Genomic DNA, 144,179 nt, shown 5'->3' on the forward strand with positions numbered 1-144,179 from the left:
AATTCTAAACCATATCTTCACGGGTCGAGTTTGTACGCCGATTTTAGCAATATTCCATCAATATCACGGCGGGCTTCACACGTTGTGACCATGTCGCGAATCGAACCCGGGACTTCGGCTTGACGAGCGACAACGTTTTAACCACTAGACTATCCCACCGTCCCTACTGGGAAATAGCACAACGTGTCAGGTGAGGTGAAATGGGGTTTAACGTCGCGTCCAAGATAGTTGCACTTATATAGCGACGTGCATGCACGTGTGTGTGTGTGTGTGTGTGTGTGTGTGTGTGTGTGTGTGTGTGTGTGTGTGTGTGGCTGCTTGTACTAGTCCGGACTGATGCCGATTTATAGTGCTAGCTCACTGAGATACAATGCCGCAGATTAACATGAATACCCCACTCAGACACAGTATACTGACTCCGAGCCGACCAGTCCTTGTTTTAGCCCCTTAATGCCGAGCGTCAGACAGGGTAACAACAAGTACCATCTTTTAACGTCTTTTGGTATGACGCGGTCGGGGATCGAATCCCGGACCTTCCGCTCTCCGGGCGGACGCTCTACCACTAGACCACGGAGGCGGTCTCCCAACGTGACAGACATGCTGCTACTTCTGAAGACGTAACCTACCATTTCCCAGTTCGAATCCAGCAATATGGTAGCCTTTCTGTGACGAGTATTTAAGCAACAATTCAGCATTCGATGGGTCCCATTTTCCTTGCTTCCGCAGTAAAATATTAAGGTCGAATATAAGCTTCACCCCCGTGTTATGAACAAACTTGTTAAGAATATCCCAGTCTTCAGCTGCAAGATGAAGTACAAATATCTGAAGGGATCAATGCATAAAGCGAGGACACAAAAATGTCATCAAAATACTCCTTGACTTGACTTCCATTAATTGTACATTACATGCTCAGTACATAACCGGAACAGGTGACACAATGGCGCACGGTGATATCAAGTTTATTCTTCGCATTGAGACAGACTATTGTACCACAACTGTCTATGACTGGTTCTTATTTGTTGAGGTGAGGTGAGGTGAGATGAAATTGGGTTTAACGTCGCGTCCAATATTATTGCACTTACATAGCGACGTGCATGCACGTGTGTGATGCTGATTTATAGTGCTAGCCCACTGAGATACCATGCCGCAGTTTAACGTGAATACCCGACTCAGACACAGTATACTGACTCCGAGCCGACCAGTCCTTGTTTTAGCCCCTTAATGCCGAGCGCCAGACCGGGTAACAACAAGTACCATCTTTGAACGTCTTTTGGTATGACGCGGCCAGGGATCGAACCCCGGACCTTCCGCTCTCCGGGCGGACGCTCTACCACTAGACCACGGAGGCGGTCTCTTATTTGTTGAAGAGTCAAATCATCCAAGTTTATTGTATTCAGGCAGTGTACCGATATGATTATCAGATGTTGTTGACAAAATTGCTATAACATCGTGTCAAATGCACATATTGAAATCTAACCGACTTATCTATGGCATTGACAGCGTTATATGTGTTTGAATGTCATTGCAAGCGTGAGTTTGCACTGCAGTCTGGATCGGTGTCCCTTTCCACAAGGCATTCGTAGCTTTACGATCGTAACTATATAGTTTATCACAGTCTTACAAATGTCGTAGTGTTATTTCTTTAAAAAAATCACTTTGCATTTTTTGTCTTGACTATAAGTAATACTCCTTATTGGCTGAAGTTCTTGTTTCACGTTATAATTATTAGCACACATGCAGCTATCTTCGTCAACTACTCATTGCGATATTTCGTGATTCTATGTTCAGTGGCGAGGACAATAAGGTATTTTACTACAGAGGACACAGGTAACAGAAATCGTCATGTCTCCTTCAATGATTAAGTATATTGTTAATGATACGAATAGTTATTTAAATCTTATAAAATACTAGGTCAAGCTATTAAATATGCCATCTTCAAGATACCCTAGAAAATGTTATAATATGATGCTTCTCTACGATAGCAATGGGAAGCAAAATCGGGCAACAAAAGTCAAAAACATGTTATACGAAAGTGGATATGGTTATATTTGGTTACAGCAACATATAGATATGCCACAGCATTTCTTCCACCGTTTGACACAGACCTTAAAATATATGTACATCCCAAAATGGCATGGTTCTTTGTCCAGTTCTAGAAAAGCAAATTACTACACTACATTTAAGACTACTATTATACTAGAACCTTATCTATTAAGTGTAAATTTCTCTTTCTCGATTTCGTTTTGGCCCACATGATCTATTTATTGAAACAGGCAGATATGAAGGTATTACAAGAGAACATAGACTTTGTAGGATTTGTAAAACTGATTGTATTGAAGATGAATATCACTTTTTATATGTATGTCCAGTGTATAAAGATTTACGAGCAAAATATCTAAATAACTATTTCTACCGTAACCCAATCGGTAACAAATTTTGTAAATTAATGACTTGTGATTGTACAGAAACTATTAGAAATGCATCAATGTTCATTTATCATGCTATGAAACTAAGAAAATGTATGAATTTGTAACACGCCCCAGACAATGTACTATAGGCCTTTGGCCTCATAAGTACCATGAATAAAGATTGATTGATACGAATCTTCTTACTCATTTCTTCAGGAACTTTTGAGGCCGACAATTCTTAAACAGCTACAGGTTACTCACCCAATAGTTTGAACGGCGATGCTGCGTTGGAGCTATGCTGTGTGGCATGGGGATCAAACACGACATGGTCAGCCGAGGTTCCCCCGACCCTCAGATATGAGGGAACGAGTTCTTTCACAAGCTTCTGGAGATTTGGTGAACTGTACAATGATACAGATGTAAATTATATCAGACGTGTTTGCTGAGAGGTAAAAGCTAGGAAAAATATACAGTCACCTAATCTTATCGTGTTTCATACCTGTGATGGGATCGAGTGGGTCAGACATGCTGACTTGATTGATACATGTAATTGTATCCACACTGTGCAGTCCGATGCTCATGATGTCAATCACTGGATGTCTGGTCCAGACTCGGTTAATTACAGACCGTCGTCATATAGCTGGAAAATTGTTGTGTGGCGTTAAACAAAAACAAACAAACGAAAATTGATGGAAAATTTGTTTTTAAAAAAGACAGAAAATAATCATAATGTTGTGAGTGAGTATGGTTTTACGCCGCTTTTAGACATATTCCAGCAAAAGCACGGCGGGAGACACCGTGAAATCGACTTCACACATTGCACCTGTGTAGGGAATCGAACCCGGGTCTTCAGCGTGACGAGCGAACGCTTTAACCACTAGGCTACTCGGCCGCCCCTAATTATAATGTAAGTAGTACAGAGGGACCTGAGAACACACACATAGGAATTAGGCCGTGGGCTAGGTAGAGTTGTGGTGAAAGCGGACCATCGTCACGCCGAAGACCCAGGTTCGATTCTCCACATTGGTTCAATGTGTGAAGCCCTGATATTGCTGTAATATTGCTGAAAGCCACGTCAAACCATACTCACTCTCCTATCATGCTTGGTACTGTTTCGAAGGTCTGCCAATGATGACTTTTGTATAATGCGTTCATAGTATAACGTGCATGTGGCCCGAAGCACCCCTCACTCAGTGATATTGATAAAGCAATCTTAAAAACAGTTTATTATACATATTTCTGATGATATGTTTAGAGGCCATGTTCGTCCCAATTCGCTGTACATAGTTGCCTCCCTTGGGTGCGCCATAAACTTGGATTCCAGGTGGGATCGGCTGTGATAATTTAATTCGTGTTCGTTTCTTTACTGGGGGCTAGGGTGGCCCATTCGTCTAAGGCGCCGCGATTCGCTGTGCAGAGTTGCGTCCCTTGGGCACGCCAGAAACCTATGATTGTGGGTTCGAATCCTGGTTCGCCCCGATTATGTTTCTAGGTTTGTCAGCACCATACCTGTGCTCGCGGGTTGCACCAAAGTGGTAAACGTCTGAGACCTGCATCGCTTCGGGCTTTCCTCCCACATTAAACTCACACTCTGTTGTATCACTGAAATGCTGTAAATTGCGGCGTAAAATCAAACATACCCATTTACATATGATACATGTATTTATCTTAGCGACACAACTATGACCCTGGTCTCAATGACTGCCATGATCAACGATGTTTACAACAGTAAAGCAGATTGATTTTGGAAACAGAACCTATGCTTGTTTGTGAAAGTCACATAGGGTCAGCTATTTATAACGCGGGACATATATCTAACCTGAGATGGTGTCTTTCAAACCCTGCCCGCAAGATATAGCTGTCAATGGTCACTCCAACAAACATGTCGTCAACCTCCTGCACAACGTTGTCAGTAGAAACTGTCACATGTACTTGAAGTTGCTGCGATGCGGTGAACGTTGGTATCCATAGCAACACGAGGAACCGAATCGGACTAAACACCTGTACCATATTTAGAGTTATGAGCTTGACCTGCTACGACTATGGCGCTGACTGTCTGGAACTGGCTGTAGTGTGCCTAGATAATAAACTTATCATGAAAAAAAAAGTAGGACTGTTTTCGCTAATTTGCTACCTTTACTATCTATAAATATGTCCAGATCGTTGTATTTCTTGCGACGTTTGGCCCCTAAATGACTGTTCGTGATGGTGTTAAGAGAATACATGATCCGAGAAAATGTTGTTGTCATTGAAAGATGTATCTGATATGACATTAACTGCCTGTTGGACGACTTCCAGTGACATTGTGTATGAGATTTGACGGGACGTGTGGAACAGACGTCTAAGGCGCCGCGATTCGCTGTGCAGAGTTGCGTCCCTTGGGCACGCCAGAAACCTATGATTGTGGGTTCAAGTCCCGGTTCACCCTGATTATGTTTCTAGGTTTGTCAGCACCATACCCGTGCTCGTGGGTTTCACCGAAGTCGTAAACATTAACAGCTCTCATATGTTTCAAAGAACACAAACATGTCCCGTAATAAGAGAATACAGACGAAATTAACATACATGTACCATGTACTTTGCCGAGCGCCAGACACGGTAACAACAAATACCATCTTTCAATATGTTTTGGCACGACACAGTCTGGAGATCGAACCACGGACCACCAGCTCTCAGAACAGAGGCTCTACAAGTGATAAGGAATAAGCAAACCATTTAGGAGAGAATGGGGAGGTTGAGGACATATCAGTTCATCTGTCCCCACGTAACTGTTCCTGGGTAATATTTCATGACTGATCAATGAGATGAACAGAGTTTGATCAAACAGCAGTTCTACAAACACTGACGTCGGCTTGAGGAAATACAATCAACCACCATGCGGGGCGAGGGTTTGTCCGCCTGCCGTTACAGTGTTGTGTAACCCGCATGCGGTGCGAGGATTGGTGTGCCTGCCGTAACACTGCTGTGTAACCCGCATGCGGGGCAAGGGTTAGTCTGCCTGCCGTAACACTGCTGTGTAACCCGCATGCGGTGCGAGGATTGGTGTGCCTGCCGTAACACTGCTGTGTAACCCGCGTGCGGGGCGAGGGTTAGTGTGCCTGCCGATACACTGCTGTGTAACCGTCACTCGGGGCGGGGATAAGTCTGCCTGCCGTTACACTTCTGTGTAACGTATTGTGTTGCCGCATGTACCAACAATAATGGCTTTCCAAAGGTGTAACAATGTGACCATGTAAATTAGAGAATTAGTATACATAGTTCCAAGCTCATGTCTGTTATTGTGTATGTGTTGTAACATACTCTTCCTATGAACAGTAGTAAGAAAGCCATACATATGACTGTTGCTCAAAAGGTGTTTGATCAAAGTTATGATATTCAACGCCATTAATGTTCGGTATTAGGTTTATGTTCCTTCATTGGTAAAATATGCAAATCCTATCATCGCTCTTCCGTGATTTCGTATTGCTGGAATTTACAAGTGGCAAGTCATCTACCTACCTCTCTACACACCTCTCTACCTACCTACCTGCCTACAGACCTACAGACATATCTACATAAAGACCTATCAACCAACTAACTCACTAAAGTTTACGCGTACCTTCAAACATGTGAAACTGTGTCGTTTTCAATTTATTATTTAGCTATTGATTTTGTAAGAAATGACACAATATACACATACAATGGTTTCACTTACAAATCCTCGCGTCAGGTTAAGTCCACTTACAACAAAACCAAGAACACTGGAGTCGAGTGTCACACCCACATATTTATCATGGACTTTGTTGACGGCAGCCTGTGTGTTGATGTAGATGTCAGCATCTGCACCATGAAGGACAGTGCATAAGAAGATTGAGTATACAAGATGGCGGAGCATTGTCATCACGGACTTCCACGGTTACGCCCTAGTCTCAAGCACAGAGAAACAGCGCTTTCAGCAAATACCATTTACAACTTACGATAACAGAAAAATTGTTGACCTATTTCGATAGTCAACTTCACACGTTCTGTCGACAAAGCAGAAATCCATGTCAAGAAAACCAGACACAACAAGGTCGACACACGTATGTTATACAACTGCTATTAACAACTGTTATACAACACGTATGTTATACAACTGCCAGCAATCTATTAGCCACTCCTGTGTGTTTGGAACTCATGCACTAAATTTACAATATGTTCTCAGATAAATTCATGCATGTATGTTAAAATCAGTCTTTCACTGGTAATTTTGTAAACCTTTTAGTAAAACGACTGTCCTTAAGGTAAATAGAACTCCTGTCATAATAAACTGAGATCGTACGATCAAGGTCTCAAACCTGGCTGACCACCTGGTGAACTTTGTGTGTGTCACAATAAAATCTATCTTGCAACCACCGTCATACTATATGTATAGTTACAGGAATTATGAAGAGCGTCAATGTATGACGTCATGATATCAGTACAGGCTAACCAGCCGTCTTTTAAGGGTCCTGAATGACAGAGACTGGCCATTCAGACAGCTACGTGTACATTATATGAGGCGTAATGGCAATGCCGTGTATAGGACAAAAAAGTTGTCTCAGGACGGCACGTAAAATGATAGATACTGCAGCATTTGACAATGTCTAAGCTGAATACTCATCTTGTGTATTGCTCACTTTAAAAAACACTGATGTAATATTGTTGCTGTTGTCTGTTCTTTAACACCGTCCTCAGCAGCAATATTAAAGACCGATAACTGAAGGCATCAACATGCCTTTACTCACAAGCTGTCTATTAAAGTGGGAATAACCAGCCCACATTGCTATCAGTAATTGAGATTAGAACACAGAGTTACATAAACCATCACTAATATATAGTGTGTGTTATGTCTAAATATTATATATTATTCTTGACCTTTAAAAGAGATAATTAATGACAGATTTGACATAAAATTTCAGTCCATTAATGATGGTGCACATTAATGTCCACACGCGCATCTGTACAATCTATTTGCTAAACCAATTCATGCATAAAATGTAATGACATTTTCCCTTACATGTCTCTTTGTGCACCGTTGTTGCTCGAAGTATGCTTAGAACAAATGAACTAGAACTAAAACTTGCAATTTGCTCTTCATTGTAAAGAACGACAAACGACACATTAATGCATGTTCATGTTGTTTGGTTTGTTGTTTAACGCCGCACTCAGCAATATTCCAACTATATGACAGCGGTCTGTAAATATTCGAGTCCACCCGATCACGTTGGTCGCCTTTTACGACAAGCATAGTCCCCTTTTACGGCAAGCATGGGATGCTGAAGACCTATTCTACCCCGGATCTTCACGGGTCGCATGATCATGTAATGTAGGGGACGCAAGTGTGTACTTAAGCACTTATGCAGGTGTTTCCAAGCACTGTTGTCACTTACTATCATGCCATACTGGTAATTCGTTCGGACATCAATTTCGAAGACATATTTGTCGACACGGACACAATATGATTTAATATATGCACACAAGTTGTATCAATGTCGACCCAAAACATTTGTATCAATGGCGACACAACACGATAAGCCTCAATGTCAACACAACACGATATTTATCAATGACGACAAAACACGATATGTTTTTTTGACGTTACAACAGAATATGTGTCAATGATGACACAACATAATGTGTAATTTTTTTTACACAACACGATATGCCTCAATACCGACACAACACAGTCTATATGAGACCACCTCACATGAATATAGACTATGTGTGACATTCAGTCAGATAAGACAAGCCAGAGACAATGAAGGTAACACTGTCAGTGCTCCTCCTGGTCACAACCTTCATGTCCTCCACATCATCGGGAGCAGTGAATGTCAGTGTCACGGTGTCCACAACACAAGCAGTGTCATTTATTGATGAACTATTTGTGGGCGTCACACTTGACTCCAGTCTCCTGCCGACCCCACAACACTGGAAAGGATTGGACTTCAGGTAAGTCAGTGAAGGTCATTGCCATAGATGACAATAGATATCAAGTTATTGAAGATTCCTTGATTTGAAATCCATCATTTGTATTCACACTTATAGCTGAGATTTGGACACATCATATTCCTAGTTTTATTCATGCACATAATTGATATGAAACAGACATAATTGTTTTAATCGAGCTATTGTAGATTCCTTTCATTTGAAATTGATATTTTGTATTCTTGTATTTTGGTAACGGCATAGTTCAAACTAGCAAAGCAGATGTCTACAATAAAAATGATTTCCAAGCCGTTTATCACAGAAAAAAAATATAAATATATAATAAATGCATGATGCTACTTCTGTTGTTCGTTAATTTATTTAGATAAATAGTATTCTCTTTGGATAGGTAACCAAGGCATGCGGTATAGCACATATAAACCTGCTCAATTATTTATGACGTATGTCCTGTATCACGCTATTGCTTTACCTCCAGCTCTCAAAAAGTTCAGGCACTGGCTAAAGGCTTGTCTCCATGCTATCTGAGGATTGGAGGAACTGAAGGTGACAGCCTGACCTTTGACCCTACCGGTAATGGCACAGTAGATGTCAATCGTTCATTTACAGGTGCGTACATCTACTAAAGATATATATAGTTTGTCTTGTTGTTGTATTGCGGATGGATAAACCTTTGATTTTATTGTCACTGAGGTAGGATAAGAGGTGGTTCAAATATTAGAGCATCAGATGTGTTTGGGTGCTGTTACTACAGTTGTATCTGCAGGAGCTACCTGATGTGTTTGGGTGCTGTTACTACAGCTGTATCTGCAGGAGCTACCTGATATGTTTGGTGCTGTTACTACAGTTGTATCTGCAGGAGCTACCTGATGTGTTTGGGTGCTGTTACTACAGTTGTATCTGCAGGAGCTACCTGATGTGTTTGGGTGCTGTTACTACAGTTGTATCTGCAGGAGCTACCTGATATATTTGGGTGCTGTTACTACAGTTGTATCTGCAGGAGCTACCTGATGTGTTTGGGTGCTGTTACTGCAGTTGTATCTGCAGGAGCTACCTGATGTGTTTGGGTGCTGTTACTACAGTTCTATCTACAGGAGCTACCTGGGATGCTGTAAATACATTTGCCCAGGATGTGAACTGGAACTTTATATTCGGTCTGAACGCCCTGAAGAGGAAGGAGGGACAGTGGGATCCTACTAACGCAAAGGAACTGCTGCAATACAACAGTGCGAAGGGGTACCAGCTGGCAGGTTTTGAACTCGGAAACGGTATGTATATAACTAAATACACGGATATATATGATTGAATATAAATTCAATATACAACTAATAAAGAAATAAAATTAAATGTGCCAAAACGTTTGAACATCTGATGACATTTCTTTCATGAATCTGAGAAATTACCTTTTGCCCCTTAATTTCATACACAGAAAAATCAAGGAAAATATCGCAATTTTACAAGATTTATGACTTGCCAATAACATCTCGTGACATTAATTCAGAAGTGTAACTGGTTACAGAACCTGACTTATTCCCTGGGCAATATAACATCACTGTCAGCGGCAGTCAGTTAGGTAAGGACTTCTATACCTTCAAGAAGCTGCTCCGATCGACACCAGGGTATGAGGTGACACCAGTTATCGGACCTGACATGGCCTCTATAACTGGAGCAAAATCACAGTTCTTTGCTGAGTAAGTAGACTGAACTGACAATGTTGTCAATGAATTTACCTAAGGGTCGTGGCCATACAGTTTGACAAAAGAGTAAACCTCAATTCTGGTCGCAAAACATAACCCCCGAACAAAAACAAATGCACCACCTGCACGTGGAACACGATGGTGGACCCATTGTTACAGCACCCGATGGCAATTAGAAAGAAACACCAAGACAACCTAGTAGAAAACATAATACCTAAATAATTAATATATTATAATAAACTGATGCTTTTTGTAGCCACCCAGTCAATGTGATATATCAATTTGGAGAATTATGGATGTAGAATCGTAGTCCCTTTTGTTCTGAAATACGTATAGTACTGGTTTATCTCACGTGGTTGCTGTAGAAATATCTGTTGTGCTGTGAAGAGACAAAACCTACCTTCGTATTCGTCAGTTTGTCACGTAGAGTTGGATCTATGGTTTGAAGTAACATACATGCACAATCGCTGTTTGAAGACATAACAGATTACAGCAACTCACACAACAATGCCCACTTTGTTTCCTCAGTTTCTTCACAGGAGGGGGAGACAAGGCCGTGGACAGGATAACTTTTCACCAGTAGGTTGTTTACTTTAGAATCTATGTATTGTTCTAGACTACTTAACCTGTACCGGTTTTTCATTAAGTGAATGGTCAAATATTATGTTTGTTGTAATTAAAATGCTTTGTATAAAGTTCATGGAATACTGACACGTTGCCCAAGTCAAATCTAGGAAAGTCCACAAATGCAATATTACACAGGAAGTTTACTTTCTGCTCTAAAAAAGTCAACCATCTCTGTTTATCATCACATTAACTGATTGAATAACGTAAGCCATGCCACCAAGTATATGTACATGTTTTACCTGTTTGTGACATTTCCTACCAACCAAAGAAGATGAACCATGGTCATCAAACCTATCGATGTTTCTAACAGATACTACACCAGTGGCGAAACGGCAAACCTCACAGATTTTACTGATTCCAAGTTAATGGATAACCTGGTCACTTATATAGAGACGGTGTTGGATGTGACAAGACGCACCAACCCACTTACCCCAGTCTGGTTGGGAGAAACATCCTCCTGTTATCATGGCGGTGCCCCGGGAATCTCAGACAGATATGCCGCTGGGTTTCTGTGCGTACAACTTTAGCATATACACTTCCTACCTTGGTCAACTATACACGCATACTGATAATGAATATTGGTTCATGTCGTCTATCTAGGGCTGAAATATTGTAGATATGAAGAGATGACACAAAGATAAGATTTGTCTTCGGATGTAAGGACGGTTGTGATGTAATAGAATAGACGTGTGTGTGTTTAGATGCAACATATACACCACCTGTTGAAAGTGTACCCTTTTCAGGTGGCTGGACAAGCTTGGTGTTGCTGCTCGGATGGGACTGAAGACAGTTCTCAGACAGGATTTCTACGCAGCAAGCTATGGACTTATTGACAATGATACGTTTGAGCCATTGCCTGTAAGTACAGAACCAACCAGATTTCTTATTTCTTTCTTGAATATACATTTACACGACGTCACATCTTCTGGACAGTTCTTTCCTCTTGGTGTCATTCCTTACTTTCAGTGATCACACTGCACACTCTGATTTTACCGTTTCCATGTTAACGGATCACCTGATCAGTTATATAGAGACAGCTATGGATGTGTCAAGACGTACCAGCCAACCTACCCTTTCTTGGGGAGACATCCTCCTGTTATGATGGAGGTACACTTGGAATATCAGACATATATGTAGCATCTATAAAAAACAATCACTGATTTTCAGTACTGCATGAATATAGATTCACCGTTATGTTGCCTTCAAGCCAAATGGAATCTATTTCGCTTTTAAAATCGAGACTGGTTATTCTCTAGCATTGGCGTTGTATAATTATGGTATGAGTGAATCACGACCATGTAATCTGACTGATAATTCTGCAACAGGTTGTGACACAATTGGTCAAAGTGGGTTGAGTGTTATGCATTTATCTCATGGAATGAAATCATTAGCCACCTTCTAAGGATGATGAAGCCTAATTGCTGCTGGGGCGGTCGGGTAGCCTAGTGGTTAAAGCTTTCGCTCGTCACGCCGAAGACCCGGGTTCGATTTCCGACATGGGTACAATGTGTGAAGCCCATTCCTGGTGTCCCCCGCCGTGATATTGCTGGAATATTGCGGGGTAAAACCATATTCACTCACTCACTAATTGCTGCAAGATTGCTCATGCGGCTCGACGCAAGAATCACTCACTCGATTGATGTTATCATGTTATGACCTTCTTGGACATATAGACGTCTATATTAGCAAACCATTATCTTCACTATCATCTGATGTATCGATGAAAAATAATCATTTTCTCAAGTTGAAAACATGACCAAATATGAGTGGAGAAAGAGAATAAAAATGACTGAGCTGAAATATTGAAAACATGTTACAATAATCAATATTTCAGCTTAGTCAGTGTGATAAAGCCTTTCCTCTTCCAAGACGCACTCTTCTGTATATGTCACAACCTAAGTACCTTAAGAAAAAATGAACGTTTAACATAGCGAAATGTAGTTGCAGTGCATTTTTTTTTCTACATCGATATTAATGACAAATGATGAGTTAGTTTTATTCAATCTGTTTTTTTACTGCAGGACTACTGGTTAACCGTCCTGTATAAGAGACTCGTGGGAGGCGCCGTGTTTTCAGTAGAGGCGACCGTGGACAACAGCACCATCAGGGCCTACGCCCACTGCACAAAGCCTTCCATGTAACTTGACAACCAAAATTACAACTGTAACCAGACATCGTAATGCATCAGGCTGCAAACACGAACATTCATAATAACAAACTATCGAATGAGATAAAGGCTATGTGAGGTGAGATACCATAAAACAGGGTTTAACATAAGATTATTGCGGGTTACAGGGTAACAACAAGTGCCATCTTTTGACGTCTTCTGACATGACGCGGCCGGGGAACGGATGAAAAGGGCAACATTATTGATGACCATTGGTCCTCATTATCCTTTATTTGTAATTCACGTGGTAACATAGTTCTCCTTCCGTCCGCAATCACGAAATCAAATGAGTTCATTTACATGCAAAGTGAATTAGTCCGCTATTACTTCGTGTTGTGTTTTAGTTCCTATGGCTACATGCCCGGCGGTGTGACGATGTATTTCCTGCTGACCACAGACAACAACACCTCCATAACGTTCCCACAGTTTCCCGACCAACCTGTAGACGTGTTCTGGTTGACGCCAGTCGATGGACTCACTAGCAGGTAAGACCCCAACCAACCTGTAGACGTGTTCTGGTTGACGCCAGTCGATGGACTCACTAGCAGGTAAGACCCCAACCAACCTGTAGACGTGTTCTGGTTGACGCCAGTCGATGGACTCACTAGCAGGTAAGATTCCCAGCGAAGGTATAGAAGTCGTCTAGTTCACACTTGTCCTTGGACTCACCAGACGTCCTCTGGTTCACACCAATCGATGTCACTAGTATGTAATTTCCCAAACTAACTTTTACACTAATATATGAATGAGTTGCAGGTTGTAAGAGTAAGTCGGTACTTTCTTCTTGAAAACCACAGAAAACCATTCGTGAAATTATCATATATGTATTGGTTTACTATAACATACACATGTGATACATGAACGTTACAAACTATAATTGTTCACAAAGTAGCATGTCAGCTCATGTTCAGTTCTCTGTTTTTACCATGTTAGGAAGGTGGCCTTGAACAACAAGCAGCTTGACCTTGTCAATAATTCGCTGCCGGAGCTGAAACCTTACAGGACAGAAGAAAACACCATCACCTTCCCCGGGAAGTCATTCGGGTTCCTCGTCTTCCCTGAGGCTAACGTAGCCTCCTGCAGTAGCCAGTAATGACGTTCAGAGAATGAGAGAACAAACCTGTATTTTCTGCGCCTGCTATGGAAATAAATCTTAATATTATTGATTCACTTATCTGTTTCTGTCCGACTGAATCATTGCATAGATCTTGTACTTTGTTTTAATCTTCGATTTGGTTTAAATCTGGAGACCTAGAGGGCCAAGGGAGAACCTGGATGTTGTGATTTGTGAAAAAGGCTGTTGCTTTGTGAAGCGTTGCCTTGTTGGAAAATGACGTTCGCTTGTTGCACGAAAACTCCACCGTGTAACTTTGTGTCGTTAAATTCCCCAGAAGTTGCACCAAGTCTGTTCTGCCAGTGTAAGAGATGATTGCCAACAACCACCACTAATATCTGTCCATTTTCTGCATGCAGTTTCGTGCATAGCGTTCCCCGCGACGCCTGTAAACACGATGTCTTCTATCCTCACGGCGAAGCATAAAAAAAGCGACCATCGCAGTTGTGGCTATAATCACATCATCGACGTCCAAGCCGACGTCACAAGGACACCTCGAACTTGTCCGTCTAGCGGGAAGACCTTCAACGGTTCCTCACTGTCACTGTCCTGGTATTGCCGTAGTTGTAGGGGTGGTTTTGTCGGTTCCTTCGCGTAAGTGGCGTAGCTGTATGAACCTGTCCTGCGCTCCACTTGTGATATGTGGTTGACCGGATCTGGGAAAGCCACATGTTGTCCAGTGTGTCTGATGACGGTTTCACAGTCTTGTAATTGTGCCATGTGCTACGTGTAAAAGCCTGGCTACGACCAAATATGATTTACCTGTTTGTTGTCAATCTTTTCACCAAATTTCTTCAATACCTCATTCCTTCACACAAATCAGTCCCAATCCATGCAGAAATGACTATTTCGTTTTACGTATTAATTTTTTTTATGGATGTCGGAAACACTCTATTTATGTTTACAATTTTTCTGCTTTTCTGTTTCTATTTTTTGCAGAGTATTACCCAACAACTAAACATCACTGTTTGCTATTAAATGATTTGATACTGAGTATTTGAGTATGTATGTATTTCTTCTTTGGATTGAGTATTGATTCTGTGATAAAAAGGTACATTCACTGACCATTTTACCCCCAAATAGTTTACATGTATCACTATTTACAAAACAGTATGTAATTACGTGCACTTGTCACCTGTGAGTACACTGTTAGATACATTTGGTGCCTGCATACTTTGGGTGAACGTTACACCATCTGCATCCGTGCCCCAAATGCGGAGTATGCAGGGAGAAAACGCTCGAGCAAGGGTCTTTAACTGTGTTGACCTGAATGTCAAAATGGAATCTGTAGAAGGAACAGGTCATCAATATCAACAATGACTGAAAGATTGTCACACTTACACTACCCACCCTACCCCGCCACAACAATTCATTGTAAAGGTAAAATAAATCTAAGCTCATGCTACGTTTATCATAACGTCGGTCAGTTTGGTTTCACGCGTATTTAATCAATATTTCAGTTATATCATGGCGTCTCAGCTTGACGTCAGAACCCACCATTATGTCATGCGGCGGCGGTCTGTAAATAATCGAGTCTGAACCAGACAATCCAGTGATTGATGTCATGAGCATCGACCCATGCAATTGGGATACCATGACATGCATCAACCAAGTCAGCGAGCCTGACCACCAATCCCGTTAGCCGCCTCTTACGACAAGCATAGTCGCCTTTTACGGCAAGCATGGGTTGCTGAAGACCTATTCTACCCAGGATCTTCCCGTCTATCGATGCAGTAGCAGGTATAGCTATATCTAGTAATTTCAACGAACATAATTGGATACATTACCTATAGATCAGGGGGTTAAAACAGAGATATTGTAAATACGACCGTGTGCATAACACATGCAATGATCACAGTGCATATATTAGGGTAATAATAAACAGTACTGAATGTAAATATTTAGCTGTGCTAGGCAATTCTCTGCCATGAGATAGATGCGTGATAATCGAAGTGTTGGCTACATGGGGCAGGCCCATGTTTCTAACGGGTGTACCAGAAACCATTGTAGAAAGCAAAACTTATAGCCAGATATCAATTCCTAACATCTGGCATTGATACCTTTGGACACTGTCACCCAGGACGTTAACCCGTGAAGATCCGGGTTAGAATAAGCCTTTAGCAACGACTGACCTCGTGTCATTGACAAACTGCTGATAAACTGATAAAACAACTGGTTTACTTCAGTTCGATGATGGGATTTTTTTAATCAGAAATGAACTGCTCATGACGGATGCCACTAGTGGAGCAGGATACGCTGACCTTTTCGCATGACCCATGATAACCGGGGTAGAATAGGTCTTCAGCAACCCATGCCTGCCGTGAAAGGCGACTTTGCTTGCCGTAAGACTAACGGAATCGGGTGGTCAGGCTCACTGACTTGGTTGAAACATGTCATCGATCCCAATTGCATGGATCGATGTTCATAATGTCAATCACTGCATTGTCTGGTCCAGACTCGATTATTTACAGACCGCCGTCATACAGCTGGAATACTGCTGAGTGCGGCGTTAAACAACAAACAAACCTAGGACGTAAGGTGTCATTCTCCAGGACCACTCTTCCTTGCATCCAATTCAAAGCGGACATTGTGTTGATGGGGCTGTGGCATTTATTGAAAGCGGATTCTGTATACTTTAAGTGTATGTGTTGTTTTTTAACATATGTGCCTTCAGTACTTGTCTAGTATTGTCTATTACTGTAATCATTATATATAAAATGTGCACGAGTGCGGAATGCTAACTACAAAGGAAAATTTGAAAGATTTGTAATGTAACATTGGTTTAATGTAATCTACATTACAATTAATACCAGTCAGCATCACTTGCAGATATCAACATCCGCATCAGGAAACACAGCAAACCCGAAGGTCCTTGCTGGCAGCATGAGGAGCCCGCCATAGGCCTTTTGAGGGGGCATGTCGGGGATGGTGTTGTTCACATAATCCAGTCGTTTACCATTTAGTGTCACATTCCTGAAATTACAATGTCAGTGTCATATATCAAACGGTATATCTGTGCCAATAAGACGCCAACCACTTCCCAAACGACGACAACACATCAGCTATTCGGATTACAATGGTTAATAAAATGTACGTGACATTATAGGTCACGTCTATCTATGTAGTGCGTAATGTAAAGGCAAGGACAAAGCGTTATTGTTAGGTGTTATTATTATTATTATTTTCATCTCTATGGCATGAAATATTAGCAAACCCGACTGACGTTAGCCTTTGTTACAAAGTGTTTAAAGTGTTCTGAATAGTTTCTTTGTGACATCACGTATCCGTATACTTGCCTTGAAGTAAGGTCTATGAACTCTGGTCTGAGCCAGAAGAGATCCATATTCTTTTGGAATTGTGGGAAGGTGGCGACGGTGGTGTAGATGTTGACGTTGACGATGTAGACTACAACACTACCCGGCTTGTAGTTGTACACGCTGTGAAAAAATATGTGGAACATTGTTGGACAAAAAATGGTTAATATAGTTAAGCACTTCCGAATTCGATGTCATTAAATTACAAGCACCTCATGAAAATGTGTGACGGCAGTGCAGATATGTTAAATGTTCTTTATGTTGATGATTGAATTTAAAGAGGAAGTGACTGAAACATAAATATTTGTCTCCTGCATACTGACTACCCCATCAGCACATCCCAAGGAGGAGATATTTTGTTCTAGAAGTTGATGTTCAAATATAAAAAGGACACTGACTATCCCACTCAACACCTTCCAACTGTGTACCTGTTCTGTTTGGCACAGTGGGCGTAGACCCTGAAACTGTTGCTTGAGTTGGTCTGCACAGATAACACTTTATTCCCAACCAGTCTCTTGTAGAGCAAAGTCAGCCAGTAGTCCTGGAAAGTGACAATTGTCACACAAAGAACATACTCAGATTTATCACATGAAAGGGTCATGAGCGGGTGACAGGGTAGCAGGTTTACCAACAGTTATCAAATACTGGACACATTGACACATAAATTGGCTACGTAAAAATAGATAGAAAGTTTCACGATATCCAATGATGTCTCTACAGTTCAAGTCAGAGACATTAGGTAAACTGACAAAGTATTTCTTAATGTATTACCGAAAGAAACTCCTTTTGCAACGAGTTTTAGATAATCCTAATGGAACAAGAATATATGATATTTGTACCTACCGGATAAGGTTCAAACGTGTGCGGTTCGATCAGAGAATAATTTTGTCCATAGTACGATTGTCTCAAAACCCCTTTAAGTCCCATCCTTGAAGCAACCCCGAGCTTGTCTAACCATCTGAAATATTCATATCATTAATAGTCCAGGTAAGTGTAAATCAAAACATTTATGTTTTATGTTCAAAGCGAGTTGAACAAATGAAATGGAGGAGACGATTTTGCGTTCATTAGACTATCCATGTCGTCGTGCACATTCCCCAATTGCGTGGATCGATGCTCATGATATCAGTCACTGCACTGTCAGGTCCAGACTCGATTATTTACAGAAAGCCGTCATATGACTGGAATATTGCTGAGAGCGGCGTTCAGCTTACTCCTGCTTCAACATCATTAACAAGACAAGAATGTATACCAACTGTTTACTCAGTGTTTTATGTGTGTCTGTGTATTCTGCAATGTCCAGGCCCATATGGTCTATACCCAGAGGGAAGCTGGTACTAAATATAACCTCAGCAGCATGAGTTTGGTTTGGTTGTTTGTTGTTCAAGACCGCACACAGCAATATTCCAGCTATATGACGGCGGTCTGTAAATAATCGAGTCTGGACCAGACAATCCAGTGATTGACATTAGCATCAATCCACGCAATTGGAATACAATGCGCATGAGGATCAGATGGTTACCATTCAGGAACTGACTGATTGCCTAGAATACCTTCTTTACAATCCGCACCCCTATAGTTTCTAACTGTCTCGAAAGCGAACATCCATGCACTATAAACTGGCCAATTGATAAACCATTCGGTCGTCACTCTGTAGACCCAGGTTCGAATCCTCACATTGGAAACTTATATGAAGACCATTTCTGGTGTCCCCTGCCGTGATATTGATGGAATAGTGCTTAAAGCTCACTCAGTCATTCGCGCACTCCAAATTTGTTTCGCCATGGAAATAATGCAGACAGACAATACTCACAGAAAGCCTGCAACATATCTATCAGATATATCAGGTGCTCCCCCGCCATAGAAGGACGATGTCTCCCCAAGCCAAACGGGAGTGTCGGGGTTGGTAGGAGCGGTGACATTACGCACTCTATGGATGTCAGATATCAGGCTGTCCAGCACCTTGGGGTCGAGACAGGTGTCCACTGTAACACCGACTTCGTAGGCATAGTATCTAAACATTCAAACATTTCAAATTCAACGCAAAGAAAAGTTCGTTTTTAAGTGTCCCTACTGCAATGGTTGACAAACGTAGTGCCGTTACATGTGTGGTTACAAAAACCTAATTAGATAAATAAGTAAGAAACTGATATAGCTTAAAACTCACTGGTGAAAGGTGATTCTGTCGACAGCTTTGCTTCCTTCACCTTTGAAGAAACTGTGAAATAGTCAATAGGAATCCCAGCATTAAACTCGTTTCAAAATCCGTTTACGGTATAGAACATGGAATATGTGACTGAATATGATGTACTGGAGTGGTGCATGGGTCATCTATATATCGTTTATCACATTGCTGTAATATAGCAGTTGGGTACCATGAGGCCTCACATTTTAATTTAATTTAACAACCCCCATGATGATGCTCTAACCCAGATAACATTTTGAACTTCTGTTTTGCACGTTTCTGCTTACTTCTCGAACAATATGGATCTCGGTCCTGAGATACCTGTTACATCTGGTCCAATCACCAGCGTGGATTCGAACCCAGGAGTAGACTTGAGGATTTCCCTAAGATGGACAAAATCTCGCCCAAGCTGTGCTCCAGAAATTGTATTGGTGAAGGGTTCAGGGAAATATTCAGGTTCTAGAGACCAAAGAAACTAGAGTATTATATCAAGAATATGATTATGGTCGTTACAGTACATATGTTCGTCATGCTCTACACCTTTTGACTTTGAGATTGAAGAATAACGTGCACATATCTTAAAGTAGTAAACAGAATGACCTAGGTATAACTAATTATACATACTTGGTGAAGTATAATATCATACACAAAGAGGTTACGTTGTATGTTCTATTCAATGAGCTGAAGAACTGTTACCATTTCCGAGTTCAAATGCGGGCATCTTGTAGTTCCTGGCATAGCTATAGCTCATCAGTTCTTTGGCGTTTTCAGGGTCCCACTGTCCGTCTTTCCGCTTCAATACATTAAGGCCAAACACCAAGTCCCATCCCACGGCCCTCACAAAGTCATTCAGATTGTCCCATATGGCACCTCAATGATAAAATAGATTGTTTATGGGTACATTTCTCAGCTGGATGAGGCCAATAAATTAACTCGGATAAACAAGCAACATAATGTAACGTACACGTAGGTACTCAGTGTTTGCGAACAAACATGGCGTCGCTCTTCTTAATCGTCGATCGAGTCAGAATTAATATTAAGAAGTCATCCTTTGTTCAGTTCAATATAAATGTTCTCGAAAGACAGATTGAACGTCTTAGTTTAAGTTAGATACCACCACCAAACCAACGTCCGGCTATGCCTCTCTCCGAAGATATTGTTCACGTGCAGAAACGCTTTTTGAAGCATGTCGCTGTCGAAGCCGAATATCAGTTTCAGAAAACAAATGTCTTCGCTGCCAGTTTAAAACGACTGATCACTGACATTGCGACATAATATTTTAATGCGAACATTCCAAGATAAGTTTCGATAATAGATTCATGAATAACATTATAAGACAAAGTGGCTATCGTGGTTGTGTGTGCTTGGATGTTAAAAACTATGTACTTTTTAAGTACAGTGTTCATTCCTCATAGAACATATTTACCATCCCAAAACACACACGTGTGATAACCCCTATATGTCCTTCTTTTGAAAACAATAAAATATTCATTTAAACAAATGTAAATGAGATCATTGATCGATATGGAGTACAATTTTGAACATTGGCCTATTGTAATCAGTGTAAACTGATTTTTGGACCAGGGATAGCAAAAAATTACCACAAGATACTAGCTTCCGCCCAAAATCCGTAGGGCCAATGACGAAGGGCAGATAACAAGTAGGTTTTGATGATATATGTCGCCCTAATGTCTGCAATTGCTGGTCCGATTACTTACACTCTTTGAATGGTAAGTCCCCATGGTCCCAAGTAAGGTGGCCTTACTTTGGTTACTGGTGATCTATAGCCCAATTTAAAGCCCGATTGAAAGTGTATTCTCTTAACTGTTCTCAACTAGTTGTAAATTAAAAAAATGTGATACTCTAGTTATCTTATCGTCCATCGTTGACAGCTTTTTTAATCTAAATATAATTATTATAACTGTTTCGTTACGATATGGCTAAAATATTGCCGATGTGACGTTAAATTTCACTCACTCACTCACTCACTCACTCACTCACTCACTCACTCTGAATGTGTTTGCTGCTTTAGGTGCTTGACATTTTTTGTTCTTTGTCTTTGGTCATCTGTCACGTGGTTTAGTCGCCATTATGGATTCATGGTTTCACAGTGTGGATTGGTGCATGTCTTTACATCCATACTCTCTGAATCAACTGCATAAAATGCTTCCAAACTCTCTGAGAGTTCTCTCAATACATGCCACATTAAATATGTATTGCCGGTTTTGGATATCTTTTTAGTTGCGGATATATTGGATTTTGATTTTGATAATTTATTTCTCATAAATTTTACTTTAAATATCATATCTGTTTTGTTCTTGTTTGCATGGTAAAAGTAGTACTGCTTGGCAGTTATGTTTGATTCAAGTTAGTACTCTAATTGAGTACTACTAATAATAAGCGCCCCACAATTATTGATTAACCCCCGTTCACTGTCTAATTAGAGAGCCAAGAGCAATACACAATCTTGTCACAAATGTCGTCAGTTTTATGTATATTACCCGTGAAGAATAGAGTTAGAACTGGTTTTCAGCAAACCCATGCTTGTCTTGTCGTAAGAAGTGACTAACGGAATCGGGTGGTCAGGCTTGTTGCATTTGTTGATGCATGTATTCGTTTTCCAATAGGCAATTGCTTCGGTGCCTTACGTTGGATAGCATTGGTACAAGCAAACCCTTCGAGGATTTTAACATGGAGGAACACTCTTTAGAACACCCTTGGACACACTGGCACACGCCAATTTCATAGCGGCGGTTCCTGGGGTTCTACGCCGTGCGCCACACAAGCCGAGTCGGCGAGCGCCCGTGTCAACCCAAACCGAGGCGGAGAGCCCTTGCTTAGCGGGGTTCGGGATCCCGTCTTTGGCTATGTTTGAGCGTCCGCAGGAACGGCAGTAAACTCAATTCCTTTCTTCATTCAGGCAGTTACTGAAGCTCATTCGCTCAGCGATAGTGGTATTGAAACTGTCGTTTTGTGTCGTCCACGCCCACACCATTGTGTAAGCACCGCTTCTCGTCCACTGAGTTGCCCGATTATGTTCAAATGTTGTTTGCGTATGTAGACAGTTGCGTTCCAGATACCACCAACATTCCAAGGCCGTGCTTTTGTGTCTAAGGAGCCCGACATTGCTGCTTACAGCTATATTTTACCTTATACTTACTCACGGAATCAATGTCAGGGGTTTGCATATGATCTTACTACAGCAGTTAAAGCAGGATTCAGTACAGATTACATTCCTAATCATTGAATGTGACAATTTTTGAGACCTCTGCTCTACATTAACTGCATATTTCACAGACTCTGGATGGCGTCAGGATTATTATAAGCAGTGTAAATCCCTAACAACTCAAAACGTTGTCACGGCGAAGGAACCTTATCACTTGATGAATGTTATGACCCAATTGATATCATTCATTTTTCTGGCATTGAATACTCCCAAAACGAAGTGTCGTATATATTATATAAGTCACATAAACATACCAGTAAAAGTGGAGTTTGCACTTGTACCCCCATGACCCGTTGGGTCAAATGTATTGAAGTCTCCAGCTGTTCCGCCTATTCTCAGATAGCTGGGGGATAACGCCTTAGCAAGCGTCCGCACTTTGGGTGAACTAGAAAATTAATTTCAAATATTATATCATCAAAATGATTTGTTCTTTTTCAAACGTGAACGATTGTTCACCATATTCGTATGATATATAATGTTTTATCATAAACTTAAGTGTGAAAGACTGAGTTTGATATTTTCATTGCAGTGAACATGGCAATTGATATTTCACTGCACTGAACATAACACTTGATATTTCTCTGTTGCCATTTATGGAGTTAATATCGCTTCAGGCCGTATGTTATTCTCTTAGAGATTGTTTCGTTATATACTGTAAATTTCTCACTTAACTCGTCAATCGAGACTGGTCGTTTCGCAAAGCGCAATTTTGTTTCTTGACCAGCGTGTATTCTTTCGCTTCAAACAGCGGTTTGGTAGTTTTCAAGTATATTTTTTTTGTTAAAGTTGATTTTGTATATAACCATATCTATATGTATGATAGAGACGTTTCGTGCCCCTAAAAATGTCTTGCTTCTCTTCTTCATATTTTTTAAAGATTATGCAAACACGAAACTACTTCTCCAGTTGCAAATACAGGGGGTGGTGAACCATCCCTGTGTGTTAGGTAGGGAGAATTTACGTTTCAAGTTTTTACATTTGTAATGAAATATTTACCGGTAGACAACTACACAAAAAGTATATAAAAAAAAAATATTTCTTATGTCTCGTAAAATATTATGTTTCTCTCATCGCGTGACGGGGAAAAATGAGATATATCCTTTTCACCCGTGATATTTCACTCGACACATGAAATATCCTCTCTACAGTAAACTACATAAATAAACTAATACACTCACCGTAAATCCAGTCCTCCCCAGTTAAAAGCTATTGGTATCTCTGCTGAATCAATTGTCACTCCAACGAAATGGTCATCTATCGTTGCTATTTCCTTGTCTGTAGCAACAGTGACAGAAACAGACTGACCCACTGTACATTGCACATGTAAGGAGCAGAGTATAACGAGCACACGTGTCACAGTCATGGTGTCCTCAGCACTGCATGTATGTTAATGTGTATCTATATAAAGAAGTATACCATTTAATGTGAACGACTGACCTCGTGTCAACGACAAACTGCTGATAAACTGATAAAACAACTGGTTTACTTGAGTTCGATGATGGAATTTTTTAAACCAGAAATGAACTGCTCATGATGGAAGCCACTAGTGGAGCAGGATACGCTCACCTTTTCGCAACACCCGTGAAGAGTCCGGGGTAGAACAGGTCTTCAGCAACCCATGCTTGCCGTAAAAGGCGACTATGCTTGTCGTAAGAGGCGACTAACGGGATCGGGTGGTCAGGCTCGCTGACTTGGTTAATGCATGTCATCGTATCCAAATTGCGTTGATTGATGTTCATGATGCCAATCAGTGGATTGTCTAGTCCAGACTCGACTATTTACAGACTACCGTCATATAGCTGGACTATTGCTGAGTGCAGTGTCAAACAGCAAACAAACAAACAAGCAAGGAAGTAGTGAATCCTGTCAGTCAACAACGACGTTTACTATGTAGCACGTTCAGGACGTGTTTTCGCTGTTCCTCCTACCGTTGCGTCCCCAACGTTCAAGATGTCAACGTGTACACACAACAATATGATAGTTTCTGAACAACTTGTTCCAGTGATGCGTGAGTGAGTGAGTGAGATTCATAGTCACATCGGCAATATTTCAGCCATTTCGTGACTAAATCAGGTTGTAAATCAATAATATATAAATATAGACATTATAATCTGTCAACAAAGGACAGTAAAAACACTAGACTATCACAGATGTAGATTGTAAAACTAGCATATCATAATAAAATTTACACAATAAAAATGGGCTATAGATCATCAATAGCAAAAGGTAGGTCACCATACTAGGTACCATGGGTACTTACGATACTTCTGCTACCTACATGTCCAGTGACGTGTTGACGTGACGTCAGACTTGGATGGCCAGCTTGTTGCAAGCCCTGAGTGTTTCCCTGCTGTAGATAACGTCTAAGAGATGACATTGTGCTAATGATTCAACATTTATCATAAGTAGGACAATGTGATTCTGCAAAAAAACAGCCATATGTCACTATTTCAAGGTCCCTAGCAATCTATACCTGGTCTTTAGAGGCCACTAGATTGCATAAAGTGGTCAGATTTCAGACTGGCCCGCGAGTCATCATAATGTGACACACCTACATGTACTTTAAGTATAAATATATTTACAAATGAGCATGCATATTCAAATAACATAAACATAAATAAATAAAATGTTAAAAAGTTACATAATTAAAGTGAAAGATTATCGTGTACCAGATGTGTGTGTCATGTTGTACTTTCATGACCTTTTACCTTGACACCCTTATCTAGTGATATATTTATCTGTATTAGTTGGTTTGTTGTTTAACGCCGTACTCAACAATATTACAGCTATATGACGGCGGTCTGTAAATATTCGAGTCTGGACCAGACAATCCAGTAATTGATATCACGAGCATCGATCCACGCACTTGGGATCGATGACTTGCATCAACCAAGTCAGAGAGCCTGACTACTCGATCCCGTTAGTCGCCTCTTACGACGAGCATAGTCGCCTCTTACGGCAAGCACTCTCTGTGCTAACGATTGGTAATACGGTAATACACGAGGGGAGTCACCTACGCCTACCGCAATGCTTGAGTCACTTCACTTTACATATTGGGATGCTAACATCATTAACAACAGTTAGATATGCAGACGCATAAGAAGCTTTGAGTCTTGAGTTATCAATCAGTCTTAATAAAACTTAGCCACATAGCCGTAAAACTCCTCTGCACTACAGTGCCATTCCAGGCGCTGTGAAGAGTAATGTGTTCTACATTTACTTCGGGATTTTACATCCGTAAGACGTCCAAAACGAGTCTCTTCCAAGTTTTGTGGCCTACGATTTTACCGAAAGTTATCACAGGCCCAGTGAAAGTAGATGTGAAGTAACTACATATTCAGTTAATTTGACAGTTCAGTAAACGTATATATGTACATGTAGAACACATTGCTAGGTTGCATGCTTGTGTTGTGGAAAACGAAACCATGAAAACGAAACTCTGAAGAAATGTCTCTTAGTTAAATTGACACAATAACAGAAAGTTTGTTTGAACGAGACCGAGGTCAGTCTAATGTACATATTGTCAGTTGTCTCATTTAGACAGCGGAACAGATCCTGATGAACAGAACAAATGAGCTTGACACCTGGGTGAATATATACCAAGGTCAGAGGCGCACGGGTTTTCAGACTCAGTTGCCAATGACAATGTCATGTTTCCATCTTATAAAGTGTCCATATAATTGACACACTTATTGATTTTCTACACCCACGGGACCGGTTTTTACACCAAACAAACGCAAATATGGGAGGAAATGCATGCAAGAACACGATTTGTGTATATTTCCTTTATGTTTCAATGCCCGAAACAGATTCCATTTGGCGTAAAGGGCAAAATAGCTAGGAAAATTATATGAATGGACAACTGATAATCAGTCATGACATGGTCTTCGCGAAAAGGGTAAGCATATCCTGCCCGACTGGGCAGCGTCCTTGAGGTCGAGGTCAAATACTTAAAGGAGGCATAAGTCTGTCATCTTGAAGACGTTACAAGAAGAAGAACGCAATGCCAACAAAGGAAATGCATATATTTGTAATGGAACACTGCTTTAGTTTATTACGCATTACACATTCCACTTGTAACAATCACCAACAGCGATAGGCAGGGTAACAACAAGTACCATCTTTTCACGGGTTTTTTTGGTATGACGCGACAGGGGATCAAACCCCGGACCTTTCGGTCTCCGTGCAGACACTATACCAGTAGACCACGGAGGCGGTCACATATTGTAGAAAGCAATGCTGACAGTCAAATATTAGTTCCTTTGGACATTGTCGCCTTGGGCGCTAGGTATCATTCTCCTGTACTGTACATTGTGTTGATAGTTCTGTGGCACCTTTGAAAACCAGAGTTAATGTTTTTTTGCTCAATTATGTATGTGATGGCAGTTACCTCCAGTACTTGCCCATTACTACTATTATATGTGTATTTTGAGCATTATACATCACGTATAACTGTGGAATGCCAGACAAGAACAGAAAGCCAAGTTTGTAATGGAACGCCGTTTATAGTTTGCTACACGTGGCAAACAATACCAGTCAGCATCACTTGCAGATATCAACATCCGCATCAGGGAACACGGCAAACCCGAAGGTCCTCGCTGGCAGCATGAGGAGCCCGCCATAGGCCTTTTGAGGGGGCATGTCGGGGATGGTGTTGTTCACATAATCCAGTCGTTTACCATTTAGAGTCACATTCCTGAAATTACAATGTCAACTGAAATTAAGGACAACACTAGCGACGATAAACCATAGTCTCGTTAGTTATATGAGTGATCACGTTTGAGTATGTAGCACATTATATAAAGTAAAACGCACGTAATATTAGCCTGTATCATAAAGTGTTCTCGTTCCGCTGTGTATTAGTCTCTGACCATCATCATGTATCCCTTTACTTGCCTTGATGTAAGTTCTATGAACTCTGGTCTGAGCCAGAAGAGATCCATATTCTTTTGGAATTGTGGGAAGGTGACGACGGTGGTGTAGATGTTGACGTTGACGATGTAGATTACGACACTGCCCGGCTTGTAGTTGTATACACTATTCAAAGATATGGAAACAGGTTGGAGCGAAAAGTTACAATATTTTGGCACATCAGAAGTCATCACATTACATGCACGTTATGGAAATGGATGACAACAGAGGAGACATTTATGTTCTAGAAGTTAATGTTCAAATATAAAAAGGACACTGACTATCCCACTCAACACCTTCCAACTGTGTACCTGTTCTGTTTGGCACAATGGGCATAGACCCTGAAACTGTTGGTTGAGTTGGTCTGCACAGATAACACTTTATTCCCAACCAGTCGCTTGTAGAGCAAGGTCAGCCAGTAGTCCTGGAAAGTGACAATTGTCTATGCATCACGTAGGTCTGAATCGTATCGGAAGAAAATATGTGGCGCAGAAAAGTTTCTGAAAATACAGGACTTTCACGCTTCATGCATGACACTGGTGCTACTGTCTTGTATTGTATATATGTGCAGGTAATATGAGTTTGTGTGAATACGTTTGATTAATTATGTATATTATGTAACTTCTGGTGGAAAATAAAGATTTTAGCCAGTCCCGACGGAACAAGATGCCATGATATTTGTACCTACCGAATAAGGTTCAAATGTGTTCATCTCGATCAGAGAATAATTGTGTCCATAGTATGATTGTCTTAAAACCCCTTTAAGTCCCATCCGTGAGGCAACCCCGAGCTTGTCTAACCATCTGAAATATTAATTTGAAGCTAGGTGAATCAAATGCGGGATGAATAATTGCTCACATGCTTGTCGAGGTAGGGTTGCGCATTCATTCTGGCACTATCCACAACAATAAAAGTCCTCAAACGGGCACGGGCGGCCTAGTCGTCAAGGGCGCCGCGATTCGATGTGCAGAGTTGCGTCCCTTGGGCACGCTAAAAACCTATGATTGTGGGTTCGAATCCCGGTTCGCCCCGATTATGTTTCTAGGTTTGTCAGCACCATACCCGTGCTCGTGGGTTAATCTGAAGTGGTAAACGTCTAAGACCTGCATCACATCGGGCTTTCCTCCCATACTAAGCTGACACTCCGTGATATAACTGGAATACTGTTAAAAGCGGCATTAAACCCAATTCACTTACACCCACCAGATTAAACAAGGCTGTATATAATTTTTTTCAGCTGACAGATGTTGGCCGAAGTTTTATGTGTGTTTGTTGTTTCTGTTTGGTCCAGGTCCATATCGTCAACTAACCGGTTACTACAAATATCCTCAGCAGTATGAGCGTGAGTAGGTCTCCATGCAGGATCTGGCTGATTGTGTGTCACCATGCACCGACTGGTCTTGCTGTCAAACTCTGGTTTGCCAGACCCAGTATTGTGTATTTACAAAACGCACCGCTAAAGCTTGACTATTTCTAACTACCTCGTAAAAGAACACCAATGCACTATAAACAGGGGTAACTATAAACCGTTTGGTCGTCACGCTGTTGACCCAGGTTCCATTCCTCATACTGGTAGGTTCCCTGAAGCTAGTTTCTGGTATATTCTACTGATGAAATAGGTGTAAGTACATACTCGCTCTATAAATTGTTATACTTTATAAAAATAAAGTAACTTTCAAAAAGAGAGACAATACTCACAGAAACCCCGCTACATATCTATCAGATAACGCTGGAGTTCCCCCACCGTAGAAGGACGATGTCTCCCCAAGCCAAAGGGGAGTGTCGGGGTTGGAGGGGGTGGTGACATTACGCACTCTGTGGATGTCAGATATCAGGCTGTCCATCACCTTGGAGTCGAGGCAGGTGTTCACTGTTGCATCGCCTTCAAAGGCATAGTACCTAAACATTTAAAGCATTTTCAAATGTGACGCTAAGGAAAACTCGTTTATTAAGTGTCCCTACTGCAATATTAATAAGCGTAGAGTAGTAACATGTGTAGTTACAATAACTTAATTCAACACATGTTTCAGAAGATGACATAGCTTAAGACTCACTGGTGAAAGGTGATTCTGTCAACGGCCTTTCTTCCTTCGCCTTCGAAGAAACTGAAAAATCATCAATAGGAATTCTAGCATCAAACTCATAATTGTGAATACCGTTTTCGGTAATTGAATGGTGTGAGCTACTGGATTAGTGTCATGGATACTTTACAATGATTTATATATCGCTTATCATATCACCGCATTAAAACAGTTGAGAAGATTGACCATGTCCATGAAGTATCATTTGTTACTTTCACATCAGTATCATGCTACTGGTACCCAGATGACAATGTGTGCCAATCATGAAAACATGTGTTCTAAGTTTCCACTTACTTCTGAAACAATATGGATTTCGGTCCTGAGATACCTGTTACATCTGGTCCAATCACCAGCGTGGATTCGAACCCAGGAGTAGACTTGAGGATTTCCCTAAGATGGACAAAATCTCGCCCAAGCTGTGCTCCAGAAATTGTATTGGTGAAGGGTTCAGGGAAATATTCAGGTTCTAGAGACCAAAGAAACTAGAGTATTATATCAAGAATATGATTATGGTCGTTACAGTACATATGTTCGTCATGCTCTAAACATATCGACTTTGAGGTTGGTACGAATTACACCGTACACATATGTGACGGTAATAAATACGGAGTAATGATCAAGAAAGGCGGAGGAATTATCAAGTAATAACTGTACATACTTGGTAAAGCATTATATTGTATACAAATATGCTACGTTGTATATAATATCAAATGAGCTGTAGAACCATACACTACCATTTCCGAGTTCAAATGCAGGTATGGTGTAATTCCTGGCATTGCTATAGCTCATCAGTTCTTTGGCGTTGTCAGGGTCCCACTGTCCGTCTTTCCGCTTCAACACATTGAGGGCAAACACCAAATCCCACCCAACGTTCTTCACAAAGGCATTAAGGTCGTCCCATTTAGCATCTCAAACATAAGATATTCAAGTTTATCATACAGTGGGTAAGATTCTCATCAGGATGACGCCAACGAATAAAAAGTCGAATAAACATGCAAACATAAGGTCACGTAAGTACTCAGTGTTTGGAAACAGACAAGGCATCGCCCTTGTGTATCGGCGATCGAGTTAAAAGGGAACATCAGGGATCTGGAACTATTTGAGAGATAATATATCACAGTTCTATAAAGAAGTCATTCTTGATTCTGAATAATAGAACTGTTCCTGAAGGGAACGTGAACGAAAGAGCCTTACTTTGATTCCACCACCAATAATCTCCTATCTCCTATAACGTTGATCAACTTCAACATGTTCATTCAAGCATGTTGTCACATCATGTTTTTGTTATTACTTCTAAAACTAATGGTCGACCCGTGAAGATTCGGGGTAGAATAGGTCTTCAGCAACCCATGCTTGCCGTAAAAGGCTAGCTGACATGGTTAAAGCTTGTAATCGTATCCCATTTGGTTTGATAGATGCTCATGATGTCAATCAGAATGTCTGGTCCAGATTTGTTTAGTTACAGACCGCCGTCATACAACTGGACTATTTATGAGTTAAGCAACAAACAAAGTACAATAATGTCCATAAAGCCGACGATAGGTGTCTAAAATCAAATGTTTTATCAACCTCCTGTCACTCTATTTCTGAATTATCACTGAAATTGTTACGTCATATATTAATGCGCACATTCCAGGAAACCTTGCAATGTTTAGGAACCATTGGTAAGAAATGAGAATACATATTTCGGTAATAGTTTTAGGAATGACATTATATGGTAAAGATGTCATCACGCTTGTGTGTGCTTGGAAGTTAAACCCAATGTACAATGTTCATTCCTTGTAGAGGATATTTACCATCCCAAAACACACTCGAGTCATAACCCTCCATATATCCTTCTCATAAAAACAATGTATTGCAGGTCACTGATTCATATGTACATGTGGCAGAGGTATTATATTGAACATTGCAGATTTTAGGTACAATCGAGGACTCCAGAGAGCTTTACTTGACTTTTGTTCAAAAGTAATTTGATCAGTGTTACAACATTCAAAGCCTAGGTAAAGGATTCTAAAAGTTTTATTGTAGACATCATGAGGAGGTTTCCAAATTTGACACACCAGTGGCGAAAATGATGTCCGAGACGATTCTCCTGTTATTATTGTCATGGGTACTAAATACTAAATACTCCCAAACCAGGTATCATATATATATATATCATGTCATGTCATGTAAGCATACCAGTATAAGTGGAGTTTGCACTTGTACCCCCATGTCCTGTTGGGTCAAAGGTCATGAAGTCACCAGGTGTTCCGCCTATTCTCAGATAGCCCGGGGATAATGCTTTTGCAAGCGTCTGCACTTTAGGTGAACTAAAACATTGTTTAAGATGAAATATATTCTCAGAAACTGAAAATATTTGTTTTCTTTCAAACTTAAGGATTATTTATCATACTCATATGATACAGTGTTACAGTGAATCACAATACACTTACCTTAAATCAAGTCCCTCCCAGTTAACAGATATTGCTAGCATTGACGAATCCAATGTCACCCCGACGAAATGGTCATCTATCGTTGCTATTTCCTTGTCTGTAGAAACAGTGACAGAAACAGACTGACCCACTGTACATTGCACATGTAAGGAGCAGAGTATAACGAGCACACGTATCCAATTCATGGTGTCAGCAGCTCGCGTGTATGTTAATGTGTATCTACATAAAGAAGTATGCCATTTAATGTGAACGAGTGACCTCGTGTCAATGACAAAGTAATGATAAGCCAGAACTGATAAAACAACTCGTTTACTTTGCTTATTCCAGGGACATAGAAGTTCATGTCAGAAAATAAAGCAACAAAATCCGTTCCATATGCAAAAAGGCAGAGTCAATTGTACGATTCCGACTATATCATGAGCATGTGTTTTTGAATCACTATCAAATAGTTAAGATACTAGGTGTTCGCGAAAGGGGAAGCGTATCCTGCTCCACGGTGGCACCCGTCACAAACACATGCAAAGGCAAGTCAATTGATCACCTGAAAAAAGCACGGAAACATCCTGTACAAGTCAAAATTGGGAATTGCTTCGGACATCAGTTTTGGCACTGATGCGTCAAATTCGGAAATGTCCTCCACATGTCCACCATAAAGCTTTTGGAAAGTTTTACTAAGGTCTTGAATATTGAAACCTTGATCAAGCAACTTCTTAACAAGACTCGTATGACACTCTTTGAAATCTTGGTTGAAAGAGCATGTTCGATTGTATCTCAGAAGTGAAATATGTAAACACCAAAGGCTGGAGGTGCTCGAATATTGCTTGACATGAAGGGAAAGTTGACTATTGGAAAGTTAATGTCATCCCTCTTGTCAAACAGTCTTGTGAAGAGTGTTTTGTCACTCTGAATATTTATGTATTGATCTAAATTAACAGATGAGGCGGTCTCATGATCACTGGTTTCCTTTATTTCTAACTCAGGTAGGTACCTGCCTTGTACTTGTGATGTTTGAGAAGTGATTGCCCAATCAAATACTTAAAGAGCAAGTAAACTCAACACAGAAACGTTGCAGGTTTTAATACTCTAGGGTATACTTGATCACAAATGCTTGATAAAAAAAAATGCAATAGGAAAATAGTTAAAACAGACGATAACAAACCAATCCCTGAACAACTTCATGTCATTGCATCTAGACTGAGGTCACTCCCCTCTACTTGGCCCTACACTCTCACTCCAGGCTTAGATCACTCCCCGTTGGACTCAAATCAATCCCTTACATTTTCACGGTATTCTACTTCTACTCTTCTGTGTTGGCATACAGTCAACTGCGGTTAAAACGAACTCAAAGGGACCACCAATTTTAAATAAATCAATCCATTAAGAATTCAGATTTATTCTAGATTGATTGAGCCTCGGATGAGGTCACGCCCCACTACTAAAAGGAAACACTCACTCCAGGTTCAAATCACTCCCCAATGGGCTCAAATCAATCCCTTGCATTTTCACAGTATTCTATTTCTACTGTTCTGTTTTGGCATACAGCGCTGAAGTTTTCAGGTCTTCATGTGACCTTCATACTTGAGGTGGTAGAAGTAGATTGTCGACATACATTATTATTTGTAGACAGTGAAATCATCTGTGTATATTACTGTTGAATTAACATATGACATCAAGCGCCCGTTACAAATCTGAAAGGAAGTTTAATTTTACCCGGGGAAATGTCAGATCTATCAAATACTTACGTTGAGAGTCACTGGTGTTCCACTTTGTTTTCAATCATACTAATCATAGCAGGTTTATTAAAATTTCAACATATGAAAAAAATACTTTGCATTCAAGCAATTGTGTATATCCATGTCAAATAAATATACAGGCGCCCAGTCGACCTGGTGGTTTGTGTTGGGTCTTCCTTCCTATCCATCACCTACTGATATTGATACATATACACCCCAGTGTGGACATCTCACACATGCCACAACTAAATATGCCTAACTGAATATCTCACAAAATATAATTACATGACCACTCGATGAACTATATTCCGATACCATGTACTAAGTGAAATCTTTTCAAATATTTATATCAATGAGTGAGTGAGCATTCAGTTTGATTTTGGCTATAAAGGGATTTACAGACAAGAAACAGTAGTCCACTGTGGCAGTGTGGTTTGGTGGCATTCTTGATGACGTCCATAATTTGATGGTGGAGGTAGTCGACACTGTCGTTTGGAGCCAGTTGTTGGAGGCCATCCTCGATGCTGGTGCAGAAGGCATCTGTGTTGGTCTTGGCACTGACTGGGGCATACTTCAGGCCTTTGGCGAGGAGGGATATTTGTGCAGACATGAGAGTCTTGCTGTTCAAATTAACTACTGTCTTATTTTTGGTGGTTCTAGGATTGGCTTCTTGGACATGGTTGCGGAGTGGGCGTTGTCCAAACTCTAGAAGATGTATAAACCAGATCTACTGCAACTGTGGCCACCAGTACATCCTAGAACCCTTTAGATCCCTCAACACCAGACTCAAAGAACATCAGACCTCTGTCAACAAACTAGACCCAAAGTCCACCATTTCCGAATACCTCTCAAGTACCAAGACCATAACATCATGTTGGAAGCCACCAAAGCCCTGTCTACCATCAACAGCAACTGGCGACAATGGAGAAGCTATTTACTCCAGGAGACACCAGCCAGCCATGAACCGTGACCAGGGAACCTATCTGCCCATTGCTTTGGACTTATTACTTTGATTATTGTCTGTGGTAATTATCCAGCAGGATTTCATTAGTCCGTTTCAATTGCTACTACCTATCAGTGCTTATTGCCCCCTGCCTCCCGTTTGATCATTGTCCATAACCAATCAGTGATAATTTGAGTCCTGGCTTCCAACTGTCATCTTGTCAGCGCCAATTAGCTGTTGGTCTCCCTTGTTAAGTTTCAACCTTTGTGATCTTATTACTTTTGTTGTTCTCACAGGTACATATATATGTTCTCACATGCTTCATAACATCACCTGATGAAGGAGTAAGTATATACTCGAAACGTTGTGTTACAATATAGGAGTTAACATCCATACATTCTCTTTTTATGTGAATCACTTCTAAAAGCCATTCAAAGACTTGATACAGATTTCTGGGTTAGCATATTGTTTCATTTTGTAATCGACACCTCACCGCATTCGGATTAGAATAGGTCCCCAGAAAACTTTCCTGGTCGTTAGAGGAGACCAATGAGATCAAGTGGTCAGGGACGATGAATTGGTTGATGGCGTGTCATCGAACCTCGATAGAGTGGATCGTGGTTCAAAATATCAACCACTGGGTTGTCTGGTGCAGACTCAATTGTTTACAGACTGCCGCCGTATAGTTGGACTATTGCTGAATGCAGTGTTTAACAACAAACAAACGTACTACATACAAACACGTCATTTACAAACATGATAGGTCCTCATTTCCTCATATCATCCCTTGTATGTCATTTAAAATCATATCTCGCTTATCGATCATATCTTGAATTAAACTAAAAACTAAATACATCATGAATCGAGATGTTATACGGGATTGGTAGATTCCAATGTCTTACAATAGTTTTGCATGTTCCTATTACACGGTGGGGAATCACGCATTTCAGCTGGTGAGTTTTTTGTTTCATGTATTGTGAAGAACAAAATACCGTTGTCCAGGTCAAAGCTGTGTATGTCATATCCTTTCTGGGTGATGTAGTCGAGCAGTTGATCTGCATTGTTCAGGTCCTAGAGTCTTTCTGCTGAAGCACCCTAAGCCCAATGATAAGACCCCTGTCTGGGATGAGATGGACGGATGTCTACGACAGGACAAGAACCAGCCAGTAAATCTAGCTCAGATGGGACAATCTTTGGCTGACACTTGGAACAACCGCCCTCATGCTATTTTCAATCAGCTAGTGTCTTCCGTGCACCGCCGCTACCGACCCTGTATTAACGCAAACGGTGGTCACATTGCACACATGCATGTGTATTACCTAACAACCAAACATGGATGATAGCCATTTAATGATGTAATGATGTAATACAGAGAATTCGAGGATGTACGTCCGTGTTTCTTCTTTGAATTACGTATTGATTCTTCATTACAAATCAAGTGATCATTGTGACCTGAAATACTTGAACATGTATCAGCCTGCACAAAACACTATGTTATTGTATATAGTACTCACCTGTGAGTACAATGTTAGATATATTCGGTGCCTGCACACATCGGTATCCGTTCCTCATGGGGATGGCAGGGAGAAAACGCTCGAGTCAACACGGATTCCGTAGTTGGGCATCAATATCAACAATGTCTGAAATCAAGTCACACGACTAATCAAATACCAACGCATCGACCCATTGTAATCTACGTGACAACATCCCAACATCTACGTGAGCGCGTGCTATCTTACCCATGAAAACGAGCCCACAACGCCGATTTGAAGCGTTCTAAGCGCATATAGACCCCTGCACGACCACCAGAGCTGTCCAGGTGGAACCTGGCGCGGTGAACTGTAAACTGTCCAAGTCTTGTCTTCTGAACGTCAGAACGTCTATACGAAGCTAGGCGTGCCTGCCGTTGACGTTGAAGGACAATTACGCGTATCGCTGGACATCAGTGCCTGATATTAAGCTCCCTCATCCGGTTGCATACGATCCTGCCACTAATTGGTCTCAACGTAGGTAGTGCTGTTAGTGTGGCAGTTTGGTATTACGATTCCGTAAATGCACCAACCGAATATGGTTGTCTTGTTGACGTGACGTCACACGGGGACATCCATCTCGTGGCATATCATGAGTGTTACCCACTGTAGATTAAGTCTCCAAAGACTATTGTGTTTTCATGAACATGAAAATGTGTCGCAACTTCGTTTTGCGCCAATCCTGTTTGCAGCATATCCACAGGGTAGATGTTGATTTTCAGCAAGCCGTGGCACTGCGTCAGCGTTATTTACCATTAAACAGAATGTGTTTTAGCACCGGATACCTATACAATCATTGAGTGATGTTCCCATACAAACCTACGTGCATGAGTATCATGCTCCCAACAAACTCGCAAACATCACTTGTGAATCACGACCTGAAAGTCGAGGAGATGTCTTCATGAATATGCCTATTGAAAGGGAATACATGTAGTTTTATCGAACGTTACATGAAGCACGGTAACCTTTTCCCGTTTGTATACGACATGGATGGCTTTTCGACATTCTTATCTTGCCAAAAATGAACAGTTTGTTGGAATCCATTCCAAGTCAAAATGGCATCAAACGTGACACCAACAATGTATCTTATGTATGAAGAACCGAGTCTGTACGGATGTCTTCAGACAAAGACGTAGATTTACAAACAAGACTGAAGATACTGAGCGTCGCTAGAGTAAAATGTCTGTGGCAGCCATTGTCTGGTTGGCACATGAGATGAGACAGCAGAATCGTACGACGAGGTCAGAGGCCGTGTTACTATGTTTCTGGATTACCAGACTGACATTACTATCTTATCTGTTTTAAAGCTGATTCACAAGTTATTAAAACCCAGATCTTGCAATTCTGTCAAGTATTCTTATTGTTTCTACCCGTTCGAATAGGGTTAGAATAGGTCTTCAGCAACCCATGCTTGCTGTAGGAAGCAACTATGCTCGTCGTAAGAGGCGACTAACGGGATCGGGTGGTCACACTCGCTGACTTGATTGATGCGTGTCATCGATTCCCAAATTGCGTGGATCGATGCTCATGATGTCAATCACTGGGTTTTCCCAATCGAAAAGCCATCAAAATTGGTATGAAAATTATTGGATGAAGAGAGGAACATGTGGTGTAAAATTGGAATATGCAACATGTAGTGATTACGTACTTATAACACACTATTTACAACATTTATGGAAAGTTTACAGGAAATCATCAAAGAACAACTAGAACATTTGTTGAACGACAGTAAAACATCGGTCCGAAAAACAGGAAAGCCACTGACGTGAACTGTTCGCATTTGCTCCTGATGTCTGCGTAAGTAGATATTAACACAAACAAAAGGTGGACGATCAACGCTGTCGGTGTAGGAAAACACTCAATCAACCAAGTCACAGGCATCAACACTCCGTCCATGCTTTCCAGTATCTCCATAAAGAATCCTGTATGGTTACGCATCAAATATGCAGGTACGAGTTCGAATCACCATGTTATCGGTCGAGTCGTCATGTATATATGCAAAACCGATCTTTTCCGATTTTTAGATACATGTTCTTCGATGCAGTCAGCGGTATAGCTATAGTCTCATACTTTAAAAGGACATCATTAGATCGATTATCGTATAGAATATAACAAAGAAAGGCTTAAATGAAATTGTGTGCTTTTTAAGCTATGTATTATCAGTGACAGTATAGCCTCTGCCCTGACGAAACGAAAACACTAATGATTATAATGCTTTTCAAAGTGTTGGTTTTCCCGACTACATGCGTCCGCGTTCGCCTTTGTTTATTCCAACTTTATGTTGAACCGGACCTTCCGGAGTTTCTCTCGATGTTAATGGTTGCAGAATAAACTTCATTGAGTTGAGACTGCTATGTTGATTAATCCTTGGCGTTGTTTGGCACAACAATTGTTTCTAACAAGTGTGACAGTGTTCAACAGAACATATTGTAAAAGTTGAGGCTAGGAGAAAACTTGCTTAACGTCGCGTCCAAGATTATTGCAATTACATAGCCACGTCCATGCACAAGTGTGTGTGGTATTTTCTTGCTGCTTGTACTAGTCCGGACTAGTGCCGATTTTATAGTTCCAGCCCACTGAGATATCATGCCGCAGTTAAACATGATTACCCCACTTAGACACAGTATGCTGACCCCGGGCCGACCAGTACTTGTTATAGCCCCTCAATACCGAGCGATAGGCAGGGTAACAACAAGTACCATCTTTTCACGTTTTTTGATATGACGCGACATGGGATCAAACCCCGGACCTTCCGCTCTCCGTGCAGACACTCTACCACTAGACTACGGAGGCAGTCACATATTGTAGAAAGCAATGCTGACAGTCAAATATTAGTTCCTTTGGACATTGTCGCCTTGGGCGCTAGGTATCATTCATTCATTCATTCATTCATTCATTCATTCATTCATTCATTTGTATCTACCTCCAGTACTTGTCCATTATTACAATTATATGTGTATTTTGAGCATTATACATGTCACACGTATAACTGTGGAATGTCAAACAAGAACAGAAAGCCAAGTTTGTAATGGAACGCCGTTTATAGTTTGCTACACGTGACGTCTAATACCAGTCAGCATCACTTGCAAATATCAACATCCGCATCAGGGAACACAGCAAACCCGAATGTCCTTGCTGACAGCATGAGGAGCCCGCCATAGGCCTTTTGAGGGGGCATGTCGGGGATGGTGTTGTTCACATAATCCAGTCGTTTACCATTTAGTGTCACATTCCTGAAATTACATCATCAGTGGCAAAGAATCAATGTGAGCTCTCGCGCAATGCGACAGAAAGCCACGTCCTATCAACAACAGCCTATCAGTTATGCAGTTTGTACAATGATGACAGAATCAGAATATCAAACAATGCGTGTTACAGCACAAATCACTTTTCAGAATGTATTACTTTCCATTGGTGTTCGTTGCAAATTGTTCAAAGTGTTCTATATATGTTCTTGACTATCAGTCTTGATTTTCCGCCGATACAGATTCCACTGAATGTAAAAGGCAAAATAGTGGTGAAAATTATATGAATGATGCACCAGGTTTTAGCGAAATTTGTAAACTTGTTCTGCTATAAATAACCATTACGCGTGTATTCACTCGCCTCGAAGTAAGTTCTATGAACTCAGGCCTAAGCCAGAAGACATCCACATTGGTCTGGAATTGAGGGAATGTGACGACGGTGGTGTAGGTGTTGACGTTGATGATGTAGACTACAACACTACCTGGCTTGTAGTTGTAGACGCTGTAACAATACATGATGGCCATAGTGAGTGAAGGGACAATGCTGTCCAGGACATCAGAAATCACCCATTTCCTCACGAGAGTCGGGGTGAAATTGTGTTTCACGTCGCATTCAAGATTATTGCACTTACCTAGCGACGAACATTCACGTGTTTGTGTGTGTGTGTACATGTGTGGCTGCTTGTACTATTCCGGACTGGTGCCGATTTTACAGTGCTAGCCCAATGAGATACCATGCCACAGTTTACCATAAATACCAGATTCAGACACAATACACTGACTCTGAGCCGACCAGCCCTTGTTTAAGCCCCGTAATGCCGAGCGCCAGACAGGGTAACAAGTAGTACCATCTCTTGACGTCTTTTGGTATGACGCGGCCTGGGAAGATATGGTGTAATTCCAATACAGATGTTGATGATTATGAAATAAATTATGATAATTAATTTACCTGTCCCTCCTATTTGGTTTTAATCGTCAATATTTTCTCCTGTATACTGAGCACACCATCTAACACACCCACTTTGTACCTTTCCTGTTTGGCACAGTGGGCGTAGACCCTGAAACTGTTGGTTGAGTTGGTCTGCACGGATAACACTTTATTCCCCACTAGTCTCTTGTAGAGCAAGGTCAGCCAGTAGTCCTGGAAAGTGACAATTGTCTTTGCATCACGTAGGTCTGAATCATATCTGAATATAAAAAGCACTACTGACTAACCCATGCATCACCTTCCAACTGTGTACCTGTTCTGGTTGGCACAGTGGGCATAGACCCTGAAACTGTTGGTTGAATGGGTCTGCACAGATAACACTTTATTCCCAACCAGTCTCTTGTAGAGCAAGGTCAGCCAGTAGTCCTGGAAAGTGACACATTCAAGCGTATTGTCATAAACATGTAACGTCGAATACCTGTTAACCTGAATACATTATAACATTATGTGTTTTCTATATTTGTATCACTGTCAGGGGCATGGGTCTGTGGTAATTAGGTTAAGAATTATTTAGTCTGTGATTAATGGCTGACACATATGTGAGTAAGTATGGATTGACCTCTTTTTATCAGTACTCCAGTTACAAATTGTTGCTACATAACACTCTGAACTCGCGTGAGTTTGGTTTGAGGTTGCTTTGAACAATACTACAATTTTGTGAGAGCGTGCCACGATCACCCGGGTGCGCGTATGGGTTTCACAAACCTAGAAATATAATGAAAGCGAACTGCGATAAGTACACATGACCATTGATTTCTTGCACGACTCAGGGACGTCGGCACAGCGAATTCCATACAACGTCTTAAGCCACTTCGCAATGTTCCCCTTTACCGTGGCTGACATTCATTCAAAGAAACCTGGCACCGTTCATAATCGGATCAACAATTTGTAAGTAAGTAAATGTACAGTTGTTCATTTCACAAAGCGGCTTCCATGTCGCCATGGCAGGGGACTACATCCGTTTGCTTTCGGCGTAGACATCGCGGGTTCGAATCCCGTGGGCGACACACATTTTTCGTGAACTTGTTCTATCATCAAGGGAGTGGTGTTTAAGTCAGTTAGCGGCTGGTCAAAGACAGGGAAGCCATGTCTAGTTACACAATACTTAAAAAATAAACTGAACTAATATCCCTTCGTTAATGAGTCCTTGCTATAAAATTCATCATTTTGACAGTCATGAAAAATTAACATTAACAACGTTACAAAGCCAATATATAGATTGTACTCTGATTCATAATCATCTCAATGTCTTAAAGTGGCGACACTGCCAAAGGTGGAAGTGAGCAGAAAGCACCCTTCTCTCCACGGTTGCCTCGTGAAATCTACCAGGCAGGATAGTAAATTCGCTGTTTACTAACCTTCTGGTCGTTGTTACTAATTGAGTTACAACAATTCACTCGACTTTTCTCTCAGGACAAGGAGGCAGTCGAATAGTTGTGGTCTCGAGGTAATCTAGTGTTTTCTGTTCTTGCTGATCCACGGTTTCTCCAGTATTAGCTGCCTGTTTAACGCTTCACACAGTAAAATGTTCCAGGTAAATGAAAACAGTTGGTATAATTGACAATGTGGTTCACAACACATTCCCGAAAGAAACACATTGTGCGATGTTGATAAGATATTATATGTACCTACCGGGTAGGGTTCAAACGTGTTCATCTCGATGAGAGAATAATTTTGTCCATAGAATGATTGCCTTAAAACCCCTTTGAGTCCGATCCGTGAAGCAATACCGAGCTTGTCTAACCATCTGAAATGTTCACATCATTACAATGTACATGTTGGTGTAAAATTAATACAGTCACGTTTTGTTTTCGATTGAGCAGTATACCTCTCTAAAGGTGATGTTTTACACTCCAATATGCAGCATTCCAGATATATCACTGAGGCCTTTAAATAACCAACTACCGAGACCATAATAATGCTATGATCAACGAACGATGTCGAGGTACAACTGCATATATTAGTAGCGGCTCTGGTGACACACGAAAGTTGTTGAAGCTTTAATCTGATTTTTTACACATGCAACTTACAAAGTTCAAAACTAATTTCGGTTGAGAGAACTTCGAGTAATTGTTTCAGTTATTCTCTTCAAAGGGTTTTCTGAGAACATTAAACGTACCGTTTGGTAACAAAGTTTATAAATATGAAAAGTCAACGTCAGATAATTACGCAATGGGGATTATACAATTATTTGAAACAAATTATGAATTAATTGCATGTCAAAGCATACGAGTGCAAATCACAACACATGTCCAAAAAAGTTGCAACAAAATTCATATGAGGATGAGGGCTAATACACAAAATTAGATCACAGTTATAACCGTAGTTGGTTATAAAACATATATACAGCATATAAACAGCAAATGGCCTGGCCCCAAAATCTGTTCGTTAAATCCGCCAGTTCGTTATAAACGTAGTTTACTGTACATGAATTCCATGTGTACGTAACATTTGTTCACCAGACATTGTTGTGAGTTATAAGAAACGAAATGCTAACCTATAGTAGACATTCTTGACAAATACTCACAGAAAGCCGGCCACATATCTATCCGACAGTCCAGGCGCTCCGCCTCCAGAGAAAGAAGACGTCTCCCCGAGCCACAAGGGAGTGTCGGGGTTGGCGGGGGTGGTGACGTTGCGTACTATGTCAATGAAACTTATGAGACTGTCCATCACTTTGGGGTCGATAAAGGTGTCCACTTTAGCATTGCCTTCGAAGCCGTAGTAGCTAGACATTCAATAATTCCAAATTAGGTGAGAGTAGGTGAACTGTGATTTAACGTCACATACAAGGATAACGTGGGCAGCATGATAGAACCGAGGATCAAACCACAGAATTTCTGCTCTCTGGGCAGGCACTCCATCTACTAGACCACGGATGTAACCTGGCACAAATTATTAAATATCTCCTTTACAAAGCATCTCAATGTTCATTACTGATTAATAGTATCTGTTGTCAAATGAAACTTAATTGAATATATAAATAAGAAAATTATAATAGCTTACTCACTGGTGGAAAGTTATCCTGTCAAGCGCTTTTCGTCCGTCCCCTTTAAAGAAACTGTAAGGGAATACATGTGAATCTAACAATACGACTCTTCTATTTATACTGGTTCATCCATACCGAGAACATCGGGCATAAGGAAGTATCTGCATACATGGTGTCAGTTTTACTGTAAAATCAGTATACCATATTGCTGTAATCAGTAATTATTTATCACAATAATGCTGCTTTCATCTGTTGTCATAAAGGCCCTTATACCAATTGCGCTGATTACGAGAAGATATGTTTTGTATTTTTCTACTTACGTTTTAAACAATATCGATTTTGGCCCTGAGATAGCTGTTACGTCTGGTCCAATCACCAGGGTGGATTCAAAGCCAGGTGTAGACTTGACTATTTCCCTAAGATGGACAAAATCTCGCCCAAGCTGTGCTCCAGATATTGTATCGGTGAATGGTTCGGGAAAATATGCAGGTTCTAGAGAACAACCAAGTAGAGTACTGAATCAAGGAAATGACTCATGAATTCGAAACACATGAATTCATAAAGCACCCATAGCTGACTTTGAGTCAAGCACGATATGTTTTAGTAACACACGCAGATGAAGAAGCCAGGAAAAAAGTATATCGTCTACAAGAATGCTTGGCTGTATAATTATGACCTATATAACTATACACTACCATTTCCGAGTTCAAAGGCCGGTATCGTGTAGTTCCTGGCATTGCTATAGCTCATCAGTTCTTTGGCGTTTTCAGGGTCCCACTGTCCGTCTTTCCGCTTCAACACGTTGAGACCAAACACCAATTCCCACCCCACGATCCTCAAAAAGTCATTGAGATTGTCCCACATAGCACCTCAAAGATAAAAAGAAGAAGCATGTACTTCCATCGAAAGCAATATTTATTCATGCAAATAGTAAACAGTTATTTTGATTGATTGATTGATTCGTGTCGCTGTGTATAAGGATTTTAAATTACAAAACGTTTTTAAACAGGAGCTTGCGTATGATGATTTCACAGCAGATAAAGTCAAGATTTTAAACATATTACGTTGTGAATCATTGAATGGGAATTTTACCACCAGGCTTCACGGAATTGTAATTGCAACGGACTTTGTAAGTCCTTGTCAGCTCAAACCGTTTGACTTTTTTAACCAGTTGAACATTATTCAGTTATGATTGTCATGGTATTGAGTACAGCTCCCCCCTCTAAAAAACAACAAGAAACCAACAAAAAACAACAACAAACCAACAAAACAAAACAAGACAAAACAAAAAACAAACAAAAAACAAAAACAAAAACAAACAAACAACAAACAAAAACAAAAAAACAGTATATGACGTCACATATATAAGTCATATAAACATACCAGTATAAGTGGAGTTTGCACTTGTACCCCCATGACCCGTTGGGTCAAAGGTCATGAAGTCTCCAGGTGTTCCTCCTATCCTCAGGTAGCACGGATACAATGCTTTAGCAAGTGTTTGCACTTTATGCGATCTAGTTTTAAGATAAAGTATATTCATCAGAAACTGGAAATAGTTGCGTTGCTATTTAAAACTTCAAATAATTTGCACCATATTCATGTATTATACTGTTACCTGAAGCAAATACAATCTATTTATCATTATTTGAATAGTACACTCACGCGAAATCAAGTCCTTTCCAATCAATTGATATTGGAAGCATGGATGAATCAAAGGTCACTCCAACGAAATGGTCATCTATCGATCCTATTTCCTTGTCTGTAGCAACAGTGACAGATACAGACTGACTCAGTGTAAATTGCACAAACCAGGAACACAGAATAACGAGCAAACGTCTCACATACATGGTGTCAGCGGTAAAGTAAATGCAGATAAATGAATATCACCTTTAATCTGGATCACTGATGTCGAGTCAAGGCCATTTTACTGATTAGCCAGAAGTGATAAAACAACTAGTTTACGACCTTGGTGAAGGAAAAATTTGAAGTTGGACGATTATGTAAGGCAAATAATGTCGCCCAGGAATAAGTTTCTTATCGATACATTATTCGAATTCCTGGACTGACTGCTGGTTTTGGTTGTTTCGTGACGTTATCGAGTAATAGGACCTCGTCGGAGGGGAGGTGAGGTGAAATGGGATTTAACGTCGCGTCCAAGATTATTGTACTTATATAGCGACGTGCATGCACGTGTATGTATGTGTGTGGATGCTTGTACTAGTCTGGACTGATGCCGATTTTTAGTGCTAGCTCACTGAGATACCATGCCGCGGTTTAACATGAATACCTCACTCAGACACAGTATACTGACTCTGAGCCAACCAGTCCTTGTTTTAGCCCCTTAATGTCGAGCGCCAGACAGGGTAACAACAAGTACCATCTTTGAACGTCGTTTGGTATGACGCGATCGGGGATCGAACCCCGGACCTTCCGCTCTCAGGGCGGACGCTCTACCATTAGACAAAGGAGGCCGACCGGACCTCGTCGGAATGGCATGCACGAGAATTGGTAAAAAACACCATCCCAGTGAAAGTGGAGATAATCCTTCAGGTTTCAGACAATATTGATATGCTTCTTTGACATCGAAGTCAAATCTCTCAGGAGGCGCAAGCCTTCCATCTTGAGCTGCGTATACAGAATGAAAGCTTAATTATGATTCTTTGGCTCTCACCTTTTGGCACAGTGGCAACTAGGCTTAGAAATGAAATGGAAATCTTTCGATGACTTTCTGTTAAAATATTTTCGCTCAGTGTCCAGGGCGTTACCTCCTGAGTCCATATCAGAAGAATAATCCTTCTATATCTTCTGCGTTTGCTGAAGCCTAATTTGATGCGAGCCAGCTCATTCGCAGACTCAAAGATCAGATCAGATTTGTTGAGTGCTGCTTTTGCAGCAGCATCGGCCATTGTGTTACCAATGATTCCAACACGGCTTGGTAACCAACCAAAGACAATGTCGTATTGGCCAGTTACAAGATCATTATAAAATTCAATAATTGTTAATTAAAGTGGATGTTTGCAAGACTGATTCTTAATTGCCTGAAGACGGGATAGAGAGTCTGACAATACATTGAACTGTTTATGGTTTGATTGTTTGATATTCTAGTGCTGTCAAGATTGCCTTTGACTCGGCCATAAACAAGGAACAGTTAGCTGGTTATCTTCATGATATAGTCATGGATCCAATGACGATGGCGTTGGCAACTGCGTCACCATACTTGGATCCACCTTAAAATATTCATTTGTAAGTATCAGTGTGTCTTAATTGATTATATTCTTGTTGATAAATAAATTGATTTGTTTCAGATTTCTTAAGTTTAGTTGATGACAGGTCAACCTGTATCTGTACCAACTGCCATGGACGAGATGACAAATGCTGAGCTAGAGCTATATATTGAAGATTGATATTGGCAGCAGAAATGGCTGGTTTAGGATATTTGTCTGTGTCACAAAAGAGGGGCATGATTTTGATGACGAGATGTGGTCACCGCTGCAGTTTGGTATCTGCGCAGTCATGCTGCTTACTGCAGCGGGAACAAATTATGAGTTATGACAGGACTTAGCCCCATGTGCGAATTGCTGACATTTAAAACGACAGAGTGGATTTGGTATATAACCAGTTGATTGATGAAGGAAGTTTTGTTAAAGCAAATGTGAAAAGGTAAGTTTGGGTTTTAATAAGATTATCACCATCTTTTTTTCATAAATTGCTTCACAGGTGTTACAACTTAAGGTTCCTCTTTTGACATGTCTGAAAGGCGTACAACGCCTCGACATGAATTTCAGTATTTGCGACATAATGCGCTTGGAGAAGATTTAGAGATTGTTGTCTCTTTGCACACTCCACAAGTAGTGAACCGGATCGGAGACGAGTAACATTCTTGACAGCACCACATATTCCCTGAATAGACTTGGAAATGATGAAGGGGTTAATGTTGGGGGGTTCTCCATCAACGCCTTCAACAACCAGAAATCGTGGCCAATAGTCAACACTGAGTATAGATTTCTCATCAGAAGACACAGCAGTATCAATACGTCGTTTCTTTGATTTTGTACGAGAACCAATGAACTGTCATTTACCCATAATGAAAGGAAGTTTATTCAACAACCCTACTCCCCACCCACCAAGGAGTGTCAACAAAGACGGTGTTGAAGTGGAATCTGACTACAAACACCAGGACTACAAGGGTGTTTTACTCCAGAAATAAAGACCGATTGATAGAATCGGGCCAATATTACCACCATTCTAGGTGAAGTAAGGGTGGAAGTGATGTGTTTTGCAAAAGGGACACCTCTCCTGGCTCCAATGCCCTCAACCATCAGAATCCCGTCTTCCATCGACGAAGGGCCGCAACCAACGGCAAACGGGTAGCCCAATTCGCTCGTCTCTTACGACCAGCAATGGAGTGCTGAGGACACATTCTTGTCTACTCAGGGTTCCCTTGGGGGTTAACTTCTTTAAGAAACGTGTTAAAAAACGCAAATCCAATGCATTGAGAATGTTCCATCAGTTTCGAGGAGGTCGAAAATGTCTAGATCATCAGGGTGACTCACCTGTTTGAATCAGGAGAGAGGTGACACAAAGGATCGATGGTGTTCAAAATGATATTCTTGTATTAACCATACCTTTTATCAGGCTTTTGCTAAAACCAGATTAGCATTTTGTGTTAAATAAGTCCATCGTTTTAAGATCAGTATCTGACTCTATACGAGCATTTATCATGCACGCTTGGAGCAGCCCTCTTCATCATATTTGGAATCATATAATCCCGAACCTGAAAGTGTAAGCAAGGGTAGATCTGTCACTAACACGCCTGGACCACCCACGCGATCATTCGACCTACGTCTTTAACAGACTGTTATTATTTCATTGATAAAGTATCTGTTGTTATTGTAGCTTGATACTTAACCGGATACAGCTGCGATGTGTATTGTTATCTCATGTTAATGTGATGGTACCAGAGTGTTATATTAAGGGTTTGAATTATTCTCTTTCTTGTCATTGTGTGAGGCCCATTTCTGGTGTCCCCCGCCGCGATATTGCTGGAATATTGTTAAGAGCGGCGTAAAACCATACTCACTCACTCACTCTTTTCAACCTTCATCTTGGGTTGAACCTCATTTGGAAACTAATCAACTACTAAATACTTTTGACATATACGGGCATTCTGTCAATAAGAACAACTAAACAATGTTTGATAATTTCGATGCCCTCAGCCTATTATATACAGGAACGTTACACGACTAGGTATAGCATTCTAACAAGATAGGAAAGCAAATATTTGCAATGTAATATTAGTTTAATGTCGTACACATTACAATAAATACCGTCAGCATCATTTGCAGATATCAACATCCGCATCAGGGAACACGGCAAACCCGAAGGTCCTTGCTGGTAGCATGAGGAGCCCGCCATAGGCCTTTTGAGGGGGCATGTCGGGGATGGTGTTGTTCACATAATCCAGTCGTTTACCATTTAGTGTCACATTCCTGAAATTACAACGTTAGTGTCTTAGATTCAATGCTTCCCTTGTACCAATAAGACTAAAGCGCCGATAACACATCAGTCAGTTTGATGTTCGATAGAAATGTATGTGACATTACAGGTCACGTTTTAGTAGGTAGCACGTTATATTACGGCAAAGTCGTTGCATATATATATTAGCCTTTGTCATAAAGTATTAGTGTTCTGCTGCGCATTAGTCTCTACAGCATATGAATGATCATGTATCCCATACGTGCCTTGAAGTAAGGTCTATGAACTCTGGTCTGAGCCAGAAGAGATCCATATTCTTTTGGAATTGTGGGAAGGTGACGACGGTGGTGTAGATGTTGACGTTGATGATGTAGACTACAACACTTCCCGGCTTGTAGTTGTATACGCTATGTAAACATATGGGAAATTGTGAGACACAAGGATTAACATAGACACATCAGACCTCATTAAATTCCAGTACGTCACGGAAATGTGTGACCATAAAGCAGATATTTATGTTCTAGAAGTTGACGTTTAAAATATAAAAAGGAAGTAAGTAAAAATAAGAATGCTTGATAACGGTATTAGAACCTATGCCAAAACGTCGCTCTTCAATGTAATAAAGAAGTTGTTCATCCATAAATTCTTATCCTTACTAAGTACTACAACTTCTAAATGCCATTCAAAGAAGTAAAAATGAAGTGCTTAAACAGTATGTACTCGTCTCTGACTGTTCAATGTAACACATTCCAACTGTGTACCTGTTCTGTTTGGCACAGTGGGCGTAGACCCTGAAACTGTTGCTTGAGTTGGTCTGCACAGATAACACGTTATTCCCAACAAGTCTCTTGTAGAGCAAAGTCAGCCAGTAGTCCTGGAATGTAGCATTTGTCATACACAGGACATACATGTACATATACACACACATTTGATATAGATAAGAATGATTATGAACGAACATGTCTTGTATCAAATAAAAGCAACAAAACCGTATTCATAAGAAATCTCTTCTAAAAGCAGAGTCGATTGCATGGTTCAAATTATATCCAATGTATCACTCACATGTATGCGCTTAAAGAGTAGGGATATGACTCATATTGAAACTTTCACGAGTTCTTCACAGTTCGAATCAGAGACAGATACAGAATAAAAGAAACAGAAAAGATGAATTTTAGATCAAAAGATAAGATTTTATTTGAACTTACCGGATAAGGTTCAAACGAGTTCATCTCGATGAGAGAATAATTTTTTCCATAGTATGATTGCCTCAAAACACCCTTAAGTCCCATCCGTGAAGCAATCCCGAGCTTGTCTAACCATCTGAAATATCATGTCATTGAGATAGGCGTAGATCAAGGTAAGTCCATATACTGTAACAGGGTGGCGTTCATTTTACGTTCAGTAGACGACCCATGGCTTCGAGGTACGGTTTCACATTCATTCATTCCAGCAGGTTATACAACATATATGGTCATGTAGCCAGAGGCATTATCCCTGCGACCTACACACTCCCAGACCAGCTTACACAAGACGAGACAATATAACTTCTCAACAGCTGACAAATGTCATCAGTATTTTTATGTTTATTTGCTGCTTCTGCTCCAGTTCCAGTATGGTCGTGAGATGCATGTGCCAAGTACATTCCTCTGTGGGATATGCTCGGCATAAGAACCCGATATGAATAAGGATCAGGTGGTTACCATGCAGGGTCTGGCTGATTGTGTGGCATCATACCCTGATTGTCCATGAAGTCAAGACCCGTGAAGATCCGGGGTAGAATAGGTCTCCAACAACACATGCTTGCCGTAAAAGCCGACTGTGCTTGTCGTAAGAGGCGAATAACGGGATCGGGTGGTGAGGCTCGCTGACTTGGTTGATGCTGTCATCGATCCCAAAAGCGCGGATCGATGCTCATGATATTAATCACTGGATTGTCAGGTCCAGACTCGATTATTTACAGACCACCGTCATATGGAATAGTGCTGAGTTCGGCGTTAAACAACCAACCTGCCAACCAACCCTGTTGTAAAGCTCTGGTTGGCCTGACTAGTTTATGTACAGTCCGCCTCACTATGCCTGGACTATATCTAACTGTCTCATAACAAAACATTCATCTATAACAAACGAGGCGATGGGGTAGACTCGTGGATAAAGCTCGCTGTAGACCCAGGTCTGATTCCACACATGGGTAAATTGCGTGTAGCCCCCAACACCACCCCCCCCCCCCCCCCCCCCAAACCACCCCTCCCCAAATCCCCCCCTCCCCCGTTATATGGGATAATGCTAAGAGAAGCGTAAAACCATACACAGTCACTCACTCATGCACGATACTCGTTATAAGTTAAAGAAAATAAAGTCAACCTTGAAAAGACAGGCAATACTCACAAGAACCCTGCGACATATCTGTCAGATACACCAGGAGTTCCCCCGCCATAGAATGTCGATGTCTCCCCAAGCCAAAGGGGCGTGTCGGGGTTGGAGGGGGTGGTGACGTTACGCACGGTTTCTATGTCAGATATCAGACTGTCCATCACCTTGGGGTCTGTACAGGCGTCCGGTGTACCAAAAGATTTGTAGGCGTAGTACCTGCACAGTAAATTGATTTCTGACCACAAAGTGTCTCCACTATACTGATTAAGAAACAGTCATATAAAAAAGTGAACTTAAAAGTAAGTAATTGAATAAACATTATTGGATAGAGAATGATTCCAGTTCAAGACTCACTGGTGGAATGTTATCCTATCAACTGCTTTGCTTCCTTCCCCTTTGAAGAAACTGTAAAACAGTAAAAATAAATCCAAGAATCAGAGCCGTTTTATAATTGTTTTATACATTGGGTATTGTCAGTGACTCTTATTTTAGGAAATGAGATAGTGTCAGAGACACTTCAAAATATTGAAAATATCTGATTTAACATATTGCTGTAACAAAGCAATTGGGAACATTTATCTATGCTTATGAGGCATAATTGACAGTGATTCATAAACACATGGTCATGATATAGTCGGAATCGTACACTCGAATCTGCTTTAGCGGAAATTTCTTATGAATTTTGAAGGGTTTTGTTGCATTTATTTACATTCAAATAACAACGCTCTTGTTGCTGTTACCAATCTTGACATTTCTGTCACGTTCACTTCCACTTACTCTCGGAACACCAATGATTTCTTCCCTTTGATACCTGTAACGTCTGGTCCAATCACCAAGGTGGATTCGAACCCAGTAGTAGACTTGAGTATTTCCCTAAGATGGGCAAAATCTCTCCCAAGCTGTGCTCCAGATATTGTATCGGTGAAGGGTTCGGGAAAATATGAAGGTTCTAGAGACCAAACGAAGTAGAGTACAAAATTACGAATGTCATTTTTTCCCCATTGAACTACACAGTTTGAAATTTTCAACGTACAATTTAAGATTTGCAATGTACTCTTATGGCACGGGGATTAAACAAGGTATATTGTCACTTGGAGAAATAGAATGTGAAATAGATAGATGTTACGCTGTTCACTACCATTTCCGAGTTCAAATGCGGGTATCTTGTAGTTTCTGGCATTGCTATAGGTCATCAGTTCTTTGGCGTTGTCAGGGTCCCACTGTCCGTCTTTCCGCTTCAGCACGTTGAGGCCAAACACCAAGTCCCAACCCACAGTCTCCAGAAAGTTATTAAGTTTGTCCCATTCAGCACCTCAAAAATAATCAACCAAATGTACCATACAATACGTCCGTTCGTGGCATGATGAAGCCAAGGGATAGCTATGCCCGGATAAATATGCGAAGAGAAGAATTGCACGGCTACTTTCGGTGTTTACAAAAAAAACATGGCATCGCCCAATATATAAATTACAGTCCCAGAGAAGTCAAATCATTATGTAGGACAGTTGGAAAGACATCGCTTAACGTACGTACCACCACCAAGACCACGTAAGAACAGACTGCTAACGTGTTTGTAATCATTATCAAAATAATAGTCCACCAGTCTCTGAAAACATGTTAACTGCCAGTTGGCACCATCCGACAAACTAATCACTGGCTAAATGATGTAATATCGTATCAATGCACACATTCCAGGAACACTTGTTTTGGAACAGAGATGAGAATACGCATTACGATGATAAATGTATGATGACATTATATGACGAACAGGTTAACACACTTGTGTGTACTAAGATATTACAAACTATGTACTTAGCTCGCCATCCCGTGATGATCCAGGTTAGGTCTTCAACCCATGCTTGCCATAAAAGGCGACTGTGCCTGTCTTAGAGGCAAATAAAGGGACCGGGTGGTCAGGCTCGCTGGCTTAGTGCATGTCATCTTACCCTGATGGCGTAGATTGATGCTCATGATGTCAGTCACTTGAATGTCTGGTTCAGACTCGATAATAATCGATTATTAACAGAGTATATATAGCTGGAATATTGCCTTGTGCGGTTTTTAAACATAAATCAAACAAAGCACGCAAACGTTTGCTCAATACAATGTATATTCCCGAGACAAATATTACCTATCCCAGAACCCACTTGCGCGAAATTTATATCTATTTATCTTTCTAGTGTATTCATATGAGGAAATGCATTGCAGAATTAATGGCTGACATGTACATGTATGGGTTTGAACTTTGCAGTTGTCTGTACCTTATTGAAAGTGCCTGTGTTATTGTAACCACATTACTCCAACTTTCACAGGCGCTCTATTCCTTCAGGGAAAATAACACACTGTTTAAATGAAGGCAATAGGTTCGCTTTGAAATATTAAACGTCTTGAACCAATTCAACATTATTCAGTTATGATTCTCGTGGTATTGAATACTTTCAAACCAGGAGTCACGTGTATGTCATGTAAACATACTAAGCTTTTCAATCAATTCTGTCATCGCAATTACCCCTGCCAGCTCAACCGTTATGAAATAATGACAGCTATGAACCAGTTCAACAATATTTAGTTTTGACTATCGTGGCATTGAATAAACTTCGATCATCACTGCCCAGAATCATACCAGTATAAGTGGAGTCTGGACTTGTACCCCCATGACCCGTTGGGTCAAAGGTCATGAAGTCTCCAGGTGTTCCGCCTATCCTCAGGTAGCACGGAGACAATGCTTTCGCAAGCGTCTTCACTTTAGGTGAACTAGAAAAACAAGTCTTACAATAACAGGTATTCTCACAAACAAAAAAGAGTTGTTTTAGTTGAAATTTAAAAGATTATTAATCATATTTATGTAAAATAGTGTTAAATGAAACTCATAAGGAAATGATACACTCACCCGAAATCGAGCCCCATCCAATTAATAGATATTGGTAGCATTTGGGAATCAAATGTCACTCCAATGAAATGGTCATCTATCGTTGCTATTTCCTTGTCTGTAGCAACAGTAACAGAAACAGACTGACACACTGTACATTGCACATGTAAGGAGCAGAGTATAACGAGCACACGTGTCACAGTCATGGTGTCAGCAGTAAAGTAAATGGAGATATAGAAATAAGACCTTTGATCTGGGGCACTGACTCTGATAAGCCAGGAATGCCAGAAACAGCTGCGTTCCCATCTCGATGATGGCAAAATGAAGCTAAAATGAGAAATATGCTTACAAGGGAGATATATGTAACGTAATGTTAATTGCTGCATTGGCCTTCTCATTCCACAATTTTATCAGTTTGAGTTTCAATTATTACACCTTAAAGACGACGATATTGAAATGATGATATTTCAGCTTATTTAAATGACATGATAATTGATTGTACATGCATATCTGGCGATCATTGAATGTTGTTGATTTTATATTAGTCAAATAATATGTGTAGCTGAAAAGAATATAATTGAATAGATAAGATCACATTTACTTGCACTAACGGAACAGTCTGACTCACTTTACATTAATCATGTAAGGATCAGAGTATAACAAGCACACGTCTCACAGTCATGGCGTCCTCAGCACTGCATGTAAGTACCTATATAAAGAAGTATAACATTTAATGTGAATGACTGACCTCGTGTCAATGGCAAAGCTCTGATAAGCCAGAACAGATAAAACAACTTGCTTATTTAAGTACGATGATGGATTTTTTTAAAGTATAATAAAATGCTTTTATGGACCCAGATATATCTGACATAACGTAATGAACCTATGTATTATGCTAATTGTACCAGTTTATCAAGTTTGACAGTGTACAATGATACTGCCTTAACAAGGTGAAGAAATGACAATGTCTTCATAATTAAACATATTCAGGTTTAAAAAAAAAACATGCGACCATTTATCATTGTATATATTTGTATACAACATTCACAATCAACAGAACAATGAAGCCATGACATAACTATCATTTTTTTTATTGAATGTTATATTGTAAAGAGCCGCATGGTCAGTAATTGTGTGCATACCTTATCTTACTGTTCGAAAGATACATATTTAATATTTGTGATGCTGTTTTGTGTTTTAACACCAATGTTGGTCGAAAGTACGCTCCATGCGGACTCTGGATTCGATTAGGTCCCAAGCAACCTATGTTGGTCGAAAGTACGCTCCGTGCGGACTCTGGATTCGAATAGGTCCCAAGCAACCTATGTCGGTCGAAAGAAGCTACTAAATTGATCTCGTGGTCAGGTTCGGTGACATGGTTGATTGCAACCCAATCCAAATTGCGTGGATGGTTGCTCATGATATCAATCGCTGGAGGGTCAGATCCAAACTGCATTATTAACAAGAAGCCATCATAGAGGTGGAATATTGTTAAATCTGCTTTAAGCAAACAAACTAAAATATATATTACTCACTTTACGACGTCACTTTTAGTCGTGAAGTAATAACTTTTTACATTGAACAATGTTTTCTTATTGAATTCGGCTCGTTACCGGCATCATGGGCATCGAAATGTCTATCTTAATAATTATAGTATGCAGTCCTAATAATTTTCCATGATGTCGATGCACATATTAAAAAAAACAAAAAACATGTCGACTAGTTAAGTGACAATTGCTGTATCCAGAATGTATCAACAATATTTTATCAATTAAGTTTCTAAGTTTAGACGAACTACTGTTTTTTTCTGAGGTCGAATTTTACGTTCATGTTATTTCACGATTCAGAACGTTGTACACTCTTCTTGTTGTTGTTGTTTTTTAAAAAAAAATAAAAAAATTATGATTCGTTTTCATGATTCGTCACAGACATCAGGGGTTTTGATATGTTTTTCTAATTATAGCGTACCTTCTGAATAATTTCATTTAATGATGCCATGATGTGAATCTATAAACAAACAAAACCATGTCAACTAGTAAAGTGGCATATGACTTATGCCGAATGTATCAACAATATTTTATCCATGACCATTTTACACGAAATGCTGCTTTTTCTGAGGTCAAGTTAACGAGTTTGTTTGACGTCCATGTTGTTTCACGCTAACACCGTTCTCAATATCACAATGAAGACTTCCCGAGGGTGACAAATTATAAAATGTTCACGTATGTGAAAGAGAGACAGCAAAGAGTATGCGTAGGCATGTTCAGATGTCAATAAATCTCCTTTTGTGTATGCAACTGACAATTCAGAAAACAATTAACAAAACTAACCATGGAAGGCATTGAATACCGGTAAATTGTCAAGTAGCCATGTAGGGAATATGTCCGGACATATCCAGACTGACACGTCCAGGTCAGCTTGACAGTTTGAACATTGATCTACTTAGTGCGAGCATGAACCTTTTCGACCAACATTTCTGACTTGAACAAGTCTTAACGACAATGTAAATGGTGTTCGTGGTTCAATAGCGATGTACATCATCTTGCATCAATAACGTGCAAGCCGTACCTAAATATTGACAATAGCGGATGACCTCGCTTAGGTGAACACTACCAAGCTGACTGTCGTTCATTTCCCGATGAACGGCAGTATGTCACGTGATTACGTTGTCAATCGAGCGGAGGCATACAGAAACTGCTTAAGGGTGATTCATCAATATCTAAAAATAACATTAAAAATCATTTGGGAAAAATGAGAGTCACATCGAGTCAGGCTATGAATGATGCAGGCTTTGAGGCCAGACAGATCATATATATGAAATGAAGTGTCCATTCTAATCTATAACAGAGAATGTTCGATTTACCCAAAGAAATCATTGAGCTCCACACCCTGTCGTGTATTGCTTCGGGACATCCAGCCACTCCGCCTCTGGCGGCAATTGGGTATGACTCAAACACACTCCAAAAGTTCACAGAACGTTAATAGCAATCCATTTTCAGCATCAGCTGGGTCTGGATTTCTTTCCAACGCTAACTTTACTGGGTGCAACTTTTATTCCCAGCGAATGGCATTGCGGTAGCCGCCATTTTCTGCCGTTTATAAAAGCAAGGGATGTCACTCCAACTTGAATGTTTGGAACGGATGACGTCACGACGTCACGACTCGCTCCGTTGATATAGTTCGCTTTAAATAATTAAAGTTTGATGTTTAATGGGTTATTTGGTTATGATTTATGTATCTATCAATATAAGGATTGAAGCTGTATTTGTTGACGTTCATCAGCTGTCTCACCTGAGCAAATTCCATGATGCGCGAAGCATGATGCGTGAGGCACTGTCTTCATCAGCTGATGAACGTCAACGAACACAACCTCAATCCTTAAATATACAATGTGCTGTTTTAAGCCTGCATGGATCTCGGCATTTGTGGAGTCAAACATGAGGTCCAGGGCAACTTGACTTGATTGCAGTGATGTTGCCAGCAACGATTGGACATTGAGAAGTGCTGAGCTAGAAATCAGCTAACTCTATCTGTTCCTGTCTTCGAGACTGATTCGTCCATCACATATTTATGTTTATTTGTTCATGGTTTTTTAATTGCCGTAATTTGTGGGAGCTGATCTTGCCGCTTCTTCCCGACAACTCCAAAGAGACAAAAATGTCAACTCTTATTTCACATAATTTACATCTTGACCCTGGAGTGAAAAAATCACAGGATCACATAGTCTCTTTTTAACTCAGAGTATTGGGACAATCTAATGCTTTGAGATATGCCTAATTCCCTTCGGTTATTAATAACTCTATCTGTTCTCAACAATTAGCAATGAACGAGTAATTGCTAATTGAGTTGTGTTTACTGTTTTTACTAATGTCCAAGAAATATCACAGTGGGGGACAACAGAAATGAGATGTGAGCCTTTTCACATATATCGTTCCTTGGTGCAAAACGCTAAAATCAACTAATAGTCGGGTAGCCCATAGTGCTTGAAGCGCATTTGAGGGAAATCAACCCGGGCCTTCGGCCTGGCGTACGTGCGCTTCAAGCACCATGGTCTACCCGACTATTAGTTGATTTTAGCGTTTTGCACAAAGGAATGATACAATGTATATGTGAATAGGCTCACACCTAATTAATGAAGTAACATTTAAAAATAGTCATGTCCACTGCTTACTTTCTTCATGTAAACGTGACGATGAATGCTCAATGCGCAGTCATGCAAATATCAATATCGTCTTCAGAAAAGGCATTAACATTATTGCCTTTCAGAACTTTTAAGAGTCTTATTCAACCAGAAAAATATTTATCTACATTAACATCAAGAACCCTTCGACGTCCTTTTATTCAGTTGGATTTTTACATCTCGTAGGAATGTAATTCTAACTTGAATGTCTTTCAGCTGGCGTTTTGAATGAAACAAGTTGTTTCTCTGTCCGTGCCAGTTGGGATCTCATGTTTGGTCTGAATGGTCTTGAAAGACATGAAGGGCAATGGGATCCTACCAGTGCTGAGGTGTTCTTAGTCTACATCTCAAAGAAAGGATATCAGCAGTGTATGGCAATGAAAGGGTTGTTATCACCACTGTCAACTGAGTTTTGTTAATTTGTATGTTTATTTGTTTTTAATGCTGCACTCAGCAATATCCCAACTGTATGACGGCGTCTGTAAATAATCGTCAGTCCAGTGACCTATATCAAGAGCATCGATCTACGCAACTTGGATCCGATGACAAGCATCAACAAAGTCAGCGAGCCTGATCTCACAGGTTCAACATAACAGTCACCGGCCAGGAGCTGAGTTTAGACTTTGAGTGACTGCAGAAGCTGCTTAGAGACCGTTCACACGTCAACAACACTCTCATCCTTTTGCCTGATATCAACAGCATCACAGCCAACGACACACTCGCCTGTTTGGAACAGTAACGTAATTATGATTGTTCCTCACTGCCCATGTATGTAATATCTCGTGTTAGAGTATTTTCACCCTTTGTAATTGCAGAGAAGTGAATTTGGTTTAACACCCCTTTTAGCAGCATTCCAGTTATATCACGGCGTGTCAGCTTAATGTGGGAGGAAAGCCCGAAGTGATGCAGGTCTCAGACGTTTACCACTTCGGTGAAACCCCCGAGTACGGGTATGGTGCTGACAAACCTAGAAACAATCGGGGCGAACAGGGATTCGAACCATAGGTTTCTGGCGTGCCCAAGGGACGTGCCCCCATCTGAAACAGTCAAACTGAAACTAACCGGATCAGGGAGAAGGCGGCTGTGTAAAATGACAAGGTCAGTAACCGCCAGAGCAGCTGGGCCCTGTACTATAAGCAAGCAATGGTTATTATCATTCTTACATATTACACGTGCACACATAATTATCATAGTTAATTGGCACTACTCGTTCATAATAAATATTACATGGCCTTATATTCCTATGGATAATAAAACTATAATTAATAATAACATTATTGAATAACACACGCTTGACATTGCTGCACAAAAGCAAGGTAGCAACCTGTTTTGTGACACCATCTCATGTTCTTATTAAGAACAGGAATAGGCGGTCGGGTAGCCTAGTGGTTAAAGCGTTCGCTCGTCACGCCAAAGACCTTGGTTCGATTCCCGATATGGGTACAATGTGTGAAGCCCATTTCTGATGTCCCACGCCATGATATTGCTGGAATATTGCTAAAAGCGGCGTAAAACCATACTCACTCACTCACTCACTAGAACAGGAATAATCTTTCCAGTGGTACATTGTGTATAAAAGCAATTTGGATCCGTGCATGAACTGATAATAGTTGATATATGTAACTGTAGTTGCAGCTCGTTTCCAGGTGGCTTGATAAACTTGGAATCTCGGCCAGATATAGAATTAAAGGGTTGATGCGACAGGTGCTCCTCGAGGGCCCGAATAGGCTTATAATTATAAGCTCCTCATGGTCAACGATATATATACATGTGTATTAAATGTCAACAAAGCGTTTTCGTAATCAAAATACATGTAGCGCGGGAAGTCCCTACGGTGACTGGTCAAATTGTTCCATACGTACAACTATCCGGCAATAGCAGTCACCTGTACCAAAGTGCTACGCTTATTGTTCTTATAATTTTGAATATATACAGTGAAAGCTGTAACTAAAATGACACGATATTGGAATTTCTTCCGGCCATTGCATCACATTCTCTTTTTATACGTACATGTACGTTGTTTCATCTTCTAAATAATAATATTCTTTGACTTAACTGATCTGAACTAGAACGTATATCTAGTACACCACGTTTGGGAAGATTTCCACGGCGATCGATGACTAAGTGAGATCGTTTATCGCCTGACTAACGCCGTTAGAATTTGGCACAGTTGTCTAATTTTGGTATGTTAACATGTGCTTTTCATGTCTGTTTGAAGGTGTGCTATTAAAAAACAATACGTTTTTTATTTTTTTTTATTTTTTAAAATCTTTATTCACATTTCAAATAAAATACAATGTGCAACATTTCAACAATTATACATAATTCAAAATCCACTCCCTTTATATCAAACTTTCAAAGCATATTGCAAATATAGACATTAATAAAATATGATATCATGTTATATTCCTAGGATTGAAAAGTTTGTGCAAGGAAGACCAGAACTAAAAGACAGCTGTATAAATGCAATTTAAGAATGCAATTAATTTGGTCATATTGTACTATCTAATAATTTTACCTTAAATATATTTCAACTTAAGCTGAAAACCCTTTTCGTGATTGTTTAAACACAATACATTTGATAAGTAATATAACTACATTGAGAGAGTTGTCTCCCTTCCACTGATGTCGTTAACCAGTTGAGAACAAGCTCCCACGTCTGAGCAACATATTCACAATCATAAAATCAAAAACACTAATGTACATACAGTTGAGTACGGGAATGGAATCTTTTACAGTGAGAAAGCTGTCAAATTGGATCCAAGATTGCACAGCCTTTTTTAAATATTTGAGCCACACATATTATTCTCGAATGGTTCAATAAATAACATAAATAGTAACTGCACACAATATACAGATAACAGATTTCTGAATGACAAAAGGTTTTCATTGTAAATGTAAAAAAGGTGTTGATAATTTAAATAGTTTTCAATATACTTTTATTTACCCTGCTTGATCTAAATTATCAATTATTTCGATCAATACAGTGTGATCTACATTCGTATTAAGTAATATTTGATTTTTTTGTTTCCTTACTAAAAAATATAATATGTATAAAATATATCTTGTCTGAGAGAGTGAGTCAGTGAGTACTGTGTTACGCCGCTTTTAGCAATATTCCAGCAATATCATGGCTGGTGACTCTAGTCTGAGAGCAAGATGAATCGATTCTTGAGTTTATTTAAAGGGGTTTCTTAACAATTCTGAATTATATTTGTTCCCTCCATATGATGTAGTTAAGCTTGGCCAAAAGTGAAAAAAGGGAAAGATATTATTACTGAAAACCACTTGTGAACGATTTTGCTAGTTCTATTTTCATAGTTCACTACTAAAAACCTATTACATGTATATATTCTGCTTTTCCTTTTATGACAAATAACTCCATTAGTTCATTGATCTATGATCGTTATCTATTTCAAATACAATTCTTATTTATAAAAAGATATATGAACAAAAAAGTGTTATTTCATGGATTGGCCACACAAGTATTTATTGCGCAAAGTAGGCAGCCAAGTGAGAAATATAAGATGAGGCGAGAATCTGTTTCCTGGTCGTCTTTGTGAAACACATTTTTTTTAGCACATGAAGAGTATATACATTGAACAATACAATACAATACAATGTAATGCAGTACAATACAATACAAATCGAGATAATTCCCATTTTCGTTATTTTGTCTTTCACGTATCCTAGATATTGATAATAATTGTACTATTAGAACAACAACAATTATTTCTTTCACCTGTGTAAGTTCCTGGTGAAATTCATGTTTTTATAAATTAGATATAAATATCAACAACACATCATAACACACGAAGTATGAATAAGCGGTTTGCATGGTGCGTGAGTGCGCCCGAGTTAGGGCCAGTCACCGATTTTGCCTACGTTTGCGTTTGCGAATACGGTCTGCGACTGCGATTTAGAGTATCAAGTGATATTATGCCATGTTAAACTCACTGACAGCGCCAATGTGATTGTGTTTTGGGGACTGGTTTGCATTTTCTTCTACGTTGCGATTTATCAATCAGGGGGCTTTTAAATCGCATAATATATCGTAGCAATGAAATCTAAATCTAAATCTTGATTCTTAAGACACCTGAATACGGTCATGTTTCTTGGATATTCCTTGCAGTTCTAAAACCACATGTAAGAGGCCATACTTTAAAATGGCATTAAAATTAAAAGTTGTCACGGTGATGCAACAGCTGTCCACATGGAACATTTCTTGCAGTTGGTTGAAAGTAGCCCTCCTCTCTACGACCACACACATCCTGATGACAGAGATTTGGATGTTGTTGCCTTTGTCCAACTGTTAGCAACAATGACAGTGGATCTATGTCATTTTCTTCTACCTATTCTTTCAGCACCGTCAGCATATTGAGGAACCCCATTTCGAATTCAGCCAAAATCGCTGACGTAAACATCAGTATACTACGATCGCAGACACAAACGCAAACGGAGACAGTGCTCGAAAGTCGGTTTGTTGAAAAGACTTGCTTTGTATGAAAACCTTTCAATCAATATTAGAATCTATGTTTACTTACTCTTGTGTGATCGTACGATAGAATAAACATTTTCACTGTTAGTAAAGAATAAATTATGTTCGATATTGGGTTATCAATTTGAGTATTGTTTGGGTTATATAGCCCTATTTACTTTTTGTCCTTTGAAAATGTTCGATGTCAATTTCCTCGAGTTGTGGTTATCACAAATGAAAGAGCACCGACACTGAAACTGATTGAAGGTCATCTTTGAAACACTTAGCGTATGAAATAATCACGACCACTTCCGTCAATTTCTTTTACGTCAAAACACTGAAATTTCATCCGGACTTTTATCGGTAAATTAACCTCGTGGACAAATCCGAATGAATGTATACTTTGACATAAACAAATTATAGATCGGATATGTACCTTCAATGATATGAATTACTTGCCAATTAGATGTCAAAGTAGGGCGCTTGATTGACTTCAGTTGTCACATTAGGGCATTTCCATATTACGACTAATGTAGAAAAGTAGCAAGCCTAGAATACCATTACTTTCACCGTTGGATAGTTCCGTGAATCTGCTGACTTTAGATACTGTTGGAAAGAGAATCAACTAGAGATGTACAATGTGTGAAATAAGAAGGGCGTGGCGCTTTTGATACAATGTGTACGATTTTGAAACCACGACGTCATCACAATACGGCGCTGAGCGGTATACAAAGCCAGTTGACGGCCCAGCTCACCGAGTGAGTGAGTGTGTGAGTTAAGATTTAACATCACATCGGCAGTATTTCAGACATATCGTGACGAGAAGTACATTATTAATACATAGATTTAGACTAAATAAAAATCTGTCAACAAAGGACAGTACAATAACTAGAATATCACAGATTCGATTTAAAACTCGTTGCGAATATATAAGAGCCATAAGTATCACTGAACATCACAATATAAAAATGGGCTAAGGATCGTCAGTAACTAAAGGGAGATCCCAGCTGAATGAGGGTTAAAGTGACGTGTCACAATACGGCACCGAGCGGTATACAAAGCCAGCGGACGGCCCAACTCTATGAGGGTGAAAGTGATGTGTCACAATACGGCACAAAGCGGTATACAAAGCCAGCGGATGGCCCAGCTCAATGAGGGTGAAAGTGATGTGTCACAATACGGCGCCGAGCGGTATACATAGCCAGTGGACGGCCCAGCTAAATGAGGATGAAAGTGACGTGTCACAATACGGCACTGAGCGGTATACAAAGCCAGCGGACGGCCCAGCGCAATGAGGGTTAAAGTGATGTGTCACAATACGGCACTGAGCGGTATAAAAAGCCAGCGGACGGTTCAGCTAAATGAAGGTTAAAGTGAAGTGTCACCTATCGTATTTTGTACAATTCCATCGGCTCCTGCCATAACTAACACGTGAAGCCATTATTTCGATCCACTCACTGATGCTCTATCGACTCGTGTGACGTCTGTGTTATTTTTGACATTTACATGAACTCCGGTGACATATCCAAACATCATTTCCATTCGCTCTTCCATGCTCATGAACAGGTACGTAACCAGTGCACAACTTTTTGTCACCCACGCATAATGTTCGAAGAAGCAGTGTGGCCCCATTGTTATTCTGTACATTCACAATAGCTCCATCCCTCAGTAACATATCAACCCACTTTTAAGAACCACTCTTTAATGCAGAGTGGTGTGTCGCTTGTGTTTGTTGCGTAAGTTAACAACAGCTCTGATATTCAGTAACATAATAAATCTCTTTCGATCGACGCATTGATGCTCTATGGAGAACTGTGGCTCCCTTGTTATTCTGTATATACACATCAGCTCCAACCGTCAGTAACAGGTCAACACACTCTTTCCATCGTGACATTGATGCGCCATGAAGTGGTGTGTTGCCTGTGTTATTCCGTACATTCACACCAGCTCCAGGCTCCAGTAATATATCAACACACTCTTTCGATCCATGCATTGATTCACCATGTAGTGGTGTGTCGTCCGCACTGTCTCTTCATTAACATCAACTCAGAGCTTCAATAACACATCAACAAACAATTACGACCCATGCATTGATACTCCATGTGGTGGCGTGTCGACCGTACTATTCTCTACGTTTACACCAGCTCCAGCCTTCAGTAACAGATCAACACACTCTTTCGTAGACGCATTGATCCTTCATGAAGTGGTGTGTTGTCTGGTGTATTATGTACATTCACTTCAGCTCCAACCTTCAGTAACACATCAATCCGTTCTTTCGATCCACGCATTCATCCTCCATAAAGCTATATGTCGCCTGTGTTATTTTCTACATTCACAGCAGCTCAAGCCTTCAGTAACAGATCAACACACACTTTCGTTCATAGAATTGGTACGCCATGAAGTGGTGTGTTGCCAGTGTTGTTTTGTAATTGGACATCAGCTCTAGCCTTCAGTAAGAGATCAACACATTCTCTCGATCCAGATCTTGATGTTTTATGGGGTGGTGTGTCGCCAGTGCTATACTGTACTTTTACATCAGCTCCAGTCTTCAGTAACAGATCAACACACTCTTTCGATCCATGCATTGATGCTGCATGGAGTGGTGTGTCTCCTGTTTCGTTTTGTACTTTAACATCAGCGCCGGCCTTCAGTAACATATCGACACACTTTTGAGATCCACACCCTGATGCTTCATGAAGTGGAGTATCGCCTGACTCGTTTTGTACTTTTACATCAGTTCCAGCCTCCAGTAACATATCAACACACTTTTGAGATCCACACCTCATGTGTTATGAAGTGGTGTGTCACCTGTCCTATTCTGTACCTGTATATCAGCCCCAGCCTTTAGTAACAGTTCAACACACTCTTTCGATCCATAGATTGATGCTTCATGAAGTGGCGTGTAACCTGAGTTGTTTTGTACTTTTACATCAGCCCCAGCCTTCAGTAACAGTTCAACACACTTTTGAAATCCACACCTGGATGCGTTATGAAGTGGAGTGTCGCCTGTCTCGTTTTGTACTTTCACATCAGCCCCAGCCTTCAGTAACAGTTCAACACACTTTTGAGATCCACACCTGGATGCGTTATGAAGTGGAGTGTCGCCTGTCTCGTTTTGTACTTTCACATCAGCCCCAGCCTTCAGTAACAGTTCAACACACTCTTTCAATCTATACATTGATACTCCATAGGGTGTCTCGCGTCCTATCTTATCCCCAACATTCACGCCATCCTTCTGTAACAGGTCAAAACGCTCTCTCAATCTACGCCCTGATGCGTTATGAAGTGGAGTGTCGCCTGTCTCGTTTTGTACTTTCAAATCAGCTCCAGCCTTCAGTAATATATCAACACACTTTTGAGATCCAAACATTGATGCGTAATGAAGTGGTGTGTCGCCTGATCTATTCTGTACCTGTATGTCAGCCCCAGCCTTCAGTAACAGGTCAACACACTCTTTCGATCCATGGATTGATGCTCCATGAAGTGAAGTGTGGCCTGAGTTGTTTTGTACTTTTACATCAGCCCCAGCCTTCAGTAACAGTTCAACACACTCTTTCGATCCATGGATTGATGCTTCATGAAGTAGTGTGTTTCCTTTGTTATCCTCTACATTTACTCTCGCTGCAGCTGCCGGGGTGTCTCTTGACTTGATACCTGAATTATTGTCAGCTTTCTGCTTTCTGAAACCTTCAGCCGATTGACCAACTTCTTTTTCGTCTTCTTCGTGAGACGTATAAAGCTGTTCAAGTAAAAATAGAAGAACCTCTTGGCTTCCTCCCTTGCACGCTGAGTGCAGTGCAGTATTTCCATTTGGAGCCACCATGCCGACATTTGCTCCTTTTCCCGTCAAAACTCTCACGACATCCAGGTTTCCACTTTCACATGCTTCATGAAGAGGGAGTTGTCCATGCTTCGATATCATATTGACTGTGGCCCCTTTATCAAACAGCATCTTAACAACATCCAGATTCCCACTTTTACATGCAGCACATACTTCATCGCCACTAAGTTCTGCTCCTGCCACAAGTAAAGTCTTAACAATGTTCGCATGTCCAATTGTACATGCTTCATACAAAGGATTAAAATAGAAATCGTGACCAGCAACATTTGCTCCTCCCTCCAGCAAAGCTTTCACAATGCCCTCCGTGCCTGTCCGACATGCCAAAACCAGAGATGCGTACGTACATTCACTATCAACATCAACTCTATCCAGCACCAGTTTTACAATTTCTTCCTCTCCACTGAGACAAGCCGCAAATAGAGGAGACATATACTTATACTTATACTTATCCACATAACCTACTGCTCCTCTATCCAGTAACAGTTTCACTACGCCCTTGTGACCAGACAGACACGCTTGATAAAGTGAAGTTTTTTTCATCTTATCTGTTACATCAATATCTACACCCTTGTCAATCACATACTCCACAGCTGACACAAGACCATGTTTACACAGGTAATGCAGCACAGTTCTGTCATAGCTGTCCGATGCATTCAGATCAGGAAGAAGGCGAAGTATCTGGCGTACAAAGTTACAATCTCCAGTCTCCGCTGCTATCATCAGCGGGGTCTGTTCAGGTTCTCCGTAGGTCGCATTGATGTCCAGTTTTACATGTTGTGTCAGATATGTCAGCACATTTCCTGCAGCATGTTTGCACACACCCAATAAGATCTCATCTATTTCTGACTGATGCAGTGTAATGTTTCCCTTCTCCAGTATGTATTTCACCATGGTTGGGGATTTGTTGCTTGGCAGCAACTCCAAACAGGATGCTCGTGTTTTTCTATCAGTGTTCCTCAGAAATGTATTTACAGATATCTGATATTGTACTTTCAGTATGTTCATCAGTTTATCAATGAAATCAGGATCACAACAGATTTGGTGTGAGATTACATATGCCAAGTTGCCCAGCTGAATCTCCATGGCAAATCTCTGCACCAAGTTGTCAATGCAGAAAAGTGGGATTTCTGCAACGAAACCTTGGTTTTCAACAGTCCCATGCCTAAGTCGCTGGTTGATGAATGAGAGACTACAATTCTCAATGACAAATACTGGATCTTTTTCAGTCAGAAGAAATGCAACACTGTCATAGATTGATGGATGGTCAAACATGTATGTTCCATCTTCCAGCTTCAGATATGACCCAACAAGCTTATTGGCAGATGATACACAGTCATGCATCTTGTATTTGTCTTTATACAATTCAGACTGAGACACTTTACCATCTCCTTGGATCATTGCCTTCAGGAGTTGATGCTTTGATTTATTGTATATTAATTTCTGCAAAGTTTGGTTTAGAAATTCAAGAGGTCTTGTGAAAAACTCCTTTGCTGATACCTTGGCATTCTGTTTAAAGGCTGTGGCAAAAAGTCTACAGACATGTGGAAACCCATGTGGACACGCGATGTAGCTTAATTCAAACATGACCTTTTTCTCAATGTCAACACCTTCCTTTCGAAAAACTGATTTCAAAATATTCAGTTTTTCTTCACGATCTATGGTTGGTGAGAGTTCCACTAGATGTTTACTGCTTGTAAGATATTCTCTCGCTCTTCCAAGGTCTGGTAAAGAGGATTTAAGTACATAATCACGACCTACAAGAATAAATAAAGATTGTTTCTTTTCATTTTGCTCTGGATTGATGGCAGTTGACTTATTCAAAGCACCATTTAGATCCAAGTCAGGCTTTGGCAAATCAAGAATCGGACGAAGAGAGGGTCTCCATTTGGTCCACTCTGCAACGTCAAATTCCAGATCACCAAATATATCATCCATCATAATCACTGGGTTGGTACAAGTCCTGGTGACCTCATTGAACTCGTCTGGGGACACAACTTGGTATACTTGTCTCCCTTGGCTGTGCAGATCTCTGAGGGCCATGTAGGCCACTGTAGACTTCCCCTCTCCTGGTCTTCCCTTTATTGTCACCCATGTTGCTCCTCTGTCAATCTTCTCCATCACCTCCTTATGTGCCTGTGTCGTAACCATACCTTGGGTCCATGACTGTATCCTTGATTCTGTTCGTTCTGAAAAAAATATAATAAAATTGATTGAACTGTACAAATCCGATCCTTCTTTCACACATACTGACCTAGTGTTATTGTTACAAGCAACCTCTCCTTAATGTATAAATACATTTCACATTTGCTCCACATGATAATAAATTATTAAAACTAAGAACTGATCACTGTGATATATATCAGTAAATGAGCTGAGAAATTGTGTTAACAAATCTGAGAGTTAATATTTTTGGCTATTGAAAAGTAAATTTGTAAAACAACATCGCAAAGAATAAGAACTTTTTCTTAACACAAAACTTGTTAACAAATTAAGCATGCCATTAATGGTCATATTGTTTTACATTGACATCCGTTATCTACTTTTACTATCATTTTCATGTTAACTTCTACGTTCGATAATGTAATGGCTCAGAATTGTGGAAATAGTACCTGATGAAGATATGGAACACGTTTCAAGAAAATTAAAAGTATCATCTACTATATAGTGCATAGATATTATATTGCAGAAGATGCACGTAGCGTAAGTCTCTTGTCCCTGTTTCTGCATATACCTCTTGCATCAATGTATTGACCCTTTCATCATGTTCACGGTCTTATACTTGACGACTATTTTATCCACAAAAATATAACTCTAAATTACTACAATGATACTTGTACATGAACAATCATCTATCTTGCTTTATCCACTGGAACTCACTCCTGATCTTCTGTACTGTAGTCAGTGGTTTCTCCTCCTCCTCCTCCTGGGGACAGGGCTGCGATTTACCGATGTTCTGAGTCCCTCCGATGTTCAGATTCCTGCCGCCCTTCACCGTCACTTCTCCAATCTGCTGTTGGACTTGGAGAACGTAATACTGAATTGCTGTAAAGTACATAATTATTTGGTAACTTGACACTCGTGAAAGGGAAATTTCGGGGAACAAGGCCAAAACCATTAAGATATCAGTTCTAATTATATGACTTAATTGTTTAAAACCTTTTAATCGCCAACATGTTATATTAGTACTTATATATGGAGAAACGAAGCACAAATGAAGCCTTATTATTAGTTATCAGGTTTATACTTATTATGTAAAATGTATTCATTGATGAAAAGATAATGCATGCATGAATTATAAACAAGCGTCTGAATGTGTTCATGTATGATGACAACTTGACGGCAAATAGTCTGCAACATTGAAAAAAATACGTTATTAGCATATAAGTTACTTGATTAATGTACAAACGTGTTTCAATTTACGTTTGATATTACGGTTGTTACGGAAAAAATGTTTGTTTTTATCATTTGGAACTACCGCCTTGTGGTTGTTCGATCACCCGGCGACAAAATAAGAAAATGGTACTTGTTATTTCCCTGCCTGGCGCTCATCATTAAGGCATTGAACAAAGACGATCTGTTGAGTATCTGAGTGGGGTATTCGTGTTAAACCTCTGTGTGATATCTCAATGGGTTCGCACTATAAAACCGGCATCAGCCGGACTAGCACAAGCAGCCGCAACCATGCATGAAAGTCGCTAAATATATGCAATTACCTTCAACGCAATGTCATACCCCATTCACTTCAAGCTGTTGCCATTTGATATTCGGGACTAGGATGTCAATGTTGAAGGGTGGGGGTATATATTTCTGTTAAGTGAACGATATATACTTTTTTTTGGTGAATCCTGAGGTCAAATAATTTTTAGAGCAATTACGGGAAAATATAATATTTTTACAAGAATATGAATTACCCTGAAATATATATAAGGGGCATTGAAAGCCAGATGAAATAATGTTTTCCTGATTTAATGTAAACTGCTCTTGATTACATAAGCGCAGAGGTTTTGTTTGCGTTTTTAAGTGAAGATACATTATCTTCATCAATGTCAGCATCTAGTGTGACTAAGTCAAGAAGGCAAATCTTCTTACTTGAAGCAGCACCAGATGATGGTGATGGCTCAGGCACCCAGTTTGTGTCCATCTCCTGTGTATGAGATTGTGAAGGCATCAATGCCATGCTGGAATCCTGGCAGGTAGATGAGCCCTGTTTGGCAATATGATGCGTCAGCGTTTTTAATGCTGTGGGAAAACAAGGCATAATTATTGTGAAGTATACTTAAAAGAGAGCATTCGTTGGAAGCTCCAAAACTGTCCGAATAATCTGATTTGATGAACTGTCTTGGCGCCCAGAAGGTTAAAAAGAACAATGTTTAGAGGGGTATTATTAAACGTAATGGTGACACGTCAGTCAAGACAATTATACTGGACTTTACACTGAATACCACCAAACATTTAGACATTCTATGCAACTACATGCCAAGTATATATAAAGAAAACCACTTTACAAAAGTGCCGGAGTCTTCTGGAAAATATATCTATATCACGGTTCGCTTCCTTACCATCATGGATACTGTGAGAGTTCTGACGCTGGCCAGTCTCAAGCACCACTTTTGAAAAAGCTGCTGCCCCCAATGTAACATTCCCGCCTTCCTCATCATCTTCATCAGTTTCTCCTTCTTCTTCCTCCACAGTGTCCGCTGTTTGAACGTCCTCTGTCGCAACATCAGCAACTGCTGACCAAGTGCTCCTGGTGACTGTAGAGCATGGAGGACCTTTGTGCCTTTTACCGATTTTTTCTTTCCTCTTTTTATTTGATATTTGTTTTCCTTTACCCCTCTTTCCACATCTAGCATCGTGTTGCTTTTTCTTGACAGCAGATGGCCTCTGCTTCTTTCGTGATTTCATGTTACCTTTACATTCGGTGTCCCTTTTAGATTTTGTTTCTGTTTGAGTGTCTTTTTCAGAATATAATTTCCCTGGTCCCTTTAAAGGGTAAGATGTGTCATCCTTCCTTAATACAACCCTTCTGTCTAATGTTGACATTTCTTCAGATTTAGAATTTTGTTGTGAATTCAATCCTTCATCTTTTTCATGCCGTTGTCGCATATTTCTCTCAGTGATGCGTAAGCTCCTTCGTTTATCACTGATATCTTTGTGTTCTCTCATCTCATATCCTCTCCTTGTTCGCCCCTTTAGTTTGGTCAACCCTTTACTTCTGGTTTGTACTTCCTCATTTCTGCTTTCTGTCTTAAATGTCCCTTTCATTAACCGGGTCACGATCTTGTCTCTTGTCCCTGTTTTCTTATCCTGCTTGCATTCACTTACTGGTTCGTCTGTCCTTATCTTTAGGTTGGTGGACTCTTTACTTCTGATCCCAACTCGATGTTTTTTCGCGCCTTTCGCCGTCCTCTTCTTCGCCATGTCAGTCCCTTTATTTCTTGACTCTAACGACATTGATCTGTTAGCAGCACTGTCAGTCTCATTTGGCCTTCTTCTGTTTCTCTGGGTCAACCCTTTACTTGTGCCTTCAACTCTCATTCCCTCATTGGCCCCACCCTCTGTGTCCTCCATCCTTCTTGACTTTACCCTTGGCAGCCCTTTACTTCTGCCTTCAACCCTCATCCTCTCATGGGCCTCACCCTCTGTGTCCTCCATCATTCTTTTCTTTACCCTGGTCAACCCTTTACTTCTGCCATCAACCCTCATTCTCTCATTGGTCTCACCCTCTGTGTCCTCCATCCTATTCTTTACCCTGGTCAACCCTTTACTTCTGCCCTCAACCCTCATTCTCTCATTGGTCTCACACTCTGTGCCCTCCATCCTTTTCTTTACCCTGGTCAACCCTTTACTTCTGCCCTCGACCCCCATTCTCTCATTGGTCTCACCCTCTGTGTCCTCCATCCTTCTTTTCTTTACCCTGGTGAACCCTTTACTTCTGCCCTCAACCCTCATTCTCTCATGGGCCTCACCCACTGTGTCCTCCATCCTTCTTTTCTTTACCCTGGTCAACCCTTTACTTCTGCCCTCGACCCTCATTCTCTCATGGGCCTCACCCTCTGTGTCCTCCATCCTTCTTTTCTTTACCCTGGTCAACCCTTTACGTCTTGTGTCCACCTTTACTCTCTCTCTTTGTCTCCACTCTCTGTCCCATGCACCCATCTTTCCCTTACACAAGCCAACACTTTACTTCTCGTCTGCATGTGCACTGTTTTCACGCCATCAATTACTGTGTTATTGATCCTTGCTAACTTTACTTGGGTGAATCGTTTCTCTATGACTACGACCTGCCCTCTCTGTCGCTCATATTTTCCAGTTGGAATATTTTTATTATTGGGCTTGCTGTTTCCTTCAGTACCACCACAGGAGAAAAGACATTTATATCAATCTGATGCTACAACTGTTCTCATTCTTGAACGGTGAATTCTCGGAAACCTGCACGAATAAGAAAATAAAAACACAACTACGTTTGTAAACACACCTCTGCAGATACAGTCTTTCAGAGTGTAAGGGAGAGAGTGACCAGGGTGTAGTGGAGGCAGTGTTCCGGGTGAAGATGAGAGAGTGACCAGGGTATAGTTGAGGCATTGTTCAGGGTGTTGGTGAAAGAAGGATTAGGGTGTAGTGGAGGCAGTGTTGAGAGTGTAGGTGAGAGAGTGACCAGGGTGTAGTTGAGGCATTCTTCAGGGTGTATGTGGATAGAGTGACAAGGGTGTAGTGGAGGCAGTTTTCAGGGTATTGGTGAGAGAGTGATTAGGGTGTATTTGAGGCAGTGTTGAGGGTGTAGATAAGAGAGTGACCAGGGTGTAGTTGAGGCAGGGTATAGTGGAGCCAGTGTTCAGGGTGTAGGGGAGAGAGACTCCTGAGTGTAGTGGAGGCAGTGTTCGGAGAGTAGGTGAGAGAGTGGCCAGGGTGTAGTGGAGACAGTGTGCAGGGTTTTGGGAAGAGAGAGTCCAGAGTATAGTGGAGCCAGTGTTCAGAGTGGAGATGAGAGAGTGACCAAGGTGTAGTGGAGGCAGTGTTCAGGGTGTAGGTGAGAGAGTGACCAGGGTGTAGTGGAGGCAATGTTCAGGGTGTAGGTGAGAGAGTGATGAGGGTGTAGTGGAGGCAGTGTTGAGGGTGTAGGAAAGATTTACCAGGGTGTAGTGGAGGCAGTGTTGAGGGTGTAGGAAAGATTTACCAGGGTGTAGTGGAGGCAGTCTTCAGAGCTTAGGGGAGAGATTTACCAGGGTATAGTGGAGCCAGGTCACAGGGTGTAGGTGAGAGAGTGACCAGGGTGTAGTGGAGGCAGTGTTCAGGGTGTAGGTGAGAGAGTGACCAGGGTGTAGTGGAGGCAGTGTTGAGGGTGTAGGAAAGATTTACCAGGGTGTAGTGGAGGCAGTCTTCAGAGCTTAGGGGAGAGATTTACCAGGGTATAGTGGAGCCAGGTCACAGGGTGTAGGTGAGAGAGTGACCAGGGTGTAGTGGAGGCAGTGTTCATGGTGTAGGTGAGAGAGTGACCAGGGTGTAGTGGAGGCAGTGTTCAGGGTGTAGGTGAGAGAGTGACCAGGGTGTAGTGGAGGCAGTGATCAGGGTTTTTGGAAGAGAGATCTCACGGTATAGTAGTGTCAGTTCACAGGGTTTAGGTGAGAGAGTGACCAAGGTGTAGTGGAGCCAGTGTTGAGGGTGTAGGAAAGATTTACCAGGGTGTAGTGGAGGCAGTGTTCAGGGTGTAGGAAAGATTTACTAGGGTGTAGTGGAGGCAGTCTTCAGAGCTTAGGGGAGAGATTTACCAGGGTGTAGTGGATGCGATATTCATAGTGTTTGGGAAAGAATGCCCAGGTTGTAGTGGCGGCTGTATTCAGGGTGGGTGTTGAGGAGAGTGCGTCCAGGATGTCGTGACGGATGTTTTCATGGTGTTGGGGAGAGATTAACCAGGGTGTAGTAGAGGCAGTATTCAGGGTGGTTGTAGGGGAGAGAGCGTCCATTATGTAGTGACGGATGTTTTCAGGGTGTTAGAGAGAGATGTAGTGTACCAAGGTGTAATGGAGGCAGTGTCGGGGTGTAAGTGGGTAAGAGGTATGTTTACGACGCACCGTGTCAACACATTAAAACTGAACTATAAAACGAACGTGTTCCAAGTCTACAGCTTGGGTCATACTGTTATGACGACATGCATGTATATCTGTATCTGCATGTATAGGGTGTATATATCCATATCTATTTTTCAGACATAAATCTATAGGCAGTATCTTTATCAAAATCTCAAGAATTGCACGAGGGGGAATTAATCACTACAATATGCATAGTAATGAAGGAAGTATTCTCCGTCCTTATCTTGAGTCCTGCCTTCTCCGTCCCTTCACATCGATTTTCAGCTCTCGTCTACGACCTGACCTAGATCAATTCGTGCCGTGATCCTTCCGGGTTTGTAGTCCGGGACAAGACATAGCTATAGGTTGTTCCATAGGATTATATACATTAATATCCCGATTTGAAATGTGGTTACTAATACACATTTGAACCTGCGCATCTCATAAGCAGCGTAATCAACATAAACCTTGTTTCGGTATCGTCAGGGCTTCATTTTCGTGAAATAAACAACATTCAGCATTGAAAAGCATACTAAAGACAAGTACATCTATACATACGCCGTTCTCTCAAATTAATTAGAATTGCTAGCTACTTTAGATTTACTTACAGTCAATGAAGTCACTGATAGATTGCCTCGGAACAGGCCAACTGTACGAGTGTGGACAAACCCAGCTTATCTATGACTATAAGAGAACGGGGCTCCTCACAGAGAAGATATGTCTATGCTGTGCATGTGAGTTTTGTAATGCGTAACAATGCAATATGGATTTTGTGTTGATTTATATTACAACAGCGCGGTGACTCATAACTACCGCTTGGTGTTAAGCTCTGAAGAGTTACTTGCCTTGACTGGGAAGACAATCTGTAAGGATCGTCGGGGCAACTTTCTTCGTATAATACACACGTGGTCGACCAAAGCGGTTACGTTGGGGTGGGTTGGGGTTGGGTTGGGGTGGGGTGGGTAGGGTGTTGGAGGGGTGGAGTTGGGGTCCACACGCCATCATATTCGATCATCTGTTTTGCTGCAAAATGATTAATTCCTCAAGATTCAACTCTATTGGCGAAGCTTTTGATCTTTCTCTCTCTCTATATATATATATTATCCGGAATTACTTCTATTTTATAATTTGTTTGTTTGTTTGTTGTTTAAAGTCGCACTCAGCATTATTCTAGCTATATGACGACGGTCTGTAAACCTTGTAATGTGTTTTGTCTAATTACTTAGCTTCCCTGTTGAACCTGCACTATCAAAATGTTGGTATTAAGGAATGTTGACGTTTCACTGTGCAAATGGAAACCACAGCTGTAGATAAGATGATAGTCTCAAATGAAATGCTCAGATAAGTATTCAGCCATGATTGTTATCTGTTTGAGACAGTAAAGAACTGGTTGTGGACGACTTTGTACATGGCTTTGCTAGGCCGTCTGCTATTTTTGACCGTGGCTTTATTCCCTGATTCTCGGGGATTAAATGTCAATATCTACATCGACACCAGCGTTGTCCTCAACAGAGTTCAGGACAACTTTGTTGGCGTCACCCTCGACTCCGGCATTATTCAAACTGGTTTGGAAAAGAGTGGTCTCAACTTGTCGTGAGTTTTCTTTTTTTTCTCAAGTTGGCTGAATATGCGTCCTTAGTGGTCCACTTTCGCCTTGCAGAATTGTGTGTTCGATGTTTTTATTATCATTGACATGGCACAATGAAGGTCACAAAAACACCTGAGCTCATTCTATCATGGATGGGTGCTTACTCTCTGCATCAAACTGGAGTTTCTCGAAATATTAACCTGAGAAGCTGTAGTACTCGTATCAGCGATAACAGTGGCGTTACACTCATTTACTCACACACTCACTCACTCACTCACTCACTCACTCACTCACTCACTCACTCACTCACTCACTCACTCACTCACTCACTCACTCACTCACTCACTCACTCAATCACTCACTCACTCACTCACTCACTCACTCACTCACTCACTCACTCACTCACTCACTCACTCACTCACTCACTCACCCACCCACCCACCCACTCACTCACTCACTCACTCACTCACTCACTTAAGCTGATTCTGTGCCAATTGTTTGTGCAATTCAAGGTATGTTAATGACATTTCAACTAAAGTTCGAATGGCTTTCTCACATATCATTTTCACCTCTAATCGAGTCGTTTCTTAATCCATGCTATTTTCAATAAGATCACCCAAATTGCTTAATCTGGCTGGGGGCTTCCAACCGAACATCCTTAGAATCGGCGGAACTGCCGAAGATGGCATTTCCTTTGACCCGAATAACGTCACAGAAAACAACCAGGGGGATCTTTCAGGTATATATTTCTCCTTCTTATTTATCTTTGAGATCAGGTTAACATATTCGAAACAAAATATTTCAGTTGTTTGTTTATTTGTTTGCACTCAACAGCATTCCAGCTATATGACGTCAGTCTGTAAATAATCGAGTGTGGACCAGGCAATCCAGTGAGTAAGATCATAAACATCGACCTTTGCAAATGCGATACGATGACATGCAATCAACCAAGTCAGTTAGGCCGAAACCTGATCCATTTGTCACCTCTTACAAGTAGTGGTTGTTGGGGACTTACATTATTCTTACCTGGGCCCATCAACCCGCAACCAAACTGGAAGAACACCTCTAACGCATCAAGGAAGATTATTTCCAATTTTTGTACTGAATTCCAAGCTCCATAAAAATCCGTACAAAGTTATTGCTGGGTCCAGCAAATGTACTATCATCCAGAAAAAAAGCAAGAAATTAATTTCTTTAAATTCATAGAAAGTATTGGAGATAAATGGATTAAATATCATGATGATTCTCAAAATTGCAAATGGTTCGCTTATTTTGTTTCTAATCTCAGAAAAGACCCAATGTCATTTATGTCCAAATGTTGTTTTTTTATTTTTGTTCACCACGGATCCACATGGCAATCTTAATGAAAAACTTCATACTTTGATCCAAACGTGATGGCCATTCATATAGTTACATTTCTCTTCAAGGTTTATCGAGAAAACAATGTGTGATATGATGGAGTCTGGACCAGACAATCCAGTGACTGACATCACGAGGAAAAGATCTACGCTTTTGAGATCCGATGACATGCATCAACCAAGTCAGCGAGCCAGTTGCTCTCTTATGAACATATGTATATGTTTTTCCAGCTTCTGTTTGGGATGAAATCAACGCTTTCACATCCCTTGTTGGATGGGATCTGATATTTGGCCTAAATGTCCTTGAAAGACGAGATGGGCAGTGGGACCCTACCAACGCTGAGCTATTCCTAAATTACACATCCAAGAAAGGATATCAATTATATGGCCTAGAACTTGGCAACGGTAGGTGGGGCATAAGAGTGGTAAGGTTCACGAGTAAGTGAGTTGGGTTTAACGCCGTTTTAAACATTATTCCAGTTATATCACGGCGTGTTAGCTTAATATGGGAGGAAACACTGAAGTGATGCAGGTCTCAGACCTTTACCAGTTCAGTGAAACCCACGAGCACGGGTATGGTGCTGACAAACCCAGAAACATAATCAGGGCGAACCTTGATTCGAACCCACAATCATAGGTTTCTGGCGTGCCCAAGGGACGCAACTCTGCACAGCGAATCGTGGCGCCTCAGACGACTGGGCCACCCGTGCCCCCCGGTAAGGTTCAGGACGAAGAGAAGCACAAACCATACTGTAAATCTTACCGGAGAATGTCATGTAAACAACATACATGTGTGGACCCTCTGCATGCCAATAAATGGTTAGGGGATTGATTGTGATTAACGTGGTTTGAAATCCGTTCATGGTGTCACCTTCCATAAGATGACAGGAATAGTGCTGACGGACGCATGAAACCATCCCCACTCACTGGTTCATTCAGGACTATGAAATAGGATCTCAAAATCCTGCTCTCTAAATATGTTTCATATTTCTATTTATTTCTTGCAGTCTATTTGAAATTTAACAGTCATATTCATGTTTCGTGGCTTTTCTGCGAGTTTGATGTGGGTATTGTGTAAGTTTTTATTCAAATGAGTTTGATATTGGATCTGTGGTATCTTAGACTAGTCACTTTCCTAGAGCCTCGGATGTTCCCCAAAAACTTTAACCAGTCAGTGTCGGCCCGGCAACTTGGAAAGGATTTTGGAACACTAGAGAAGGTGCTCAGAGATCGGCCACACTTCAACAACACTCGAATTCTAGGGCCAGATGTTGCGGGCATTTTATCAAACGCTACCATCTCATATGTGGAAGAGTGAGTTTGTTTTCAAAGATTCAGTGTAAAATATCTTTGTGTGGATGGACGTTAATTTAACATGGTGCATTTAAACAGCAAGCACACACCACTGCCCCATGCAATGATAATGTCTATTGGAAGGAGAGCGGGGGTGGCTGTTTCGGTCCACTGATCGCGGCACACCAAATTGACGGTAAGAAGATAGTACTTGTTGTTACCCTGCCTGGTGATAGGCATTAAGGGGATCGAACAAGAACTGGCCTGATGGAAGAGTAATATTTCACCCGACCACATCTTATTCGAAATATGCAATACCACATGACCGTTTTGTGTATTGAAAGATTATAATCATTTTTAAAGGGATAGGAAAACTAAAATCTAACTATGTTGAGTGTATATGTTTTAGTATTTCTATAATTAACAATCATAATCCATATATATTTATAATAGCAGTATTGGTTCCTTGAAGGAATATGGATCTTACAAATAACAATGACAATTGTATCTGTCGTCAACTTTCTCATTGAAAAATGGAGTGAGTGAGTGAGTGTTGTTTTACGCCGCTTTTAGCAATATTCCAGCAATATTACAGCGGGGAACACCAGAAATGGGTTTCACACATTGTACCCATGTCGGGAATGGAACCCGGGTTTTCGGCGTGACGAGCGAACGCTTTAACCACTAGGCTACCCGACCGCCCCTTGATATATGGAAACGAATGCTCCTTATACATTGCTTTTTGGTATTTTTGTAAATATCTCACATCTGTTGTTTTTTTAATTTCGCATTTAAGGTTTTTAGCTGCAGGCGGAGCCAGTGCACTGGATGGCGTAACATTCCACCAGTGAGTATGAATAAAGTCGATGTTGTCATCAGCTCATTAAATGTTTGTTTGATGTATCCAAACCCCTTTTGCAGTCAGCCGTAACTGCCTACGAGATGCGTGTTGGGATTGGTAAAAGAAAACGTTGTATGTCATGCAAAATATGAAATACATTACGATATTGAAGGACAAAACACTCAGGTTATTTGCCACTAATGAATGTATACATACACAAGTCTATGGCACATGTTTCTTGTATATGTACAATTGACTCCTTAAAAGGAAACATACACTTGTACGTGACCCATGTTCCTTGTATTTGTCTGTATAAACGACTCTTTAAAAGGAAACATACTCGTGTACGTGACACATGTTCCTTGTATTTGTCTGTATAAACGACTCCTTAAAAGGAAACATACTCGTGTACGTGACACATGTTCCTTGTTTTTGTCTGTATAAACGACTCCTTAAAAGGACACATACTCGTGTACGTGACACATGTTCCTTGTATTTGTCTGTATAAACGACTCTTTAAAAGGAAACATACTCGTGTACGTGACACATGTTCCTTGTATTTGTCTGTATGAACGACTCCTTAAAAGGAAACATACTCGTGTACGTGACACATGTTCCTTGTATTTGTCTGTATAAACGACTCTTTAAAAGGAAACATTCTCGTGTACGTGACACATGTTCCTTGTATTTGTCTGTATAAACGACTCCTTAAAAGGAAACATACTCGTGTACGTGACACATGTTCCTTGTATTTGTCTGTATAAACGACTCTTTAAAAGGAAACATTCTCGTGTACGTGACACATCTCACTTGAATGTGTCTGTATAAACGACTCCTTCGTATGAAAATACCTACTTTATGCGAATATATTTTTTGAGGTGTATTGTACTGAAAGAAAACAAGGGTGTCGTCTGTTATTAAATGTCATGGTCATTGTGTAACAACTTACTAAATCATGGGGGCACGGGTGGCCCAGTCGTCTAAGGCACCGCGATTCGCTGTGCAGAGTTGCGTCCCTTGGGCACGCCAGAAACCTATGATCGTGGTTTCGAATCCCGGTTCGCCCCCATTATGTTTCTAGGTTTGTCTGCACCATACCCGTGCTCGTGGGTTTCACCGAAGTTGTAAAAGTCTGAGACCTGCATCACTTCGGGCTTTCCTCCCACATTAAGCTGACACGCCGTGATACAACTGGAATACTGTTAAAAGCGGCGTTTAGCCCAACTCACTCACTCACCCACTACTAAATCATGATTGTAGTTTAAAGTCGATGAATGTAATATATACTCCCCCTTACGGTAGTACAAACGAGTGATTTATTCACAGTAAGTAAAGTAAACACCCTGCTTCCTTCTGCTTGTTTGAGTTTTATACTTTCAGTGATACAAGCACACTGACTTTTTATTATCTCAAGGTATTTCGGAAATGGGGACAATGCAACCAAAGAGATGTTTACAGACCCAACCTTCATGGATACACTGAATGCTTCCTTTGCGTCTGCACACAAGGCTACAGGAGCGTTGGCGTCCAACAAACCTCTTCTCCTGGGCGAAACAGGTTCCTTTTACCATGGCGGAGTGCTGAACATGACGGACACCTTTCTGGGGGGATTTTTGTGGGTATTTCAGACAATAGTCACGAACAGCTTCACAGTTGGGTCACCCGTGAAGATCCGGGGTAGAATAGGTCTGCAGCAACCCATGCTTGCCGTAAAAGGCGACTAACGGGATCGGGTGGTCAGACTCGCTGACTTGGATGATCAGTGGATTGTCTGGTCCAGACTCGATTATTTACAGACCGCCGTCATATAGCTGGAATATTGCTGAGTGAGGCGTTTAACAACAACCCAACCAACCATCCAACAAACCAACCAACCAACCAACCAATCAACCAACAACAGTTTGGTACTGTTTGACCCTGTCCATCATTATCGAAACGTATAGAAGGATATGCATTTTCATTTGCTGTGACATCTAGCCATGCTTCACGTACAGAATATCTGTACCTTCTTGCTGAAAACGATTCCACTCCATGAGTCTCCAGCGCATATCATGAAGGTGATTGAGATCTATGTGTTAATGTTCACCTATAGATGGATGGACAAGCTCGGCATGGCCGCCCAATCAGGCATTCAGAATGTGTTCAGGCAGGACTTGTATGGACTTGGATCAGCCAATCGCCTGTTGGAGTCATTCACATACGACCCCCTACCGGTGTGTATACATTACATGTGCTTCAATTACGACGGGCTTTTTCTAGAGGTAGGAACTTTGGGTTATTCACACACACACACAAACACGCACACACGCACACACACACACACACACACACACACACACACACACACACTCATGCTAGTCGGGATTTGTGGGATAGCCTAATGGTTAAAGCGTTCGCTTGTCACGCCGTGCTCTGGTTCGACTCCCTACGTGGGGACGTTTGTGTCAATCCCATTGCTGGTGTCCACTGCCGTGACATTTCTGGATTATTGCTTAAAGCTGCGTAAAAAATCTTACTCACGTACTCACTGGTGTGTTTGACTTCGACATGAATTCACCTGACATGAAATACATTTCAAAGCTGTGTTACTCACAACACACAGCATCTTATCGCATCTCAGTTGCGTGGCTCCATGCTCTTGATGCTAATCACCGGATTGTCAGGGGTAAACTCGATTAGTCAACAAGCAAAAAATTATCATTGTATAACACCTAATTTCTGTTTTGGTAGGACTACTGGTTAACCTTTCTCTTCAAGAAGCTTGTGGGCAACGCCGTGTTCAAGCCTAGAGTCGTGGGCCCGCCCACCGTAAGAGCGTACTGCCACTGCATGAGGTCCATAAAGTAATTATGATGAATCTTTTTGTTATCACAAGTATTCAGCACAGGAATACCGAACATCATTTGGGAAGGTTCTTGTTTGAAATCCAAAACATTGCTAGTATTTAAATTAATGAATATCATCTGGTTACATTACCAATGATTGTACTATTGGATGTTAGAAGCAGTGACAGGGCACAGTGAAGGCAACAACTACAGGAGAAAATAAGTCCACGTGTTCATCTCAGGTTTGTTTGAGTGTCAACGATTGAAAATCAGTAGAACATAAAGTCTCGTGGGAGAAGACAAGCAATAATAGAACAATGATAAAATGTTGTTTTACCTTTTAGTCCATATTACTATCCACGTGGGAGAAAGACAAGCAATAATAGAACAATGATAAAATGTTGTTTTACCTTTCAGTCCATATTACTATTCACGTGGGAGAAAGACAAGCAATAATAGAACAATAATATAATGTTGTTTTACCTTTCAGTCCATATTACTATCCACGTGGGAGAAATACAAGCAATAACAGAACAATAGTATAATGTTGTTTTACCTTTCAGTCCATATTACTATCCACGTGGGAGAAAGACAAGCAATAATAGAACAATAATAAAATGTTGTGTTACATTTCAGTCCATATTACTATCCACGTGGGAGAAAGACAAGCAATAATAGAACAATAATATAATGTTGTGTTACATTTCAGTCCATAAATAATAAAATGTTGTGTTACATTTCAGTCCATATTACTATCCACGTGGGAGTCTGACTGTGTTTGCCATGAACCTGGACACTGTTGCAGTGAACTTGACTTTCCCAGAATACAAAGGCGGATACATGGACTACTTCCTGTTGTCACCAGAAGGAGGTGATGTTCAGTCGAGGTATGACATCCTCGCCAAATAATTTGTTTTATATGCTGGCATCCGTATTCGTTTAATGTACAAGAGCAGCTAATTTTCTGAGGGGATGAAGATAAAGACAAACACATAGTGAAATACAGCTTTGTTCCTGGTTTCGGCAGTTTTCACTTATTTTAACTATTGGTTTGTTCTTAGGTCATGAGGGGCGGTCGGGTAGCCTAGTGGTTAAAGCGTTCGCTCGTCACGCCGAAGACCCGGGTTCGATTCCCGACATTGGTACAATGTGTGAAGCCCATTTCTGGTGTTCCCCGCCGTGATATTGCTGGGATATTGCTAAAAGCGGCGTAAAACCATACTCACTCACTCACTCACTCTTTGGTCATGCTAGACGTACACACATACAACTGGAAGGGGAAAAGGCTCTGATAAATTCATATTAACATTTTAGTATTTTCGTATATCCAGGGTTCGCCATTCCCAGTGGGTGAAAATGATCCTTAACGTACCTCCCTATTTATCACTGGATTGTCTTGTCCAGACTCGATTATTTACAGACCGCCGTCATATAGCTGGAATATTGCTAAGTGCGGCGTTAAACAACAAACCAACCAGCCCACCTAAACATAGCCCATTAAGTAATTTCTCAGAAATATACAGACCTTGTGTTACACGTGGAATGGCATTACTAAAGAGAACCCACATCATGTAATGACACAAAATCTCTCTATCCCCGAGAACATGTACTGAACGGCTACTGAGACATATCTTTTGTCTCTTGCAGAACTGTGATCCTCAACGGCCACCAGCCTATCCATCTGGTTGAAAACGAGATACCCTTTCTGGTTCCTGGTGGTGTCAGCGCAAACACCATCACCCTTCCCTCGCTCACATACGGATTCTTTGTACTTTACGCTGACGCCCGTGTTTGTAAACCTGGCAACTAGACAAACAATGTGAAGGGTGGCTTAACGTCACAATACATTGTCCTGATTCCATCCGATATTTATATGTCATTGACTGATGATTCCTGACAGATTGTTCATTATGTTGAAATGTTCCAACCGAGGATGCTGCTTATTCCTTTGCAAATTGTTAAGAGGTGGGCTACGGGGATCAAGGGAGAAGGAGAGAGACTCGAGGATGGTCGAACAACAGGATGGCGTTCCACTACTATCACTATGGAAAGCGTTCATAAAATATACAATATTATTGTGGATGATCGACTTCTCACAACACGTCATATACCAAATATAGTAGAGACATATGCGGTAAACTACGTTTATAGCGAACACGCTTATAACGAACTGACCGATATTACGAACTTATTTTGTGGTCCCGGACAACTACTGTTTATATGTTGACTGTATATATGCTTATAAAACGAACTGCGATTATAACGAGCTGAAATAAGTGGGTCCCTTTTCGTTCGCAATAGCAGTAGTTTACCATAGATACATATCACGGGAGACGTGAGAACTCTCTGAAGAATGAACTGATAATGACAAAGGTTTATCTGCACGAGGCTTCCTGATACGAAACTCTCCAGCGATTTGAAGCCATGGATAAGTCTTGAACCCACTATCAACAGCTTATCTGTTCAGGCAACGACGTAAGAATATCAAGGTTTAACGTCGTTGAAGTTAATAGAGCATCGTCCGTATTCTCCAGAGTTGGCAGCATCAGACTTCCGCCTCTTCCCAAACCTGAAAACAAAATTGTATGGTAAGCATAATGCTAGTCTGTACGGATATCATGACGACCTACATTGATGTCACACGCTTGTTACATTACAATTGACACTCTTCATAATTTCTGTAACCAGACATACAGTATAAGTGTGGTTGCAAGACAGATTTTATTGTGACACAGATATATTTCACCAGGTGGTCAGCGAGGTGTTAGACCTTGATCGTACGATCTCAGTTTATCAACTCTAACGAAAATGATAAGACCCTGGGGACATGGTTTGACCCAAATCCGGACAGAGGTTATCTTGTGTAATATTGCTTACAAACACGAGTGCCAATGTCGTGTCAAATGACAGGAGTTATATTTACCTCAAGGACAGTCGTTTTACTAAACGTTTTACAATTTACAAAATGATTAATGAAAGACTGATTCTGACATTCATGCATGAATTTATCTGAAAACATATTGTAAATTTAGTGCATGAGCTCCAAACACACAGGAGTGGCTAATAGATAGATATCACGGGAGACTTGAGAACTCTCTGAAGAATGAACTGATAATGACAAAGGTTTATCTGCACGAGGCTTCCTGATCCGAAACTCTCCAGCGATTTGTAGCCATGGATAAGTCGTGAGCCCACCATCATGGAGTAAACAACAGTCAAAGCTGTTGAAATACCTAGCGTCTTCTCCTCCGAAGTCTGTTCCATCCTCTGGCAAGGTGATAGCTTCGGTTTACTGGGATGGCAATGGAATCCTTCTAGTGGACTAGCCCCCAGAATGTCAGACCATTAGCAGCTAATCTACTGAGGCAACTGCGTAAGAATATCAAGGCTTAACGTCGTTGAAATTAATAGAGCATCGTCCGTATTCGCCAGAGTTGGCAGCATCAGACTTCCGCCTCTTCCCAAACCTGAAAACAAATTTGTATGGTAAGCATAATGCTAACCTGTACGGATATCATGACGACCTACATTGATGTCACACGCTTGTCACATTACAATTGACACTCTTCATTATTTCAGGAACCATACATGCAGTATAAGTGTGGTTGCAAGACAGATTTTTTTGTGACACAGACATATTTCACCAGGTGGTCAGCGAGGTGTTAGACCTTGATCGTACGATCTCAGTTTATCAACTCTAACGAAAATGATAAGACACTGGGGACATGTTTTGACCCAAATCCGGACAGAGGTTATCTTGTGTAATATTGCTAACAAACACGGGTGCCAATGTCATGTCAAATGAGAGGAGTTATTTTTACTGAGGTATAAGACTGATTCTAACATACATGCATGAATTTATCTGAGAACATATTGTAAATTTAGTGCATGAGCTCCAAACACACAGGAGTGGCTAATAGATTGCTGGCAGTTGTACAACATACATGTACGTGTGTCGAACTTGTAATGTCTGGTTTTTTTTACATGGATTTCTGCTTTGTCGACACAACGTGTGAAGTTGATTATCGAAATAGGTCAACAATTTTTCTGTTATCGTAGGTTGTAAATGGTATTTGCTGAAAGCGCTGTTTCTCTTTGCAGGAGACTAGGACGGAACAATGGAAGTCCGTGATGACAATGCTCCGCCATCTTGTATACTCAATCTTCTTATTCACTGTCCTTCATGGTGCAGATGCTGACATCTACATCAACACAAAGCCTGCCGTCAACAAAGTTCATGATAAATATGTGGGTGTGACACTCGACTCCAGTGTTCTTGGCCCCATTTTTATATCGTTTCGTTGGCCATTAATCGGTTTGTTTAATGTTCGACAACTAGTTTTAAGTCAAACTGTGATATATGGCTAGTTATTATACTGTCCTTCGTCGACAGTTTTTTTAATAAATATTTGAGAAACAATATGGCATAAATATTGCCGACGTGACTTATAATTACATTCACTCACTCACTCACTCACTCACTCACTCACTCACTCACTCACTCACTCACTCACTCACTCACTCAATCCTGAGCAAGTGTTCCTGAGCATGGTTTTGCTGTAAGTGGACTTACCCTGGCGTGAGTAATTGTATGTGAAACTATTTTATGAGTGTGTATATTGTTTCATTTCTTTTAAGTTCAAAAGCTGATATAATACGGCACAGTTTCAAATGGTTGAAGGTAAACTTTAGTAAGTTAGTTGGTTGATAAGTCTGTATGTAGATATGTCTGTAGGTGTGTAGGCAGGTAGGTAGGTAGAGCGGTATGTAGAAAGGTAGGTAGATGGCCCTGCACATGTACAAATCCAGCATTATAAAATCACCTGCGTTTGATTTACAATTAGATCGCCCATGTTCCAACATCATGTGGAAGGAGTCTCTCCAAATATCCTCAGAATCGGGGGAACCGCAGGAGATGATATTTCCTTTGCCCCGAATATTGTGCATGGCAACAACCATGGAAATATAACCGGTACTTGTCCTTTGTGTTTGTTTCACCTTTGTAGTATTCGCACTTCCTGATGACTTTGTTTTTTCAGGCAGCTGAATTATCTAGCAGTGTAGTAATATGTAATTCTAACTTGAATGTCTTTCAGCTGGCGTTTCGGATGAAATAAGTTGTTTCTCTGTCCGTGTCAGTTGGGATCTCATGTTTGGTCTGAATGTTCTTGAAGGACATGAATGGCACTGGGATCCTGCCAATGCTGAGGTGTTCTTGGACTATACTTCAAAGAAAGGATATCAACTGTATGACCTGGAGCTTGGCAACGGTATGCAGTAAAAATTGAATTGTAACTTTATGTAATGAATTTTAGCGGTGTGTGGCAATGAATGGATCTACTGAGTTTTGTTAATTTGTTAGTTTGTGTATTTGTAAGTTTGTTTGTTTTCTAATGCCACACTCAGCAATATTCCAGCTCTATGACGGCGTCTGTAAATAATCGGCAATCCAGTGACCGATATCATGAGCATCGATCTACGCAACTGGGATAAGATGACAAGCATCAACAAAGTCTGATCTCTAGATTGGTTATGTACATAGAGTTAAATATTATATATCACAAGTTCAACATAACAGTCACCGGCCAGGACCTTGGTTTGGAATTTGAGAGGCTGCAGAAGGTGCTTAGAGACCGTTCACACGACCAGATGTCAACCGCATCACAGCCAACGACACACTCGCCTATATATAACAGTTACGTAATTATGATTATTCCTCACTGCCCATGTATGTAATATATCGTGTTAGAGTCACAAAGTATTTTCACGCTTTGTACTTGCAAAGTAAATTTGGTTTAATACCCCTTTGAGCAGCATTTCTGTTATATTACAGCGTGCCAGCTTCACGTGAGAGAAAAGCCTAAAGTGACACAGGTTTCAGACAATTAATACTTTGGTGAAACCAACGAGTATGGTGCCAAGAATTCTTTAATCACATTTCAAATAAAATACAATGTGCAACATTTCAACAATTATACATTATTCAAAATCCACTCCCTTTACATCAAACTTTCAAAGCATATTGCAAATATAGACAATCATAAAATATGATATCATACTATCATTCTTTGCTAGGATTGAAAAGTCTGTGGAAGGAAGACCAGAACTGAAAGAAAGCTGTATAAATGCAATTTGAGAAGGCAATTAATTTGGTCATCATGTACTATTTAATACTTTTACGTTAAATATATTTCAACTTTAGCTGAAAAACCTTTCTTGATTGTTAACTTCAACACAATACATTTGATAAGTAATATAACTACATTGAGAGAGTTGTCTCCCTTCCACAGATGTCGTTAACCAGTTGAGAACAAGCTCCCACGTCTGAGCAACATATTCACAATCATAAAATCAAAAACAATAATGTACATACAGTTGAGTACGGGAATGGAATATTTTACAGTGAGAAAGCTGTCAAATTGGATCCAAGGTTGCACAGCCTTTTTTAAATATTTTAGCCACACATATTATTCTCGAATGGTTCAATAAATAACATAAATTGTAACTGCACACAATATATAGATAACAAATTTCAACAGAATGACAAAAGGTTTTCATTGTAAATGTAATAAGGTGTTGATGTTTTAAATAGTTTTCATTATGCTTTTATTTACCCTGCATAATTTAAATTATCAATTACTTCGATCAATGCCATGTGATTTACATTTGTATTTAATAATATTTGATTTATTTTCTATCTTATTAAAAAATATAAAATGTAAAAAATATATCTTGTCTGAGTGAGTGAGTGAGTGAGTATGGTGTTATGCCGCTTTTAGCAATATTCCAGCAATATCACGGCTGGGGACTCTAGTCTGAGAGCAAGATGAATCGATTCTTGCATTTATTTAAAGGGGTTTTTTTTAATTCTGAATTATATTTGTTCCCTCCATATCATGTAGTTTAGCTTGGCCAAAAGGTGAAAAAGGGAAAGATATTATTACTGAACCGCAATGGGTACAATGTGTGAAAACCATTTCTGGTGTCCCCCGCCGTGATATTGCTGGAATATTGCTAAAAGCGGCGCAAAACCATACTCACTCACTATCATTACAGAAAAACACTTGTTAGCGAATTTGCTAGTTTTATTTTCATAGTTCACTACTAAAAACCTATTACATGTATATACATGTATTCTGCTTTTCCTTTTATCACAAATAACTCCATTAGGTCATTGATCTACGATCATTATCTATTTCAAATACAATTCTAAAGTCTCATTTATAAAAAGAAATATGAACGAAAAAGTGTTATTGGCCATACAAGTAAATTTTGCACAAACGTCTAAGTAGGCAGCCAAGTGAGAAATATAAGATGAGGCGAGAATCTGTTTCCTGGTGGTCTTTGTGAAACACATTTTGTTGGTTTTTTTTAGCACATGAAGAGTATATACATTGAACAATACAATACAATACAATTCAAAACAATGGAATGCAGTACAATACAATACAAATCGAGGTTATTCCTGGTGGAATTCATGTTTTCATAAATTGGATATAAATATCAACAACACATCATAACACACGAAGTATGAATAAGCGGCTTGCATGGTGCGTGAGTGCACTTGAGTTAGGGCAAGTCACCAATTTTGTCGACGTTTGCGTTTGCGAATACGGTCTGCGACTGCGATTTTAAGTATCAAGTGCTATTATGTCATGTTAAACTCACTTACAGCGCCAATCTGGGCCAATCAGTGTTTTGGGGACTGGTTTGCGATTTCTTCTCCGTTGCGATATATCAATCAGGGGGCTTTTAAATCGCATCGCACCATCTAAATATAAATCTTGATTCTTAAGACACGTGACTACGGTCATGTGACTTGGATATTCCTTGCAGCTCTAAAACCACATGTAAAAGGCCATACTTTAAAATGGCATTAAAATGAAAAGTCGTGAGGGTATTGCAGCAGCTGTCGACATGGAATCTTTCTTGCAGATTCATCATGATGATAGAGATTTGGATGTTGTTGCCTTTGTCAAACTGTTAGCAACAATGACAGTGGAGCTATCTTATTTTCTTCTACCTATTCTTTTAGCACCGTCAGTATATTCGGCGACTACATTTTGAATTTAGCCAAAATACGTAAACATGAGTTTTCCACGATCGCAGACACAAACGCAAACGGAGACAGTGATCGAAAGTAGGTTTGTTGAAAACATTTGCTGCGTATGAAAACCTTTTAATCAACGATATAATTTATGTTTACTTACTCCTGTGTGATCGTACAATAGAATAAACATTTTCATTGTTAGTAAAGAATAAATAATGTTCGATATTTGGTTATCGATTTGAGTCTTGTTTGGGTTATAAAGCCCAATTTACTTTTCGTCCCTTGAAAATGTTGGATGCCAATTTCCTCGAGTTGTGGTTATCACAAATGAAAGAGCACCGACACTGAAACTGATTGAAGGTAATCTTTGAAACACTTAGCGTATGAAATAATCACGACCACTTCCGTCAATTTCTTTTACGTCAAAACACTAAAATTCATCGGGACTTTTTATCGGTAAACTAACCTCGTGGACAAACCCCAGTGTATACATTATGACATAATGTCAAATGCCTATTATCGATATGATATGTATTTTCAATGATATGAATTATTTGACAATTAGACGTCAAACTAGGGCGCTTGATTGACTCCAGTTGTCAGATTAAGGCATTTCCATATTACGACTAATGTAGAAAAGTAGCAAGCCTAGAATACCATTACTTTCACCGTTGGATAGTTCCGTGAAATTGCTGACTTTAGATACTGTTGGAAAGAGAATCAACTAGAGATGTACAATGTGTGAAATAAGAAGGGCGTGACGCTTTTGATACAATGAGTACGTTTTTGAAGCCACGACGTCATCACAATACGGCGCTGAGCGGTATACAAAGCCAGTTGACGGCCCAGCTCACCGAGTGAGTGAGTGTGTGAGTTAAGATTTAACGTCACATCGGCAGTATTTCAGCCATATCGTGACGATAAGTACATTAATAATACATAGATTTAGACTAAATAAAAAGCTGTCAACGAAAGACAATACAATAACTAGAATATCACATATTCGATTTAAAACTCGTTGCGAATATGTAAGTATCACTGAACACCACAATATAAAAATGGGCTAAGGATCGTCAGTAACTAAAGTGAGATCCCAGCTGAATGAGGGTTAAAGTGACGTGTCACAATAGGGCACCGAGCGGTATACAAAGCCAGCGGACGGCCCAGCTGAATGAGGGTTAAAGTGATGTGTCACAATACGGCACCGAGCGGTATACAAAGCCAGCGGACGGCCCAGCTGAATGAGGGTGAAAGTGATGTGTCACAATACGGTACCGAGCGGCATACAAAGCCAGCGGACGGCCCAGCTCAATGAGGGTTAAAGTGATGTGTCACAATACGGCACTGAGCGGTTTACAAAGCCAGCTGACGGCCCAGCTAAATGAGGGTGAAAGTGATGTGTCACAATAGGGCACCGAGCGGTATACAAAGCCAGCGGACGGCCCAGCTAAATGAGGGTGAAAGTGACGTGTCACAATAGGGCACCGAGCGGTAAACAAAGCCAGCGGACGGCCCAGCTCAATGAGGGTTAAAGTGATGTGTCACAATACGGCACCGAGCGGTATACAAAGCCAGCGGACGGCCCAGCTAAATGAGGGTGAAAGTGATGTGTCACAATACGGCACCGAGCGGTATACAAAGCCAGCGGACGGCCCAGCTCAATAAGGGTTAAAGTGACGTGTAACAATACGGCACTGAGAGGTATACAAAGCCAGCGGACGGCCCAACTCTATGAGGGTGAAAGTGATGTGTCACAACACGGCACAAAGCGGTATACAAAGCCAGCGGACGGCCCAGCTAAATGAGGGTGAAAGTGACGTGTCACAATACGGCACCGAGCGGTATACAAAGCCAGCGGACGGCCTAGCTCAATGAGGGTTAAAGTGACTTGTCACAATACGGCACTGAGCGGTATACAAAGCCAGCGGACGGCCCAGCTAAATGAGGGTGGAAGTGATGTGTCACAATACGGCACCGAGCGGTATACAAAGCCAGCGGACGGCCAAGCTAAATGAGGGTTAAAATGATGTGTCACCTGCCGTATTTTGTACATTTCCATCGGCTCCTGCCATAACTGACACATGAAGCCATTCTATCGATCCACTCGCTGATACTCTATCGACTCCTGTGACGTCTGTGTTATTATTTCCATTTATATGAACTCCGGTAACATATCAAAACATCATTTCCATTCGCTTTTCGATGCTCATGAAGAGGTACGTAACCAGTGCACAACCTTTTGACACCCACGCATAATGTTCCAAGAAGCAGTGTGGCCCCATTGTTATTCTGTACATTCACAATAGCTCCAGCCCTCAGTAACATATCAACACACTTTTGAGAACCACTCTTTAATGCAGAGTGGTGTGTCGCTTGTGTTGCGTAAGTTAACAACAGCTCTGATATTCAATAACATAATAAATCTCTTTCGATCTACGCATTACTGCTCCATGGAGAAGTGTGGCTCCCTTGTCATTCTGTACATACACATCAGCTCCAACCGTCAGTAACAGGTCAACACACTCTTTCCATCGTGACATTGATGCGCCATGAAGTGGTGTGTTGCCTGTGTTATTCCGTACATTCACACCAGCTCCAGGATCCAGTAATATATGAACACACTCTTTCGATCCATGCATTGATTCACCATGTACTGGTGTGTCGCCCGCACTGTCTCTTCGTGTACATGAGCTTAAAGCTTCAATAACACATCAACAAACAATTACCACCCATGCATTGATATTCCATGTAGTGATGTGTCTTCCGTACTATTCTCTACATTTACATAAGTTCCAGCCATCAGTAAAACATCAACATACTATTTCGACCCATGCATTATAACTCCATGTAGTGGTGTGTCGTCCGTACTGTCTTTATGTTTACATCAGCTCCAACCTTCAATTATAACAGATTAACACACTCTTTCGTAGACGCATTGATCCTCCATAAGTGGTGTGTCGCCTGTGTTATTCTCTACATTCACTGCAGCACCAGCCTTCAGTAACAGTTCAACACACTCTTTCGATCCATGGATTGATGCTGCATGAAGTGGTGTGTCGCCTGAGTTGTTTTGTACTTTTATATCAGCGCCAGCCTTCAGTAACATATCAACACACTTTTGAGATCCACGCCTTGATGCTCTATGAAGTGAAGTGTCGCCTGTTTTATTCTCAACATTCACATCAGCTGCAACCTTCAGTAAAATATCAACCCACGTTTGAGATCTACACCCTGATGCCTGTCTCGTTTTGTGCTATGAGTTATGAAGTGGTGTGTCGCCCGATCTATTCGGTACCTGTATATCAGCCCAAGCCTTCAGTAACAGGTCAACACAGTCTTTCGATCCATGGATTGATGCTGCATGGAGTGCCGTGTAGCCTGAACAACACACTTTTGAGATCCACACCTGGATGCTTCATGAAGTGGAGTGTCGCCTGTCTCGTTTCGTACTTTAACATCAGCTCCAGCCTTCAGTAACATATCAACACACTTTTGAGATCCAAACATTGATGCGATATGAAGTGGTGTGTCGCCTGCTCTATTCTGTACCTGTATGTCAGCCACAGCCTCCAGCAACAGGTTAACACAGTCTTTAGATCCATACATTGATGCTGCATTGAGTGCTGTGTAGCCTGAGTTGTTTTGTACTTTTACATCAGCCCCAGCCTTCAGTAACAGGTAAACACACTTTTTCGATCCATGGATTGATGCTGCATGGAGTGCTGTGTAGCCTGAGTTGTTTTGTACTTTTACATCAGCCCCAGCCTTCAGTAACAGATCAACACACTTTTGAAATCCACACCTGGATGCTTCATGAAGTGGAGTGTCGCCTGTCTCGTTTTGTACTTTTACATCAGCCCCAGCCTTCAGTAACAGATCAACACATTGTCAGATCCACATCTCGATGCTTCATGAAGTGGAGTGTCGCCTGTCTCGTTTTGTACTTGTACATCAGCCCCAGCCTTCAGTAACAGATCAACACACTTTTGAGATCAACACCTGGATGCTTCAGGAAGTGGAGTGTCGCCCGTCTCCTTTTGTACTTTTACATCAGCTCCAGCCTTCAGTAACAGATCAACAAACTTTTGAGATCGATACCTCAATACTTTATGAAGTGGTGTGTCGCCTGTTCTATTCTGTACCTGTATATCAGCCCCTGCCTTCAGTAACAGGTCAACACACTCTTTCGATCCATACATTAATGTTCTACAGAGTGGCGCGAGTCCTATCTGATCCCCGACATTCAGGCCAGCCTTCTGTAACAGGTAAATACGCTCTTCCAATCCGAGCCCTAATACGTTATGAAGTGGAGTGTCGCCTGCCTCGTTTTGTACTTTAACATCAGCTCCAGCCTTCAGTAACATATCAACACACTTTTCAGATCTGCACATTGATGCGTTATGAAGTGGTGTTTCGCCTGTCTTGTTTTGTACTTTTACATCAGCTCCAGCCTTCAGTAACAGGTCAACACACTTATGAGATCCACATCTGGATGCTTCATGAAGTGGAGAGTAGCCTGTCTTGTTTTGTACTTTTACATCAGCCCCAGCCTTCAGTAACATATCAACACATTTTTGAGATCCACATCTGGATGCATCATGAAGTGGAGTGTCGCCTCTCTCGTTTTGTACTTTCACATCAGCCCCAGCCTCCAGTAACAGATCAACACACTTTTGAGATCCGCACATTGATGCTGCATGGAGTGCTGTGTAGCCTGATTTGTTTTGTACTTTTACATCAGCCCCAGCCTTTAGTAACAGATCAACACACTTTTGAGATCCGCACATTGATGCTGCATGGAGTGCTGTGTAGCCTGATTTGTTTTGTACTTTTACATCAGCCCCAGCCTTCAGTAACAGATCGACACACTTTTGAGATCCACACCTGGATGCTTCATGAAGTGGAGTGTAGCTTGTCTCGTTTTGTACTTTTACATCAGCCCCAGCATTCAGTAACAGGTCAACACACTTTTCAGATCCACACCTGGATGCTTTATGAAGTGGAGTGTCGCCTGTCTCGTTTTGTACTTTTACATCAGCCCCAGCCTTCAGTAACAGATCAACACACCTTTCAGATCCACACCTGGATGCTTCATGAAGTGAAGTGTCGCCTGTCTCGTTTTGTACTTTTACATCAGCCCCAACCTTCAGTAACAGGTCAACACACTTTTGAGATCCAAATATTGATGCTGCATGGAGTGCTGTGCAGCCTGATTTGGTTTGTACTTTTACATCAGCCCCAGCCTCCAGTTACAGATCAACACACTTTTCAGATCCACACCTGGATGCTTCATGAAGTGGAGTGTCGCTTGTCTCGTTTTGTACTTTTACATCAGCCCCAGCCTTCAGTAACAGGTCAACACACTTTTCAGATCCGCACATTGATGTTGCATGGAGTGCTGAGCAGCCTGATTTGTTTTGTACTTTTACATCAGCCCAAGCCTTCAGTATCAGATCAACACACTTTTCAGATCCACACCTGGATGCTTCAAGAAGTGGAGTGTCGCCTGTCTCGTTTTGTACTTTTACATCAGCCCCAGCCTTCAGTAACAGATCAACACACTTTTCAGATCCACACCTGGATGCTTCATGAAGTGGAGTGTCGCCTGTCTCGTTTTGTACTTTTACATCAGCTCCAGCCTGCAGTAACAGATCAACACACCTTTGACATCCATACCTCAATACTTTATGAAGTGGTGTGTCGCCTGTTCTATTCTGTACCTGTATATCAGCCCCAGCCTTCAGTAACAGGTCAACACACTCTTTCGATCCATACATTGATACTCTATGGAGTGTCACGAGTCCTCTCTGATCCCCGACATTCAAGCCAGCCTTCCGAAACAGGTAAAAACGCTCTTCAGATCCGAGCCCTGATACGTTATGAAGTGGAGTATCGCCTGTCTCGTTTTGTACTTTAACATCAGCTCCAGCCTTCAGTAACATATCAACACAATTTTGAGATCTGCACATTGATGCGACATGAAGTGGTGTGTCGCCTGTTCTATTCTGTACCTGTATATCAGCCCCAGCCTTCAGTAACAGGTCAACACAGTCTTTAGATCCATACATTGATGCTGCATGGAGTGCTGTGTAGCCTGAGTTGTTTTGTACTCTAACATCAGCCCCAGCCTTCAGTAACAGGTAAACACTCTTTTGAGATCCGCACATTGATGCTGCATGGAGTGCTGTGCAGCCTGAGTCGTTTTGTACTTTTACATCAGCCCCAGCCTTCAGTAACAGATCAACACACTTTTGAGATCCAAACATTGATGCGTTATGAAGTGGTGTGTCGCCTGTCTCGTTTTGTACTTTTACATCAGCTCCAGCCTTCAGTAACAGGTCAACACACTTTTCAGATCCATACCTGGATGCGTTATGAAGTGGTGTGTCGCCTGTCTCGTTTTTTACTTTTACATCAGCTCCAGCCTTCAGTAACAGGTCAACACACTTCTGAGATCCATACCTCAATGCGGTATGAAGTGGAGTGTCGCCTGTCTCGTTTTGTACTTTTACATCAGCTCCAGCCTTCAATAACATATCAACACACTTTTGAGATCCAAACATTGATGCGATATGAAGTGGTGTGAAGCCTCGTCTATTCTGTGCCTGTACATCAGCCCCAGCCTTCAGTAACAGGTCAACACACTCGTTCGATGCATGGATTGATGCTCTATGGAGTGCTGTGTAGCTTGAGTTGTTTTGTACTTTTACATCAGCCCCAGCCTTCAGTAACAGATCAACACACTTTTCAGATCCACACCTTGATGCATCATGAAGTGGAGTGTCGGCTGTCTCGTTTTGTACTTTCACATCAGCTCCAGCCTTCAGTAACATATCAACACACTCTTTCGATCCATGGATTGATGCTACATGGAGTGCTGTGTTTCCTGTGTTATCCTCTATATTTACTCTAGCTGCAGCTGCCGGGTTGTCTCTTGACTTGATATTTGAATTATTGTCAGCTTTCTGCTTTCTGAAACCTTCAGCCGATTCACCAACTTCTCTTTCGTCTTCTTCGTGAGACGTATAAAGCTTTTCAAGTAAAAATAGAACAACCTCTTGGCTTCCTCCCTTACACGCTGAGTGCAGTGTAGTATTTCCATTTGGAGCCACCATGCTGACATTTGCTCCTTTCCCCGTCACAACTCTCACGACATCCATCTTTCCACTTTCGCATGCTGCATGAAGAGGGAGTTGTCCATCCTTCGATATCATATTGACTGAGGCTCCTTTATCAAACAGCATCTCAACAACATCCAGATTCCCACTTTTACATGCAGCACACACTTCATCGCCACTAAGTTCTGCTCCTGCCACAAGTAAAGTCTTAACAATGTTTGCATGTCCATGTGTACATGCTTGATACAGAGGCTTAAAATGGATATCCCGACCAGCAATATTTGCTCCTCCCTCCAACAAAGCTTTTACTATTCCCTCAATGCCGCAAGCACATGCCCAACCCAGAGACCTATCCTTCAATTCACAATTAACATCAGTTCTATCCAGCACCAGTTTTACAACTTCTTCCTTGCCATTGAGACAAGCCGCAAGTAGAGGAGACTTATGATAGTTATCCACATAACCTACTGCTCCTCTATCGAGTAACAGTTTCACTAGGCCCTTGTGACCAGACAAACACGCTAGAAAAAGTGAAGATTGACCCATCTGATCTGGTACATCAATATCTACACCCTTGTCAATGACATACTCCACAGCTGACACAAGACCATGTTCACACAGGTAATGCAGCACAGTTCTGTCATAGCTGTCAGATGCATTCAGATCAGGAAGAAGGCGAAGTATCTGGTGTACAAAGTTACAATCTCCAGTCTCAGTTGCTATCATCAGCGGGGTCTGCTCACGGTGTCTGTATGTAGCATTGATGTCCAGTTTTAAATGTTTTGTCAGATATGTCAGCACATCACCTGCAGCATGTTTGTACACACCAAATAAGATCTCATCTATCTCCGTCTGATGCAGTGTAATGTTTCCCTTCTCCAGTATGTATTTCACCATGGTTGAACATTTGTTGCTTGGCAGCAACTCCAAACAGGATTCTAGTGTTTCTTCATCAGTCTTCCTCAGAAATGTATTTACAGATATTTGATATTGTTCTTTCAGTATGTTCATCAGTTTATCAATGAAGTCTGGATCACAACAGATTTGATGTGAGATTACATATGCCAGGTTGCCCCGCTGAATCGCCAAGGCAAATCTCTGCACCAAGTTGTCAATGCAGAAAGGTGGGATTTCTGCAACCAAACCTTGGGTTTCAACAGTCCCATGTCTAAGTCGCTGGTTGATGAATGAGAGACTAGAATTCTCAATGACAAATACTGGATCTTTTTCAGTCAGAAGAAATGCAACACTGTCATAGATTGATGGATGGTCAAACATGTATGTACCATCTTCCAGCTTCAGATATGACCCAACAAGCTCATTGGCAGATGATACACAGTCATGCATCTTGTATTTGTCTTTATACAATTCAGACTGAGACACTTTCCCATCTCCTTGGATCATTGCCTTCAGGAGTTGACACTTTGATTTATTGTTTATTAATTTCTGCAACGTTTGGTTTAGAAATTCAAGAGGACTCACGAAAAACTCCTTTGCTGATACCTTGTCATTCTGTTTAAAGGCTGTGGCAAATAGCCTACAGACATGTGGAAACCCATGTGGACACGCGATGTGACTTAATTTAAAAATGACTTTTTTCTCAATGTCAACACCTTCCATTTGAAAAATTGATTTCAAAATATTCAGTTTTTCTATATGATCTGTGGTTGGTGAGAGTTCGACTAGATGTTTACTGCTTGTAACATATTCCCTCGCTCTTCCAAGGTCTGGTAAAGAGGATTTTAGTACATAATCACGTCCCACAAGAATAAATAAAGATTGTTTCTTTCGATTTTGCTCTGGATTGATGTCAGTTGAACCATTTAAAGTTAGCTCCAAGTCAGGATTTTGCAAATCAAGAATGGGACGAAGAGAGGGTCTCCACTTGGTCCACTCTGCAACGTCAAATTCCAGATCACCAAATATATCATCCATCATAATCACTGGGTTGGTACAAGTCCTGGTTACCTCATTGAACTCTTCTGGAGACACAACTTGGTATACTTGTCTCCCTTGGCTGTGCAGATCTCTGAGGGCCATGTAGGCCACTGTAGACTTCCCCTCTCCTGGTCTTCCCTTTATTGTCACCCATGTTGCTCCTCTGTCAATCTTCTCCATCACCTCCTTATGTGCCTGTGTCTTAACCATACCTTGGGTCCATGACTGTATCCTTGATTCTGTTCGTTCTGAAAAAATATAATACAATCGATTGAACTGTACAAATCCGATCCACCTTTCACACATACTGACCTAGTGGTATTTTTACAAACAACCTCTCCTTATTGTGTAAATACATTTCACATTTGCTCCACTTGATAATAAATTATTAATACTAAGAACTGATCACTGTGATATATATCAGTAAATGAGCTGAGAAACTGTGTTAACAAATCTGAGAGTTATTATTTTTTGCTACTCAAAAGTAAATTTGTAAAACAACAAAAAAGAAAGAAACAAGAACATTTTCTTCAGACAAAACTTGTTAACAAATTAAGCATGCCATTAATGGTCATATTGTTTTACATTGACATCCGTTATCTACTTTTCCTATCATTTTCATGTTAACTTCTACGTTCGAGAAATTAATGGCTCAGTGAGTTAGTGAGTTGGGTTCAACGCCACTTTTAACAGTATTCCAGTTACATCACGGCGTGTCAGCTTAATGTGGTTAGGAAAGCTCGAAGTGATGCAGGTCTCAGACGTTTAGCACATCGGTGAAACCCACGAGCACGGGTATGGTGCTGACAAACCTAGAAACATAATCGGGACGAACCGGGATTCGAACCCACAATCAAAGGTTTCTGGCGTGCCTAAGGGACGTAACTCTGCACAGAAAATCGCGGCGCCTCAGACGACTGTAATGGCTCAGAATTGTCGAAATAGTACGTGATGAAGAAATGGAACACGTTTCAAGAAAATTAAAAATAACATTTACTATATAGTGCACATATATTATAGTGCAGAAGATACACGTAGCGTAAGTCTCTTGTCCCTGTTTCTGCATATACCTCTTGCATCTCTGTATTGACCCTTTCATCATGCTCACGGTCTAATATTTGACGACTATTTTATCCAAAAAAATATAACTCTAAATTACTACAATGATGCTTGTACATGAAGAATCATCTATCTTGCTTTATCCACTGGAACTCACTCCTGATCTTCTGTACTGTAGTCAGCGGTTTCTCCTCCTCCTCCTCCTCCTGGGGACAGGGCTGCGATTTACCGATGTTTTGAGTCCCTCCGATGGTCAGATTCCTGCCGCCCTTCACCGTCATTTCTCCAATGTGCTGTTGGACTTGGAGAACGTTATACTGAATTGCTGTAAAGTACATAATTATTTAGTAACCTGACACTTGTGAAACGGCAATTTCAAGGAACAAGGCCACAACCATTCAGATATCAGAAGTTCTAATTATATAACTTGAGTGTTTAAAACAATTTAATTGCCAACATGTTATATTACTCATATATGGAGGGAGAAACGAAACACAAATGAAGCCTTATTGTAATTAATTATTTATCAGGTTTATGATTATAATGTAAAACGTATTCATTGATGAAAACGAATTATGAACAAGCGTCTGAATGTGTTCATGTATGATGACAAGTTGACGGCTTGCCATATGTTGATCTGTCAAATTGTGGTATGTAAATAGCTCAACTTACTTTGTTTACAACATAGACAAAATTACGTACTTAGCATATCAGTTACTTGATTGTTGTACAAGCATGTTACAATTTACCTTCAATATTACGGTTGTTACGGGAAAATGTTTTTTCTATCATTTGAAAATACTGCCTCCGTGGTTGTTCGATCCCGGCGCCAACGTAAGAATATGTTACTTGTTGTTTCCCTGCCTGGTGCGTTATCATTAAGACATAAAACATCGATTTTGTGAGTATCTGAGTGGGTTATCCATGTTAAACTGCTGGGTGATATCTCAATGGGTTCGCAATATAAATCCGGCATCAGCCGGACTAGTACAAACAGCCTCAAACATGCATCAAAGTCCCTATATATATATGCAATTACTTTGAACGCAACATCATACCCCATTCATTTCATGATGATGTTAGGCCATGTAATATTCAGGAGTAGGATATGTGTGTTGGGGCGTGGGGGTACATATTTCTGTTAACTGAACGATATATACTTTTTTAAAAGTAAATCCTTAGGTCAAATAATTTTGCAGCATTTTCGGGAAAAGATTATATTTTTTCGAGAATATGAATTACCCTAAAATATACACAAGGGGCATTGAATGCTAGATGAATAAATGTTTTCCTCATTTTATGTTAACCTAAATGTTCTTGATTACATACGCTCAGAGGTTTTGTTTGCGTCTTTAAGTGAAGATACTTTATCTTCATCAATGTCAGCATCTAGTGTGACTAAGTCAAGAAGGCAAATCTTCTTACTTGAAGCAGCACCAGATGATGGTGCTGTCTCAGGCACCCAGTTTGTGTCCATCTCCTGTGTATTTGATTGTGAAGGCATCAATGCCATGCTGGAATCCTGGCAGGTAGATGAGCCTTGTGTGGCAATATGATGCGTCAGCGTTTTTAATGCTGTGGGAAAACAAGGCATACTTATTGTGAAGTATTCTTAAAAGAGAACCGCCTCCGTGGTCTAGTGGTAGAGCGCCCGCCCGGAGAGCGGAAGGTCCGGGGTTCGATGCCCGGCGGTATTCATGTTAAATTGCGGCAGTGAGCATCAGTCTAGACTAGTACAAGCAGCCACACAAACACACACACGTACATGCACGTCGCTGTATAAGTGCAATAATCTTGGACCCGACATTAAACCCCATTTCACCTCACCTCGCCTGTTAGAAGTGAGCATTCGTTGAAAGCTTCGAAACTGTCATGAGGATCTGATTTGATGAACTGTCTTGGCGCCCACATGGTTAATAAGAACAATGTTTAGAGGGGTATTATTAAACGTGACACGTCAGTCAAGACAATAATACTTGACTTTGGACTGAATACCACAAAGCATTCTATGTAGCTACATGCCAAGTACATAAGAAGAAAACCGCTTTACAAAAGTGCCGGAATCTTCTGGAAAATATATCTACATCACGGTTCCCATTCCTTACCATCATGGATACTGTGAGAGTTCTGACGCTGGCCAGTCTCAAGCACGACTTTTGAAAAAGTTGCTGCCCCCAATGTAACATTTCCGCCTTCCTCATCATTTTCATCTGTTTCTCCTTCTTCTTCCTCCAGATTGTCCGCTATTTGAACGTCTTCTGTCACAACACCATCAACATCGTGTTGTTTTCCCTTGACTACTGTGTTATTCATCCTTACTCACTGCACTTTGTAATCGTTTTCCTTTGACCGGAATATTTCTATTTCTGGTGCTTGTTGTTTCCTTCAGTACCACCAGAGTGAATAAATACATTCATATCAAGACCTATCTCATTATTGAACCGTGAATTCTCGGACACCTGCACGAATAATAAAAAAAACACAATTTAGTTTGTAAAGAGACCTCTGCAGAAACAGTCTGAAGAAGTGTGATGGGTCTTGGTTCCATTCCCCTTTGGTAAAAAAGAATTCAACTGCTGTACACATATCCAAACATATTTAACATTTAAGACATGAATATATACGGTTTTCAAAGTAGCAACATCAACCTTTTTAGTAAATGCAATCAGACCACCAGAGATAGTCCAGGGTGTAGTGGGGGCTGTTTCCAATGTGTCGGGGAGAGTGAAGAGGGTGCATTGGAGGTAATGTGTATTGGAGAGAACATCCAGTGTGAAGAGAGCGTCCAAGGTGTAGTGGGGGCTGTTTTCAGTGTGTATTGGAGAGAGCGTCCAATGTGTAGTTGGGGCTCTTTTCAGTGTTGGGGTGTATTGGAGGCAGTGTTCAGTGTGTATTGGAGAGAACTCCAGTGTGAAGAGAGCGTCCAAGGTATAGTGGGGGCTGTTTTCAGTGTGTATTGGAGAGAGCGTCCATGGTGTAGTGGAGGCAGTGTTCAGGGTGCATTGGAGAGAACTCCAGTGTGAAGAGAGCGTCCAATGTATAGTGGGGGCTGTTTTCAGGGTGTAGGTGAGAGAATGACCAGGGTGTAGTGGAGCCAGTGTTCAGGGTGTAGGTGAGAGAGTGACCAGGGTGTAGTGGAGGCTGTGTTCAGGGTGTAGGTGAGAGAGTGACCAGGCTGTAGTTGAGGCAGTATTCAGGGTGTAGGTGAGAGAATGACCAGGGTGTAGTGGAGGCAGTGTTCAGGGTATAGGTGAGGGAGTGACCAGGGTGTAGTGGAGGCAGTGTTCAGGGTGTAGGTGAGAGAGTGACCAGGGTGTAGTGGAGGCAGTGTTCAGGGTGTAGGTGAGAGAGTGACCAGGGTGTAGTGGAGGCAGTGTTCGGAATGTAGGTGAGAGAGTGACCAGGGTGTAGTGAAGGCAGTATTCAGGGTTTAGGTGAGAGAATGACCAGGGTGTAGTGGAGGCAGTGTTCAGGGTGTAGGTGAGAGAGTGACCAGGGTGTAGTGGAGGCAGTGTTCGGAATGTAGGTGAGAGAGTGACCAGGGTGTAGTGGAGGCAGTGTTCAGGGTGTAGGTGAGAGAATGACCAGGGTGTAGTGGAGGCAGTGTTCAGGGTGTAGGTGAGAGAGTGACCAGGGTGTAGTGGAGGCAGTTTTAAGGGTGTAGGTGAGAGAATGACCAGGGTGTAGTGGAGGCAGTGTTCGGAATGTAGGTGAGAGAGTGACCAGGGTGTAGTGGAGGCAGTGTTCAGGGTGTAGGTGAGAGAGTGACCAGGGTGTAGTGGAGGCAGTGTTCGGAATGTAGGTGAGAGAGTGACCAGGGTGTAGTGGAGGCAGTATTCAGGGTTTAGGTGAGAGAATGACCAGGGTGTAGTGGAGGCAGTGTTCAGGGTGTAGGTGAGAGAGTGACCAGGGTGTAATGGAGGCAGTGTTCGGAATGTAGGTGAGAGAGTGACCAGGGTGTAGTGGAGGCAGTGTTCAGGGTGTAGGTGAGAGAGTGACCAGGGTGTAGTGGAGGCAGTGTTCAGGGTGTAGGTGAGAGAGTGACCAGGGTGTAGTGGAGGCAGTGTTCGGAATGTAGGTGAGAGAGTGACCAGGGTGTAGTGGAGGCAGTGTTCAGGGTGTAGGTGAGAGAATGACCAGGGTGTAGTGGAGGCAGTGTTCGGAATGTAGGTGAGAGAGTGACCAGGGTGTAGTGGAGGCAGTGTTCAGGGTGTAGGTGAGAGAGTGACCAGGGTGTAGTGGAGGCAGTGTTCAGGGTGTAGGTGAGAGAGTGACCAGGGTGTAGTGGAGGCAGTGTTCAGGGTGTAGGTGAGAGAGTGACCAGGGTGTAGTGGAGGCAGTGTTCAGGGTGTAGGTGAGAGAGTGACCAGGGTGTAGTGGAGGCAGTGTTCGGAATGTAGGTGAGAGAGTGACCAGGGTGTAGTGGAGGCTGTGTTCAGGGTGTAGGTGAGAGAATGACCAGGGTGTAGTGGAGGCAGTGTTCAGGGTGTAGATGAGAGAGTGACCAGGGTGTAGTGGAGGCAGTGTTCAGGGTGTAGGTGAGAGAGTGACCAGGGTGTAGTTGAGGCAGTGTTCAGGGTGTAGGTGAGAGAGTGACCAGGGTGTAGTGGAGGCAGTGTTCAGGATGTAGTGGAGGCAGTGTTCAGGGTGTAGTGGAGGCAGTGTTCAGGGTGTAGGTGGGAGAGTGACCAGGGTGTAGTGGAGGCAGTGTTCAGGGTGTAGTGGAGGCAGTGCCTTTACTCTGGGAACACAACCGTTATACATAAATACCCAGGTTTGAAAAGTGATTGTAATTACACATTTGAACCTGCGTATCTCATAAGCAATATAATCAACTTAAACCTAGTTTCGGTTTCGCCAGGGCTCCATTTTCGTGTAATAAACATCATTCAGCATGGTATAGCATATTATACACAAGCACATCTATACATATACCGCGTTCTCAAATTAATTAGAATTGCTAGCTACTTTAGATTTACATACTGTCAATGAAGTCACTGATACATTGCCTCGGAACAGGCCAACTGTAGGGGTGTGTGCAAACCCATCTTATCTGTGACTATAAGGGAACAGGGCTCCTCGCAGGGAAGATATGTCTATGCTGTGTATGTGAGTTTTATAATGCGCTACAATGCAATGTGGATTTCGTGTTGATTCATATAACAACAGCTCGGTAACATATAACTACCGCTTGGAGTAATGATCTGAAAGGTTACTTGCCTTGACTGCGAAGACAGTCTGTAAGGATTAAATTTCTTCGAATAATTATCATATACACAGGTGGGGATGGGGGATTTGGGGTGGGGGGTGGATGCGGGAGGGGGGGGGGGGGGGGGGGAGGGTAGTCCTCCGAGTCATTTTCGGAGGCAGTATTCAGGATGTTGGGGAGTGAAGGGTGTAGTGAAGGTTGTGTTCAGGGTGTAGACTGGTGCGTCCAGGGTGTAGTGGAGGCAGTGTTCAGGGTGCAGGGAAGAGAGAGTCCAGGGTATAGTGGAGGCAGTACTCAGTGTGCAGGGTAGAGAGAGTCCAGGGTGTAGTGGAGGCAGTTTTAAGTGTGCAGGGGAGAGAGAGTCTATGGAAAAGTGGCGGCAGTATGCAGGGTGTAAGGGAGAGATTAACCAGGGTATAGTCGAGGCAGTATTCAGGGTGTAGAGGAGAGTGCGTTCACGATGTTGTGACGGTTGTTTTCAGGGTGTTGGGGAAAACCTTACTCCGGTTTATCGGATGCAGTATTCAGAGTGTATAGGAGAAATCGTCCAGGGTGTATTGGCCGCTGTTTTCAGGGTGTAGATGAGAGAGTTCAGGATATAGTGGAGGCAGTATTCAGTGTGGGTGTAGGGGAGGGAGCGTCCAGGATGTAGTGACGGATGTGTCCAGGGTGTTGGGGAGAGTGCGTCCAGGATGTAGTGACGGATGTGTTCAGGGTGTTGGGGAGAGTGCGTCCAGGATGTAGTGACGGATGTGTTCAGGGTGTTGGGGAGAGTGCGTCCAGGATGTAGTGACGGATGTGTTCAGGGTGTTGGGGAGAGATTTACCAGGGTGTTGTGAAGGCAGTGTCGGGGTGTAAGAGGGTAAGAGGTATGTTTATGACCCCCATGTCAACATATTGACACTGAAATTTAAAATGAACGAGTTGAAAGTCTACAGCTTGAGTAATAGTGTTATGACATGCATGTATATCTGCATCTGCATGTATAGGGTGTATATGACCATATCTATTTTTCTGGCATACATCTATAGGAGATATCTTTATCAAAATCTCAAGAATGCACGAGGGGTAATCACCACAATATGCATAGTCATGAAGGAAGTATTCTCCGCCGTTATCTTGAGTCATGCCTTGTCCGTCCGTTCACATCGATTCTCGGCTCTCGTCGACGACCTGACCTAGATAAATGTCCTCCATGTTTTAATTTGGGTATTAATCCTCCCGGGTTTGTAGTCCGGACATGACATAGCTATAGGTTGTTCCATATTATTGTAGACATAAATATCCCGATTTGAAAAGTGATAATTTATACATATTTGAACCTGCACGTCTCATAAGCAATGTATTCAACTTGAACCTAGTTTCGGTATCGTCAGGGCTTCATTTTCGTGAAATAAACACTATTCAGCATTATATAGCATACTATAGACAAGTACCTCTATACATTTGCCGTTCTCTAAAATTAATTAGAATTGCTAACTACTTTAGACTTACTTACAGTTAACGAAGTCACTGATACATTGCCTCGGAACAGACCAACTGTAGGAGTGTGGACAAACCCAACTTATCTATGACTATAAGAGAACGGGGCTCCACGCAGGGAAGATATGTCTATGCTGTGCATGTGAGTTTTGTAATGCGTTACAATGCAATGTGGATTTCGTGTTGATTTATATTACCATAGCTCGATAACGCATAACTACCGCTTGGTGTTATGCTCTGAAGAATTACTTGCCTTGACTTGGAAGACAATCTGTAAGGATCGTCGGGGCAACTTTCTTCATATAATTCTCCTATACACACGTGGTCGACCAAAGCGGTGCAGTTGGGGTGGATGGTGGTTGGGTCGGGTGGGGTTGGGATGGGGGGAGGGAGTCCACACGCCATCATATTCGATCTTCTGTTGCTGCAAAATGATTATTTCCTCAAGATTAAACTCTATTGGCGAAGCTTTTGATATATATATCTATATTATCCGGACTTACTTCTATGTTATAATTTGTTGGTTGGTTTGTTGTTTAAAGTCGCAATCAGCATTATTCCAGCTATAAGACGACGGTCTGTGAACCTTGTAATGTGTTTTGTCTAATTACTTAGCTCCAATGTTGAACCTGCACTATCAAAATGTTGGTATTAAGGAATGTTGAAGTTCCACTGTGCAAATGGAAACCAAGGCTGCAGATAAGATGATAGTCTCAAATAAAATGCTCAGGTAAGTATTCAGCAATGATTGTTATCTGTTTGAGACAGTAAAGAACTGGTTGTGGACGACTTTGTACATGGCTTTGCTAGGCCATCTGCTATTTTTGAGCGTGGCTTTATTCCCTGATTCTCGGGGATTAAATGTCAATATCTACATCGACACCAACGTTGTCCTCAACAGAGTTCAGGACAACTTTGTTGGCGTCACCCTCGACTCCGGCATTATTCAAACTGGTTTGGAAAAGAGTGGTCTCAACTTGTCGTGAGTTTTCTTTTTTTCTCAAGTTAGCTGAATATGCGTCCTTAGTGGTCCACTTTCGCCTTGCAGAATTGTGTGTTCAATGTTTTTATTATCATTGATATGGCACAATGAAGGTCACAAAAACACCTGAGCTCATTCTATCATGGGTAGGTGCTTACTCCCTGCATCAAACTGGAGTTTCTCGAAATATTAACCTGAGAAGCTGTTCTACTCGTATCAGCGATAACAGTGGTGTAACACCCATTCACTCACTCACTCACTCACTCACTCACTCACTCACTCACTCAATCACTCAATCACTCAATCACTCACTCACTCAATCACTCAATCACTCACTCACTCACTCACTCACTCACTCACTCACTCACTCACCCACTCACTTAAGCTGATTCTGTGCCAACTGTTTGTGCAATTCAAGGTATGTTAATGACATTTCAACTAAAGTTCGAATGGCTTTCTCACATATCATTTTCACCTCTAATCGAGTCGTTTCTTAATCCATGCTATTTTCAATTAGATCACCCAAATTGCTTAATCTGGCTGGGGGCTTCCAACTGAACATCCTTAGAATCGGCGGAACTGCCGAAGATGACATTTCCTTTGACCCGAATAGCGTCACAGAAAACAACCAGGGGGATCTTTCAAGTATATATTTATTTATCTTTGAGATCAGGTTAAAATATTCGAAACTGGACAAAATATTTCAGTTGTTTGTTTATTTGTATGCACTCAACAGTATTCCAGTTATATGACGTCAGTCTCTAAATAATCGAGTGTGGACCTGGCAGTCCAGTGAGTAACATCATGAACATCGACCTTTGCAACTGCGATACGATGACATGCAATCAACCAAGTCAGTTAGCCTGAAACCTGATCCATGTGTCACCTCTTACAAGTAGTGGTTGTTGGGGACTTATATTATTCTTACCTGGGCCCATCAACCCGCAACCAAACTGGAAGAACACCTCTAACACATCAAGGAAGATTATTTCCTGTTAAGTATTGAATTCCGAGCTCAATAACAATTTGTTCAAAGTTATTGCTGGGTCCAGAAAATGTATTTTTATCCTGAATACAAGCAAGGAAGGCATTTCTTTATATTCATAGAAGGTATTGGAGATAAATGGATTTAATATCATGATGATTCTCAAAATTGCAAATGGTTCGCTTATTTCTTTTCTTCATTAATGTTTTGGGTTTTTTTTTATTTTTGTTCACCGCGGATCCACATGACAACCTTAATAAAAAACTTTATTCTTTGTTTCAAACGTGATGGCCATTCACATAGTTACATCTCTCTACAAAGTTCACCGAGAAAACGATATGTGATATTATCGAGTCTGGACCAGACAATCTAGTGACTGACATCACGAGGAAAGTGGCATTTAACGATCTACGCTTTTTAAATCCGATGACATGCATCAACCAAGTCAGCGAGCCAATTGCTCTCTTATGAACATATGTTTTTCCAGCTTCTGTTTGGGATGAAATCAACGCTTTCACATCCCTTGTTGGATGGGATCTGATATTTGGCCTGAATGTCCTTGAAAGACGAGATGGGCAGTGGGACCCTACCAACGCTGAGCTATTCCTAAATTACACATCCAAGAAAGGATATCAATTATATGGCCTAGAACTTGGCAACGGTAGGTGGGGCATAAGAGTGGGAAGGTTCACGAGTGAGGTTGGTTTAACGCCGTTTTAAACATTATTCCAGTTATATCACAGCGTGTTAGCTTAATATGGGAGGAAACCCCGAACTGATGCAGGTCTCAGACGTTTACCCGTTCAGTGAAACCCACGAGCACGGGTATGGTGCTGACAAACCCAGAAACATAATCAGGGCGAACTTGGATTCGAACCCACAATCATAGGTTTCTGGCGTGCCCAAGGGACGCAGCTCTGCACAGCGAATCGTGGCGCCTCAGACGACTGGGCCACCCATGCCCCCAGGTAAGGTTCAGGACGAAGAGAAGCACAAACGATACTGTAGATGTTACCGGAGAATGTCATGTAAACAGCATACATGTGTGGACCCTCTGCATGCCAAAAAAATGGTTAGGGGTTTGATTGTGATTAACGTGGTTTGATACCCGTTCATGGTGTCACCTTCCATGATATGACAGGAATAGTGCTGACGGACGTATGAAACCATCCCCACTCACTAGTTCATTCAGGACTATGAAATAGGATCTCAAAATCCTGCTCTCTAAATATGTTTCATATTTCTTTTTATTCCTGGCAGTCTATTTAAAATTTAACAGTGATATTCATGTTTCGTGGCTTTTCTGCGAGTTTGATGTGGGTAATGTGTAAGTTTTTATTCAAATGAGTTTGATATTGGATCTGTGGTATCTTATATTGGTCACTTTCCTAGAGCCTCGGATGTTCCCCAAAAAGTTTAACCAGTCAGTGACGGCCCAGCAACTTGGAAAGGATTTTGGAACACTAGACAAGGTGCTCAGAGATCGGCCACACTTCAACAACACTCGAATTCTAGGACCAGATGTTGCGGACATTTTATCAAACGATACCATCTCATATGTGGAAGAGTGAGTTTGTTTTCAAAGATTCAGTGTAAAATATCTTTATGTGGATGGACCTTAATTTAACATGGTGCATTTAAACAGCAAGCATACACTACTGCCCCATGCAACGATAACGTCTATTCGAAGGAGAGCGGGGGTGGCTGTTTCGGTCCACTGGTCGCAGCACGCCAAATTGACGGGAAGAAGATATTACTTGTTGTTACCCTGCCTGGTGATAGGCATTAAGGGGATCGAAAAAGAACTGGCCTGCTGGAAAAGTAATATTTCACCCGACCACATCTTATTCGAAATATGCAACACCACATGACCGTTTTGTGTATTGAAAATTTGTCTATCCTGTTTGGTGAAAAAGATTATAATCATTTTTGAAGGAATAGGAAAACTAAAATCTAACTATGTTGAGTGTATATTTTTTAGTATTTCTATAATTAACAATCATAATCCATATCTATTTATAATAGCAGTATTGGTTCCTTGAAGGAATATGGATCTTACAAATAACAATGACAATTGTATCTGTCGTCAACTTTCTCATTGAAAAATGGTGTGAGTTAGTGAGTGTTGTTTTACGCCAATTTTAGCAATATTCAAGCAATATCACGGCGGGGAACACCAGAAATGGGCTTCACACATTGTACCCGTGTCGGGAATCTAACCCGGGTCTTCGGCGTGACGAGCGAACGCTTTAACCACTAGGCTACCCGACTGCCCCTTGAAATATGGAAATGAACGCTCCTTATACATATGCTTCTTGGTATTTCTGTAAATATCTCACATCCGTTGTTTTTTTAATTTCGCATTTAAGGTTTTTAGCTGCAGGCGGAGCCAGTGCGCTGGATGGGGTAACGTTCCACCAGTGAGTATGAATACCATTAAAGTTGATGTTGTAATCAGCTCATCAAATGATCGTTTGATGTATCTAAATCCCCTTTGCAGTCAACTGCTTACCAGATTCGTGTTGGGATTGGGAAAAGAAAACGTAATATGTCATGCAAAATATGAAATACATTACGATATTGAAGGACAAAACACTCAGGTTATTCGCCACTAATGAATGCATACATACACAAGTCTATAGCACATGTTTCTTGTACATGTACAATTGACTCCTTAAAAGGAAACATACTCGTGTATGTGACACATGTTCCTTGTATTTGTCTGTATAAACGACTCCTTCAAAGGAAACCTACTCGTGTACGTGACACATGTTCCTTGTATATGTCTGTATAAACGACTCCTTAAAAGGAAACCTACTCGTGGAAGTGGCACATGTTCCTTGTATTTGTCTGTATAAACGACTCTTTAAAAGGAAACATACTCGTGTACGTGACACATGTTCCTTGTATTTGTCTGTATAAACGACTCCTTCAAAGGAAACATACTCGTGGAAGTGACACATGTTCCTTGTATTTGTCTGTATAAACGACTCCTTAAAAGGAAACATACTCGTGGAAGTGGCACATGTTCCTTGTATTTGTCTGTATAAACGACTCTTTAAAAGGAAACGTACTCGGGGAAGTGACACATCTCACTTGAATGTGTCTGTATAAACGACTCCTTCGTATGAAAATACCTACTTTATGCGAATATATTTTTAAACAATGAGGTGTATTGTACTGAAAGAAAACAAGGGTGTCGTCTGTTATTAAATGTCACGGTCATTGTGTAAAAACTTACTAAATCATGGGGGCACGGGTGGTCCAGTCGTCTAAGGCGCCGCGATTCGCTGTGCAGAGTTGCGTCCCTTGGGCACGCCAGAAACCTATGATCCCGGTTCGCCCCCATTATGTTTCTAGGTTTGTCTGCACCATACCCGTGCTCGTGAGTTTCACCGAAGTTGTAAAAGTCTGAGACCTGCATCACTTGGGGCTTTCCTCCCACATTAAGCTGACACGCCGTGAAACAACTGGAATACTGTTAAAAGCGGCGTTTAGCCCAACTCACTCACTCACCCACTACTAAATCATGATTTTAGTTTAAAGTCAATGAATGTAATATATACTCCCCCTTACGGTAGTACAAACGAGTGATTTATTCACAGTAAGTAAAGTAAACACCTTCTTCCTTCTGCTTGTTTGAGTTTCATACTTTCAGTGATACAAGCACACTGACATTTTATTATCTCAAGGTATTTTGGAAATGGGGACAATGCAACCAAAGAGATGTTTACAGACCCAACCTTCATGGATACACTGAATGCTTCATTTGCGTCTGCACACAAGGCTACAGGAGCGTTGGCGTCCAACAAACCTCTTCTCCTGGGCGAAACAGGTTCCTTTTATCATGGCGGAACATGACGGACACCTTTCTGGGGGGATTTTTGTGGGTATTTCAGACAATAGTCACGAACAGCTTCACAGTTGGGTGACCCGTGAAGATCCGGGGTAGAATAGGTCTTCAGCAACCCATGCTTGCCGTAAAAGGCGACTAACGGGATCGGGTGGTCAGACTCGCTGACTTGGTTGATCACTGGATTGTCTGGCCCAGACTCGATTATTTACAGACCGCCGTCATATAGCTGGAACATTGCTGAGTGAGGCGTTAAACAACAACCCAACCAACCAACCAACAAACCAAGCAACCAACCAACCAATCAACCAACAACAGTTTGGTACTGTTTGACCCTGTCCATCATTATCCAAATGTATAGAAGGATATGCATTTTCATTTGCTGTGATATCTAGCCATGCTTCACGTACAGAATATCTGTACCTTCTTGCTGAAGACGATTCCACTCCATGAGTCTCAAGCGCATATCATAAAGGTGATTGAGATCTATGTGTTAATGTTCACCTATAGAGGGATGGACAAGCTCGGCATGGCCGCCCAATGAGGCATTCAGAATGTGTTCAGGCAGGACTTGTATGGACTTGGGTCAGCCAATCGCCTGTTGGAGTCATTCACATACGACCCCCTACCGCTGTGTATACATTACATGTGCTTCAATTACGACGGGCTTTTTTTCTAGAGATAGGATCTTTGGGTTATTTACACACACACACTCACACACACACACACACACACACACACACACACACACACACACACACACACACACACACACACACACACACACACACACACACACACACACCTTCAGATATGAAATAGTTAGTCCCTAGATGTTTCATAGATAATGCAATATACCTGTTCTCAAATATAGGCACCGACGGTGTAGTTGTCTAAAAGCAGTGCAGTTCGCTGTGCCAGAGTTGTGCGAGCATCCCAGATACCCGTGCTCATGCTAGTCGGGATTGGTGGGATAGCCTAATGGTTAAAGCGTTCTCTCGTCACGCCGAAGGCTCTGGTTCGACTCCCTACGTGGGGACGTTTGTGTCCATCCCATTTCGGTGTCCAACGCGTAAAATTTCTGGAATGTTGCTTAAAGCTGCGTAAAAATCTTACTCACGTACTCACTCGTGTGTTTCACTAAGACATGCATTCACCTGACATAAAATACAGTTCAAAGCTGTGTAAATCACAACACACTCACTTGACAGCATCTTATCGCATCTCAGTTTCGTGGTTCGATGCTCTTGATGCTGATCTCTGGATTGTCAGGTGCAAACTCGATTTATCAACAAGCAAAAAATGATCATTGTATAACACCTAATTTCCTTTTTGGTAGGACTACTGGTTAACCTTTCTCTTCAAGAAGCTTGTGGGCAACGCCGTGTTCAAGCCTCGAGTCGTGGGCCCGCCCACCGTAAGAGCGTACTGCCACTGCATGAGGTCCATAAAGTAATTATGATGAATCTTTTTGTTATCACAAGTGTTCTGCACAGGAATAACGAACATCATTTGGGAAGGTTCTTGTTTGAAATCCAAAACATTGCTAGTATTTAAATTAATGAATATCATCTGGTTACATTACCAATGATTGTACTATTGGATGTTAGAAGCAGTGACAGGGCACACTCCACGTGTTCATCTCAGGTTTGTTTGAGTGTCAACGATTGAAAATCAGTAGAACAATAGTCTCGTGGGAGAAAGACAAGCAATAATAGAACAATAAGAAAATGGTGTTTTACCTTTCAGTTCATATTACTATCCACGTGGGAGAAAGACAAGCAATAATAGAACAATAATAAAATGGTGTTTTACCTTTCAGTCCATATTACTATCCACGTGGGAGAAAGACAAGCAATAAATGAACAATAATAAAATGGTGTTTTACCTTTCAGTCCATATTACTATCCACGTGGGAGAAAGACAAGCAATAATAGAACAATAATAAAATGGTGTTTTACCTTTCAGTCCATATTACTATCCACGTGGGAGAAAGACAAGCAATAATAGAACAATAATAAAATGGTGTTTTACCTTTCAGTCCATATTACTATCCACGTGGGAGAAAGACAAGCAATAATAGAACAATAATAAAATGTTGTGTTACATTTCAGTCCATATTACTATCCACGTGGGAGTCTGACTGTGTTTGCAATGAACCTGGACATTGTTGCAGTGAACTTGACTTTCCCAGAATACAAAGGCGGATATATGGACTACTTCCTGTTGTCACCGGAAGGAGGTTGTGTTCAGTCGAGGTATGACATCCTAACAAATAATTTGTTTTATCTGTTGGCATCCGTGTTCGTTTAATGCACAAGAGCAGCTAATTTTCTGAGGGGATGAAGATAAAGACAAACACATAGTAAAAAACAGCTTTGTTCCTAGTTTCGGCAGTTTTCGCTTATTTTAACTATTGGTTTGTTCTTTGGTCATGCTAGACGTACACACATACAACTGGAAGGGGAAAAGGCTCCGATAAATTCATACTAATATTTTAGTATTTTCGTACATCTAGGGTTCGCCATTCCCAGTGGGTGAAAAAGATCCTTAACGTACCTCCCTATTTATCACTGGATTGTCTTGTCCAGACTCGATTATTTACAGACCGCCGTCATATAGCTGGAATATTGCTGAGTGAGGCGTTAAACAACAAACCAACCAGCACACCTAAACATAGCCCATTAAGTAATTTCTTAGAAATATACAGACCTTGTGTTACACGTGGAATGGCATTACTAAAGAGAACCCACATCATGTAATGACACAAAATCTCTCTATCCCCGAGAACATGTACTGAAAGGCTACTGAGACATATCTTTTGTCTCTTGCAGAACTGTGATCCTCAACGGCCACCAGCCTATCCATCTGGTTGAAAACGAGATACCCTTTCTGGTTCCTGGTGGTGTCAGCGCAAACACCATCACCCTCCCCTCGCTCACATACGGATTCTTTGTACTTTACGCTGACGCCCGTGTTTGTAAACCTGGCAACTAGACAATCAATGTGAAGGGTTGCTTAACGTCACAATACATTGTCTTGTTTCCATCCGATATTTATATGTCATTGACGAATGACTTCCGGCAGATTGTTCATTGTGTTGAAATGTTCCGACCAAGGATGTTGCTTATTCCTTTGCAAATTGTTAAGAGGTGGTCTACGGAGATCAAGGGAGAAGGAGAGAGCCTCAAGGATGGTCGAAAAGCAGGATGACTTTCCACTACCATCACTATGGAAAGTGTTCATAAAATATATATGATATTATTGTGGATGATCGACTTCTCACAACACGTCATATACCAAATATAGTAGAGACATATGCAGTAAACTACGTTTATAGCGAACACGCTTATAACGAACTGACCGATATTACGAACTTATTTTGTGGTCCAGGCCAACTACTGTTTATATGTTGTATATATGCTTATAAAACGAACTGCGATTATAACGAGCTGAAATAAGTGGTCCCTTTTTGTTCGCAATAACAGTAGTTTACCATAGATAAATATCACGGGAGACGTGAGAACTCTCTGAAGAATGAACTGATCATGACAAAGGTTTATCTGCACGAGGCTTCCTGATACAAAACTCTCCAGCGATTTGCAGCCATGGATAAGTCTTGAACCCACTTTCAGCAGCTTATCTGTTCAGGCAACTGCGTAAGAATATCAAGGTTTAACGTCGTTAGAGCATCGTCCATATTCTCCAGAGTTGGCAGCATCAGACTTCCGCCTCTCCCCAAACCTGAAAAATATTGTATGGTAAGCATAATGCTAGCCTGTACGGATATCATGACGTCCTACATTGATGTCACACGCTTGTCACATTACAATTGACACTCTTTATAATTCCAGTAACCAGACATATAGTATAATTGTGGTTGCAAGACTGATTTTATTGTGAGACACACATATTTCACCAGGTGTCAGATAGTCTCAGTTTATCAACTCTAACGAAAATGATAAGACACTGGGGACATGTTTTGACCCAAATCCGGACAGATGTTATCTTGTGTAATATTTCTTACAAACACGAGTGCCAATGTCGTGTCAAATGACAGGAGTTATATTTACCTCAAGGACAGTCGTTTTACTAAACGTTTTACAAAACGATTAATGAAAGACTGATTCTAACATACATGCATGAATTTATCTGAGAACACATTGTCAGTTTAGTGCATGAGCTCCAAACACACATGAGTGACAAATAGATTGATATCACGGGAGACTTGAGAACTCTCTGAAGAATGAACTGATAATGACAAAGGCCTATCTGCACGAGGCTTCCTGATCCGAAACTCTCCAGCGATTTGCAGCCATGGATAAGTCTTGAACCAACTATCAGAGAGTAAACAACAGTCAAAGCTGTTGAATTACCTAACGTCTTCTCCTCCGAAGTCTGTTCCATCCTCTGGCAAGGTGATAGCTTCGGTTTACTGGGATTGCAATGGAATTCTTCTAGTGGACTAGCCTCCAGAATGTCAGACCATTAGCAGTTAATCTGCTCAGGCAACTGCATAAGAATATCAAGGCTTAACGTCGTTGAAGTTAATAGAGCATCGTCCGTATTCTCCAGAGTTGGCAGCATCAGACTTCCGCCTCTTCCCAAAAATGTATAGTAAGCATTATGCACAGGATGATGACGTCATTTGTGCGATGGAGTATTCACACCGCCTGCAGGAAACCCTCCACCAGTGGGTCCCTGGCACTCACGCTTGTGTGTCCCTCAAAGGGGATGATGTTGAAAAATCATTTGCAACGTACGAGTACTTCGTCAAAGCAGCCTATCATACAATGACGATAGACTATGGACTAAGGACTCAGCCGCCTATCGTAGTATGATCACGATCGCCGTCTTACATACAGAAGTGTCGATGGTATGTGTTACCATAAGTGGAAATCACAACTTCCAGTTGACAAAAGACAGACCTACATGTTTCTCTGCTACGCTGGAATGGTGCATTGACATAAAACAATCAAATCCTCAGTCGCCTTGCAGAAGAAGCAAGGGTTTCTAGAGACCAATTCGAACCCGGAATCACAACGAGATACATTCAGTGTGGATTGCAAACAATATAACATAAGATATGTACCATGCCGAACATACCAGGGAATTGCATGCAAGACATCACACGTATATTATATCAGACCTCCTTAAAATATCTACGTGAATTGCATACAATACAATAACACACCTATCATATTGATGTAACCCTTGCCACCACACCTGAAGAAGAAACAATATATCTTTTGTTAATATCAGAGATATTCAATACCTTTTATAAACGACCATGACAATCATTTCACATGTGTGTGTCCCTTTATTTGGTCGAAGGTGGAAATAAAGTATAAAAGGCATAAATATTTTGAAAACCTGTTGAATTGTGATTCCAGCAATGATTACTTTCATGAGTGAGTGAGTGGGTATGGTTTTACGCCGCTTTTAGCTATATTCGAGCAATATCACACCAGAAATGGGCTTCATGCATTGTACCCATGTCGGGAATCGAACCCGGGTTTTCGACAGGGATTTGGTTGTACATTTGCTGGAATCAGCAATACATATATCTTTGTTCAGATTTTCCCCTCTTGTTTGGATGATTAATGTGTATTTTAACGTCGCGATATTTATATATTCCTGACATATAAATTGGTACATGTAACACCTCAGCCTCGGAAGGATATACTTATGAGAATATCACTTTCTTTCTTTCTCATTCCCTTTTGTATAGAACTGCGGGCTGACAAAAATGTCACACCATGGATCGCCTTTGGGGTGACCACCGCTATCCTGCTTTCTGTCATCATAATCCTTGTCATATATTTGTGAGTATTATACCCTGCTTAGATAATATTATTCTCAATATATAATTATAAAATTAAATTCCATGTATCGAGTGAAACATGATATTGCACGAGACACATGGCCTTTCCTATTTATAACATATCTCTTGTGTAATTGTCAACCGAAAAATTACATTTTTTAATTACAAATATAAAACGTGAAAATCTCAATCCCCCTTGTAATTGCAAAATATTAAAAATATAAACAATCTCGATTTACGAGTTAAATGAGATATTTACAGTTTATATAGAAACATTTTCATGAAAAAAACGAACGGTAAGAGCAGACTCCATAACTTACTTATTGTCATTATTTTGCCTTGTCGAAATAAAACTAGCGTAAACAGAATGTAAAATAGCTTGTTTTCTGGCATAAGACACAAACGATCTGGGGGAGATCACACTTGTAGGCAAATATGTAATGTTAACTGCAGTCGAATATCATGTGTTATGACCTTTTCCCAACTTCATAAAACCCACTTTATCAAGCTGAAGCATACATGTATGATAAACCTTCTATTCTAAATTGCTTCTTACGATGTGAAATATCGTATGGTTTATGTAATAAATAAATAACTAGAACACTAGAACGCATTTCAGAATCTCGTTTGAGCAAATATGATTCTTTCATGTCGGCCATGTCCCTTTTGTCCTTCACTTCTGTTGTATCTGAACTTTCAGCCAGCAAAGACATTGAGATCACGAGGAGAAAGCCATGCACTGAATTTGACGGTTCGAGGTAAAGACGGCACAGGGCATAGAGAAGACACTCCCTACGATGAAGTAGCATGTGGATATACAAGTGATAACCCGAATGCATTGGCGAATAATTATTATGAGAATGTAGATATCAGAAAACAAGAGACGTATGAATCGTTGACTACTCAAATAAATAATCACGACAAGCATTTGTACGACACTGTGCAGGCACACTTGTGAAGAGAAATACAAACATACAAACACGTGCTTCAATAACAATGCATATATACTGCGTATTTGATTAAAGGCACTAATTACTGGAACTGGAACCATATTCTCTACGTCATTTAACATGTTTGACTAACATGTTTGTCTGTACACCAGTCCACCCCTTTTTAATCACATGTAGTGTGTTGCTTTCAAAGGTAATGAAATGTATAGCAGATGTAACTGCGATTATTCATTTAAGTTGATACGTGTTGCTAATATTGTAGAGATATGACATTCTGTAATTGTTTTAAGCAAACTATTTCTTTGGGGCTTAACAGAATATACAATTATAATGTAAAGAAGAGGTGAAACATTTCACACATGTTTAACTCGTTAATTCTTGTCGTCATTAATGGAGTAACTAATTTGCATTTCAGCAAAGCATAAAGACTGGTGACGCTGTAGATGTCTGAAGTCTTTGCCACTGATTTCTTTGATTCGAATGTTAACATATATTATTACCAGTCAATGGAAAGGTTTTCACCAAAATATTAAACCAGAGACTCCAAAATTGGTCTCATGAAAATAGTGTGATTTACATAAATCAAGCTTGATTCAGGAAAGGTTATTCGACATGTTTCTCTTGATGGGATGATACCTCTTTAAATCAACAGGTGGGAGAATTATGTTTTCTCCATAGACTTCTCAAAAGCCTTTGACTGCGTAAATCACACTTTACATTGCCATCGACTTATTAGCTGTTGAATACATGAAAATATTATAACTGATGTAAGAAATATGTATTCAAAACTACAGACTTGTGTACGGACAGATCAAGGTTTCACAGACTTTTGTCAGTGCTGGGTTGGTACTCGCCAAGGATGTATGGTAAGCCCACTGTTATTTCGCAGGCAAACTGTGTTAGCAACTTCTGTGAAAAAATGGGTATGAACCTAGATATACAAAATCTAAGATTTTTGTATTCCGAAATGGCGGATATCTGTGTATGTATGAAAAATGGTATTACAGGGCCTCTCAGATCGAAACCGTCCCCTTATTGATCTTGGTCTTTATTTTACACATAACCTAGTTTAGACGAGATCGAAACAGATGTTGGCAAAGCAGGTGGAGTAAGTATATATATGCACTCAATGTGTTGTGACTTACCAATTACGACTGCACTCAAGATTTGCGATAGCATGGTTCTGCCCATCCTTACATACGGCTCCGAACTTTTGGGATACAAAGTTGTGGATCAAATTGAGAAAGTTCAGACTTAGTATGTGAGTGCTTGTAATGATGCTGTTCTTGGAGAAAGTAGTCGACCTTTATTATTTCTCACCTATGTGACATAGTGTGTAAAATATCGGGCTTACCTAGTCATTATGAATAATGGCCGATTACCGAAGCAAACGTATCTGATGCTGTATTGATACAATATAACATATCTTATTCCAGTTTGGCTTTGGCTACGCCTGGATGATGCCATATGTTGGAAATGTATATCTTTTTATATATCAGTTTAAACAACGTGTATCCGATTATAACATGCCAATGCAAACCTTGGCATTCATCAATATCAATAACATATAAATCCATTGGAAAATGAATACCGCTTTGCACTGGTATGTCCCGCTTTTAATGATTTGAGAAATCGGTACATTGATCCTAAATACTTTGTATCCGTCACTGGAATCCTTTGTTCGCCTGATGCCTTCTGATCATAAACCTACTATTGTACAGTTATTGAATGCAATGAAATTGTATAAATCACTTTATCAGTAATTGTATTCCTGTAATGTTTGGTTCTATGGGCCTGTGGCCTCTTACTTGAATTAAAACTTTAAGTTGTTACTTACTTATATATATTATTCTGTATATATAGTGAATAAAAAGACCCCAAGGGATCATAAATCTTGTTTGGGTATTTTTATGAAATATAAAAAAGAAAATGCCCGAAATATTCATGATCCCTTACCTTTTTTGTTCAGTATATTGAATGTGATCCTTGTTGTTATTTAATATATCTGTAAGTTTACTCCGACCGGAAGTGAAACATACCGCCTAGCAATATATCCCGTTGACCGGATCCCTTAGCCTGCCTTTGAGCGCATCAGAACATCTTTAAAAAAAAACAAAAACATGCAAAGCTACTCACCTGTGGACATCATTATCCTGAAAATAAATGGTTACAATAGTGGTTGTAAATATCGCTTACACAAGCAGTTCCTCAGAAGGCAGCGAAAGGGTTGCTCCTCCCTGACAATCAATCAGTTTATTCGGTAATAAGGCATCAGGCCCACGTACAGATATATACAATTTAGTTTCACATCAAGTATTGACACAATTCCAATATTCTGTCTTTAAGGAATCAAGTGCTGCATGAAATAATATTTACAGGTTAGAAGAACGAAGACAGATAGCATCTTTAACATAATGGGCTAAGTTCTCAAGACAGTTTACATCGGAAGAGTTTAACATTCTAACTATTATGTCTTTCCGATTATTACCAGTAATAAAGTCTAAATATGGGAAATATTTTGTGCAAATATCTTCATAAATAGGGCAAACAAGAATGAAATGAATTTCATTTTCAACTGCCCTTTACTTGCAGAATCGACAAAACCGGTGCCATCCCTCCTTCCTGTGTTATGCATAATTCCCAGTTCTCCAATACGTAAAAGGTAAAAATATACATTTAATAGATACCTCCCTATGGTAAATATCATGATCAACGTTGTGGGGTACTATGACATTCTATCCACCAAGTCAGAAAACCTGAACAGCCGATTCAATGTAGTTGCCTCTCAAATTGAATCAAACAAAAGACTGTGCGGGGTCGCTTCTAATCTTCACATTATGATCAACTTGGATAGATGTGTAGAAAACGGTTATATCCCATTAGTTAGACGTCCCATTAGTTAGACGTCCCAATTGTTAGACATTTCTATTTAGGCAAAGAGGGAATATACCTACAGGTGTAATGGATCAGTCCTAATTAGATTAAAGTACTGAGTAGGGATAGGGGACTCACAGTTTAGGGAGTATAAATGTTATAATTTCGTTTAATTAACCTAAATTACCTTACTCTCAGCACAGGTTCAATAGGCATGAGATTAACTGTGTAAACTATGGAGTAGCTTAATTGTCTTACTGTATGATCAGTTGAAGGAGTTGAGTTTAGATTACGTACTCATCAAACAAATAAAAATGATCTTGGGGTACGTATCATTATCAGTATCGATATGGATGGTTTAAGGAAAGTAGAGTACATCATCTCTCGGCGTGGAAGTGAGCAGTTGATGTTAGATGGATATATTTACAACAGAAACCGCGAGAGGCAAACCTGCTCACATTCGAGATGTGTCGTCAAGACGTGCAATGGGAAATGTACGACTGTCGGTGACTTTCTTTGCAATCAGTCGGAACATAACCATCCGCCTGAAGATGAAACCAGAGTGAACTTTGTCAGCAATCTTCGTAAAAGAGCGCGAGAAGAAACCACACAGATGCAGGCATTGCACGAGGAAAGTGTAGTCTATTCTCTCTTGAAACCACAATTTGAATTAGAAAATTATCTGACGTCCCTACCCCTAAATAAAGCTATCCCTCTACTTTTATTTCGTACTTCATGCCACCACTTACCAATTGAAAAAGGAAGATGGAATGGGATACCTATTTGTGAAAGAAAATGTAAACTGCGTTTTATTGATGATATTGGAGATGAATTTCACTATATTTTTAAATGTCCATATTTTACTAAAGAAAGAATTTTGTATATCCCACCTACATATTCTAAAAGACCTAATATGATTAAATTTCAAAGACTTTTCACTTGTAAAGAGATATCTGTATTAAAAAACCTCAGTAAATTCTGTAAATATGTAATGCAAATTGTAAAATCTTCCGGCTAACCACAATCCGCAATTATAACGTGTATTTTGCTGTCAGTTTGTACCTCCTATGCCGAGGATCTCGGGCTGAGCGTAATAAAGTTCTGTTCTGTTCTAGAGGAGCAAGTCACTCAAGTAGATGAAGCCAGCATCCCAGCGATGCCATCATTTCACCAAACTGTATATAATTTATCAAATGTAAAGTGTCATTAAATGTTAAGTATAATATTAAAGTATCTATTTAAAGCTGCTTTGCTTTGTTTGTCAGATCTTATCTAGACTATTCCATTTTAAAGTCTGAGGTAACAAGCATAAGGGTTAGTGTGCACTCAACCGTTTAAAGTGTTGTTATAAGCTGTCTAACTATTGGGACGTCTAACTAATGGGAGGACACCTAGAAAACGCAACAGCTTATTGACAAAAATGGGGACAATAGGGGTAAAACTCCGACGAACAGGCAGATGTTTTCAGCCTACAACTGTCCTGTTGCTAAAGGTATTTGTTCACCCAATAATTGCTGACAACTATCGATGCGACCGTGTGCTATCCTTTTGAGAAAGGATGAAGGTAACCCACTATGCATTTACCAAGGGCAAGTCATACCATAAAATGATTTTTAATCCGTCTACCCAGGTTGACTTTTGTGACTGCAAGGGAATGTGCACATTAATAGTTCAGTATGTCGAGTTTGTTTGGCAATGACTCCACTACATGAAGAGTTCTATCTACTTCACCTCACATTAAATACAATTGTTTGTAATATCGATCATCAAGAATGCGAATAATATGACCAATGAAAACGGAATACAACCGTTCTGCTCCACATGTCAGGAACTTAGGCTACTGGACCACCACGTGACCCCAGAGTATCTAGATTAAAAAGGTGACGTGAAATGCGGTTGATGAACGCGTCCAAGTTTATTGCCCTTACAAAGCAACGTGCATTGGTGTGTGGCTGCTTGCTTCCGGATTTAAGCCAGTTTGACAGTCCGAGTTCACTGAGATGACATGCCTCAGTTTAACATGGATATTCCACTCAGATATTATACCGATCACTCCTTAGTGTTTTTTTCCGTAATGCCGAGCACCAGGCAGGGTAACAGTTGTTGGTGAAGTAAAGTTGACGGAGTTGATAACTTGTGTAAAGATATGCTTTGATCTTCAGTTCATGTCAATTGTGCAGTGTTTGTGTTATCTGAATTGTCGACCTTATCACAAACTTCTGTTAGCCGGGGACGTCTCTGGGCTGTAATATCTTGTCAACTTCACAAATAGGAAGTAGTTTACAACAGACGCCTACTGATTCTTACATGCAGTTGTGTGTGGTCATGTAAGCAACTAGCACCTCTCATAGGATGTACATTGCCTCCAAAATAAGTCTGGGATCAAAACTATGTTTTCTCCTGCTATTCCTGTCGGCCTGTGAGATAGGGTGTTTCACGCATGCTATCTCCACGTCCTAGTTCAAAGTTGTAAACCTAGCAACATGATACGTGATCTTTCTCGATATCAACATTTCTCGCCGACTGCTGGTACCCAATCACAACACAAAACACCTACTGTCACTTTGCTGGTTCAATATAATCACATACTATGTAGCATAAATTGCAAATATTGTCACGGAAGAAAACTAATGATTTGAGAGCTGCATTGACAATGTGGTTTGATAACGAGTCAGTCAAATATGTCCTTATCAAACGAGTCAAATGTTGGATGCACATAAGACTTCCTATTCGTGTTGTATTTAAGACTGCTGTTCTAAACAACAAACACTGACTCACTTACGTGGTATATTCCTGTTTATTAGCAAGGGTTGTCAGGGCAAAAGTATTCCATGTGGATTCTGGGTCAGAATACATCCCAAGTACACCATGTCTTGCCAGATTGCTCATGGTAACAGTCACTGGTTTCCCTAGTTTAGATTCGATTATGTACAGACCGCCTTAGCCGAATGTCGTTGAACAACATTCCATCAGTCACTCTGAAAGTTTCCAGTAGTTTCCAGGCTTAACTTTCAAATCAGTAAACATTCAAAGTAACAAAATATATTCTTTCACCTTCTTATACAATTACTATGCATCCGACAACTAATTTTGAAAAGAATTATCAGATCCTTTAGCATTGCTGGAATAAGCATTATCGTGCTTGTATACATTTTCATTTTTCAATATATAATACTCGATTTTGATTGGTCAGTCAGAGGTTATCAAATCACAATAAACCAACTCAAAGAGCGGAAGCTAATATTTATAGAACAGTACTTCTTTTCAGTCATTGTCGGCAGTCATTGTAGTGAGTGAGTGAGTGAGTTGGGTTTTTACGCAGCTTTTTAACAGTATTCCAGTTATATCACGGCGTGTCAGCTTAATGTGGGAGGAAAGTCCGAGTGAGTGAGTGAGTGAGTGAGTATGGTTTTACGCCGTTTTTAGCAATATTCCAGCAATATCACGGCGGGGGACACCAGAAATGGGCTTCACACATTGTACCCATGTCGGGAATCGAACCCGGGTCTTCGGCGTGACGAGCGAACGCTTTAACCACTAGGCTACCCGACCGCCCCCTGGGGAGGAAAGTCCGAAGTGACGCAGGTGTTTGTGTGTGCTATCTAAGTTATCGACTTATCACAAACTGGGGACGTCATTTGTCTGTAATATCTTGTCAACTTCACAATGTGGGGGTGGTGGTGGTGGTGGGGGTGGGAGGTGTAGGAGGTGGGATGGTGGTGAGTGTGTGTGTGTTGCTACTTGTGTTAGCTGGAGGAATGCCGGATTTATAGTGTTAGCCCGCTGACACAATACTCACTCCAAAGTAGGGGGATAGGAAGGAGACAGATTACATTCGATAGTAGGGTCTTTAGTTGAGCCATGGTGTACATTTGTGCTGATACATTCTGAACTTAATAGTTTCTGCTTTATCAGAGTTGACCCATCCATACTGTTCTTAACGCGAAACTAGTTTATGCATTTGTTATATATACTTAACAAATGACATGCACATACATGTACACTGCTCATCATTTGCTTCATGCTATTTACTCGGGGTGACTAGCCAGGGTATTTCTGATTGATCAATGCTGTAGCGATGCCATTGCAGAGACACTGCGAACCCCTGTAAAACATGCTTTAGAATGTTGACATGCAAGACATTTATAGCTCTACAGGTATTCAGGAATGTATTTAAATCTCACATGGAATACACATTTGTTATTTTCTATTTAAACACGTTTAGTGTACAAACACATGAAATGAGACATCGTCTCACAGTCTAAACACCGCAAACAAAAATATATCCACAATCTAAACATGTTTACAACAAATTTAATACCATTTACTATTACGTTAAATATATACAGAATGTATTATGAATTTTGGTATAGGTTTTGGGTCAGATCAATACAATTACATCTATGCTTCACAATCCCAAGTTCTGAGATGGTCATTTATATATATATCAAATATGATTAACAAACATTATGCATGCATAATAATTACATCACAGTTGAGTCCACCTCCCAACTTTATAATATTCAGAGTTAACATATTTGTAGATCTGTATAATAGTTTACTGAGAGGGAATAGCTGAGGATTCGATCTTGAGTTGTTAAACATGGTGAAGTAGCACTCATTGTGAAAGCCGATTACTTACCCCCCTTTCCGGAAGTGACATTATACGTGTACAACTGATTTTTTAAACAAAGGCGGTTAACTGAAAAATGAATTAGAAAAGTATAGGTGAAGAGGTTTTTCTTTTATAAAAACGGAATTGTTTTTCTTACAACCATCAGCCACACACACAGTGTAATGCAAGTCTTAGACCTTCACTAATTAATGAAATCCACGAGCATAGGTATGTTGCTGATTTTAGGACCATCATTTAGTTCAGATTGTTTACATTATAATATTCGTACACAATACTGGCCTACCTGGTACAATGTAATACGAAAATGGCATGACCAATGTCATATCAATTAATTATTTCGGAATACGTTTGCTCATCTGTTGTCTGTTAGACGATGGTTAGGCGCCGATTTGTTATAGATAGATCACGGGCCTAGATGCCCAGATATATTTCGATTCTGCTATATCCTGTATTGTCCTAGAATTAATTTGATTAAATGTTATTATTATTTCATCGCCACAAACAAGGCTGCACAAGCGATATAACTTAAGTTACTTATTGTCGGTATAACATCCATTTTGTTGATCAAATGGAAGGCAAATCAATTTTTGAGTGGCACTGTGTTTCTAGAATGTGACTATACTTTGGATTACTGTGGCCAGTGACGGAAATTGTTACACACACACATTGCACAAGTAAAACATGTTGGTGACACATCCTGGTTACTTGAAGGAGCCAAATCTTTAATATCTTTAATTTGAAGATTGAATTCTACAACGTCATTTCATCACACTTCACTTCATATCTAATATACCTTGTATAGTAATAGAAAGGGATACATGTCTAACCACGTTTAGCATCTAAACACTTCATAAACATGTTAAGACTTAACGCGTCAAAATTATAGGACAAGAAACGCGCTTAGGTTTGTGTTGACGACCTTTTTACACCCAATGGATCTGTTTCGGTGGGTTATAGAGACTTGTTGTTCTCTGGCTTTGAGGTTTTATATTTACTTGAACTTGATCGAAATGTATGCTGGTGTACTGAAGTTTCTTCAGAACCTCAGTATCATTCACCAATTAGGTTGTATGTAGAGTCAACTACGCAAAGAAGGTTTGGGCCGAGAAATTATAAAACACACTCACTATGTTGCAAAACGAACATATTTCTTAAACGCTTTAGTTTTCTTATACACACCAGACGTAATTCAAAATTAACATCGATTAAAATCAGTATGTACACTGGATTTTTAGACCCGTGAAGATCCGGGGTAGAATAGGTCTTCAGCAACCCATGCTTGCCATAAAAGGCGACTATGCTTGTCGTAAGAGGCGAGTAACGGGATCGGGTGGTCAGGCTCGCTGACTTGGTTGATGCATGTCATTGTATCTCAATCGCGTGGATCGATGCTCATGATATTAATCACTGGATTGCCTGGTCCAGACTCGATTATTTACAGACCGCCGTCATATAGCTGGAATATTGGTGAGTGCCACCCAACCAACCAGCCCCTGGATTTTCATGTCCATCGATTATTTGATTGTCTAGTAAGTTCACAGTTTTAAGTGATAATAAAACACTTAGTTTGTTTATGCAAATCGGTAGGGCATGACCTGTTTACCCTTTCAGCGACAACCCGATGTCATTGCTGATTTTATGTGATCCATTCATATGAGTTTCACTATCATTTTGCCTTTTACACCAAATTGAATCGGCATATAATCGAGACTGGATATTCTCTGGCGTTGACGCTTTATTTTTATAGTGTAGCTTGAGATGTACCTGTCCTGTTCTACAACGTAGATTTCCTTGATTGATGTTGATGTCTCAATTTGATGCATTGCCATTGACAAATGTCATGTGTCGATATTTCGATCAGTTGTAGGTCTATCTTCTTGTAATTCTATTGTTTCCCCACATTTCAGATGCATATAAAAGAATCGGACTCATCACATGATCAAATAATTTAATCTATCTATCTATCTATCTATCTATCTATCTATCTATCTATCCATACTCCATGGCATAGTTTGGAGTACCTACCATTATCCAAAGAAATCTTCAAATGTCTGCACCATAAGGCAACATTGGGTTTATTTTGTCATCAGTGTTCTGAAAACAATTCTGATTGAAATAGCCTTGACAGTTTTTATGTCCTTCGTGATACAGAGAAGAAGCGTTGAACCATGTTAAACACATGACGATTTGATATTTATCCTGTCTGAGATAATGTTAATCAGTACAAATGCAAAGTATAATGTGTGTTGGCAGGTATGAATGGACCTTTTTTAAACTCTTTTTCAAAATATGTTTGGGAAACGCTCAATGTTAATGTTAACCTTACTGCTACCAGGTTTTAAGACATCGGCTCACTTCAGCTGTATGTGACAATTGGAATGAACAACGTTTTGATGGGTATCATGGCGTGTCAGGTAACAACGGGCCGATTGTCCAATGGGATGCAATATAGGCGTTGTCAGTTTCGTTATACACACTGTACAGATGCCAAACTGTTGATACCACGTTTTACTTTGTGAAAACCAAATGACAAGGACGGCACCCCCGACAACCCTGAGGATCAGATCCCGGGCGTAAAAGGGGTTGACACCATTACTAGCGATCCCCACCAACCAGCAGCTTGGACAAATTGTGCTACACAAACGATGTATTCATTTTGTATATTTGAAGATAGAAATGGCTTGTATTTGCCAAAGTGTATGACAATCGTTTGAGCATCTCTCTAAGGACCGTGGACATCATTTTGTAAACAGACACATATCGTGTCCTGAAAACCTGGTTGTTCCAACTCCAAAAATACAACTTAGGAGTAAGAGCGATTTGAAATTTGTAATGCTTGTATTTTTAGATGTTATTCCATCTCCATTGTGTTTGATACTTACACAATCAAAACATGAACCGTCCATGCCTGGTCAGTCTGTAAGTCCAGTGGAATTAAATGTGATATATGTTGGGTCATATATCAAACGACAATAATTACAAAACAAACAAATATATATTTTGATCTAAACCACAGACTGGATTTCATTCACTTTCTTTTGATTTCAGATACAAACATTCAGCGATGGACAGAATCATGTTACACCTGCTGGATGTATGTTAAACCTTTCCTGATCAATACTGTTTTTAAGCGGGAGGTCAACTTCTGTTTATGTTTGCTCAATTCCGCATTGAACAATGTGCCACCTTAGTATGTGAGGAATGTTAAAGTGGTGCAAGTCCTAAACGTTCACTAATTGGTGAAATCCACCAGCATAGGTGTATTGCTAATAGGACCATCACTATCGTTTACATTATAATAATCTAAAACAATAGTGGCCTATCTGGTACAATGTAATACGAAAATGACATGACCAATGTCATCTCAATTAATTACTTCGAAATACGTTTGCTCATGTGTTGTCTGTTAGACGATGGTTAGGCGCCGATTATTATAGTTCGATCACGAGGGCCAAAGCCTAGATGCCCAGATATATTTCGATTCTGCTATATCCTGTATTATCCTAGAATTGACTGATTAAATGTCTCACACACACACACGCACGAATGCACGCACGCACGCACGCACACTAACACTAACACTAACACACACTAACACTAACACTAACACAAACAAACACAAACACAAACACAAACACCTGCTCCTCCACCTTACATGAAATATGTCAGGAGCTGTCAACTGGTATTGTTATGATATAAGATTGTGTACTTCTTTTCATTGGTTGTTCTCGGTATATCGTTTGCATTTTGAAAATATGTTTATAGTTTAATTGATATTGATTTTCCACGGTTCACAAATTGTTTGCGAGAATACACAAATCACGTACAAATGTGACTGTCCCCAGGATAAAGGAGAGTCTCCCTATGCTGGGATTCCAGTATTTCCACAATATTCCGAGCAAACCTTCTACAAGATTTTATTCTTAAAATATAATTTTATCTAAAAGTTAGCATAATAGACAACTGCAACTTGTCTTCGCAGATAAATAAATTGGCTTTTATTGGCACAGTTTTCAACATTTCTAACATGGTAGATGTCATGTGGTTGCCAATGCAAGTAGTTTAAGCCAGGTTACACCATTCAAGGCATCAGTAAAGCTTTCAAAAGTCTTCGGTTTGTTTCCTTCACCAAGTTGCAATACTGTCCAACGCGACGTTAATCTGACCTCACGCACTCTTGGCGACCTGAATTTCCTTACTATCTGATGACAAACCACTACCTGTGATGGCGATTAGGTGCCTTACTTTGAAAGTGTTGGTTCGGATCCCGGATGGGACTCAACACAAACAAATACAAGAATTTGTACCTTAAAAGAAAGTGCAATCCAAAATATTACATATGTTACACCACCGTTTAGTATAAATACTAATTTCAATGGTTTCATGATTACTACCGGGCGGCGATGATACTTTGTTTCTTGCAGGGACTTGCAAATTGTTTTCCGACTTTGCATAAAGCAATGTACTTTGACTGCAACTGTAATATATTTATATGACTAAGTAATTAAGATAACAGTTATATAAGGACAATCGATACACCTTTTGTCCTCAAAATTGTTAAACGCAACGATGTGCTTTGATTGTGTTGTTATCGATAAAGATGATATTTCAGTCATAGCTCATTGGAAGGTAGAACATCTTCACATCATAATCATATACGAAGCAATTTTACGCAACATATTTCATAAGAAAATCCATTGTTTATGCAGTATGTATATGAAGGGCATACTGAAGTCGAGTCTTTCATTTGTAAGGTGTTGACCAAGTCGTGACAAATTAAGAAATCCATTGTCATGTAGATATAACGTCTATCACGCAGTGACGTTACAATGACAAAGGTATGACCATGTTTCGTTATCATATCGATTAAGCAATCTAACGGACAGTTCAAGAGTGAGAGAAAGGCAATTAAAAGCATAATGTGTAAAAATATGCTTGTTGTACCACTCTTACCCTTGTTGTTAAGTTCAAGCTACCGATGTTAAATGTTCGAGCACTGTATATTTCTTAACGTTTTTCTTTACTTTAAGGACTTTTTATTAGTTTCAACAAAATGGTACTTTCGTGTCACCGGATTTTCTAGCTCATTGATCACTTGATTGTCTGGTTTGTTCACAGGCTGACATCACATTGCAGGAATACTGCTGTGCTGCATCAGGCAATAAATACTTACTTTTTATGCAAATTGTATGAATGGAGAGTGCTATTGGTACCCAAAGCAAAACCAGGTGTCATCACTGAGTTTCAGTGGTCCATTGATATAATTTCCACTGCTATTTACACTCAACAAGTGGAGTCTGTTTCGACAGAAGATCCAGATCTGAGTACCGTTGTCATTGCGTCATAAAACAACTCACTATTCTACATGATTAGACCGAGACATTCCACATTGGGTCCGAGTGTTATATGTTTGCATAACATGAATGTAGACCAGTCTAAACAACTATGTTCGTTTCCCTAGCGTCCGGCCCCGTGGCGAGTTTGGATGTATTAAGTACAACGCCATATTCCATCACTGTACAGTGGTCCAAGCCATCACTTCCAAATGACAACATCCTTGGGTATCAGATAGACGTTATATCGGACGTCAACCCAGACCAAGTTATAAATGTAACCTGCCACCAGCCTAACAGCGAGCACGGAGTGAGTACAGCCATCAGTTACTCTTGCCCATTTTCTGATCACAACGTGAAGAGAAAGATACATTCGTACTGCATTAATGGAAACTTATCATTCTAAAGAAATAAACGAAAAAGCTGTACAGAAGTTGACAGTTACAACAAGAAGTGTGATCCTGCTGTCCATGAAGACGGAAATGAGAAATACGACTACTACATTACAGGCTTACAGCCCTACACGAACTACACAGTAGCCATATCTTGTGTCAACATAAACGGAACAGGGGAGGGGAAGAACATCACAGTTCAAACCAACAGTACTGGTACTGTGATGAAGTTAATGTTAATTATACAATGTCACTGCTTGATTCTGATTGATCTATATGCGATTAACATCAGGTATCTAATTCATATTAGAAACACAAAAACTTACAAGTCTTGTCACACAAAACCTTCAGTTTGAAAACATTGATATGTCAATCGCCTACATATTGATGCATATGTATGTTGCTGATAATACGCCATTAGAGCAGTCTATATTCGATATGGGAACAACAACTTATCAATCATGACGAAATCTATTTCAGAAGACGCACGCACATTTGAGTACAACATACACCGACAACTGTATTAGGTCCACATGAAAGAGCAGTCATGTCTTGACCGTCTCTGAGGTCTTTTGGATAGAATGGGCTGCCGGCGAGCGGAAGATCGGGGCCTCGATCCCCGGCCGTCGTGTCATAACAGAAGACGTTAAAAGCTGGTTCTTCTTATCCTGCCCCGCGCTTGGTATTAGAGGACACACACACAGACACACACACACACACACACACTAACACTAACACACTAACACTAACACACACACACTAACACACTAACACACACACCAACATTTTTTGAGTCGGTCAAGAATATAAGAAATATATCTTGAACTTTAGTCATATTTGTAAAGTTTTTCACAAACTGTGACCCCTATTTGTAAGGTTTTAAGATAGCTGACCTACTTGACCTATTTGCCCATGTTCAATAACGCGTTCCAAAAGAGTATGCTAAAGCATTTGATTTTGTCATATGTAATATAATTACATTTCGTTTTGAGATAATAGTTATTTAACGACAATCAAGACACAGAATACCATTTTTTTGACAGTATCCTAAAATGCGCCATTCCATCTTCATTATAGTGTTATCAATAAAGAGTCTGTTTTGATTATAGCTCCTGGACAGGTAGAAAATCTTCACATTGATCAGATTCCAGAAAACTTTACGAGTGTTGAAGTTTTCTTCTCTTGTCCAAACGAAACAGAAAGACACGGCGACATAGAATACTACATACTGTCGTATGATGCTCAGGTATGTCTTATTGGTAGTAAATATGTATTTACACGCACACAGACTTTTGTTACCTAAGTTTTAAAAAAGAGTACGAATAGCGAATATTTTTATTTAGTACTAACTACTAAATGACTTTATCGCGCGTATCCAAACCATAGGCTAATTACGTCTGTAACCCAATCACCCCTCGTAACTCAATCACCCCGGGTCACCACTCGGCACCGTGCCCGGGGAATAATCCCGCCCAAGCATCATCCCGCCCTTTGTTAGTCCGTCATTCGCGAACAGCCCTTCCCCAAGTACAAACGTGTGTCACTGTATCTAATCGCTTTCGCTTTGTACGTTTCCTTTGTACCCAGTCGCGACCGTTTCGCATCTATTCCAACACTCGCCGTATCGCATTTACACAATCGCGACCGTTTCGCCGATTACGCTTTGAATACCACCTATTTCAGCACTCGCCGTATCGCATTCCGTTCTACTCCCGAACGTCACCCATGAGACAATTTTTACGCTTGTGGAATACCAACTCACCACCTCGACCTTTCGTGATGCCTCCCAAGAGAAGAGCAGCCATCAACCACAAGCTTGTGAGGGGAGCCAAGCAGGCCAGGACAACCAGAAGACAAACCCCGGGAGTACACATTGTACAGGAGGCAACAGCTGATGGTGAGTCTGCCAATTACGGAAATATCGAAGGTGGCAACAGAATTAACGTACAATCGGCGCAGCTTGTAAATGCCGCGCAGGCTGCCAACTCGGCTACCCAGGTAAATGAGCAACTGGAAAAAATACTCCAGTTGCTGGAACATTCAGCGCCCGGCCCGGTTAGCGCAAACCAACAGGTAAGGTTTGGTTTTAGTTCTCCCGCCATTTCGCCCAACATAGGGAGAATCCCCGATGCTCACAACGAGGCCGACGGTGACGCGGCTTGGCCAGCCAATCACATCGCAGGATACTGGGATTCCCTCTCCTTCCGTGCGGACGGAATAGACGCGCACTTCAAACAACAGGTGAGGGAAAAAATCTGTCGTGGCGAGTATGTCGACCTCGGCACAATCCTACCAAACACCGAGGGAAGTCACGAGGACGGTACGAGTACCATGGCGTACGACTCCTCAGGTAAGGTAATTTTTAAACCAATAAAGCAGCAGCCAAAGCGCCTGTCCCTGTCAAGCTGGACTTCAGCTTTCCACATTTTCATGTGTATATATGTTAGTAGGCACTCCGAGGTCCGCACAACCCAGGGGTTGCTGTCCTACATGGAAACCATAAGAACGGCGGCACTTCGATTCGGGGGGGATGCCTGGTCAACCTACGACCAACAATTCCAACACAGAATGTCAAGGGACCCCTCACGACGCTGGGACAACATCGACGAGGAGTTGTGGCTGAAGTACATGGTAACACAGCCGGTACTACAACCAGAATCAGGCGGACGGGGCGCAATGACACGCGTACAGGGGAACATCGCCAGTCAGGTATGCTGGGATTTCAATAAATTTGGCTGTAGCAGGGTCAACTGTAAGTACACTCACAAATGCGGTAAGTGTGGCAAACATTCCCATAGCTCTAGGACCTGCTTTCGAGGGAATGGGGTCCAGCCGACCCCATAAAAGCCCAATGGTTGAACGGCGCATGGCCACCACAGTGGGTGACGGATGGAACTACACGGGACTTGACGCTCCTCGAGCTGTTCCCAATCACACTGGCCATCCAAATCTGGGGCAAGCAACTCGCAAACAAAAAAGGTCCTCTTTTACTGCGACAACCAAGCCGTCTTAACAATAATCAACAAGCAGTCAACCAAGGCCCCCAGAGTGATGAGCCTACTCCGTCGCCTAATCCTGCAGTGCCTCCGATATATAATATTATGTTTAAGGCAAAGTATGTATGTTCCACTGCTAACACTATTGCCGATGCTCTCTCGAGTTTCAGCTCAAACGCTTCCGAGAGGCAGCACCAGCCCCGGACCAGAACCCCACACCTATCCCGTGCAACATATGGCTGTAAACTTTATTGCTTATCTGTCAGTCACTCACCACTCCCCTACCACAGTCAAGACTTACATTGCAGCACATTGCACACCACAAATTCCACGGGCTCACCGACTGTACAAACCATTTCCTGGTAGCCAAGATTTTAACCGGCTTACACAAATCAGCAGGCCGACCAGACACCAGAAAACCGATCACTGCAGATCTGCTGCAGGTAGTAACCAATAATCTGCCTCACGTATGCTCATCAGCATATGAAGCCAGGCTGTTCAAGGCAGTCTACTGCACAGTCTTCTTCGGTTTCTTTAGGGTTAGTGAACTGGTCCAAACTGGACCCTCAAAAACAGGTTGCGCCATCCAGAATTTAAGCTTCTCGGGCAACCCACAGCAGCTTTCAATCCATTTACCACACTCAAAGTCTGATCAGTACAGGATGGGGACAACAGTTACAATGTCATCTATACCAGGTAATTCGCTATGTCCGGTAGTCGCCATCAAGCACTACCTGGAGCCCTTCCCCAAGTACACACGTGTGTCACTGTATCTAATCGCTTTCCCACCCACCCACCCAGCTTGCCACTCCTTTTTCTTTCCTTTTCAGCCTGACGTGTCCTCTTCACATGGAATGCTAATCACTTCTTTTCTTCAGCGTTTATTCTATTACAGGTACCAGCAGAGCGGATTGTATATATGTAAATTAACCTGTACATATGTAAAATAGGTTTTCAGGGCGCTTGTATATATGTACATACTTTTAAACGATTCTGATATATGTAAATAAACATGACTTCTTAATAGCTGTATATATGTATATATGCAATACCTGTCTCAACAATAAACTATGTCGAGGTGTGCGGGGTTCTTGTGGGCTACACTGCTAGTAACAAATTAACTTGCTTCCAAATTAATACTCGTGCTTAAGGCTACCTGCTTTTCAGCGGGAACCTTTCCGGGATTACCTGCTTCTCAGTGGGAACCTTGTCTTTCCCGACTTTTCAGCCGGGGAATCGTCAAATAACATACGTTGGGCCAAACAATTGCCACGTATATGGGCCCGGCGGCGGAAGTCGTCTTGTCAAGCGGTAGCTGACAGTTGGGTCCGCGGCGGGAGCCGCACAATGGTTTTGCTAATGGGGCCGGGCAGTGGGATCTGCTTTGGCCGGCTACCTGGGGCCGGGCAGCGGTAGTCTGACTTAGGCCAGCAGCGTGGAGCTGCTTTTGGCAGCGTGGGAGTTGCCAAGCAATGGTAGCGGTTAAATATGCTACCGTGGGGGCCGGACAGCGGTAGCAGTCTCAGGCCAGCAGCGCTAGCTGCAATCGCCGTTGGCCACGCGCGTGGCCATGGCAACGGTAGCATTTTGGTATACACAATTAGCAGCTAAGTAGCCCACTAGTACCTGCACACCCTCGGCCATTTAACCCAATCTCATCTTCTGTTTTTATTATAGGCACGGGCATCCACGGCTCGGTGGCCCGTGCCTCCCCTTGGCATATTGCGGGATAATTACATTAAGCTTACTTCAGCTTCAAACCGCACAGATAACAGATAATGTCCTGCCGTGCATCATGTTTAGATATAACACACACACACACACACGCACACGCACACGCACACGCACACGCACACACACACACAGTGATGGTGATGAACATGTATATAATACGGGTGTCTTTTACGTTAAATTTGCAGTGTTTCGGTGACTATTTTCAGTCGAATAACGTTTTCATAAAGTTTGTAATGTTTTGGTCATATCCAATTTTCAAGCGTACACTTTCTTTTGCCTGGCAGTTTAGAGACACAATTATGGAGGAAGATTTATGAATAGGATGGATATTCATGATGAGTACATGTGCATTGCAAATAATATATATTGTGGTGATTACTTTGTTACATTTTGACAGGGAGAATATAATGACAACGTGACAGAAAATGCCCAAGGATTAAACATTCCAGCTGAACCTCAGTCGAACTGTAACTACTCATGGGTTGTACCCGTCACAACATAGGAAGACTACATGTTCTCGGTGAGTTAGGGTAAACTGTGTGTACAAAGAAGGTTAATTATTTTATGTTCTCGTATGTGAATCATCCCGTTCCCCTTAAATGCCTTTAAAACCCAAAGTAACTTAGCACTAAATATCTCAGACGATTCAATATACTTGTCTGGTAAACAAAGTCCAAATCTATCAGGAAAAGGTTGTTAAAATAAAAGGTAAATACCCACATGTAGGATGGGTACTTGATATTTATGCATTTCGTGTCAGCTGAACACAACATTTTCCTCTTCAATTTCAGGTTGTAGCAGATGATTCTTTTGCTGGGAATATAGCAAATATCAGCTTCAGTATAAGCCTTGGTATACAAATCGTGTGAGGCATGCTTAGAGTGAAACGTATTGTACGTATTCCTTAAATTACCTTCACCACAAACTAAGTGACAAACTTAATTTGATTACAGGTCCGCGCATTCAACAAATACAATGGAACCGTTTCTGAAAACAATTATACCACACTTACTTGAGGTATGTTAAACTGTTCCATGGATGTGTCAAGTGTAAATATTTGATAACACCGTGCTGATAATAGTTTTTAAAGTGAAAGATCAACTAATGTGTAGTTTTCTCAATTAGCGCATTGAGTTAGTGAGTTTGATGTCCGAGTAATTTATGAGGGAAGCCCAAAATGACATGCTGACATTCCAACATAGAGGCGTCTACACAACCTGCTTAACTCCTGTGTGTTCAATTATAACAGACCTACAAAAATCTCCGAACAAATAAAATATAATAAAATATATGTATATGTATTTGCAAATGTGTTTGACTACATTCGCATTATATATTTTATACGTGACTGTATCATCATTTGTTATCTAATGTTCATGTACGTCCTGCTTTCTAATCCCTTTTCATTATCATATTGTCAAGATTATTGACAGTCAGGGGCCACCTGATCGTTTAACTACTTTAACAGCTTCCGGTAGAGATTAGCCCTCTCACAATGCGCATGAAACATCACCAGATTGAATCTGCACTTTTTATGCACCCGTTGTAGCACAGAACGTGGATGTGCGAAAGGACTGGGAGTATATGCCGGCTATCTGAGTACCGTTGTCATTGACATTGCGTCATAAAACATTGATATAATTTCCACTGCTATTTACACTCAACAAGTGGAGTCTGTTTCGACAGAAGATCCAGATCTGAGTACCGTTGTCATTGCGTCATAAAACAACTCACTATTCTACATGATTAGACCGAGACATTCCACATTGGGTCCGAGTGTTATATGTTTGCATAACATGAATGTAGTCCAGTCTAAACAACAATGTTCGTTTCCCTAGCGTCCGGCCCCGTGGCGAGTTTGGATGTATTAAGTACAACGCCATATTCCATCACTGTACAGTGGTCCAAGCCATCACTTCCAAATGGCAACATCCTTGGGTATCAGATAGACGTTATATCGGACACAGACACAGACACACAGACACAGACACAGACACTTACACACACACACACACACACACACACACACACACACACACACACACACACACACACACACACACACACACACACCAGGTTTATGTTGAGCATATTTACAGAATGCTGATACGTATATTAAAGTGCCATGCTTGCCTGATGTGCTATCATTCTAATTTGAAATAATGACATAAATGTTACCACTCATCTTTCAATATTTTTCAAGGTTGGGTGAATCACAAACATATTTGAATATATAGAACAGGTAAAATTACTTATCTTTATACTTAAAGGCATCAGGTTTGTCTGTCATACTGACCCCGAAACAAATATGTCAAACACAGCCCAATATTTGGCAAAATGAAGAAAGTCTCTTGGCTCCTTGTTATTATATTTTATAACTATTGTTTAACAACTATTTTTGTTCTCTAAAATATGTTCATTTTAGAAATTAGATGTTATTCTAGCATCAGGTCTGTGTAACGTTCACTACATCAGCATTGACATTAAAACGATATTTACATAATTATATAAATACATACAGAGGAAATGCTTAGCGTTTATCTTTTAAGGAAGAGTGTTGGACGACTTGCTTTATATATATGGACATATATGTATGGACATTTGGATGATATATATATACCTCCTTAAAGATAGTGTTCGTAGATGACTGTAGAACATGCATGAAGAAAATGGAATATTTATGTGAGTAATCGGGTTAATACCACGTTTAGCAATATTCAGCCCTATTGCGATATTGGTTTCCAACATACAAGACCGACCATGAAATTATGACTTGAATTTGGACCTAGCTTTCTGGTGTGATGTAACACCCCATAATCTCCGGTAAAAAAAGAGCTTAAAGCACGAATAAAGATCACGAGATGCTACTGATGCATACATCTGGATATATATTTGCGTAGTATTACACTGTACAAAGTGTAATATAATGATCAGAATGCCTGTAACGGGTAGTATTTAAGAAAGAAAGATTAGTCAATAAGTCCCATTTTTCAGATATGCCCTTCAGTAGTATTATTGTATATCTCCAGAGAGAGGTTTACGTTGTAGTTCTCATTATTTGTGGATAATTCAAAAAGCAACATAGAACATATATATTCTACCATTACGAAAGAATACAGAGTATACAATAACTCGCAATTCTCGCAACATATCCGATTACACTGACCCAGGCTGCCCCAGTTCTCCATGCGATACTGACGCCCTTGTACGTCTCCCAGACCATAGAGAATAAATTAAAAATGAATCCAGCTCAAGTCTAGAACGATTTGGCAAGCCGAGATTGCCTCAATTCTATCCATGAAAGTATGTTTTAATAAAAAAAATATTGTTCTTGGCTGCTTCAGATTATATTTTGTAGATACATATTTTTAACTACGAAAGTTTTACTGACACCAGCGCTGTCCCTCTTGAAGCTATTTATAAGAATTTCGAATTGTCGTCAATTTTTGGATGTCCAAACATCGATGACAAGTGAGGATGTCATTTAGTAATCGTTGATGCCGCGCTACACTGTAATACAAATTATAATCAAGTTGATTAGTATGTACATTACTACAGTGAACATGTACATGATCATGCCCTTCGTAATATCAAATACTAATATATTATTGTGTGATGAATTTAACTGGATAAGTGGTAACATGTGATATTAATATTCCATCAATTTCTTTCCTGGTTGGTCCATCCTTGTCTACAAAATGAAAATAATACAATTAGAATGGAGCAAAGAACAATTCTTAATTTCAGGCTAGAGCTGTGGAAATCTAGACTTTCCAAATCATTATAGACTTGAGTTGGTCTCATTATTCTCTTTGGTCAACGTCACAGCTCATACCATACACTATCAAGACCAGTTTGCCCCCCTCCGGAGCTCCTGGATTTTGATTATATCATCTAACATGGCCAACTCTGCTCTTAAGTAAACAAGAACCTAATCAGCGAGAGGTCCTTTATCATCCCTATGCGACTGCTTATAAAAATCTTATATCTCTTCCCAAAGACCTGGTTAATAATATATTTTCTGCTGAATATTCGAAAGAGACTCGAGTGAGTGAATTGGTACTTCATATTTTACGGTTCTATCTTAAATGACTGCAGCGCCCCGTTATGAAAACAAATTGATTTTACTCTGCTCTCAGCAGTATTCCAGTGATATATGACGGCGGTCTGCTGTAAAAGAAATAAATGCAAATTGAATCTTGAATCTTGAAAGTTGTAACATTTCCGCAAATAAGTATCACATGCAGTATACAGTATATCAACTGCACTATACTGTATACAACATGCAGTATACAGTGCGTCACGATCTCTGCACTGGGCTGGAGCACACATTTCCTACCCCTCTCCCTTCGGCAAACACCTCATGGGGGTTGGAACGAGGTCACAGGTCAGGCGTTAGACTAAAATCTAGTCTCTGAAATGAACATATCGTACATAAAAAAAACAGTTGTTCAGTTATCTTAATAAAAATATAATAAAAAGGAGCCCAGTGACTCTCTTCATTTTCAGATACTGCAGTGATCCTAGACTTGCCAAACATTATAGACTTGCATGGGCTTTATTTGATATATATTTGTATCATGGTCTGTAAGACAGACTAGTCAGGCGTGCACTCGTCAGTGGTCTAACACGGACAAGAGTAAGATCATCCAGAAGACCACTGCACAAGAGGTATGTGGATTGTTGATGAGGTACTACGTGTTTGGTACTGGGAGTTGAACGCTAAGCACTTTTAAAGAAGATCTCTCAATAAAACGCTATGGACTCGTTTTCATTTCAAGACGTACATGTATCAGGTTGAACTTTTACGACAGATGTAACTTGGTTACCGCTTCCTAACTGTATTAACTGAACTTTACGCCTTTTATACACATTTGTGTTTGGGCGACAATGCGACGAGACATATTTTGACCTTGAAAATGTTGCGTTACGGCATCGTCGCCCTTTTATAAAATAAAGAAAAGGATTATTCAAAGAGCGACAATGCGACCACGCGACAATGCGACAAATGGCCATTTGTCACGCTTTTGTTAATTTTGATAGTTTCGCTTGTTTTTGTAAGGGCGTCAATGCGACATTGCGACAAAGCGACAAAGTCCCTTCCATAGTGATCAATGCAAATAAAACTTAGTTATGAAATAGAAGTCTGACATGCCAAATAAAAGATAAAGTGTTGCAGCTTCTGATTTCATAGATCTTCGAGAAGGATTATCAATAATGGGATGGGTGATGAGTTCAACTGCATGTCGAGTCTATAAGTTGTGATTAACAATAATGCTCTAAGTCAATACATTTTGTCAAATATATGTTATTGACATGTATTACGTGAATGAACATATTGTTTATACTCGTCCATGTTTTTGACGGACAATATAATTTACATGCTCGGTAAAAGTGAGGACGGGCTTCAGTGTGTGTTTCCGTGCTTTGTTCAGGTGATCAATTGACTTGTCCTTGTATGTGTTTGTGACGGGTGCCACTTGTGTGGCAGGATACGGTCACCTTTTCCCGACAACCCGCTAGATCGCCTGAACCACTTCGGATTTTTATCCCACATCAGCCTGATACACCGTGATATAACTAAAATACTGTAACAGTTGAAAATGGTGTTTAATGCGATTACCGTAATGTGTTACTGCAACTGTTCAAATTTTGTGCAGTGATGTTATGTAATATGTAAAAGAAAGCATATTCAATTATCCAATTGATTTGAATAGAATATACTTGCGTCAGTGTATTTTATTAACGCCCAAAACCGTAAATTAAACACATGTAATAACAGATCATATACAGGCATGGTGCCTTAACTTGCTACTAGCTTTAAAGGGGCACTGATCAAACGCAATTCCCCGGGACTGGTTGTTGCCTTTGTTATTGTTTTTTCCCCAGTGAGTACCCGGATGTATAGCAGAAATCTAGACTAGTTCGCGACCTCTGCTGCGCCATTCGTAAGCGCATTAGTCACTTTTATGGGTAGTAATAAGGGCGTATGGTCACATTGATCAACAAATTGAAATACAGTTTTCGAGATAATAAGGAAATG

The 144,179-nt window shown here is 40.8% G+C and overlaps 11 protein-coding genes across 15 annotated transcripts in view; 4 read left to right on the forward strand and 7 right to left on the reverse strand.

Moving 5' to 3' along the window:
• Positions 1-4,481, reverse strand: part of LOC124116517 (heparanase-like) — a 7,652-nt gene extending 3,171 nt beyond the window's left edge. Inside the window, exons 1-3 of one of the 2 annotated variants that reach the window (XM_048394548.1) lie at positions 4,228-4,481; positions 2,670-2,809; positions 627-800 (exon numbers count right to left, since the gene is read on the reverse strand). In XM_048394548.1, the coding sequence (XP_048250505.1) occupies positions 627-800; positions 2,670-2,809; positions 4,228-4,418 (505 nt within the window). In that variant the 5' untranslated portion in view covers positions 4,419-4,481. The remainder of the gene's footprint in view (positions 1-626; positions 801-2,669; positions 2,810-4,227) is intronic. The other variant, XM_048394549.1, reaches the window with a different exon arrangement.
• A 3,662-nt stretch (positions 4,482-8,143) lies between these two features.
• On the forward strand, positions 8,144-14,008 carry LOC124116511 (heparanase-like). The gene is made up of 10 exons (XM_048394538.1): positions 8,144-8,357; positions 8,830-8,960; positions 9,446-9,619; positions 9,871-10,042; positions 10,577-10,627; positions 10,986-11,186; positions 11,419-11,533; positions 12,697-12,812; positions 13,187-13,327; positions 13,776-14,008. The coding sequence occupies exons 1-10, from the start codon at positions 8,167-8,169 to the stop codon at positions 13,933-13,935; spliced, it is 1,452 nt and encodes a 483-aa protein (XP_048250495.1). The 5' UTR covers positions 8,144-8,166; the 3' UTR covers positions 13,936-14,008.
• Positions 14,009-16,760: 2,752 nt separating this feature from the next.
• On the reverse strand, positions 16,761-32,398 carry LOC124116512 (heparanase-like). Of its 2 annotated transcripts, XM_046477865.2 has the most exons (11): positions 24,942-25,029; positions 23,860-24,079; positions 22,936-23,066; positions 20,152-20,325; positions 19,743-19,914; positions 19,438-19,488; positions 19,084-19,284; positions 18,114-18,228; positions 17,699-17,811; positions 17,253-17,393; positions 16,761-16,929 (listed from the first exon to the last, which is right to left on the reverse strand). In XM_046477865.2, the coding sequence occupies exons 2-11, from the start codon at positions 24,042-24,044 to the stop codon at positions 16,776-16,778; spliced, it is 1,437 nt and encodes a 478-aa protein (XP_046333821.2). In that variant the 5' UTR covers positions 24,045-24,079; positions 24,942-25,029; the 3' UTR covers positions 16,761-16,775. The 2 variants fall into 2 exon arrangements, with proteins under 2 accessions (XP_046333821.2, XP_048250507.1); XM_048394550.1 differs by lacking the exons at positions 17,699-17,811; positions 18,114-18,228; positions 19,084-19,284; ... (4 more) ...; positions 23,860-24,079; positions 24,942-25,029 and adding exons at positions 27,904-28,016; positions 28,281-28,395; positions 29,291-29,491; ... (3 more) ...; positions 31,855-31,985; positions 32,109-32,398.
• A 6,937-nt stretch (positions 32,399-39,335) lies between these two features.
• On the reverse strand, positions 39,336-45,500 carry LOC124121777 (heparanase-like). 2 transcript variants are annotated; one of them, XM_048394551.1, is made up of 10 exons: positions 45,198-45,416; positions 44,919-45,049; positions 44,231-44,404; positions 43,856-44,027; positions 43,557-43,607; positions 43,074-43,274; positions 42,179-42,293; positions 40,587-40,699; positions 39,920-40,060; positions 39,336-39,546 (listed from the first exon to the last, which is right to left on the reverse strand). In XM_048394551.1, exons 1-10 carry the CDS (start codon positions 45,380-45,382, stop codon positions 39,393-39,395), a joined length of 1,437 nt encoding a protein of 478 aa, XP_048250508.1. In that variant the 5' UTR covers positions 45,383-45,416; the 3' UTR covers positions 39,336-39,392. The 2 variants fall into 2 exon arrangements, with proteins under 2 accessions (XP_048250508.1, XP_048250509.1); XM_048394552.1 differs by lacking the exons at positions 39,336-39,546; positions 39,920-40,060; positions 40,587-40,699 and adding an exon at positions 40,718-40,912 and having other exon boundaries at positions 45,198-45,500.
• Positions 45,501-48,815: 3,315 nt separating this feature from the next.
• Positions 48,816-54,928, reverse strand: LOC124116534 (heparanase-like). The gene is made up of 11 exons (XM_048394553.1): positions 54,851-54,928; positions 54,271-54,576; positions 54,004-54,134; positions 52,519-52,692; positions 52,158-52,329; positions 51,735-51,785; positions 51,396-51,596; positions 50,216-50,330; positions 49,772-49,884; positions 49,277-49,417; positions 48,816-49,024 (listed from the first exon to the last, which is right to left on the reverse strand). Exons 2-11 carry the CDS (start codon positions 54,453-54,455, stop codon positions 48,871-48,873), a joined length of 1,437 nt encoding a protein of 478 aa, XP_048250510.1. The 5' UTR covers positions 54,456-54,576; positions 54,851-54,928; the 3' UTR covers positions 48,816-48,870.
• Positions 54,929-65,429: 10,501 nt separating this feature from the next.
• Positions 65,430-75,702, reverse strand: LOC124116506. Its single transcript, XM_048394554.1, has 6 exons — positions 75,425-75,702; positions 72,503-73,179; positions 71,307-72,337; positions 70,837-70,986; positions 69,625-69,789; positions 65,430-68,933 (listed from the first exon to the last, which is right to left on the reverse strand). The coding sequence occupies exons 2-6, from the start codon at positions 72,904-72,906 to the stop codon at positions 65,689-65,691; spliced, it is 4,995 nt and encodes a 1,664-aa protein (XP_048250511.1). The 5' UTR covers positions 72,907-73,179; positions 75,425-75,702; the 3' UTR covers positions 65,430-65,688.
• Positions 75,703-76,180: 478 nt separating this feature from the next.
• Positions 76,181-84,589, forward strand: LOC124121785 (heparanase-like). Of its 2 annotated transcripts, XM_048394556.1 has the most exons (10): positions 76,181-76,409; positions 77,016-77,143; positions 77,994-78,167; positions 78,902-79,076; positions 79,852-79,902; positions 81,311-81,511; positions 81,989-82,109; positions 82,627-82,739; positions 83,465-83,608; positions 84,369-84,589. In XM_048394556.1, the coding sequence occupies exons 1-10, from the start codon at positions 76,225-76,227 to the stop codon at positions 84,529-84,531; spliced, it is 1,455 nt and encodes a 484-aa protein (XP_048250513.1). In that variant the 5' UTR covers positions 76,181-76,224; the 3' UTR covers positions 84,532-84,589. The 2 variants fall into 2 exon arrangements, with proteins under 2 accessions (XP_048250513.1, XP_048250514.1); XM_048394557.1 differs by lacking the exon at positions 82,627-82,739 and having other exon boundaries at positions 76,182-76,409.
• Positions 84,590-94,062: 9,473 nt separating this feature from the next.
• LOC125378745 (ankyrin repeat, PH and SEC7 domain containing protein secG-like) lies at positions 94,063-96,020 on the reverse strand (the record flags this gene model as incomplete). The annotated part of the gene is made up of 1 exon (XM_048394703.1): positions 94,063-96,020. A coding segment is annotated over one exon (1,257 nt), but the record flags the coding sequence as incomplete, so codon positions are not given.
• Positions 95,992-107,748, reverse strand: LOC125378654 (serine/threonine-protein phosphatase 6 regulatory ankyrin repeat subunit A-like). Its single transcript, XM_048394555.1, has 6 exons — positions 107,594-107,748; positions 102,992-103,345; positions 102,312-102,461; positions 101,044-101,211; positions 96,668-100,075; positions 95,992-96,376 (listed from the first exon to the last, which is right to left on the reverse strand). Exons 2-6 carry the CDS (start codon positions 103,197-103,199, stop codon positions 96,021-96,023), a joined length of 4,290 nt encoding a protein of 1,429 aa, XP_048250512.1. The 5' UTR covers positions 103,200-103,345; positions 107,594-107,748; the 3' UTR covers positions 95,992-96,020.
• Positions 107,749-110,034: 2,286 nt separating this feature from the next.
• Positions 110,035-113,594, forward strand: LOC125378655 (hyaluronoglucuronidase-like). The gene is made up of 4 exons (XM_048394558.1): positions 110,035-110,205; positions 110,937-111,111; positions 111,914-111,964; positions 113,237-113,594. The coding sequence occupies exons 2-4, from the start codon at positions 110,945-110,947 to the stop codon at positions 113,403-113,405; spliced, it is 387 nt and encodes a 128-aa protein (XP_048250515.1). The 5' UTR covers positions 110,035-110,205; positions 110,937-110,944; the 3' UTR covers positions 113,406-113,594.
• Positions 113,595-114,733: 1,139 nt separating this feature from the next.
• On the forward strand, positions 114,734-116,787 carry LOC125378810 (hyaluronoglucuronidase-like). The gene is made up of 3 exons (XM_048394784.1): positions 114,734-114,849; positions 115,512-115,655; positions 116,232-116,787. The coding sequence occupies exons 1-3, from the start codon at positions 114,836-114,838 to the stop codon at positions 116,392-116,394; spliced, it is 321 nt and encodes a 106-aa protein (XP_048250741.1). The 5' UTR covers positions 114,734-114,835; the 3' UTR covers positions 116,395-116,787.
• The last annotated feature ends 27,392 nt before the right edge of the window (positions 116,788-144,179 follow it).

Source organism: Haliotis rufescens, unplaced genomic scaffold (genome assembly GCF_023055435.1).
Source record: "Haliotis rufescens isolate VD_foot unplaced genomic scaffold, xgHalRufe1.0.p SCAF_13, whole genome shotgun sequence".
Taxonomy (NCBI): Eukaryota; Metazoa; Mollusca; class Gastropoda; order Lepetellida; family Haliotidae; genus Haliotis; species Haliotis rufescens.

Bases quoted from the DNA above. Each gene is read 5' to 3' on its own strand.
- LOC125378655 (XM_048394558.1), top strand. From the start codon at position 110,945: ATGTTCCCCAAAAAGTTTAACCAGTCAGTGACGGCCCAGCAACTTGGA. The intron at 111,112-111,913 runs GTGAGTTTGTTT...TTCGCATTTAAG, and splicing joins ACCATCTCATATGTGGAAGA to GTTTTTAGCTGCAGGCGGAG. The intron at 111,965-113,236 runs GTGAGTATGAAT...TATTATCTCAAG, and splicing joins GATGGGGTAACGTTCCACCA to GTATTTTGGAAATGGGGACA.
- LOC125378654 (XM_048394555.1), bottom strand. From the start codon at position 103,199: ATGAATAACACAGTAGTCAAGGGAAAACAACACGATGTTGATGGTGTT. The intron at 102,462-102,991 runs GTAAGGAATGGG...GTTTTCCCACAG, and splicing joins CTCTCACAGTATCCATGATG to CATTAAAAACGCTGACGCAT. The intron at 101,212-102,311 runs GTAAGAAGATTT...TGTACTTTACAG, and splicing joins ATCATCTGGTGCTGCTTCAA to CAATTCAGTATAACGTTCTC.
- LOC124116506 (XM_048394554.1), bottom strand. From the start codon at position 72,906: ATGGGTGCATGGGACAGAGAGTGGAGACAAAGAGAGAGAGTAAAGGTG. The intron at 72,338-72,502 runs CAGGGTAAAGAA...TAAAGGGCTGCC, and splicing joins GGCAGAAGTAAAGGGTTGAC to AAGGGTAAAGTCAAGAAGGA. The intron at 68,934-69,624 runs GTGAGTTCCAGT...TATTTTTTTCAG, and splicing joins TACAGTACAGAAGATCAGGA to AACGAACAGAATCAAGGATA.
- LOC125378810 (XM_048394784.1), top strand. The intron at 115,656-116,231 runs GTATGACATCCT...TGTCTCTTGCAG, and splicing joins GGAGGTTGTGTTCAGTCGAG to AACTGTGATCCTCAACGGCC.
- LOC124116512 (XM_048394550.1), bottom strand. From the start codon at position 32,293: ATGAATTGGATACGTGTGCTCGTTATACTCTGCTCCTTACATGTGCAA. The intron at 31,986-32,108 runs GTAAGTGTATTG...ACAATGTTTTAG, and splicing joins TGGGAGGGACTTGATTTAAG to TTCACCTAAAGTGCAGACGC. The intron at 30,140-30,407 runs GTAGTGTATGGT...TTTGGTCTCTAG, and splicing joins TGCATTTGAACTCGGAAATG to AACCTGAATATTTCCCTGAA.
- LOC124121777 (XM_048394551.1), bottom strand. From the start codon at position 45,382: ATGTATGTGAGACGTTTGCTCGTTATTCTGTGTTCCTGGTTTGTGCAA. The intron at 44,405-44,918 runs GTATGTTTATAT...TTTATCTTTGAG, and splicing joins TGCAAACTCCACTTATACTG to GTGCTATGTGGGACAATCTC. The intron at 40,700-42,178 runs GTAGGTACATAT...GTCACTTTCCAG, and splicing joins ACACGTTTGAACCCTACCCG to GACTACTGGCTGACCTTGCT.
- LOC124116511 (XM_048394538.1), top strand. From the start codon at position 8,167: ATGAAGGTAACACTGTCAGTGCTCCTCCTGGTCACAACCTTCATGTCC. The intron at 10,043-10,576 runs GTAAGTAGACTG...TTGTTTCCTCAG, and splicing joins AAATCACAGTTCTTTGCTGA to TTTCTTCACAGGAGGGGGAG. The intron at 12,813-13,186 runs GTAACTTGACAA...GTTGTGTTTTAG, and splicing joins CACTGCACAAAGCCTTCCAT to TTCCTATGGCTACATGCCCG.
- LOC124116534 (XM_048394553.1), bottom strand. From the start codon at position 54,455: ATGACTGTGACACGTGTGCTCGTTATACTCTGCTCCTTACATGTGCAA. The intron at 54,135-54,270 runs GTGAGTGTATCA...TTGTTTTTCTAG, and splicing joins TGGATGGGGCTCGATTTCGG to TTCACCTAAAGTGAAGACGC. The intron at 49,025-49,276 runs GCACGTATGGGA...TTGTAATTTCAG, and splicing joins TTCATAGACCTTACTTCAAG to GAATGTGACACTAAATGGTA.
- LOC124121785 (XM_048394556.1), top strand. From the start codon at position 76,225: ATGGCTTTGCTAGGCCGTCTGCTATTTTTGACCGTGGCTTTATTCCCT. The intron at 77,144-77,993 runs GTATATATTTCT...ATGTTTTTCCAG, and splicing joins CAACCAGGGGGATCTTTCAG to CTTCTGTTTGGGATGAAATC. The intron at 82,110-82,626 runs GTGTGTATACAT...CTGTTTTGGTAG, and splicing joins TCACATACGACCCCCTACCG to GACTACTGGTTAACCTTTCT.